The sequence below is a fragment of the Haliotis asinina genome, chromosome 8 (assembly GCF_037392515.1).
Source record: "Haliotis asinina isolate JCU_RB_2024 chromosome 8, JCU_Hal_asi_v2, whole genome shotgun sequence".
Lineage (NCBI taxonomy): Eukaryota > Metazoa > Mollusca > Gastropoda > Lepetellida > Haliotidae > Haliotis > Haliotis asinina.
Genome location: NC_090287.1, coordinates 13,868,685 through 14,012,863, shown reverse-complemented (window position 1 = coordinate 14,012,863; position 144,179 = coordinate 13,868,685). Strand labels below are relative to the sequence as shown.

At 39.4% G+C, this 144,179-nt stretch overlaps 4 protein-coding genes across 6 annotated transcripts in view; 1 reads left to right on the top strand and 3 right to left on the bottom strand.

Moving 5' to 3' along the window:
* Positions 1-8,045, bottom strand: part of LOC137294914 (beclin 1-associated autophagy-related key regulator-like) — a 16,655-nt gene extending 8,610 nt beyond the window's left edge. Inside the window, exons 1-2 of the mRNA XM_067826086.1 lie at positions 7,822-8,045; positions 7,676-7,738 (exon numbers count right to left, since the gene is read on the bottom strand). Of these exons, the coding sequence (XP_067682187.1) occupies positions 7,676-7,738; positions 7,822-8,015 (257 nt within the window). The 5' untranslated portion in view covers positions 8,016-8,045. The remainder of the gene's footprint in view (positions 1-7,675; positions 7,739-7,821) is intronic.
* Positions 8,046-17,589: 9,544 nt separating this feature from the next.
* On the bottom strand, positions 17,590-40,450 carry LOC137294968 (uncharacterized). 2 transcript variants are annotated; one of them, XM_067826200.1, is made up of 7 exons: positions 40,342-40,450; positions 34,012-34,395; positions 23,220-23,364; positions 22,074-22,180; positions 21,308-21,449; positions 19,364-21,111; positions 17,590-18,986 (listed from the first exon to the last, which is right to left on the bottom strand). In XM_067826200.1, exons 2-7 carry the CDS (start codon positions 34,354-34,356, stop codon positions 18,924-18,926), a joined length of 2,550 nt encoding a protein of 849 aa, XP_067682301.1. In that variant the 5' UTR covers positions 34,357-34,395; positions 40,342-40,450; the 3' UTR covers positions 17,590-18,923. The 2 variants fall into 2 exon arrangements, with proteins under 2 accessions (XP_067682301.1, XP_067682302.1); XM_067826201.1 differs by having other exon boundaries at positions 17,590-18,960.
* An 18,864-nt stretch (positions 40,451-59,314) lies between these two features.
* LOC137293988 (cell death regulator Aven-like) lies at positions 59,315-71,776 on the top strand. Of its 2 annotated transcripts, XM_067824895.1 has the most exons (7): positions 59,333-59,600; positions 60,589-60,745; positions 61,684-61,853; positions 69,695-70,091; positions 70,253-70,312; positions 70,827-70,907; positions 71,149-71,776. In XM_067824895.1, exons 1-7 carry the CDS (start codon positions 59,358-59,360, stop codon positions 71,202-71,204), a joined length of 1,164 nt encoding a protein of 387 aa, XP_067680996.1. In that variant the 5' UTR covers positions 59,333-59,357; the 3' UTR covers positions 71,205-71,776. The 2 variants fall into 2 exon arrangements, with proteins under 2 accessions (XP_067680997.1, XP_067680996.1); XM_067824896.1 differs by lacking the exon at positions 70,253-70,312 and having other exon boundaries at positions 59,315-59,600.
* A 4,314-nt stretch (positions 71,777-76,090) lies between these two features.
* Positions 76,091-114,041, bottom strand: LOC137294987 (fibropellin-1-like). The gene is made up of 19 exons (XM_067826224.1): positions 113,985-114,041; positions 112,262-112,475; positions 95,480-95,553; positions 88,468-88,650; positions 87,389-87,527; positions 86,714-86,833; positions 86,199-86,315; positions 85,604-85,714; positions 84,700-84,918; positions 82,359-83,229; positions 81,505-81,941; positions 80,941-81,057; positions 80,317-80,433; positions 80,154-80,197; positions 79,546-79,714; positions 78,414-78,548; positions 77,468-77,578; positions 77,108-77,242; positions 76,091-76,350 (listed from the first exon to the last, which is right to left on the bottom strand). The coding sequence occupies exons 1-19, from the start codon at positions 114,039-114,041 to the stop codon at positions 76,091-76,093; spliced, it is 3,630 nt and encodes a 1,209-aa protein (XP_067682325.1).
* Positions 114,042-144,179: the final 30,138 nt, after the last annotated feature.

The window sequence follows — 144,179 nt, the reverse complement described above, 5'->3', positions numbered from 1 at the left end:
AGTGTCATTTGTAGACATTTATCATGTTATGTATGATGCATTATTACAGTGACAGGTAGAAGTTCTGTCAGGTTAACTGCATATGCTTGAGCAATTTTACACAATAAAACTGGCATTAATACGCTACTGAGTGCTAGACGTATTGGTTTTCACTCACTGGTTGTCCATAAATGCTTATCAAACAGTTCCGACAGACATCAACCTTGTGTTATGACTCTTTGTATGTGGCATTGTGTGATATAGCTAAAAATGACATGCAAAATATTTAGCTGTAAGGTGAAAATGTCCAGTCACAACAGTGATAAGGATGATGTTGAACATACTGTTTCCATTTGCTGACTGAGAACTGTACCTAAACTAATATTAGTCTGAAGTTTACAAGGTTAGAATGTTTATGCATCAAACACAGTACTCAGTGACAATTCTGGAAACTATAAACACATGTTTATCACTTTCATTAATAGCATAAACATTACAAGAGGCCAGACCAATTTTATTTCTTGTTTGACTTTTACTTATTTCTGTCCCCAGAAAACCTACAGGCAGGACAGAAAAAAAAAATTAAAACAAAATCACAAATTAAAGTAATATTCCTTCCAAATACTCAAAGCTTTGGCAATTTATGAAGTGTGTGTGGGACAAAAGACAATCTAAAGAAAACATTTTCATAAACTTCCTGTAAGTATACATTTTTCTCCAATAAAAACATGAAGATTTTATTTTCTGGGCAGGGAAAACTATATTTTTTTTTCATATTCTAGAAAATACTACAGGCGCATCCCTTTAACAAGAAATATAATTGGTCTAGCCTAAAGCTGTTATATCATTGCACAATCTCTAGGTGAAATCCCACCTTTGTTTGAAATAAAAATAAAAATGCCCGAAGACCCAGCACTGACTGTTATTGTAACCAGTCGGCTGTTTAAAATATTTGCAGGCCCTTGTGGCCTTCAGTAAACTGTCATTTTTTTCATTTTTTAACCACAGTCTTTCCCATATTTTTCAATAAGTTCATTAAGCATCCTTGATTTATCATGCTATGATAAATTCTAACTGTTCAATTTCCTGGTAATTTAGTGCCCTGCACAGAGGAATGGCAACACCAGTCCTGACTACAATATACTTTTCCCTCTGCGCCATAGTCTTTGCTAACTGATTTTGTACAATGTGAAACTGTGCACGGTGTAGAGTTTTTTGTTGTTGCTGATTTGACGTTAAAAATTTCATTCAGGGCCTGTTAACGCCTGCAGACGGCTGTAGGCCCTGTTGGCCAGCTAGCAAATTAAAGCTATGATTACACAATGCCACTTAGAAAGTGGTCAAATGCAACATATATCATATTTGGGATTTCACTTTCTTAGTACAGTACAGATTCCAGTACTTCGGCTGACTTTGTGTGCTGGCGATTAGGTGCCTGACTCTGAGGGTCCGGGTTTGAATCCTGGATGGGACACAACCCTCCAAAAAGTACTAGAATTTCTACTTTACTAACAAAGTGAAATCCCAAATACATATGTGGCAAATCTAAGTATTGCAAACACTGGACATGACATGACACCTCCCTTGAATGTCCTGACAATGCACTGTATGACACAATGAATGACATTTTTATGATTCTAGGTTACAGATCCCTTCATGTCAAAATGCTGACCACATAAATACAAAACTCTTTGAATGACATTTAGCAGTGATGCACACAAAGGGGGACTCTCTGGCTGAGTTAATCTTCAATTATTGCCACATATTTTACACCACTTGAGAAAGAATACTCATAGTCATATTTACTCTTTTGCTTCTTCAAAGGAGATTTCAATGCATCCAATCTCATTCCACAATGATTTTCAACAGGTCACAACGTAGTACTAACTCCCAATAACAAACAATGTTAGGCAATGTTCTTCTGGAGGTAACTTCTTGGGTACATTTATGCTGATAAAGTGATAAAAAGTATCCACTTTATAGAACCACAAAACTTGTGCGCTTTATAAAACTTGTAATAGTATGATTGCCATAAACAGCAACTTTGCTTGTCACAAGAGGCAACCAATGTGATTGTTTGGTCAGACTCGCTGACACATGTCATCGGTTTCCAACTGTGCAGATTGATGCTCAAGATGTTGATCAAAGGGTTGTCTGGCCCAGACTTGATTATTTACAGACTGCCACCATATAGCTGAAATATAGCTGAGCATGACGTAAAACTCAGCACACTCACCGTAAAACATGTACATTTCAGTGAACTGCATGAACAAGACATTGTATATGAAATCATGCCATTTGCTTTGAATGTAAACAGTTTGTGAGATCTGCAGTGTGCAGTGTGTGAAACTAAAATATTTACAAGCGTTCTTAACCTAGATTGCTTATGCAACAAATTAAAAAATGTTTTTCCCCACTCAACTCGATTCCTCAAATTTTGGAAAGAAATTACTAATTCCATTCAGAATGACAACTAGTCTTAAGGACTAGTGAATGTCTACCAACAGATTAAGTACTTTACTTATTAGGATGTTTGAACCATAAATACCCGTGAAGATCCGGGGTGGAATGGGCTCATGCTGTTGATCACTGGATTGTCTGGTCCAGGTTTGATTATTTACAGACTGCTGCCATATAGCTGGAATACTGTTGATTGTGGCATAAAAATAAACTCATTCAATCACTTGAACCAAAAAAAAGAAAAAAGCTAAACCCTCATTCTGGATATACTTGACTTCATGGCAGGTGGCAATATCACCATCCTAAATGTTCAATAATACTAGTGTTTACTTGATAAACAGCAATCTGGACCATCATCACCATCAGAACAATGGCAGATATATACATGATCACCATGATAAGCATCTTGATTCTCTCAAGGGGTGATATGATAGCCTAGTGGTTAAACTTTCATTTGCCATGCCGAAGACCTAGATTCAATTTGCAACACATGCCTAATGTGCGAAGCCCACATCTGGTATCCCACACTGTGACAGTGTGCAAAATATTCCCAAGTCCCATGTTGGGATTCGAACCACGGACCATCTGATCTGAAGTTGGAGGCCTTGTCCACATGACCAAAGAGGTTTACCTAGTCAGCAAGTTGACACGTTAAGTATGTCATCTTGGGGATGACACCGCGCCCTGCTACAGTTGGAATATTGCTAAAAGCAGTGTTAAAACCCAACCCACGCACTCCTTGATTCTCTGGTGTATTTAGCAGCATTTTGTTATGAAAAAACTCTTGATCCATTGGCCACCATGGTTCTGTTTGGGAAGTGACAAAATTCTCTCACCACTACCTTTGCCCACCATATCTCTAACTTACAATCCTCTGAAATTCATGCAAAGTATGCTAGGGACAAGTACAATTACTTACTTAGATATTATAGACTAATAATGCTAATAGCATTTGAGTGCTGTATTCTCCAATATGGCTGCTCCAAAGCATAAACTGACTGTATGGCTAGTCATCATGGTCATAGCAATATCTTCGGGTCAAATGAAACTACATCATAACATTGGTCTTGGGTATTTATCACAGTTGAAATTATCACTGGTACGAAAATGGAGTTCCCAGCAAGATTTGTGTATATTCATGATCAAAACAAAATCCATATATGAATTTTCTTTAATAAGCAACTAATAAGTCCTGTGTTGGAAATTGGGTACACAAGGTACTTGGGTGCACAAGACTTCCTGTCACATTATAGGAGTACATGGAATCTTGAACTTCTAACGTGTCTAACATTATGATTATCAAGATTATGACAAGGTCAGCTGATATTTATGCTTATAAACACTGGAACTGACATGTCATTCAATTGCTAGGTGCATGCTTTCGAACATACATGTGTGAACAAGATCAATCTTCAATTCAGAGAATGCCATTTCACCAGGAGCAATTGTGAGCTAGACAGTCATGAGCTGTTATAAATCAGAAAGTATTTCCCTTCTGATTCATTTAACTTGAAAATAATCCTGGTCAAGGTACACAGTTGACATAGCTCAGTCATTTTACTGATGGGCGCCAAAGTGTGCAAGTTCACATTTGACAGAATCTAACAAAAAATGTTGCTTGTCATAGTAACATTTTAGCCATGGAAGAGAACAAATATTTTACCAACTTTTCATATGACAATGACTTATCTCATTTGCAAATATGAAATGGAAAATGTCTTTAGAACATTTCGTGTTCACAATAACGCCAGTAGATGGACAGATCTGAAACACTGACATGTAACCATATTTTATACAAACATGTAAACACAGATGTCATGACATACAAATATAGTTATGTTGGAGTCATACGGACAATATTCATCTTCCCACACCACAATTACTATCAGAAGTATTTTTCCAGGAGACTTTCAAGCCTGTTAACGCCTGCAGACGGCTGTAGGCCCTGTTGGCCAGCTAGCAAATTAAAGCTATGATTACACAATGCCACTTAGAAAGTGGTCAAATGCAACATATATCATATTTGGGATTTCACTTTCTTAGTACAGTACAGATTCCAGTACTTCGGCTGACTTTGTGTGCTGGCGATTAGGTGCCTGACTCTGAGGGTCCGGGTTTGAATCCTGGATGGGACACAACCCTCCAAAAAGTACTAGAATTTCTACTTTACTAACAAAGTGAAATCCCAAATACATATGTGGCAAATCTAAGTATTGCAAACACTGGACATGACATGACACCTCCCTTGAATGTCCTGACAATGCACTGTATGACACAATGAATGACATTTTTATGATTCTAGGTTACAGATCCCTTCATGTCAAAATGCTGACCACATAAATACAAAACTCTTTGAATGACATTTAGCAGTGATGCACACAAAGGGGGACTCTCTGGCTGAGTTAATCTTCAATTATTGCCACATATTTTACACCACTTGAGAAAGAATACTCATAGTCATATTTACTCTTTTGCTTCTTCAAAGGAGATTTCAATGCATCCAATCTCATTCCACAATGATTTTCAACAGGTCACAACGTAGTACTAACTCCCAATAACAAACAATGTTAGGCAATGTTCTTCTGGAGGTAACTTCTTGGGTACATTTATGCTGATAAAGTGATAAAAAGTATCCACTTTATAGAACCACAAAACTTGTGCGCTTTATAAAACTTGTAATAGTATGATTGCCATAAACAGCAACTTTGCTTGTCACAAGAGGCAACCAATGTGATTGTTTGGTCAGACTCGCTGACACATGTCATCGGTTTCCAACTGTGCAGATTGATGCTCAAGATGTTGATCAAAGGGTTGTCTGGCCCAGACTTGATTATTTACAGACTGCCACCATATAGCTGAAATATAGCTGAGCATGACGTAAAACTCAGCACACTCACCGTAAAACATGTACATTTCAGTGAACTGCATGAACAAGACATTGTATATGAAATCATGCCATTTGCTTTGAATGTAAACAGTTTGTGAGATCTGCAGTGTGCAGTGTGTGAAACTAAAATATTTACAAGCGTTCTTAACCTAGATTGCTTATGCAACAAATTAAAAAATGTTTTTCCCCACTCAACTCGATTCCTCAAATTTTGGAAAGAAATTACTAATTCCATTCAGAATGACAACTAGTCTTAAGGACTAGTGAATGTCTACCAACAGATTAAGTACTTTACTTATTAGGATGTTTGAACCATAAATACCCGTGAAGATCCGGGGTGGAATGGGCTCATGCTGTTGATCACTGGATTGTCTGGTCCAGGTTTGATTATTTACAGACTGCTGCCATATAGCTGGAATACTGTTGATTGTGGCATAAAAATAAACTCATTCAATCACTTGAACCAAAAAAAAGAAAAAAGCTAAACCCTCATTCTGGATATACTTGACTTCATGGCAGGTGGCAATATCACCATCCTAAATGTTCAATAATACTAGTGTTTACTTGATAAACAGCAATCTGGACCATCATCACCATCAGAACAATGGCAGATATATACATGATCACCATGATAAGCATCTTGATTCTCTCAAGGGGTGATATGATAGCCTAGTGGTTAAACTTTCATTTGCCATGCCGAAGACCTAGATTCAATTTGCAACACATGCCTAATGTGCGAAGCCCACATCTGGTATCCCACACTGTGACAGTGTGCAAAATATTCCCAAGTCCCATGTTGGGATTCGAACCACGGACCATCTGATCTGAAGTTGGAGGCCTTGTCCACATGACCAAAGAGGTTTACCTAGTCAGCAAGTTGACACGTTAAGTATGTCATCTTGGGGATGACACCGCGCCCTGCTACAGTTGGAATATTGCTAAAAGCAGTGTTAAAACCCAACCCACGCACTCCTTGATTCTCTGGTGTATTTAGCAGCATTTTGTTATGAAAAAACTCTTGATCCATTGGCCACCATGGTTCTGTTTGGGAAGTGACAAAATTCTCTCACCACTACCTTTGCCCACCATATCTCTAACTTACAATCCTCTGAAATTCATGCAAAGTATGCTAGGGACAAGTACAATTACTTACTTAGATATTATAGACTAATAATGCTAATAGCATTTGAGTGCTGTATTCTCCAATATGGCTGCTCCAAAGCATAAACTGACTGTATGGCTAGTCATCATGGTCATAGCAATATCTTCGGGTCAAATGAAACTACATCATAACATTGGTCTTGGGTATTTATCACAGTTGAAATTATCACTGGTACGAAAATGGAGTTCCCAGCAAGATTTGTGTATATTCATGATCAAAACAAAATCCATATATGAATTTTCTTTAATAAGCAACTAATAAGTCCTGTGTTGGAAATTGGGTACACAAGGTACTTGGGTGCACAAGACTTCCTGTCACATTATAGGAGTACATGGAATCTTGAACTTCTAACGTGTCTAACATTATGATTATCAAGATTATGACAAGGTCAGCTGATATTTATGCTTATAAACACTGGAACTGACATGTCATTCAATTGCTAGGTGCATGCTTTCGAACATACATGTGTGAACAAGATCAATCTTCAATTCAGAGAATGCCATTTCACCAGGAGCAATTGTGAGCTAGACAGTCATGAGCTGTTATAAATCAGAAAGTATTTCCCTTCTGATTCATTTAACTTGAAAATAATCCTGGTCAAGGTACACAGTTGACATAGCTCAGTCATTTTACTGATGGGCGCCAAAGTGTGCAAGTTCACATTTGACAGAATCTAACAAAAAATGTTGCTTGTCATAGTAACATTTTAGCCATGGAAGAGAACAAATATTTTACCAACTTTTCATATGACAATGACTTATCTCATTTGCAAATATGAAATGGAAAATGTCTTTAGAACATTTCGTGTTCACAATAACGCCAGTAGATGGACAGATCTGAAACACTGACATGTAACCATATTTTATACAAACATGTAAACACAGATGTCATGACATACAAATATAGTTATGTTGGAGTCATACGGACAATATTCATCTTCCCACACCACAATTACTATCAGAAGTATTTTTCCAGGAGACTTTCAAGCTTGGATCATAGAAATTGTATTGGTCATTTGTACCTATGAGATCTGGCCTTTTTTACGAGATAAAAAGCACACCGCTATATCCGTATGTTGATCTTGGAAGAAGTGTTTCATCATGTTCATTTGTGAAGATAAAAATAGCCATGACACAACTGTGGTTAATAGTTCAAGTTTCTTTACTGAGATATACAAAACTGCCTACCTTTCTTGAAGTTCGCTGCATTCCTTCTTCTTAATCTTCCACTTATCTTGTCTTGCATGGAAACTGTAAATTAGAACCAAGTGTAAACAAACATAAGAGGGAACAAAGGCATCTGACATACCAAAACAAACCCAAGCCAGCGTTACCTCTCATGCAAATTCGACGATGAATGCACGAAACTGCCTTTGTTGACGCAACCTGAGCAGTAAAATGGTCTCCTGGATGTTGTGCAGAGTGGACAGCGTTCAACAGCAACGGTCAGACTGTCAGAACTTTCAAAAGATGTTGGTAACAAGAAATCTACAGGAGCTAGACTGCTTTCGCAACTGGAGGCAGCCATGACATTACGTCATGTGGGTTTGTTTACCACACGGAATTGTGGGATAGCCACCTATAAACAAAGAGTTACTTCCCTTCGATTAGGCGCGCTCCATAAATGATGTGTTTTTGCATAATATATGTGTATACATTAATGAACTGGGTTAAGCATAGGAATAGATAGCTCATATAACATAAAAGTTCATTTTAAATATAACCCATCTAACGTTGAACATATGTCCTTTAGCACATTCCGCTAAACCGTTTCGACTTTTCTTTCCCTCTCTCTACTTAACAGTTTTAGCAAATACCATAAACTATCTATATTTGTTTTGGAAAAGATGATCATATAAATATTTACCCCCCCACCCCCACCCCACCCCCAACCGAGCATCTTTAAATGCTGACGAACAAAACACTTTATAGAGGATACAAATAAACTTTGAGCTACATATCATCAGGTTCTATGGGTTTTTTTTTTGTTTTGTTTTACTCCTGGACAGTATACATTTGCCGGTTGATTTTGTCACTTTTTTCACATGACCAGTAAGGAAAAATAAATAAATAAATAAATAAATAAATAAATAAATAAATAAATAAATAAATGAATGAATGAATGAATGAATGAATGAATGAATGAATGAATAAACACACACATATATGCATGCACATGCATATAGTATATTGTGTAACATTACCAAAGGTTTTCATGAGAAGCTTGTTTCCTATAAAATTTAGCATACGTGGATTTATTAACGTGTCAGGTAGTCACTTTGGAAATGTTTTGTGTTTGGTAAGTAATTTTGCATTTTGCATCCGTAGATGTGAAATTTGGCCAGCAAGAGGTTTATTAAAAAAATACCATCAAATTTTAAGCATAGCCAAAAAGGATTAAATGTAAAGAAAGATTTTTCTTGTCAACATGTAGAAACCTGGATTCAAGCCATTGTGAAATGTTTTTTCTAATATGCTGTACTTACCCTGCAGTGCCTAAACACATGTTGGATAGATTCTGGTTCACCCTTCCAGAAAGTACATACACAGTTATCAACATAATGCATTTGGTGTACGAAAGTATTGACATGAATAAATAGTGTTAATGTGTATATTCGTGTTCTTTGTTATTTTCAAGTCGGGAATTTTGTTTAATGCGTCAGTGTTTGAGGTATTTGCTAACTGCACACATACTGCCATAAAAATCCAGGAAATCAATTAGAAAGTATTTGTTACGGAATTGTTGCAATGTCATAACATTGTCCCCACTATTGATCAGGCAATGGATAATACATATATTATTAACATAGACGTTTTGGCTATAGAAGGATTTGCCATTTATAAACTATATTGTATATGTATTGCAGGGTTTCTCTTAGGAACGTGTCATAGTTATTTGGTTTAATCTTGTAGCTGTTCTTGGAAAAGGCAACAAAACAGTCTTTCCAGAAGAGGTTTTGTGTCGTTCCAGCATGTTAGAGGGGAAAATAACTTCCACGAAGGAGGAGTATGTCAGAAAAGTCAGGATTCACATAAAAGTTTTCTATTTCTTTTCAAAGTCAACATTTGGTAGTTTCTTCATCCAGATAAGCAGTATAAGCAAATATATCTATCATACCGAGTCCCCCTTGGGATGTAGGTTTACTGTTCTCTTTATTTTGTCTGGTTTGTTATTCCATAAAAACCTTAAAAGAATATTGTTTATCTTTCAGAGGAATTTTTCAGGTAGATTTGTGAGTGTAAAAGGAAGTTGAATTTTCAATTGCGAACTGATTTGATTACTGCAATTCTGCCTAATTGCGTTATTTTTCTTTTCATCCATCTTTTAATAGTTCGTTCGATTTCGAAGATTTTACTTTCAAAAATCAGTTTGATCATTCTATTACAATTAGATGAAAATATTATGGCTAGAATTTTAAGGCTGTCAGGGTTCCATTCAAAGTTTAGTTTGGTCTAGGTTACGAGGGCTTTTTATAACCTACCCAGACAACTTGTGACGGAAAATTATTCGTAATCTAGAATGATTTACAAACTTCAAGTGTCAATGATAGCCTCGAAAGATCTATTAGAACCATCCAAAAGAAGTTCTTTACCGTCTGCGTTTTGTGCGATTAAATAATCCCTATCGTCAATGGCCTTGAATACGTTTATTTGTCACAAAAATTAGAGCAGGAGCACGCAGGAGGAAAAATATATGGGGATAATGGACCCCCCTGCCAACAACCACGACCGACATGTATCCAAGGTGACATATTTCAATTTATGATTATGATTAGGATTGTTCTAATTACATGCAAATTCAGCTTAGGGAACTCCTTGCGGGAATCGACTCAAATGTCCATCCCACAAAAGTACTAAGGCTCCCAAAGGACAAATACAACACTTTATATATACACAGTAAGATAACGATCTAGGTCTACAAATAGGAACTTTACATACATGCAGCTACTTAAGGAGAACACAACCCACCATGTTTATGAGGTACTAGAAGGTTAAACATGTCACTGGCATCTCATCCTACGTAAGAATTCCTATCGGGTACCCATTCCCTGTTTGAACAGACGCACATTTACTGCCAAGTCACCAAGGAGGCATGTAGGTACGTAGGACCGAAGCTCTTAAATATTTCGAGTAACCAATCCAGCAACCCTCCGACAGCAACGCTATTTAGATTTGTCACACGTGCGCCGTAAACGGTCACACATGGTAATGCATTTGTATGAGTCATGCATAAATTATGAACAGTAGTTACACAACGACGTTTCTGTATTAGTTTTAAAAAAGCATATCGCTCACGTGCTCACTGATCCTTTTCATGTAATCTAAATAATAGATCTGGGTCGCATGGCATTAGATATTTGCGATAACGTCGATTTGAGAAGGACAAAAATCATTGCGAGATTATGATCCCCACCCACGATCATGTAACCTTGGCCCCGGCGTAAGAATGACATGAGAGGAAATCTTAAAGTGAAAACTGCTAAAACTGCCTGTTGGAACGAAGAATTGTTACAGTCATCATATGGAAACCTCGAGTTCGATTCCTCTTACGTGTAAAGCCCATTAAAGCGAAATACGGCGTTTAACAGTATTCATTCTCACGTCAGTTCAGCGGAAACTGTTTTAGAATAGATGCACAAGTACATTTTCCTCTAGGGCATTGTTCTACACTTGATCGATGATCACGTGAAAGTGAATCATTAATTTAAGCTTATGTAAGCAGTTATAAAAAAAATAATACTTGAGGGATTATGGGCGAGGCCTGGCAACGTCCGTGATGATGATGATGATTTCATGATGATGATGATGATGATGATGATTAAGTAGTACATTGTTAACTACCTTACAGTAGAGACCTAAACATCACATCGTCTCTTTCGCGACATTTAATTTTAACGGCTGTAAAGATCTCCATAAGATGACTGATACAGTTTGAAGAAAATATGACTAAGTGCATTTCTTCTGAGATATTGTAAGTCGTATTCGACCATCCCGATGCATTATTTAAAGGCGGTTATGATCAACGATCAGGAACCTAGTCACCCATCCGGTACATGGGACGTGCTCTTAACTGGGGGTGGACCCGCGAAGCTCCGGGTTAGACCTGATCTTCAGTAAGTTGACAGTAACCCATGCTTGTCGTAAGAGACGACTAATGGGATCGGGTGGTCAGACTCGGCCGCTTGGTTGACATGTCACTGTATCCTAATTGCGTCGATCGATGTTCATGCTGTCCATCACTGGATTGTCTGGTCCAGACTCGACTATTATTATGTTCTAATTCGTAAACTCAACCGAACATAAACATTTACAAATGAACACAGAACTCTGTATTTGGGTACGTTCACGTCGCCAGACGGGGCTGCAAATTTATTCATGTACATTGAATACGAAGTTGCCAAGAGCGTCACGCCCAAACACTATCTTCACGGCTCTTCAGTGCTATACTATCGGACGTCCTGATCTGCCAGTCTGCTCCTGTAGAGATTCTCGATCTGAATTACCGGAAACCTGAAAAAAACTTAGAAAACTATTTTAATACATTGCAACATATCTGACATTCATACACTACTATACTGTTGTACACTGTCCCTCGCAAATCACTTGACCGATTTTGGTCAAGTGAAACTTAAATTACTGAACAGCGAAATTAATCAGGCGGAGGCTGGGTCACTGGACCATCTGTGAACTGGGTCACTGGACCATCTGTGAACTGGGTCACTGGACCTATGAGTTGTCACTGGACTATTCATGTGTTTAGTCAAAGAACCAGTCTCAAAATCAAGGTGCACAAACAACTGAAGTTGATTTGAGAGGGACAGTGTACAACAGTATAGTAGTGTATGAATGTCAGATATAACTTTCAGATTCCCAAGCTTTGGGACACATCGAGTCTTGCTAATAAGCTGTCTATCACATAAGAGTCTTTCGCTGTCTCCGACTGCCACCGACCTGCGTTTAAATAGCCTGTCAGGCACTCCAGCATTGGCCTCCTCAGTCGCCCCTCCCGACCTGAGGCTATGCACCCCAAAATCTTGTATCCTAAGACCAACCGTCTCTAACATACTCAGAATAATTTCCCGCACGCGTGTATAAGGCTGGCTTGCTACCTCTTAACTTATAGGTGTTTGACTTTCTACAGTAATTCACAGATTTAAGGATGTATTCATCACAGTAAGTTTTAATGGCTTGTTCTAGGTATGACATCATCATACCAACTGGGCACAATTCTGATTGAGTCGCGGCAATCACCAAATGATGGCCATCTCGATATTTTGGTTAAAGATAACCATGTGACCTTCCCGGAAGCTGATGTCAGAATATCTTAAATTAGCTGCTTCCGAAAACCTTAGGAAGCCTGCAACAGAAACTATACAGAATGTTAAATTTCTCAGATTATACAAGGTGTCAACAGGAAACTTATCTAACTTTTGTAAAATATCTGCTGTAATAGGCTCTTTTCGCCTAATTTGTACACCGAGAGTTCTCCGTGAAGATTCAAGCACAGACTTGACAAAATGTGATTGACATGGGTTTGGTAGGCCTGCCAAATTATGTGCCCAGCCTATCGCATAAACAGACTGCTGAATAGATGCAGGATTCTTTCCACTCTGCTTCAGGGATAATGAGTACAATGCTATATGAAATTCAGAGGCCGGTATACAACTGATACTGAACTGATTACACCAAGCCTCAAACTTCAAAAATCTACTTTCATACTGTTTCACAGTAGTTTTAGCTCTGGACGCCAACACATAATCTGGTAATTGTTCCGCTAAACTGATCAAAGTTGGATGTTTCAGCCCGTCCTCCTTCCAAACACCGATTGAAAAGACATCTGAAAGAAATCAGAAAAATCTAATAGCTAAAGCTGATCCCGAGAAATTTTTATCAAATATAGTTTTTGCTGCACCTTTGGCAAAAACGATTCTTCCTTTGATTTCCCAGACACCTGAAATACCTGATTTGCTCTTACCGTCCCGGTTGAAGAATCTCGGCCAAAATATAGCAGACTTCCACAACGGTACCACAATAGTAGCTCTGTAACCATTATGCAAAACAAAATCAATTGTTTTACATATTAGACTGAAAGGGGGCACAACCCAGTTATTGTCACGTGACCAATCTTGAGTAAAACAATCCACCGCCTCTGTCCCTGGAACCATGAACCTAGAATTGAGCCGTTCCAATTTCTTGTTCTTATGGTCAGCAAACCTGTCTATAGTAAACGGACCCCAAAGTTCATTTATCTCGGCAAACACTTGATCTACTGCTGTACAATCGTCCTGACCCCCTGCCCTGCTCAAACTTTCCGCCATCGTATTGTTCTCCCTGGGAATCCGCTGAAAGTCAACTTTAATATTGTTTCTTCTAGTGAACATGAAGATGCTAACTGCCAACTTTTGTAATTCTAATACTGTACTACCGTGCTGAGCCACTTGACAGGCAGCTTGATTATCTGAAAAGAGCCTGACTGACTTTCCTTTTATTGTATTAACAAAACTATACAGAGCCAGCCAACTCTATAGCCCTCAGTTCCCGCCAAGTCGAACTCTTTTGAAATTCATCCTCGTTCCATGCTATATAGAACTTTTCGTCTGAGTGTGGGATAAAAGCTCCACACCCGAATGCGTTCGCATCCCCAAAAATAGACAAACTCGGCGAATGAGATATTTCAAAGAATTTCACATTAAGTGAATGACATTGCAGATTTTTCCAAAATATCAATTCCGACACACACCCTTCCGCCGGTCTAGAGTAATACCTGTCCCATGACCTACATTCTGCAATCTGTTTGTACAAATGTCGAGTCATAATCCTGCAAACATTTCCAAAAAATGAAAGTCAAGGAAAGTATTTTACCCGTGATCTTGGCCAACAATCTTGCTGTAAAAGTAGGAAACCTTTGTAAACACTGTTCAATTTTACGTGCAATATTATCTATTTTTCTTTGGGGAACCGAAGCAATGCCCTCTTCAGTATTCCAATTAAAACCAAGTCAATCCAAGTTTTGTGCAGCCATACTGACTTTTCAACATTACACAGAAAAGCCGCCTTTGTCAAAGTATCATTCACAAAGTCGGAATCTTTTTGACAAAAGGAAAGACTCTGACTAAACCCGAAACCATCATCCAGATAAACCACAATACTGACCCCATTGCTTCTCCAACATTTGACCAAGGGTTTGAGAACTTTTGTGAAAATATACAGAGCCGACGTCTGAAACTGAGAACGGAAAATACCTCTATTTTCTAGATTCACTGATAAATTCTCTCTTAAGTGTAGAGAGTTTAGCGTCTAAATAGTCCCGGAACAGCTGAAATGACTGAAATCCGTCACATTTTGATTGTTCAGAACGTTTCGGAGAAGCAGATTCTTGAACACCATCATCCGAAAAGTGCTCCATGTTGTAGTGTGCAGCCGAGACGCGCAACAGCAGTCCTGCCCCGTCAGTCGTGAATCTCAAGTGCCCGATTCACCAGCGTACACTTTCTCTTATGTCAGCGATATATTTACTTTGTTGTATGCTCGTGAGAGACTCTATCATATCAGTATGGACTGACCTTTAATCTATTCACAGCAGGTGCCGATAAAGACTGGGAGAGACGTCACGAACACAGGCACAGACGACTTGAGACTGATTCACACTAGAAGTGTTCAAGTAGGTCGACACTGCCCATTTGTCACACATCTAGGCTTTTATATGGGAATTCCGGCCAATGTTTACAGAAAACTGGCACTAACTTGTCATACATTCTTTTCGCTGTGTGTGTGCAGGGTTGCTTAATTGCGTGCGTTGCGCTTAAATTCACCTTGAACAGTAATGCAGCACTGTCGGAGGAAATCGCAACTTGGAGATATTCACAACGAAACCAGGAATACAGTGGGGCTCTCCACTCACTTTCTCTACCACGTCCTGCTTATTTCGTACCAAAATGTCATATTTGTGTGGTTGAGCGCACGAAACGCGGCAAGTTTTTTGTCATATTTTAGAAGCGTTTGAAAAATTATTTGTCGAAATGTCATCCGGAAACAATGCAAAGCAAAATGCATATGTAGGTAAGCGGAAAACCATGTGGTATTGTTCACTGGTCAGGAGATAAACAGTTAAAAAAGACGTAAACGCTCAGTGCTTCGTAGAAAACCATGGAGCATGACTTTTCAGTGCGTCTCGTTCAGGTGGCGCTGCTCGTCGGCGACGCACGTGCTCTCGTCCTTTTGATTGGCTTTGTGTGTTTCAATGCCACTCAAATGCTCATTTTGAGCATAAACACTGACGAAGGATGTCTGATAAGATATTGCTGAGAACTGTCTGGACTATCAGTAATCTACTCAGATGGACAGATTCTTTCATGACTAACAGACCTCAGTATATTATTGTTATGGAATCAGTTCCTATAGGTTACCAACCTGTCCACTGGGGCTCCACAAGGAAGTGTTTTGTCACCGATGTTGTTCATCATTTATACCAACAATTGTGTCTGTAAAGCACTGAAATGTTTCATTATCAAATCTGCCGATGACGCAGCAATTGTTTGACTTCTAAAATCTGCTGACCTTAATTACAAAAACACAGTCTTGAATTTTATAATTAATTACTGTAAAGATAACTTTCTGGTTTTAAATACCCCAAGCAACATCCCCAAACCCCACCGCTGTCCCCAAAACACACTCCGTTTTGTAAAGAAACACTCGTCCCCTCCCACGTGTATCATTAGAACACATGTATAGGCTCGGTAAAAATGAGCGTTCATTTCAAAAGTTTTCATCTGAAAGCTAGCACTTGTTTTGTCCTAGAACCTTCAAGTTCACATGTTTGTTGTTTAATGCCACACTCGGCAATATTTTGGCTGTACAATGGGGCGGTGGGGTAGCCCAGTGGTTAAAGCGTTCGCTTGTCACGCCGAAGACCCGGGTTCGATTCCCCACACAGGTACAATGTGTGAGGCCCATTTTCTGGTGTACCCTTGCCGTGATATCGCTGGAATATTGCTAAAGGCGGCGTAAAACCAAACTCACTCACTCACTGTACACGTCATGGGCTTACGTATCGGTTCATCTTTGGTATCCTTGCAGTTATAATGCAGTACTGACTCCTCATGACCCCGCGCAGTGCATGAGGTCTCCAGTTATTACATATCCCTCTCCTGTGTAAAATCCGACACCACAAGTTTCAGTTACTTCAGTTTGGCTAAGGAAATGACGATAAGCTTTATTGCTAAGAAATTTAATCAATATTGCACACGTGGCTGGTATAATCAAGGTCCTATATTTCGTTGTTGCTCTGTGTTGATTATTTTTTCCCTTTCATATCTAACATCAGTGATATTTGGACAGATAAGGTCATAATGATATCGCAAATGATATATGTAACTCTACATTCTATACCTAGTGGTGACCTCAACACGATCTTCGTGTGTCACTCATGCGTCACTTATGCTTGTAGCCATCACATTCCTCCGACGCTATTCTATCCGTCATCCTTCTAACACGAGTGTTTGGATTGTTTTGTTTACAACAGTATTACTGTTATGTCAAGCTTAACTAAAGGGAAGAACGGCTAAAGGGAAGAACGTGGTTCAGCTGCATTGGTTTGTGATTCCAGCGAATACGGATTGATAGATTATTAAAGGAAAATAGCCAAAGGATGGAGGTCATTGAGCTTCACCGGTTTGTCGAAAGCAGCAACTGTGGAATGACAGTTTACTCAAAGAAGAAAACGCAAAGGATGGCAGTAGTTCGGCGTTACCACTAATGTGAAACCAGTGAATACAGATTGTCGGCTTAACCAAGGAAAAAAAAAACAAAAGAAGGAGGTCATTGAGCTGGACTAGTGTGATAAAACCAGCAATTACGGATTGACAGTTTACCTTAAGAAGAAAACCCCTAGGAATTGCGATAGTTGAGTTTTACTGCTAAGGTGAAACCAGCAATTATTGATTGTGGCCAAGGTATTCTAATGGCTAACTTAGAACAACCAGCGGGTCAATCTCAAATGGACTCAATGATAAAGAACGTTGCCCATCAAAGTGTACGGTAATATGCAATAATATGTAACAAGTGTTTTGCTGTGAATTCAATAAAAGACACAATAGCACGTGTACCATCAGTCATTTAATTCACTTTAAAAAAAAACCAAAATCCAAAAAACAATAACTCAACTAACATGATCCATGAGCCAGTTGAAATAGATATAATATACAAGAAGTGCTATTATAAAAATATATAGATTCAAATTTCGATACCCATTGCAATAACCACTAAAAACAATCTATCGAGTGCATCACGAATTGCTATAAGGCAGATGTTAGCGACGAGGCGCAAACAGTCTTTATCACAACTCATTAAATCACTGTTGAACAAGTTTGTAAAACTTGATGTCACATGTCATGTTCAGCTTATAGAAACGTCCGAGTGAAAGAAATCGGCAGCCGAGACAAAGTAGTTACTTTTACAGGGTTGGTGACTAGCACCCGTTTGCTTTCAACCAGTATGGCACAACGTTTAAAACAGTACATAAAGAATATCATACACCAGAGCAATTAGTTGTCCCACAGGATGTACTTATAAATTTGCTTAGAGGCAGTAACCATTTCAGGTTATCCTTTTTTATTCCGATGCATTATGAAGTAAAGGGAAATTGCGTGATGAAAATAATTACGCTTTCAGTATCGTTCTTAGATGATATTTTTGTTTCCATTCGTAGAAAAATCGTTTGTGATTTGTTTAGTAAATCACACATATTTGAACAGTCACTTTGGATGATCAGAAGCTGAGTTTATGTGAGTTTATCAGAAACTGCTGTTGTGGATAATCATTTCGGATGATGATGACCTAAATGCGCACGTAAACGTCCAGGACGACGAGGAACAGGCCTTGTGGATAATCATATCAGATGATGATGACCTAAAGGCGCACGTAAACGTCCAGGACGACGAGGAACAGGCCTTGTGGATAATCATATCAGATGTTAGGGGCGAAAGCGTGAGCTGTTGTCCAGGGTATATGATACTGTCCTTTTGGACACTCGCTGCTTATGGACAGCACTTTCCCATGTTAGGAAATGAAAAGCATCCCTTCGGATGGTAAGCACTATAGTTGTGGTCTGTCACTTTGGAAAGTAAACTGAACAAGCGATCACTTCGGAACTTTCCAGCAGTCAGGAGTTGAACTTATGGGCCCTCGCTTGGTCCGACATTAATGTTGAAACTCAGGCAAACTGCATCAGGTGCTGAAAAGGACGCAATTTAAATTCTGTTTCAAGTCACGGCGTCCTGAGTCATCGATTGACTACATGTTCCGAGGTTTCCATCGGCAACCCCCATCTGGATTACATCCTTCCTTTGTCTGATGTAAGCACAGAACATTCGGTCGTCCGGCATGTTTGCTGGCTGTCACTAATCACTGGGTAAGAAACTGATCTAAACAAGGACGTTCAGAACATCCGGTCGTCCGGCATGTTTGCTGGCTGTCTGGAATCACCAAGTAAGAAACTGATCTAAACAAGAACGTTACAAAAATTAGAAAGCGGAGAAGCATATTTAAAAATATTACGCTTTAGTGAGGTCATTACTAATGTTTATATCCCTCATAAGATAATGCCGCAACTAGTAATGAAGATGTACTTCCCTTCTTTTCGAGATTTCTTGTAACATTCGAGTTTTTGTTAAAAACGACTCAATCCCTTGCTTAGAAAAAGAACCTGATTTCTGAGATTGATATTGTCAGTGTATGTGTAATCGTTAATACTCTGTTTTATGTGAATTCTGAATCCTAATCGGGTGTCTCCAAAGAGGGTCTTAAAGTTGCCCCATCAACAATTTGAATGTCGATGTGGACTCTAAAAACCTACAGGAAACTCCCGTTAGGTCATACCTCTGATGACGAACGCATCTGGTCTGTGACTTTCATGTCATTATTGATGTAGTTCAAATAGGAATCTAGCAGGTTTTGCATTATCTTTTGTTGGACATCAGTTATGGCTGCTGGGTCCATGAATTCGGGGATTTGCTTCCAATATTTCATTAAGAGATAAGGTGAGATAGAATCAAACGCCTGTGTGTTCCATACGCCTGCCATAGAAGATGATATGGCGGACTTAAATTTGTCTTTGGGAATATTTCCAGGCTGTTGTGCCGGGCTTTGACATAAACATAGTCCTCTGACTTGAATACATTTACAACTAGATTCAACATCTGACTCCGAATCGGAATCCGTTGACATACTACAGCTTTTAGCCCTCCTTGACCACTCCGATATCGTCTTATTGTCATATGCTCTGTCATAAAGAACCTCAAACGCTTTGCTAATTTCCGAGAAGGACTGGTTCTCCTCGTGTTGTTCATAAACATCCCGAGTATTTACAGTGTTTGGCAGGTAGGCAGAAGTTATGTCGCCTTTCACAGGAACCTTTCTACTATTTGAGGCACCACTGTCTTTGGATATCCCTTTATTACTAGTTTTGTGTTTGCAGCTGCAGTCTTGTCCACAAAAAGAAAGTGCGCAAGTGCTTGAGGGAGGTTGTTGGGACCTTGGAATGGAATGGACGTTTGCTGAATTAGCCACTGCTGCACTACCTACGGAATAGTCGATTGATGGAGGTTGAACCACAGAGCAAGGTCCTCCTGTACTGTGGGACGAAGAATATTTTCTTATCTCTTGACCACAAGACGATTTCATTGGGGATGTCAAGGTGCTATCATTACACTCAAAAGTCTGTTCAAAAACATGCTGATTCCCCGTGGAATTATACTGTTTCCCTTGCTGCCAAGATGACGGAGAATTACTAGTGGTCTTACGAAACTTCTCAAACAAGGCATTTGTAATGCTTCCACTATACATATCCTCGTTGTGACCAACTTCTGATTTTCGTCGTTTACCCCCGGTATCGTCCATGCTGCTGCTGCTGCTGCTTTTGCGACGAAGGCTGATTGGGGTGGGTGGCTTCTCAAAGTCTTCCAAAAGTTTTAACATTGAATCGATTTCATCACTGGACATGGAGTAAAGTGCTGACGAGTCTGTCGCCGGAGCTTCATAACTAGTAGAAGTTATCAATGGACTGTCCTGACGGGGACCTTCAGACTCTGCTGGGAAAACGGATGCTTCTTCCAATTTGAAGTCACCCCGTGTGCTGTCCGGCTCTGTTTGGAACGGATTTTTAAAATCTTCTTCTTCATCTTCATATGTAGTGTATTCAGATGTACTTGTAATAGTGGAAGGTGTTTGCGGTGGAATGTAGAGGGAACTTAAGGATCTAAGCGACAACTTGTCTCTTGGTAAGCTTGTGATCATTTGTTGCAGTGTGTATTTGGACCAAGGTGTTCTCAAGACATTAGAACCATTCACCCCTGTTGAAGTGGGTTTCGGACGGGAAACTGGTTCATCAACAGCGGAATCTTCCTTCGTGGGCAGAGTGTAGTCGGGAGGCGATGCTGAAGCAGGAGGATTTGGTTGGACCTTTATCTCCAGCATCTCAATCTCGTCACTAGAAGCGCTTTCATTTGAGTGTAAGTATAGAATCCCATCAGTTTCGTCTGTACTTGTTGGGTAACCACTAGGAGGACTTTTTTCTCCTACTCTGCAGCAGTCAAGGTCCTTCTTCTTAGGTCTACCCATCTTAATAGCTGTAATACAAATGAAAGGAATTATAAATTAAGGTTTAAAATAGTACGCTCAATATTGACGATTTGTGACATAACGGGCAGTTTATCTCTGACGTGACTGATGACGATTGTAAAATGTCGCACGACCATTGAGTCGAGCCCGAAGATGTGTTTAGTTATATCAAGGCCGATCCACCAGGAAGGTAATTCTGCTTACCGTCACGTGACATTCCAACACTGAGGCACTTCCGGTACCGGCATGACCTGCACGTGTTTCGGCTACGAGGATTAATGACACATGAGTTGTCACCCTTGCATTGATAGGTTCTATTCTCCACAAGACCGCGCCGAAAGAATTTCTGAAACAGTACGTCGTATCAGATCTATGTTGGTTTCATGGATCAAGTTCATTTTATATACCAGCACAGCCAAACCATACCCCCAAGTGCACTAACATGATGCACTAACAAGTTAATCAACATTAATCACGGAGCCAGTAGTTCACGGAGTTCAGGCAGTAGGAATTAATGGCATAAACTGACACCAACCATGTTTCTATGGTAACGATATTGATGCAAAACGTCAACTGCACACAGTACATAGCTATTTCATAGCTATTTACATGACAGAAAAGGAATGGACACAAGCAAATAATGGTGCAGTCTCCACATCCCTTCGTGTAGTTGTTCGGCTTACCAGTGGCGTGCTGGCATTCAAATACGGACATTTTCATCAGAGTTCGGGCACCTTGTCCACCTGACCAAAGAGATTCGTTGACAAGGTGAGGATGTCGGATGCCACCAATGGAATTAAATCACGATCAAGCCCTTTATGTGTTTTGGTCAAAGACATACACGACGACATGAATATGTTTTTCATTAAACTTATACATATCAAGAAGTGCTTGCCCCAAAACTAAATATTAAAGTGTTTCAGTGTAACCAAGTACTTACACTTTCAGAAAATGTGTTATAAATTTATACCTTGCAGCCCTCGCATGTGTACACTCCAAAGTGTATACCATTGGCCAGATCTCCACACACCAGACACAAGTACTGACCCTCTTCAGGTTCGATTCTCTCCGGTTTTTCTGGGAAGGCAAAATCAATATAAGGTTCCATTTGTACGCTTACGTTCGATACCCCCTTCATAGAAGCGATCTCAGACTTAAGACAGTCGTAATTCTTATACTACATCATAGACTCTCGGTCGTTGTAATGCTGAAATGACTTTGAGGATTGGAGTGAGTGAGTTATGTTTTACGCCGTACTCAGCAATATTCCAGCTACATGGCGGCGGTCTGTAAATAATCGAGTCTGGACAGACAGCAGACAATCCAGTGACCAACAACATGAGCATCGATCTGCGCAATTGGGAACCGATGACATGTGTCAACCAAGTCAGCGAGTCTGACCACCCGATCCCGTTAGTCGCCTCTTACGACAAGCATAGTCGCCTTTCATGGCAAGCATGGGTTGCCTTTTCTACCCCGGGACCTTCACGGGTCTTTGAGAAATGGAGTCATAGGATAGGCGTATGATATTTAATTCAAGAATATACTGACGATGCATGTGTTGTGTTGTGTTGTGAAGACCCAATTTTCCGTTGATTGATTGATTGATCAGAGAAAATTGCACACCTGTACTGTAAAGGGAATTAATATAGGCCCATAACAAGTTCGCGCTTGCACTTTAAACTTCATTATAGGAAAGACGACTGTCAGGTGGAAATATGTCTAAATATGTTTAAGAATATCATCTCCAGCATTTGATGTTAACTGGCAATATTTTGTGTTTTGCGTTTTGTTTTGGTGACCTGTAACTATAAAAAATGATCAGATATTCTAGAGATCGTTAACGTTACACACCCAATGGATGTCATGTACTCTGTGAGAGTCAGAACATAAACCAGTGGGTTGTCTGGTGCAGAATCTATTACAGTCGTCAATTTATGCGACTGGTGTAGAATACAGAAAATGCATTAGCTTTTTAATATGCAAAATTCTGACGAAGCAATTTTGAAGTGAATGTTATATTATTATCACAGGTCACCATCGGTATTTCGCTCGAAACTGAACAGATTGTAATTCTGGGATTACAGAGTTAAGTATGACATGTAAGTTATCTAACCTCTTCTTGTCATTCCAGCATGTAGACACTTTTGGTATCGACAGGACTGACATCGAATCCGTGCTTGTTTCGTGACGTCACAGTTGCCATGACATTTAATAGAAAAAACTGGTTCTCCCTCTTTTGTACAGCGTATGTAAAAGCTCTGTGCACAGAAGAAAAAAATAACAGACCTACATTATGAGGTAGGGTATTACATGTAATCGATATTGTAGACATGATGGTCAAAACCGGAATATTTTATCTTCATATTTTATCCCAATTATCAAAATAGCATAAATTATTATAGCTGGTTGTTGCAAAGCAGTTTGGATATACTTTCCGGTCGACATAGCAACACAGTGTTCTATTTCAAGGTCGATTTACATACATATTCATGAGTAATTGACGGTTAATAATGAGTCTCCCAGCATGGAGCACTACAGATGGTTATGTGCTTACGTAGACGAGGGTATTGATAATACTGAAAATACTCAACGCGATCAAGCTAATAGAATCCTTGACCCGTAAATGGTGTTTGTGTTCGATATTATTGATAAATGTGTGTCGAAACAAGACTGACAAATAGAGCAATACCGTTTAAAATGTCGTTCACAAATGTCATAAGAATGGGGTTGTCTGGTACAAATTAATCAGATTTTACTAGTAGTTAATACTGGCGAGGTTTCAATCCATGAGTTGTCTTTTCTTCCATAAATCAAGTGACCATTTTGTAACGGAAATATATAAGAAGAGGGAAATAACGGACCTGGCTGCGATCGGGCCATGAGCTCAGTAGGCTCCCTTGCACAATAAAGGGTGTGTGAAAGTTTAACCCTATGTTCTATGTGCCAGAAAGATGTTTCGGGCAATTTTCCCATACTTCTGTCAATAAAACATCTCTGTCAACCTGACAATGCATTCTACTTTAATATGCTAACATTTCTGTCAACCTGCTAATGGATTCTTCTGTGATCTACCAACATTTCTCTTAACTTGCTAATGGATTCTTCTGTGCTCTGTTAACATTTCTATCAACATGGCAGTTAATTCTACTTTGATCTCCCAACACTTTTGCCAGAGCTATACATGAGCCAAATTACTTAAGTCTTTTTACTTTTTCTTACTTTCAAAGGAAGTTGAGTTTTCACTGACCACAAAAACGCCGAATATCCAAAATATTATGTACCAATTCTAGCACTAATAGATATAAATGAAAAAATATATAGGTAAGACAGAAAAGGGACCCAGAAACAGCCACCTGATCATGCCCTTCCAATAGTTTGAATACAAAATACATCAGTTACTGTGGGCTGTATGCATACTTTATATTCTTTTCCTGTATGTTTATATCAGTATGTGTGACCTTTCAACTATACTCCCGTTCTATTTTGTGACACACATGCATAATTCATCACACACAGTGGGGACCAGGACAGCGAGCACGTCTGTCACATAAGGAACGGATGATATATAGATAATACTTCAAAACTATTGAAAAATATTCCACACCTTTTAAGTTGTCGTAAAGATCACAGTATTCATGAAATGTAAATGTATGGACCACTAAATATTAGTGATAACACCAGGTGGTCGCAAAAAGTGTAAGGCATGCCATACTGCCTTCACCTTCGTCTAGGGACGGTGGAGTCGCCTAGTTGTTAAAGCGTTCACTCGTCTTGCCAACAAAGCGGGTTCGATTCCCAAAGTGTGAAGTCCACTCCGAGATGCTGCTGGAATATTGCTTAATAGCTGCGTAAGATCATACTTACTCTCATCACTCATCACTCGTGATGAATATCAAGTTCATGTCAATACGTATTCACGTTGACTTGATAATTTAACACTTCATGAAATCAGGTAAAGTCAACCATTTAAGATTTACATAAATATTGGTGTTTTGTGCTGAAGAGAACATAGCCAGATTATCAGTTAACCGAACAAGGTGTGATAGTTTTGTAAATGTTAGTAAATATTTTCCATAGTAGCATCTATTTAATGTAAACCAAAATTGATTTGGTATATATAAATTTTGGAACATATGCCATTTTTTCACACGATGTCCTATGATATAGAGTGAAGGAAAAATTTGCAAACGTCCTTGACATTGTACCCAGACGTAAGTTGACACAGCGAGGCATAACAGAAATATTTATCAAAGCAGGGTTAAACTTCACTCACTCACTTATGTACTCAAGTACACACACACTCACGCACTCATTGTAGGCGTTCAATGAACCTTTTGAAATGAGTCTGATACTCTTCTTACTATTAAGCTGCTAAACGGAACATTCTCCCTTAGCATGCTGCAGTGAAAATAAACTGAACAGCTAAAGAAACGCAAGTTTCGAGAAAATGAAATCTAATAAAAGTAAGCATTCATGTTTATGTCTTCTATCTAAAAACCAAGAGTGGCATTTCTTTTGCTGTTCAGTAGAAGTGTATTAACCTTGCACTACAGATAAAGTATGTTTGTAACGTTAGGTTTATAAAGTGCAATTAATCGGTGTATTTGAGCCAAGGTTGCATTGATTGAAATCAGCCCTGAAAATGTATGAAAAAGAAAACACGCAATGATCGACCTGAGGAACTGAGTCCCAGGATAGATCAGCGACTACCCTTGTCTACATATCAGGTCAGTACAAACATCGATGGTTTCTAGGTACGTACATAAATCCCAACGAAGTAAACATCAGAGCTTTCTGGATACAGATCGATATGTGCGGCTCAATAAGCGCATACGTTACAACACTTTGGATTTCTGGTGATGTGATATGGTGGAATATTCCTCCATAAGATCTGAGACGACTGTAATGTTTCATTTTTGCTGTGTCAGCACTGTGACGAATGAATTTATAATTCTGTCAGCATTGTCATATGCGAATGTATAGTTCTGTCAGCATTGCCAGATGTGAATGTATAGTTCTGTCAGCATTGCCAGATGTGAATGTATAGTTCTGTCAGCATTTTCAGATGTGAATGAACAGTGTCAGCCCTGTCACAGGTGTATGTATAGTTGTGTCGGCCTTTGTCATAGGTGAATGTATGGTTCTAACATTCCTGTCACAGGTGAATGCATAGTTGCATCATTTTTGTAACAGGTGAATGTATAGTTCTGTCGGCCCTTTTAGATGCAAGTGAATGTATAGTTGTGCCATTCCTGTTACGGATGAATGCATAGTTGTGTCGTCCCTATCACAGGTGAAAGTACAGTTGGGTCATTCCTGTTATCGGTGAATGTATAGTTGTGTCATTCCTGTCACAGGTGAATGTATAGTTGTGTCATTCTTCTTACAGATGAATGAATAGTTGCGTCAGCCCTGTTACAGGTTAAATATAGTTGTGTCGTCCCTGTCACAGGTGAATGTATAGTTCTGTCATCCCTGCCATTGGTGAATGTATAGTTGTGTCACCCCTGTCACAGACGAAAGTATAGTTGTGTCAGCCCTGTCACAGGTCAATGTATAGTTTTGTCATCCCTATCACAGGAGAATGTATAGTTGTGCCATTCCTGTCACAGGTGAATGTATAGTTGTTTTATTCCTGTTGCAGGTGAATGTATAGATGTTTCATTCCTGTCACAGGTGAAAGTATAGTTCTGTCATCCCTGTCACAGGTGAATGTATAGTTTTGTGAGCCCTTGTCGTGGGTCAATAAATAGTAACATTATTTTGATACCTCTGACTGTTTCATTAAATTACGATAGATTTCTCTTTGAAATGTGCTTTCGCACAGGCCGAGACAAAACGGACTAAATATTAACTCATGACATTTAGTGACCACAGTTTTTTTCTCTTTTTTTTTGTTCCCTTGTTGCAGGGGACCAGCCAGGAAAACAACAAGAACAGTGCATAGTGGGATGCTGCGAACCAGGACCTACCACAGTCTTCGGACAAACACTACGGACCATGGAGGCGGCCCTGAACATGATAGGCAGAGGCAGTTGAAAGGTCAATTATTATGTCCGAGATCCGGACCAATGTGTACACAAACACTTTTAATCTAATCGAAACTGATACCCCGTGTACCGAATGCCTGAAACATTAGCTACTCGTGACCAGTATCATCAGTGTGTAAAACAGGTGTCCTCTAACTACGTCAGCGGTTGATAAAACGTCTCTCTATTTCATATAGTAGGCACTACGCTGAAATGTAAGGAACAAGGGCCGTAATTCTGTACAGAATTGAGTTGGGTCACCCGATTCCGAGCTCAGTCTGGATCATAACCAGTAGAATTGTAAATATGAGTCATGTGATGTGCAGCTATTTCTCGTCAAGCAGAAGGTTTGATTACCTAGATGGGTACAACCCGCGAAGCCAGTTTCTAAAGCCCTACAGAATTTGAATTGATAAGATTGTGATTTCCTGAAGATGCGATGCAACAAATGACGACAACCGAGCGTTGCGACCTAAGGTACAAGTACAAACAAAACACTGAGGGCAGGTGGATGAAAACCTCATTACATTACCAAATGCTGATAACCCTGTCACTGTGACCTAACTGCAGTCGCTCTTGGTTAAATGGTTTGTTGTTGTGCAATACCTAATGCTCACTCTATCATTGAGGTTACTCATTTCTGGGTCACCACCGACACTTGGCTCAGAGTTCGTAATATATAATACCTCCCCATACATAGAGCTTGCAGCACAAACGCTGCAAGACTGCCATTAAATGTCCAACATAAACTCCAGAATCCATCGAGTGAGTTGTTTTACGCTGCACTCAGCATTATTTCAGTTATATGGCAACAGTCTGTAAATAATCGTGTCTGACCCAGACTATCCAGTGATCAACAGCATAAGCATCGGTCTACGAAACTGGGACACGATGACGTGTTAACACAGTCAGCAAGCCGACCAGCCAGCGTGGGTTACTGAGGACCAAATCTAACCGTGCCTTCACAGGTTAGATGCCACAGGTGTAAAAGACAAGATGCTGGACTGTAATTTACATGGATGTCCTCAAGTCGTTAGGAGGGAGTGAGTTAGTTGAGTTTTACGCCCTTCCAGCAATATTCCATCAACATCAGGGGATCCCAAAAATGGGCCTCACAAATTTTACCTATGTGGGAATCGAATCCGGGTCTTCGGCGTGACTAGCGAATATTTTAACTACTAGGCTACCTCATTGACCTGTCTGGTCGTTAGGAAAGGCATCAAACAAACAACGCTGTCTTTCCCAGGCAAGGACTCACATTATATTTGTTACATATACTCTGCCAAAATAGAAACGCTAAAGTAGAAGTTCTGCTTATATTCATACAAAATGAATACCAAATAGCAATTTCGTTTGAATGTATCGGGGGTGACTTGTGCAGATGGATTAAAGTACGGCCAAAACACACCGAGAAAGTGAGAGAAACACAACCACGTGGGAAGGTGCCGGCAAAACTCACCAACATGGAATGAACATGCAACATGAATCGTTGGGGCAGGAAAACATTTTCATTTGTCTGTCGTCAAACTTGTGCAGGACGTGGAAACATGCTGCGACTGAGAGAACCCCCCAACCGTAGCCTGCCTTTTCCATGTCTCGCCAAGCACGATTGCAAGACTGTGGAACCGTTCTCAGACGCAGGGGTCAACACGTCACCTACCTGGATCCGGTAGAACTCGGTTGCTGCGCGGGACAGATATTTACGAATTCAGACGACCAGCTCGAGGCATCATTCCGACTGATCAGCATCGTCAGATGCGACGTCAGTGACGTCAAGGACATAGCGTAAGACCATATCAGTGATTGGCGAACAGATCTGATATACATCCAGAACGAATTAACGGCACCTCATCACACAGATGAAATTCTCTGTACATCATGCATCTAACAAACGCCATTTGTAACACTTACGGATGGCTCTTTAACAACACCTGCGATTACATCAGCAACTGTCACAGAACCACAAACACTTGGCACAATGCACAACAGGAAGAGTGGGTGAACATTCCCCAGGCCAATTTGACTGGTTTCATGGGACGATGATGCTCGGCAGTTCTGGACTCACAAGAGGCCTTTACAAGTTACAGTGAGAACAAATGCCTTTCACCTTGACAATGGATTGTTTCACGTGTACCACTGCCATAGACAGTGACTTGAGCCCAATCGGAGGAATTTATTATGGTCTGTTGATCATTTATCTAATACCTTAAGTTTAAACCCATTTCTGAAAAAAAAAAATTCTGAATAGAGCGAATCATACGTACGTTAATGTTATGTAATATAAACACACGTCAGGCCTTTATGAGAGAAATAATATTTGCTTTTTCTGACATAAATTGCTTTTTAGAAAACTTTTTTAAAGCACTTACTTACTTGAAAGCAATGGAAATAGTGCCGTAACTGTGGCATGGGCTAACAGAAATCGTGTTTTTATGCCAGGCTAAAGCTTGCGAAGCCAATTTCTAGTGTCCTTTCAGTGAATCAAGTGATATGAAGCAGAAATCGCTCACACACACACACATGCACATACACACGCATGCATGGAGAGAAGGGGTGGCAATTTCCTGAGAGAGAGAGAGAGAGAGAGAGAGAGAGAGAGAGAGAGAGAGAGAGATTGCGCAATAATAAATCTTGCACTGAGCAATGGCCATATATCACTCTTGTCAATCCAGACGCGTCTTCTCATCGCCGCATGTCACGCCCACAGAGTCTAATGGCTATATATGGATGATTTCATTAGCATATCACTGTTGTGGCCCCTATAATTAGCATGCTGCTCATCCTACCACGGTTGTCAATAGCAATTGGTATCAGCACACGGGATGACCTACTTTTCTCGTATAAATTGACTCCGTTCTTTTGACTGGAATGTCTGCCGATCAATGTGAAGGACATTCGAGAACCGGTTTAGTTGAAACTGGTTCGTCTTCGTTCAGTCGGTGCAGACGAGACCGCAACCAACCAGTCCAATTAATGCAGACTTACCTAGCACATCTAGCACAATATATAGAAAGTAAATATCCTAAGATTTTCACTATAGAAAGTATTGTTTCAAACAACGCCATATAGTTGGTCTCTGTAAGTCGTACTGAGAGGGGTCATGTAAAATAGCACGGGCCTGTGTGATATCTTTCAATTCCCCAAAATACTTGTAACATGTTTTATGACCTCTCTCCATACAAACGCATAGTCTCTAAATGATATTATTTTTTTTCTAAATTGTATGAAAGAACTGTCATGTTCTTATGCCATGGTGATCCCAACACACTGCCTAGTACCAGGGGTAAATTTAGGCAAGGCCATCTTTCCCAGGGTTAGTAGACGTTTTATGACTCCCCTTTCTCTATAAATAAATAAACTCTCACTCATTTCGGTTCATCATCACTTAAAATGAAATGAGATAAGTAACTTATGTTACGAACGTGTTAAGGAAGCGATGTCGATATCAAAGACTGTGTAAACACTTTTTAGATCAACCATTCTATATTTTGCACTGCAGTGTTCTGTGATTAAAGCACGTTAATGAACTGTATGCTATCATTAATAATTTAGATCTAAATGTCGTACCAGAACACATTCAATGTTACCGCATCATACAATCCGTTTTCAAAATGTTCAGTTGTATGTTTGCATATAAAAATAAAATGTGGCGCAAAACAACTGTGCAAAAAATATATCATGTTTGACTGAACCTGCTTTTCTATGTTCCATACAACATGGCCCCAGGATTACCGTAGCTGATCATTGAGAAATAACAAGAAAAAAACACTATTGTTCGTGGCCACTTAGCCATGCAATCAACCAATAGGTCAAGTGAATATTAAATTAGAATCAGTTTTAGTGCACTTCAGTGGAATGCGTGATGGGTTAATGCAAGGATATATATGGCATTATCCATTGCTCAAAAACTATGAGTTTTGGTTTTCCTCAACTCAGCACAGCTGTTCCTAAGTACGGCAAATAGTATTATCATATTCCATTTTAAAGAAATCAGCTTCATGATAAAAATTATTACATTTAGACAGACCTGCTAATTGAAAACCATAGTTTTGGTTGTCAATAGAAAAGAATCCATTTGCCTGACAATTTACATACATAACCTGATAAACCATGTACATACACACACATCAGATAGAATATCTTGATCTGACTTGTACATACATACTCATGGAAACGGACAAGGGAGCACCTTAAAGTACAAGTGATCCTCTATTGTTTTTCAGGTTTCTACAAAAGCTTTGTACTGCACTGTCGGTGAAAATCTGAAACAAAGGAACGCCTGTGCATTCAGGTGTTCCTGTATTCATTTCGATGAGCTTGTTATTCTCTGTTCACACTCCTAATGATAAAGACCAAAGAAATACAAAATCTGACCATGAAGGATATACATGTGATACAAACCCTCTTCATATTAGAAGCCTAATCAACGAGGAAAACATGTGAGTTTCTTCTTTGTATTCAGTAGATATTGCCATTTCTGTATCTTGACAAATCCCAGCTAACATCAGAGTCCAATGTGTGATCCAGATGGTAATATACTTAAGCGTGTATTTATCACTACCATAAAATACAGATGTGACATCAAGTGCAAAATGTACAAACATCAATGTAGCTGATACTATAAACTCAACATTCAGGGGGACCGGAAATAAAAGTATATCTTTCGAAGAAGTATACGGTCGAAATGGAACTTGCCTCCATGTTACACATAAGTAGATTTTATGATAGTCCGAAAGACCACCCGATAACTGCAAACAATATGGTGCAACTGCACCGACTGCAGCACTGTGGCCAAAAATGCCCCCTCCTCCTCACTTGTCGGTTCAACAGTTTGGTGAAGTTAGTGATACGTCCCTGGGTCAACATTACCACTGGAAGATAGAGAACATTTCTGTTCTCCCTGTGAATACGATTCTGATCAATGTGAGGATGTCTGAAAAAATTGCTTATCTCATCCATGGGTTTAAGTGTTGGGTTCATGGGAACATATTTCGGTCGAGCAGATTCGTTTACCTGTCTTAACAACTTCCTCGCTATTTTGAAAGAATGAGTGAGTTAGTTTAGTTTTACGCCGCTTTTTAGAAATATTCCAGTAATATCATGGCGGTGGACACCAGAAAATGTACCCATGTGGGGAATCGAACCCGGGTCTTCGGCGTGACGAGCGAACGCTTTAACCGTTAGGCTACCCTACCACCCCTATTTTGAAAGACATATTACATCGCATAACCAGCGTGACACCAGCTCAAAAGATGAACAATTACCTACGCGCCTGTGTTGGCTATATTATATTTTCCTATGACAAGAGGATATTGCTATGCATTAATTACATGTATTGTGATTGGGTTTCAACGTTGTGAAAGCGGATCTGGATGTGACAGGTTATGATGTGTCTTTGAAATGACATACAGTTGCAAAAAGATCCATACTGCAATGACACATTCTTAGAAGTGCTGCACATGCATAACGTGGAACTTCAGCTTGAAGATAGGACACCTCACAATCTTCGTGTGAACGGTATATAACCGTAGGGACATTTTGTATATGCGATTCGTGAATCTTGATTTTCAATACGGATGAGAACTCTGTTAATGAAGTTTCACTTTAAACCAAGCTCGATGGATTAGGATTTTACAGTGTTAGTTCAGCTGATCACAATATGAAGGATTTGTTTTTCTATAGATATCTAAGTTTGCAACAGGTGCTTATATGTACATTTACCTAAATATGCATTCATACATACATAACACCTAAATTGTATATATGTATGTATGTATGTAAGTATGTATGTATGTATGCATGTATGTATGTATGTATGTGTGTGTGTGTGTGTGTGTGTGTGTGTGTGTGTGTGTGTGTGTGTGTACGTCCGTATGTATGTATGTATGTATGGAAACAGGCATGCATGCATCAATGTATGAGTGTATGTATGTATATACGGGTGTGTTTCTGCGTTGTGCATGCGTGTGTTGGTGGTTGTGTGACTGTGTGGTTGTGTGTGGGTGTGCTGTTTTAATTATAATTCAGCTGTCATCTGTCATGTCCAGCAGAAGGGGAAACCGGAATCTTCAGCTGGTAAGGGAGACTGGATGACTTGACAGATATATATTTGTGTCAGCTTTTTAACCAGCCATATGTCATCTCATTGATTTTTGTCAGTATATCTGTTTCGATCAAACTGACACGTGAATGCTTGTGCATTAACTGTTACACACGATGTAAATACACAGTATATATCTGAAGAGATTCCCGACTTAAATGCCAGCGTTGTTGTTGCATAGCAAGTGTGTCCGGTGTTTAAAAAACACCCAGCTATAGCGTCAGTGATGCTCTGTACTTAACTTTGAACTTATGAACTTAAGTTTGACACACCTAAGACCAGTTTGTATATCTAGTTCGATAGCCCATCTATGATTGGCTTTTCAATTTGTGCTCCCTCAACGCCATCGACTGGTGTGTCAGCTTGTAACTCAATCAGATAGTTCGATTGTCGCCTGTTTTGATAAAAACACGTATTCAATTACTGGATTCAAACAGGTAACCCACAGGTGACGAAAATGATTGGGTACGACCACTACTATTTATTCTACTACTATAGCACTGCAGCGGCTGCTACTGTTGTCAATTCTAGTATTAATACTGTACTGATAATTATAACGATACACATACCATTATAAGCACTAGTAGTAGCACAACAAGCAGTAGTAACAGTGGTAGCTGCTGTTTGAACTTCAACTACAGGGTAGGTCAGGAGACACCTTCCGGAGACGTATATCAGACAGCCGTTATTGTCGTCGCGATAAGCTGATTTATTGGACACTGCGACGTAAAACAACATCCTCTCACACATTTACAGACAGCAAAACATTAACCTACCTTGCATGGTAAACAGACAGTGGCACCAAAGTATTGTCCGCTGGCGTTATCGGCGCACACAACACATTTCAGCGACGTTTTCAACGTCACACCCATCTTCTCCCCTCTGCAGTCGCCGTTCCTACACCTATCGTGAGAAGGACCGTATGCTTCACCACTATCGTCTCGAGGATTTACTACATCTACCTCGATACTTTCAAGACTACCCGAATCAAGTGAATCTGTGTATGACCCCTCTTCTCTGCATCCTGAATACGGAGTATATAGCGGGGTCAAGGGAGTCTGTTCTCCGTTTGGGGACTTCGATTGTCTCTGGGCACGTGCTCGTCCTCGTTTAGACGCCATGTCTACTTGCACGCATACGAGTATCTCACGTCGACCAGTCTAAAAAATATGAAAGATTATAAATGTCTTAATCTTTCGTCACGTGTGTGTCTAACGGAAACAGTTGATTAAAAAGCTTGAACGGTGGAATGGATGTTTAATATATTACATTAATTATGTTTTTCTGTTAATATAGTGTGGAGATCGAAAAGGACGACCAACAGAGTCAAGTAACCAGGGTTAGTGACGTGGTTGATGGAATTGCGTGGTCAGAATGAACATTTTACAAGCTAAACAAGACGAATCTTATGGATATTAACGTCTCTATTTGGTTACCATGACGTTTCGGGGCTGGGTCTTCAAGTGGCTATGAAGATTATCACAATATCCACCTGAAGAATGAACACGAACCAGCCAAAAAGCTTCGAAGCAAACAAGAAAACAAGAAAGAATTTCATTTTACAAACTGTAGTAATGTAACAAGAATGTGACGGAGTGTGACGCTAACAACAAAGAAGAGGTAGTAACACTTAGTAGAATTATACATCGTATGAAGAACACATGGAATCTTTATGGGCGGCAATAGATTTACTGCTTGTGACAAGGCTACTGCTTTCCCGTCGTCACCTGACGACAGAGCGAGCTCTGAAACACCGTGTCATGTCCGACAGATGGGAACGCCCCACTGTTCAGCTGCTTAGAGAGAACAATTGATAGACAGAAATGGTATTGTCATGTTTTGAACATATGTCATCTCATTGATTAAAGCGTTTTTTTCAAGATACGTCACCATATTGATTAAACCGACGTTTTCACTTTATCTGTATTGATCAGACTGAACTGGAGCTAAATAAGTATTCATGACTTAGCTAGTTAAACACAAGCTCACTACACGATAGCAGAAACACGACATATTTGAGAAATAATCCCCGAAGTAAATAACCCCGGTGTTACCAGCGTGTAAGTGTCTGGTGCTAACACAGCGGGTTTTAGTCTCAGTTCGGCATTCAATGGACTTTGACGTTTGTCCCAAATATGGCACTCCTAAAAGTCGGTTTGTGAATCCAGAACGGTACGCCATGTATAACAGTCTCATTTGCATAATCTCATATGCAGATTTTATGGTGGAAATAGAATGTTATCCAAGCTGCCGCAACATGAATGAGAAAATCCAGACGCGGAAGTGTAAAAAAACAAAGTTTAGGATCATTATATAAATCGGAGTTCTTCTATCATTCATCATGTATATTCCTCATTCAAATTGTTCTTAGAAAAATGTAGAAATACAGTCATTTCCCAACAACAAATGGAACTACTCGACAGCGATGTGATGAACAACGAGGATGTCATGTTCAGTTTTGCCCTTCAATTCCTTTGCTAGTAAACTAATCACCCTTAATAACTCGCTATTGATATAAACATGCTAGACAATATGCGTCGTTGAAAATGTATAACACTGTGTACACCTATCAAAGTTAATAACATGAAAAATGTTATTCTTTAAGGAATTGTATTAATGAAGGCAAAAACAAATCAAATACAGACAGACAGTCAGACAGATAGACATAGAGTGCACAGTGTGGTACGACGTTGTACAGATGTCTAGGTCACAAACAATAACTGTTTTGTATGACTGACAAACTTATTTGATCTATGGCTCGTAGCACAGGCAAAATTATTCAGACAAGCAGCAGGAGCCAACAAAAAACAAAACAATTTTACCAGTATCTGTAGTGTTACTAATGTGGGATTCGAACCTATGATTAGCGGATCCTGATCCACATCAACGACATAACTCGCCACATTAAGATGTAAATTGTTAATGGGTGTTTACGGATTTATTGATGTTCCCATAGCACGCGTATTAACTGGTTGCACGTAAACTCAGTGTTATAATTTTACACATGTGCTATTGTCCTCAGGGTCGCTTATACAAATGCACATTCTGTCTGCCCGTCTGTATACTATGAAATAATTTCGATAGGCTAATATGCTTGTAACAAGTATATTCTCATTATAAAGCGTTCCCCTTTCATTTCCCTTTATGGTGACATGAAATGGGGAGGCCATCATCATTTCTTTTACCTTCACTTTTGTACTAATGGACAACAATCCTGGAGGGTTGCGTTTCTAAACCGTGCCACAAATCTCGAAGTTTAAATCCAGTGTTTCCATGTTTGCCAGAACAAAACTGTACTCGTGACAATACGATCCGAGATTTCCGGGTTTCTGTATTTATTGCGGATTGTATCAGTAACAGGTGCTATTGGTCAGGCAGGATACGCACACCCTTTTCATAAACATATGGTGGACGCCACGTAGGCGGAGGAGGTTAGACGGCTGACTTTGTCGAATCCCACATGTTACTCAGCCCAGGAAAGCACTAGAATCTGTATTTCCATCAGAAAGTGTAATCCTTAATACAACATATTAGTATTATGCACTGAGAGTGAAACATGTATATTTGGATATCTGTATGTACATATTTTACCAGTCTACATATGCCTACACCTGTGTTTCTCTGTAACATTAATACCCGCTGACATGCCGTGAATTCTACACATGTGTACTCATACTAAGTATATATGCGTATGTTCATATTTTACCCTTAGACATGCCTTCCAGTCTGCACATGCTTGCACAAATATCTGTAATTTCATGTTTCATCTTTAGTCATGTGTTATAAGTTTACATATGCATACCCAAATATATGTATGTTTATATTTTACCCTTTATCATGCCTAACAGTCAACACATGTATACCTAAAAGGTCTGTATGTTTATATTTTCTCCTTAATCATGTCTACCAGTCTATGCAAGTATAAACATATCTCCATATGAGCATTAATGCCTACGGGCATGCTTACTATTCTATACAAACAAAGGCAAACATCTGTATGTACACGCATCCCATGAATCACATCCATCGGTAGATACATGTATACACATATCTGTGCCTACATTCTTACTCCGAGACTCCGAGACTCAGGCCTAACAGTCCACCATGCAACTATAAAATTTATGAACAACAATATCCCTTATCATTTTTGTCAGTTTATTCAAGAATATTCACAAAAACAACTAGAACAACAAGAACAACAACAAAGAAACCAAAAGCAAAACAAAAACAAAGCAAAACAACAACAAAAAAAACAAAAACAAAACAAAAAAACAAACAAAACAAACAAACAAAAAACAAACAAGAAGTATAAATGCACTTCGCCTCGAAAGAGTGTAACTAGCTTCCTCTCATAACCAGTGATATGAATTATCATTGTTCTTTATACGGGTGTGTAATGGTTTGTCAGCATTAGAAATGTTTTAAACTTTTTCTTAGTAAACATAGCTGGTCGAAACCAGGATATATCTATGCAGTTCCCACGTCCAGGTACATGTGGAAATATTTTGTATTAGCCTTATACAGGTAATACTATTCTGTCAACAATCCTTTGAGTCCTTTGTATGAGATCGTAAAGGTGTGACAGTGATGGTATAAGGTGATGAATTGTACAGCTGTGTTACTTCATAAGACAGTGTTCAAGGCACTTTTCTGGATAGATAAATAGAATAATTGTGTCGTAGCGTTGCGACATTTCCGAGTTTTTCTACTAAATACAACCGCATGAACTTTGTATGGATTAGATAGCTTATATAAAATGAAACTCACCATTCATGCAAATCGATCTTTGTTAATCAACAGTGGAAAGGACATATTTATCACAGATATGACACACTCCAGCTGTGATTCAGATATAGATTAGATGTCATATTCTAAGTACCATTACACTTTCCTGTTTTGCGGTGTCATATGCGCAGATTGTTTATTATCACTAAAGTTAATACACCTACACCACACTCCGTTCCTAACACAGCTTTAATATTTAACTATGTACAGAACATGGAAACGGGTCTTCTTTTTGGTGATATCGATGTATTGCAAATTATAATGAACCCATGATGGACCACTTTACTTTGTAAAACAGTGTAAAACACTAAATGTCCATTAGTACATTGCGCTATTACAGATGCATGCATTGAGACTGAACAGGCACTTCTCAACTCGTCTTTAACTTGTCATGAACGTAACATTCAGAGACCCCCGTGTGTTGTAACAAGACATTTGTGATGTACACATACCGATACTGATTGATTTCCAATTATCTGTAAATGTAAAGGACCAGATCTTTTATATAATGAGTGTTATATATTACGAACAGATGTTTTATATTATGAGGTGTTTTATATGATGGGTTTATATTATGAGTTAATTCACATATATGCTTCGAAGATAAGGACATTTCCGTCGTGACCATGACTATAAACCTCACGTACATAAACTGTAGATGAAGTGCAACAAAACACTTCCCAGAAGAAATATGTGCAGTTGACTTTGTGATGGAACATTGTCCCTGCCTTATTAAAATAGAAACGCGCAAATGAAATTAATTTAAAAGAGCGGCTATTTGAAATGTGTGTATGAACCTCTTCAACGTTTGTTTGGACAAACATTAAAATATAAATAACATGTACTGAAAAGCATTTTTCCCCAGGGGAAGACATTCGATTTCTATCCAGAAAGCTAAGTTACTCCCAGGGAAGACGATGTCTACCTTTCACCTGCAAACCAGTGTATTATGCATGTGAGTGGGTGGGTGAGTGAGTGAGTGGGTGAGTGGGTGAAGAAGTGAGTGGCCCATTCATATTATCGAATTGGACCATTTGGGATGACGGGAGAACTCGGTAGGTACTGGTGTACTCAACCACACAGAGTTTCTACATACATCATTGACACAAGTGGCCAAGCAAAGTATCGTCAATGACAATCGAATATTACCTTCCACAAATTTATTTAATATGTCAACAGAACATCCAAGGTCATTTCATATCGTTTTCACAAATGGTAGGAGCAGATAATTCATAATCCTATATCATGTGAACTGACGGTTCGTTCGTTTGTTTGCTTAAAAAAGATTGGATTGTCAAATTCTAATTACCCACTTACGCAATATGACATATACATCAACATTTAGTATGATGAACAATTAGGATTTCAAATACGTCTTGGATAACATAAACCCAACACAGACACACACACAAACACAGACACACACACAAACACAGACACACACACAAACACAGACACACACACAATATACACAGTGCTGGATTTCACTGCATTGCGTTTACATGTCTGGGCATAATTTCCCTATTGTAAGTATACATTTGCTCGGCTTTAATTTAGCAATTTCTTATAAATGTAATGTTTGTTATCAGGTATATGATGTCTTGTCGCATATACCCTCTTTGACACTGCATGGATTTTCAGCAATAACTTAGAGAAAACAATCACGAGACTAAACCTTATGTTTATGACCTTGACAGTAAAGTGAAAACAGTTACCAGAAAATACGTTATGATTCGTGCATTTCTCAAAGGTTTAAAGAGTGTCATAAAGTGAATTGCTGTGAAATACAAGTCCCTGTTTGAAGTTAAACTCATGTTATCCTTTACGCTGTATAGTTGATATGTATAAAAACAAAAATTATGTCACCAATACTCCTGATGATAATAAATAAATAAATAAATAAATAAATAAATAAATAAATAAATAAATAAATACACAAAAATGTCTCATTTACACTTGAGCCATATACCATTAGCATAAAAAGATTAAAACTAATGAAGGAATGAAAATGTTTCACAAAACTATAAGAATATTGACACTGATTTGGTATTAATAAGCTTAAATGTATTGGTAATGGTGACGAAGGTCTGAGGAATAAACGACAATGAGTCCTGCAATTTAAAACTGTGGCTGGATATATATTTCTCTGTCACGAAGTTCTGTGCTCTGTAATATATATGTTAAGGGACATATATCACAGCCATATCTGATTCGCTTGGTGACATTGTCTCATATCTATTTTAAACATACACCGCGGAAATACACATCAATATGTGCCTAAATGCTATTATAAGTATTACTACATAGACAACAGGTCTTACCTTCCACCTGACATGACTAGCTCTCAGGTGTGTTCGATGGCAAGTGCGAACAGCATAACCTGAGCTACAGTGTGTCAGTTAGCCCTTATCATATTGTCGTCACATCTGTGTCATGTAAAGACCTTGACCTTTGGACTCATTTGCCTCGAATCGAGGGCATGTCAGACACGCCCCCTGCCGGCACACACCTCTTGCGAGCACCGGTTGTCTTTGGTGCTGTACATCGACCGGTCTGAACGCAATATTCGACGGATCGATTAATTTCGATCACTGTATAATCACTAAAATAGACGATACGGTAAATTCCCACTGACTTTCGCCGAATGTCAGTGTTAACATTCGGGGTTGTGTCTGTGGCGGGGAGGGCATTATGTGTGTGTGTGTTTGTGTGTGTGTGTGTGTGTGTGTTTGTGTGTGTGTGTGTGTGTGTGTGTGTGTGTGTGTGTGTGTGTGTGTGTGTGTGTGTGTGTGCGTGCGTGCATGTGTCTGGGGGAAGGGGGCGGGGCGGGGTGCAGGTAGTGTGTGGACAACAAACTTATTTCGTAACATCAGTCTTACAGATAGTGTTCCCCCTAGGCACATTTAGGAGGGCGCAGCGCCCTGCCCTTTGATTTTTGCGCCCTGCCCTTTTTATTTTGCGCCCTGCCCTTTTCGCCTCAATCGCAGTCGTTTGCTACGACGCGTGTGTATTTTCCGGATTTTACCAAGGACGGAGTTCTCTCCCTTTCTTGAGGAGTCGCGATATTGTTTTTATAATGAATAAGAAATTTACATATAAACCATGGCAAAGTCAAAGGAGTTTAATTCGCCTTATGAATCACAATGCCTACCAAGGAAAGAATCAAGAGGAAAAGAGAAGAAGCGGTGAAGGCTGAAGCAAGGAAGTGTCGCCGACTGTTAGATTTCTTCGCTCTCCGAACCGGTATGTGCCTCTAAGTTCGTAATTTTTAAGCTGTTGATTTCCGATTCTTTTTCACATGCCTTTCATATAATACCTTTATTTGCTACAGACAATAATCTGTGGATTACACGGAATGTATTTTTGTGCGTTTAGGGACAGATATTCATACGACTGTGCCGTTTAGTTAAAATCTGTAACTCGAAAATGTCCGCCATTTTTAAACCCATCGGCAATTTGAAACTGAACTTGTTTTATTTCGTCATTTGTCCTGGTAAATGAAATAGTTGAAACAGCTTACACACTGTTAAACCAGTTCTTTTAGTTTTGTGTTTAGTAGCGATTTCATTAAGAAGTATGTCTTGAAGGAATAAATATTTTTCGATTTCAAACATGATAGTTTAACTTTGTATACTATTTTTCAGGCCAGAATTAGACGAGTCAGAGGTAGTTTCCTATGTCAACTCAAGGACACAGGAGTCAGAGGTAGTTATTCAAACAAAGAAGAAAGATGGTGGTCACAAAAGTGCATTTGACACAAATAGGCAGCAAAATCGGCCCTGGCTGAGGTACTCAGAAGATGACAAAATGAAGGGAAAGATGTTTTGTTCATTATGCTCCAAGTGGAATACCAAGGGCAGAAATGGATCTCAGGTTTGGACAGAGGTAACAATGGATGCGAGACTGTCCGACTTGATAAGGTTTTCCTCCATGAGAATTCTCAAATGCATCGAGATGCTGTCCTTATGGAAAAGGATGACAAAGTGTCCATTGAAAACATTTTCTCAAGATACACAGAAAAAGGAAAGTTCCGCACTGGAAGATGCACAGAAAGTACTGTTGTTTGTGTGGTTTGTGAAATTGTGAACAAATGTGGTAACAGATTAATGTCTTGAAATGCTTTTTTTCAAATTCTAATCTTAAAGTACAAACTGAGGAGAGTAAAAACGAACTTTAGAATTCAACTTTATACACATTTTGTTATTTTTTCCAACATGCCCTTTTATGTTATGAAGTGCCCTTTTCCATTAATTTACCCTGCCCTTTTTGAACCCTAGGGGGAACACTGACAGAGTATACATGCATACATGATGGTAATCTCATGTAAACTTCAGCATGAACACAGACCAGTGACTGCTCTGACACATTTATATGTGCGATATGTGTATAAACTCACTGTACGCGTCCCGGACTGTATATAGACGAAATGAACAACACAGCGCAATAGTGCTTGCCTTTGAATACTAATATGATCGCGGCTGAGTTACATGAATTAGTGTGTGGCTGCATAAACTGATGTTAGGTTCATGATTATTGACCCAAACCACAGCAAAACATGAATACATGAATAATGTGTTTGTGCCGACTACAGCTGGTTTGTCCTGCTTTCGTCGTTTACCCGAGCGCCTGGCAATATTTCAGCGCTGTCGAAGTGTACATGTGCAAGTGTGCGTGCATCCGTGCTTCCGTACATATATTGAGGGAAATAAGATAAGGGAACGCCAAAGCTTGCATGTGATCTCTTATTTTATCCGTCAGTTCATGTATGTATTTGTGTCTGCGGGGTCTGTAACCCTCGTCTTTCATACACTCTGTACATATTAACCGACGATAATGTGAAACCCCTTTATTAATTTGTTTAGTTTAAATATCATTTCCGCCATTACCCGAAAGGTCCCCAGACCACCGACCACCCTTATAACCGGGAGACGGCATACCCGAGCAGATAATTCTCCCTCAAGTTTATGAGTACCTCTCCAAGAGGGTGGGTCGTGTGTGGCTTGATGAACAGGACTAAATGGGTGTTTCCACTAAGGATTTGGATTGAATATCATAGTAACTAAGTTTAGTTTTACGCCGCAGTCAGCAGTATTCTTGCTATATGCCGGCAGTCTTTAAATTGTAGTCTGGACCAGACAATCCAGTGATCAACAGCACGAGCATCTACCTACACAACTGGGGTGCGATGCCAGAAAGCCTGACCACCCGATCCCGTTGGTTACCCCTTACGACAAGCATGGGTTACTGAAAATCAATTCTAACCCGGATCTTCAAGGGCCCTGAATACCATATCACTTCAAGATGATAACCGTTATTTATGATATTAGTCTATGTTATTCAAAAGAATTGAATAATTAAAATACATAATTAAATAAGTGAAAAGAAAATGCAAAACACATTTACAGATTTACACATGGTTTGATGGATTTAAGCTCTTTAACGACGGCAGAACTGATAACCGAGTGTGGGTCTATTTACAACACGTCAATAGTTAGTGTTGGAGTTTTAGTGTTCTCTGTTGTATGGTTCGGAAGGAGTTGAGAAAGATATGATATTGCTTCATTCACTGAGGGTCTAATGCAGGGACGTGGACACACTCTGGTTGGATACGAACAGTAGGAGAGAATGTCAATACAGAGACCATTATAAGTATATGTCCCTATATTCCAAACCCTTTTGTCCCGGATTCACTCTGCTCGTTAAGGTTACATATTGAATATAATCAGTTTTACAGACACTGAAACAGTAAAATGTACAGAACCACTCAAAAGAGATTTAGTGGAGACAACAATCATTTAGATACATACAACTTATGCGAACATTATTAAGCATAAGTATCCTTTCTGTTAAAGACTAAAAAGTAGACTTTGGCTAGAACCCGACGAAGACTAGGATTGTTAACTAATATGAACCATGATTTGTTGATATCATGTTTATCGAAAACTCTGGACATATATCAACACATCATTTAAAAGTAACGCCCTAATGTCGTCATATAATACACAGGAAAGAACAAATGTAGTTTACATTCAGTATCATTTAGACATTTTAAACATTTCCTATTTTATTAAAACAATATTTTCATAGCGACCAGTTTCAATTCTTAAACTGTACTACATTTTGCTGGTGTAGATGATAAATACAGCACAGAGGATGCTTATCATATTGGCAGTGTCAAGTACAATCATACAAAGCGAATTGACGCTAAAGTGTTATACAAAGGTTCAAACAGACGCACAATAGTTTTTATGTTACCGTTATGTAAAATATTTTAATTCCATTCATTAATTCGCTTTAACAAGTTTCCGTGTCACCACTCCCAGGAGGGAGACAACAGGAGAAAATATTACCCGAAGCAATGGTAAACGTCAAACTCTTCGCCGAGAAGCTGCAGCGCTAACAAGAGTATGAAGTCATAATAAGAACGCATGCAGTGCCCGGGGTTAGTTTTAGTCGCTTTGAGTTCAGTGTTGTATTTAAACTATTTTGTTCATTGAATCTTTTGCATATACAATTTAAACATAATTTACAATTCCTGTTACAGTTTTAAGTTTGAAAGAATATGTTCCACTGACTTTGAAAATCCAGTCGAGTGGCAGACGCCATTTTGTTAAATCGTTACAAGCCATATACTCTGTAGCGATCTTCGAAATAAAATAAAATGAGGTTTTGTGAATTTAACATGGCGGTAATACAAATATGCCGTTTGCCTCTCCCACGGGTAATATTCCTCGCCTACCGGCTCGGAAGCATACAACTTATGAAGTTACATTCTGTTTCAAGCTGTCAACTTAATGGTTTGCAGTCCTCGGTTGGTCCTTCGGGATATCAAGGAATCTACGTACCTATGTTCAATAGGGAGAAAAGTCCACACTTCCGGCAGTTCGTGAAGGGTTGTTTACACACCTTGTCCAGTTTGTCTTGTCTACACCTACACAAACCAACTTTGATTTCCGAAAACAATTCTCATATGTGTTGCTACTTTCACAATATTTAATTCGGCCCAAACTGAATTGTTCAAAATCGTCGTAGTGTTTTGTGGGCGTTACTTCTTGCAGTTCTATGTTCAGCATTAAGTGAAGTTGTTGTTATCCATGTTAAGTTGTAATTCTTGTCTCATACAGGATGATGAATAACAACATTATTTTAAAAATAATAATCAACTGCCACTCAAGCTTACGTACTTAGTGTTTAATAGACGTTCACAAACATTACTCAGACAATTGTCTATTAATTAGTCATTTCGTATTCATTTCTTTTTAGTGACACTCTCAGTTTTTACCCTGTTACTTGTTTGACTCATATAAAGGAATCCACGGGTGAATTCCAGAGGAAAATGATCAGATTTCAGACGATCGCCAATATTCAGCATGTTAATGTAATCGAGAAACGCCAGCACCTTGTTTTTCACAATAGGTAACTTTCCCCGGTGTATCCCCGTACACTCTCCCATTGACAATGAACAGTTGAAATGCATGCTGCATCTCTGACAACAGCTGACCACATTTCTTAATAATACTGTCATGAGATTTCCGGTCTCAAACTGGCATGTTTTCATCTTCCGGAAATGTACAGATATTTTGAACAACGTCGCTTTGTCAGTCGGCTAGAGGATTGCAGGGGTATCTGTCAAACCCGGCAGCTGTCCAGTCCGGCAAGGTGTCAGCGCCAGCATAAAATCTCAGTCCCGTCTGAGGCTTGAACGTCTATCACCAGCTCTCCAATCCGGCACGTTGTCTAAACTGCATTATTTCTTCAGTCCAGATGAGTGCCGGTTTAGACAGCTTTCACTGTATTTAGTTCACCTCTCCGAGCACTCATATCTTCGCAAACCACAATTATATATACTTCGGTTGACACTGTAATAAAACCTCTTCAAGATAACCAATACCACACCTTGAGCTCACATGGTTACACTACGGCCAGCTGGTGGTATGTATGTGCATAAAAAGTCAACAGTTTTGTCTGATTTAATAAACCCTTGAAATGTTCAACTACACGGGGTTATCAACAGCTGGTTAAATTAACTTACGAACATTACCCACGAATTGATCGAAACGCTCATACACCACCTGTGGACTCAGATACGGTTATTTATCTTTAGATGGTTGGTTTTGAAGCATTTATGACGTGTTGAGAGTGAGTCCCACATTGCACTGGGGCAATCGAGATACCTCATAACAGGACCCAGCATCCGATGCACCAAATTATGTAGACATCCTCTACATTGCCTCTCTGCGGCACAAGGTTTAATTTTACATAGTGTTCGAATAAGTCACTGGCCTGCTAGCCCATGGCTAATAGAAATCCAGTCGGGCCTGTCACTCGCGCGACTGGCCAGCAATTTATGGAAAGTGTTTCGCACACTGATCTTCCAGTCTGATGCAATGCAAAATCGTTAGCATACAACGGTTTCATGCACCCAGAGCTGGTCGAATATTAAACCTGTCATACACGCTAACTAGAACTACAGATTGTGCAGTTTCCTGATTGCAACGTACCCCGAGGCTGTGACGCTGGAAATACAGTGGATTGATGCTGCGAAAATGACGCGATTTACAAATCCATCATTACTGACACACTTTTAGAAAAATATATTCCTAAAGGCGATATGCACGTCAAAGGATATGAAGTACTCTATGTCTAGACTCTATGTTTGATCATCCGTGAAGATCCGGGTTAGAACTGATCTTCAGTACTCCATGTTTGTCTTAGAAGGCGACTAACGGGATCGGGTGGTCAGACTCGGTGACCTGGTGGACACATGCCGAATCCCAGTCGGGTAGATCGATGCTCATGCTGTTAATCACTGGACTGTCTGGCCCAGATTCGTTTATTTTACTAAAAGAGGCCATATCACTGGAATATTTCTGAATGCAGCGTAAAACTAACCTCACTTACTCACTATTAACTCACATAACATTGTAGCTTTCAAAGCTTAGAATTCCCATCAATAGGTTATGTTCCGACAGATATCGCCACTGATACGTGGAAATGTTGAGTAGTCCAGTATAAACAGTGTTTGATCGCTACGTCTTAGTTTGATTCTATTGGGATATAAAGTCTGGAGCCATGTCATGATATTACTGGCTAAAAGCTACTAATAACTAACTCGCTGACTCATGAGATAAATTATCTTTCGGGAACAACAAAGAGTTCGAATTTAGTTTGACAAGACCGGACCTAGCGTTCGACACACACTTGATTCGACACATCCCACTTATAACTGTGTCACGTGTATAAATGAATAAAGAAATACCTTCAATTAATAACATAGCTCACTGGTATGTCAAGACGTGTCCACTTCGCGAACACCTGGTGTCATCACTGATTCTCATGTATGGTCACCGCTAGTTTGCATGTTGCACCTAACGTCATTTGGCGAATGACGTTGGAGTTATAACGTTAGAAAAGGCGGTTGAGTATACGTACCCCAGTGGTTCAAGTGTTCCCGATTCTCCACATGGGTAAAATGTGTGAGGCCCATTCGTGGTGTGCCCCGTCATGATCTAGTAGGAATATTGCTGTCACACCATACACTCACTCACTCACTCACTCACTCACTCACTCACTCACTCACTCAAACGTTTTACGTTTGCTCTTTTCGCTCGAGATGCCTTCATTAGTTCGTACAGATTTTCAAGACCTTGACCTGCTCACTGCCACTGTACTGATATTCCGAGATGTTCTGAATTTAACAAATACTGTTCAATCTGTACACCCCGTTATTCGTATACGATATGTAACTGATATACTGGTGTCTTTCCGATTGAGTTACTGTGGTATGATTGTTCCCCTGAAAATTATACCGTAAACGTCAAGGAGAGCAATTCGGGATGTCACATGGCGACACAGACACGCATTTCACCTCTTTACACATACGTTTATACAGCTATTTTAAACGCAGTGTATACAACAGAAACTGGATGTGTCACGTAATGGCACGTTCTACAAGCCATGTCAACGATTATGTATGGATCTGTTCAGTTTTCAAAAGATTATACTGTTTCTGGGGACCCAACTCATGTATATTTCTTATCTCAGACCTTAGCGTACAACAGGTATATGCGCCATACATATTCAACAGGATGAAAACTCTGAAAATCAACTTTATACATCTGATAGAACTCTGCCTGTAGTTACCATTCGCTGTCCCTTGATATATGTTAATTATATGGTAATTGCTTATGTATGTGAAATGAATAGACTGGTTTTTAACCTCTCCCTCATTCTACCTGGCTGCGCTGTAAGCCTTTAACCAAAATACATGTATTTGAAACCATTTAATATAATTTAAATACATCAAAACGGAATTTATCACCGAAATCAAACCATAATGATTTAATGCTAGACATGTTAAATTAGTTTTTTTTAAAATAAGCATGAGTTTTTTTAAACCCTGTGTCAGCGGGGTAAATAATTATGAAGAAAAACTAAGATAATTTCTTTTTCATTTTCGTCACTCTACTACGATGTGCAAAAACACAGATAAATGCGATTAACCCCATTACACACTCAGAAGAAAAATCTAAAACTGCACAATTCAGATTTTGTCATGTGCAGGTGTTTATGAATCACTATTAGTTTGATACAGGTGTTTGCGAAAAAGTGAGCGTATTCTGCGCTCTAGTGGCACATGTCATAAACATTATGCAAAGATTCGTCAATATTTCGTCTAAAATGATTCGGTTGTTCATTCGGGAACGTATGGTACAAGTCAAACAAAAACATCATTTTTTTGTCGCAGATGCGTCAAATTGAAAAAAATCAAATCTTCAACATGTCTGCCATGGAATCTTTTGGCAAATGCTTCACTGAGGTCCTGATAGCTGTCACCTTGATCGAACAGCTCCTGAGTAAGAGTGGTATGGCGGCATTTGCAATCTTGGTAAAAAGAGCATTGGAACATGAGAATGTAAACTTCAAAGGCTTGAACTGATGGAATACTGGTCGACATGAACGGAAAATGAAATCATCTCTTTTGTTATTTTTGAGATTCGTTTCTCTGTCTATCTCTTTATGTACAGATTTAAATGCGAAACAAATTTGATCAAACCTGACGTTAATGTTACCAGTTTGGCAATCAATATCATGTCAAAAAACAAATTAACATTGACATTGTAAACAGAGTCTTAAAACTATGTTTGAATGCACCTACGGCGTATTTCAACTGTTTATTCGCCTTCTCAACGTCATCATACGAGGTGACTTTTATTACTTTTATATATGGTATATTGTATATCGGGCACTGGGGTAGCATAGTGGTTCATTCGTTCGCACGTCACGCCGAAGATCCGGGCACGATTAAACACATGGGTACAATATGTGAAACCTGTTTCTGGTGTCCCCCCGCCGTGATATTGCAGGAATATTGCTAAAGGCGGCGCAAAACCATACTCACACACTCACTCAGTCACTCACTCACTCACTCACTTGTATATATCTCATGTAATGTCTTTATGTGCATTTTACAGCTATGAGCATCATTTAAAGAACTGTCATCTGCGTGTAGAAAAAACATTTAGCTTGAATATGAGAATGTCATCGTCAAAAATAGGAATCAGCGACTGTATTTGGTAGGAAGACACGCAACTATGAAATCTGTATGTGCGTACTATGAAACAAACGGGGTACATTTACAGAGCACAACGAACATATGGCCAAAGTGAAAAAGCCATGACATAAGCAAATTTGAAAATGAAAAAAATAACAACTTAGGAACAGTGTGCAAAGGAAACAAAACATTAAATCATGAAATGTGAATCGAACATGTTTTATAAATCAAAAGTGGAAAAACATGTAAAACAAGTTATTTCAAGCAGAGTTTTGTTGTATTTTTCGTGGTGAAAGCGGGATCTAACGTTGTCATGCCGATGAAGAGAACACCACGTGGCAGCCATTGGTGATAGGAAGGTTCATTGGACGAAGAATGCCATCCTGGAACGCTGAGGTGTCAAATTTCGGTAAACGGAGATCAGTGATGCCGACGATGTGAATGTAACATGTCGCCGTTCTTTCTCCCCGTTTTGGCAGCAGAACAGGCTTCCATCAGTGATGACGACCCCCTGCCGGTCACGTCGCTGACAACGACGCAGACTCCAGACCTCTTTAGCCCTGACAACTCTGTCGCATTGTCAGTAAGTGTCCTCTATGACGCATGCAAGTCTTGGAGGTCTGAAACACCTGGCCAGTCTGTCGACTAACCACAGGGGACAATTCAGTCTCTGCTGTCGACGTCACTTCCAGGAGTCGATTCCACAAATGCATACTACAGTGATTAGTGATAAAGCAAAAGCCTTACAACTGCCGCAATATAGCTCAGCTAAAAGGAAACGGAAAAAAGAACTAATGATTGGCACCAGCGTGAACATTCACTACGATTGAGACAAAGGTTTTACATTGATGTGCCAGTGTCGTATATAGCGCCAGTAAATGTGATGTCGAGATGTGCAGGCATTCGTGTATGCTTCTGGTTGGTTCGTAAGTTCGCGCACCTATGTGACACCTATGTGACACCTTGTCTAGTATATATGCATGTGTTCAGGATGTCTGCAACAGTATAGACAGGTATGAGTGAGTGAATTTAGTTCTACGTCGCTATTAGTAATATTCCAGCAATATCACCGCGAGGGACACCAGAAATGTGCTTCACACACCATACAGAGGCAGGGTGTTTGGCGTGACTAGCGAGCGCTTTAACCACGAATCTATCCCACTGCCCCTAGATACACAATTAAGACGTTATACAAGCTGCATGGCACTAGGCACCAGTTTTACACTAAGGATTAAATGCACAATGTCACTGTATTGCCTCCAAGGCCGTTTACATACCGGATGTAACCTCAGCTTTTTTCATTTACAAGAGGTGGCCTTTGAAGTATACATGTCACTTTCAAATAAACATTATTCTCTCTTTAAACTGTTCTTGCTCATATCACAAAGCGCAGTGATAATTTGCTTTGACAATTGATGGAAATGTGAATAGGAGTACCCTTAAGGCCATTATGTTTAACATTTGCCATGAATGAAGATATATCACGACTACGTATTCAGAAGGAAATATGTTTTGCAAGGGATATGAACGAATGTGACCCTATTACACAACGCCCTTTTAACGACAAACTTTTCTATAATTGCATGTTAATGAGAAACATCCAATCAATTATCTGATCACGCAGACAGTAAACGAATAACCTCACTCAGGTTTTCTTAAGAACATAAGCAAAACAAACACAGAAAGAAACAAAAACAACTAGGATGACCATCATCAGCATAGTGTTGATGATTTATTCGGTTGAATCTTGAACAATTGAGTATACTGAATAGCAAAAGAAATGCAACTCTGGCTTTTTGTCAAGACATAACCATGAACGCTTACGTTTATAAGATTTCATTTTTGCGAAGCTTGCGTTTCTTTTGCTGTTCAGTACACATTACGACGTCACATTGAACAATTTATCTATTATATAATCGATAACGTGATGTAGGAGAAACCCTGAACATGGGTGTGGAGGTGGCAGATCTCTACAAGCATAATCAGAGCGAATCAGGTTTGAACCACGACCGCAGGTTTCATCCCGAGAGTACACACTATAATGTTTAGGTTACTACCATATCAAAGTTATAAATTTATACCTGTGACCAAAAGTAAGCCCTTTTAAATTGAAAACGAGCCCCAGCTAGATGGATGATTCCTTGATGGTAATCTATAGCCTGGCTTTATTCAGGGTTTTTGCAGCGCTCAGGGGAAGATAAGGGCTCAAGGGAAATCTATATTGTTCATGGACAGGCAAGTCTGGAACATTCAAAGTATATCTGAGTCGATTACGTTACCTTGTATCCTGTCCCCATGAATCTTAAAACAAAGCCAACATATTCACATTTGTAAAATATGGTATATCTTAAATTGAATAAACCATATATCAACATGGATGAAGTGAATATCGACTATCTGCTATTGTGACAGCAATGTTATGTACAGATATGCGTGATTAAAAGGATGTAAATTACTAGTTACTTACGTATGTATGTTCAATCCACTACAAAAAGATTAATTATCTATATGTCTGTCATATCAACAATGGTCTTTGTGAATGTTGTCTAACAAAACTTACAAACATACACACATACCTATATTGCCGTGTCGCAAAAGAAAACGTGATACTTTAATTTTAATCATTTTTTTTAAAATTATTTCAACAATATCACGGGGAAGGAGCGCCAGAAATAGTTTCACATGTTATACCTGTGTGTGGAATCGAACCCGGGTCTTCAGCGTGACGAGCGAACGCTATAACCACATGGCTATCTCTTGGGAATTCGAACTCAGACTCTGAGTGTTAGACACTTAATCGCCATCAAACATCACCATCATTCCTGTTAAGTCATAAAGTCATATGCATTTGCGTTTCATGATGAACTCTTGTTCGACTGATATTTGACACAGGACCTTTTACTAGAACTACACATCTCATCTCAGCTTCAACATATGGCGACAATGCGTATATAAATCCCCATGAAGATAAAGTACACAACTGATGCGCATGTTTTCATTCTGTTATCACTGCAGGGGGATCAGATATTTTCAATGACACAACTTTCACCTGTTACCTTATCAGTTTCATGTATTTCCAAATGAATTCTTATTATTATTTAACTGACAGCTAAAAAGAAACTTTATCATGAAAACGCGGAATTGCAAAAATATTAATTTTATTTTGAATTAAATCGATTTACAAAAAAGCCTTCATTTGGCCATCACTTCATGTAGTATGTCATCAGAGAAATGTTAGACCAATATGTCTAAAAAAATGATAATTTGATTATCGTGTTTTCGATATTTTGGCTCCGAATCATAAGAGTTAACAGAATGCGACATGGCAAACAACATTGTTCCAGACGAAATGTTAAAACATCAATAGTGAGGAAAGAGTTGATTCTTGAATAAAGTGTGTTGTCAGGTTTATGCGGAGCCAAGGTCAGTATATGGAATACACGACAAAAGGAAGGCTGATTGACTGTTGTTTTACATTTTATTACCAGCAAGGCAGTAATGAATGTCATTTCAGTAGCATGCTAGACTTCCTGGTTTAACCACATTTTAACTAATTTGCTGACTGGCTTGTGGTTGGATACGGTGCTGGTGTCGGTGTCGGTGTCGGTGTCGGTGTCGGTGTCGGTGTCGGTGTTGGTGTTTGTGTTGATGCTGGTGTCGGTGACAGTGTCAGTGTCACTGTGTTGGTGTCGATGTTGGTGTTGGTGATGGTGATGGTGATGGGCAAGCAGTATTTCCTGTTGGAAGACCAGTTCTGCGCCATGACGTTAAGGCTACAGAAGAAATTATCACTTGTGTGAGAATCTGATCTCTGTTGCCCACACCTGACAAACTGCTTTCAAGAACGACTATGGGGGTTCTCTGACGATCCATCCCAAACTCATCTCTGAACTACCCTAATAGTGACATCGCTCATGGCACGTGTTTCAACAAGATTCTCCAAAAGACGTCTGTAGAAACGTCCGTTACTACGAGAAACGTCAAATTAGTGCCTGAGCATGTACTAGTTGCCTGGATATGTGCACGTTATAAACATCCTATAATAATAAACAGCTATATAAAAATCTGAAACTTATGAATCCCAGTTTGACGGACAAGCATTCGACATCATTTTTGACGATTTTCACACTGCGTCTGGGGAGGTCGCACGGCGTACGGCGTGATCGCACCCTTATGACATAAACGATGGTGGGGTGGATGTGTCGAAGTCCTGGTATGGTCTAAGAAGAGGTCACTGTTGTGACGCATGGACGTTCTGCGACCGGCTTGTTCAGAATTGTCCTGATAACAACCAAATCTGTCTGGAACCTAACACTGAGACATTCTCCCACGGACCATCCCACTAGCCTTATGACGTCATGTAGCCTAAGTCGTGACAGATTTGCGTCAATGGTTACGCTGTTTTCAACGATCACTCTTTAGGCTGTAAAGTTCCCAAACTGATAGCAGTTTATCGAGACGTACAAATGTGTTACACTAATCCATACTATCACTACTGACGTCTCAACTGTACTAGGAGTGGAACTTAGATAGATAATTAGCGTGAAGATTAATTGCAACTTCATGCAATTGAAAATGAATAGATTTAATTTACAATCTGTTCTGAGATTTGAAAACATGATCGGGCCCTTGAGAGACGTTGACTGTATATCTGACAGACACTAGCGGTGTGTGTGTTAGTGTCTATTGGATGAGGGTTCTGTGAGTGGGGAGTGTGTCTCTGTGTGGTGAAAATGTAAGGCATCGGGTAGTGTTAATATCGTTTAATTAACATTTAAAGGGAGGCAGCCTTGGCCAGAGTCAGCGCAGAGACTAGAGACCAAGTGATCCGATGCGTTAGGTCTGATCTGGAAACCTCAGATTATCTACCGGAAGAAGAAACTTAGAAGCTGGTATAAGAACTATGGGAAGTAATAGCGACGATAGAAGCATAAGAACCTGGGTGTTGCAGAGGAGAACGTCAAGTCAGGAGTCTGGAGCACGCCGCTCTCGTCCTTCTGTCACTGATTTGGTACTAAGAAACAAGCTCAAGGCACAGACTGGACTAACGGAAAGTAAAAGTGAATAACAGTTGTTAAAACCCCCATCCTTTTGTGATTTCTCGGGTAATTGTGATGAAAAATCCATGAGCCCTAGGGTACTGACACAGTGATACAGCAGCTCATGCATGTTCCAAATCTTCAAGACCCAAGTATGAGGGTATACCATAGTCCTGGTGAAGGAAGACACGCCAATCCAGGAAGCCAAAACCCAAACCACGCTACAATCTTACAGTTGATTAAGAATATTTTAACAGGGGCGGATACAGCTATTTGAGAAAGGAGGGGTGCGCACAATTGATGAAACGCAGAGGTGTACACTTCATTTTCTCACGTTTCAATTGTCATATAACACAATTTCAGGACAAAATGGACAATCGTCCCTCTGGATCCGATTGTGTTTAACTTTGGGCATGTGGTGGAGATGCGGCACGTGATTTGTTCTGTAAGGTACATTTCACGGACGTGTTTTTTGCATTGATAATATGTTGGGACAGTTGGTTGTCAGTGCAGCTGCATAACTGATTGCACTGAGGATAGCATCGAATGACTGTATAGCGATTGGTACGTTGGTGTTGGACACGAATAAGTGGAACACAAACTCTGCTTGTTTTTACCATTTGTAGACGTTTTGTACATTTCTATCCCATGATAAAAAAACACCAAACAAAAAAAAATAGTCGTTTCTTCAGTTATGCACTTTGTCGGATTTAATAGTGAATTGATGATCGTACTATCATCACTGAATAACTGCAAAAATAATTTCACCCTCCTTATTTCCATTTTGATTTACTCCTTTACTCTGCCAATCAGAATAATATATTCTGCTCTGCACACTTCGAGGGTACGCAAGTGGCCAATTCGTTCAAGGTACCTCACAGTAGATCAGCACCATGACTGACTGGCATCAACCGATATAACTAGTACTTGTCTACAGATTTTCTGTTTGCAAAATAATGTGTATACTCTTCTGTTAACAGCATACAAATTATTTAGCAAATAGAAAAAATCTGTAGACTAGTGCTAAATTTAGTAATATCAGTAACTTCCGTGTACTACTGAAATACATTTGTCTGCTTTTTTTGTTTCATGAAACTCGCACATTCAGTTGTGTCCACACTTCACTTCATTCCTGGGTATACGCCCGTGTCTGGGACCTAATTTGCTTTCGCCTTTTCCCTCTCATTCATCTGACAAGCTATAACTGAACTTGTGTTAAATGAGGCATTGAACACAATTCACTCACTCTAACAATCCGAACAGCTCTCTCATTTGTACCGAACTCAGAAGAAAGCAACACCAATTGGTCTGTCAGAAAGCTCAAGTGGGACAGGCGATGACTTGTGAGACAGATCTTGTTCGACACAAACTAGCTAATTAATTAGCTTTCAGTGTAAGATATTAGTGAAAATTCATACAAAGAGAGGAAAATACACACAGAGAAAAATGCATTGAAAATAATATTGTGCAGCGGTGTTTGTCGTCAAATGCGATTCATACTAAGAGAGGAAAATACACACAGAGAAAAATGCATTGAAAATAATATTGTGCAGCGGTGTTTGTCGTCAAATCACCCAACAGAATGTTGATGTGGATAGCCTGCATATAACGGGCATGGGTATGTTATTACATAAATATTTTTGTTTCAAATTAACCAGCAAAGAAACCTATATGAACTAGTCGCACCTGGCCGGATTCCAAATGTTCCTTATCAGAGGTATGCCATTCACATTAAAGGTTCAGTAACAATGTAAAGTAGAACATGTTGAGGTCAGTGCTCGTCCAATAGCGTATTCTGTTGAAGACTCGCTTGAGGTTAGTCTATGAATGAGTCAGATTTCAGGTCAGCAAACGGACACACGCGTTCCTTCCCATGCGGCTTTATGTACGTCAATCTACGTTTCTTGTCATTATCAGTGGTTCATTCATCCAAATGTTTCTGAAAGGTCAGAGGACTTTAGATAAAACACTACCATCAGTTCACCTTGGTTTGTGTTTCAAGACAAATTAACGGCACCGCTTAAAGTGCTGGAGGACAATGTGTGTCGTCGGTGTGGATGTTTCGGTGATGTAGAAGAGTTCATTGTGAAATAGATGGACAGGCAGACGGATAGACAGGCAGACAGATAGAGACAGATAGCCAGACAGACAGACAGACAGACAGACAGACAGACAGACAGATAGATAGATAGATAGATAGATAGATAGATAGATAGATAGATAGATAGATAGAAAGATAGGTACGTAGACAGACAGACAGACAGACAGACGGACGGGCGGACGGACAGATAGATAGATCGATCGATCGATAGATAGATAGATAAATAGATAGATAGACAGATAGACAGATACGTTGGTCTTAGTAAAATGAAAACGTATCTATGAATTTCAAATTAACAAACTAACAAAATAAACTCGAATAAAGTGAAAATAAGATTGCGAATCCTCATAATTTTATCTTGACAACTGAAGAATTATATCAATCTGTGAATTTTATTCAACGTCCAGAGCGCACGTGCATTTGTTTCACTGTTCCAGTTACTGCACTTACCCCCTTGCCTTTACGCTTGGATACATAGAGGATACTAAACGACCTTCCGTGTAATACCATTTTTATTAAACGAGTTAATGATTTGGTATCAGACGAGCGAAAGCTTTACTAAATCTTTAAGCGAGTTTAGTTTAGTGTTCTGTTTATTACTTGCCAACATAAATTTACAGAAACTGCCTACAGTGTGAGGACTCTCAGCTTTCAAGTCAAGCAAGGTCTAGTAAAACGCGACATCAACATTTGCATTGTGACGTCACAACTTTGAACCATTTTGACGTCATACGTCAAGCGGTATTACACTAGTGTAATATTGAAGTGAAAATATTACACTGCAGTATCTTCAACGGGCGAGTAATAATCATTGTAAACCAAAAGTTACTGACGCCGACGCCGTCGGTTCCAAATGCATTCCCATGCTTCAAATACTCAATAACACCCGGAAAATGGCCAACACATGATGTTTATCTCCTAATTGAATATCGCATCGAGACTGAACACTTTAACATGATTAAACCAACACCTTTCCCCGCACTTTCAAATATATCAATAAATTAAACATGGTATATGGTACATTACCTAAAGCCAATGTGAAAAAATGGCGTCTGACCGGCGGCGAGCTGCTAGCTAGTTACATAGCGGGCTTACAACTTAATTTTATAGCCGGCCCTGTCCGCCAATACGTTTGCCAAGGATATATATTTGACTATGCCATTGACTAAGGGAAATATTTCGAAAATAATATACAGTTGTGGTTACTAGATAATGTCTGTACAGTTGTTGATCAATCAAACTGTAACTTCCGCAGATCAACCTACCCATTTATCCTAAACTAAATGCGATGGGTCTAGAGAATGCTTTCAGCCTATGAATAATGTCGTTGTTTTCTGATGGCAGTGAAACTAAATCAATTAACAGTGACCACCAAGTCATGGATTTATCAAATTTGCTTTTGCACACGTTTAAGTTCACCTCACTACAATTGATTCATTGATTACTTTCTTTCAACACCATGTCTCAATTTCCTATTTTTAATACAGGGCTGGTTACATGTTAACAGGGCCGGCATAATTTTTTAGTTATCAGCCCTGTGAGTTTTCTGCCTTTTTGTAAGAGTTTCATACACTGCTAAAGCTTAGTTTAAATACTAGTAGTCATTGTAAAGTTCTAAATAAGGTCATGACAATATTATCTTTTTCCCTATTTCACCTTTTATTTCAGCAGTTTGGCGACACGACAGTCGTCGCCACATAAAACAGCGACATGTACGTTAATGTTTCGTATTAGCTCCCGTTTGACAGGAAATCGTTTGCGTAATACTTGCAACTGTATTGAATGACTACCATGAAATGTATCATTGGCAAAATAATGTCGTCATGTAGGGAAAATCAAATGTAAGTTTCGACAAACGTTAAAGACAAATTACAATCGTAATAATCATCAGTAACTGGTTTTGATATTTCACTTCTGGATCATTTTTAGACATACAACAATTTGGTTTCGTTTTATTTTAGGAAAACATAACTGATGAATTCAAATAAATAAATAAATATATATATGTATGTATGTATGTATGTATGTATGCATGCATGTATGTATGTATGTATGTATGTATGTATGTATGTATGTATGTATATGTATATGTGTGTACACACACACACACACACACACACACACACACACACACACACACACACATATATATATATATATATATATATATATATATATATATATATATATATATATACGTTTTTAATGTCGCTAGATGCTAAAAGCAAAATGATAAAGAAGAATGCATTCGCAGTTTAATTAATTTTAGCCAGTGCCTTATCACATTCATGGCCATTTTTTCACACAGTTTGCCGAAAACTGGTGTCGCGCACAGGGACCCAGAAACGGAGAATCGTCACACACACACGCGCACACGCACACGCACACGCACACGCACACGCACACGCACACATACACACACATACACACACAAAATCCAAATCTTCAAAACCTTTAAATAGTCCCATACTTGAAGGAAATGTAGCAGTAACATAAATTCACGTCAGAAAATTTACGATTAGAGGTACAGCACTACAGCACTGGTAATTACCCGAGCACTGTCAATGAATTAAAACTGTCCGGATTTTCTCATAATGTAAAGGGAGATAACTCTAAATTACTTTACTTTCTGTTCTTGCCACGATGAGGCCTGATGAACACAAGAAGAAAAAGAACACCCAGTATAAAAAGAAACATGGAATTAAAACAGGAAAAAATGACGGAGGAGACACTCAGTCAGATGACAAGAAAGGAAATGCCAATAGTCGAAGGGGTGGCAAGACTGCAGACGGAAGAACACATCAAATAGCCACACCGTCCGGATTTCGATCAGGACAAAGTTTGGCTCAAGCATCAGGGAACAAATCCGATTCCTCTCATTCTGACGTAAGATTTCGTCCTATAAATTGCGTTTGAAATCTTTGTGTAAAATATCTGATATTTGCTAGACCTGATTGCTGCTTGTGTCAAAGTTTGACTTGACGATTCGCCGATATTGTTAATAGCAGTGTCTTCGATGAGGGATTCTTTAACAGTTGTAGATGCACGTTCTATGAAACAAACTGACCAGAGGTCAACAGGTCATAACTGCCCATGTGAATGGTGAAATCAGGTTAATCTACTGTGCGAGACCTTTCAAAATAATACATATTAAGTCGCTGTTATTTTGGTTTTTTTTAATTCTTGGTTTCGGCCTGAATCTTATCAAAGTACAAAACACATTCCTCAAAACGCATGGGCTTTCAGACGATTTTGACCCTCCGTTGCTTTCTCCCAATCATATCCTCAGCTGTAAGACATGCCCATAGCGTAAAGAAAATAAATTTATCTTAAAAGCAACTGATCATGATGACGTTCAAACTGGTCGAAAGGACAGAAAAGTGCGAAGTGAAAAGGACCGTAACAAGAAGTCAAAAGGGCCTTATTCCTAGTCACATGGGCCAAACAGGAAAAAATGTTTAGAATGGTTTATATGACACTGAAACATAATATCATCATTACATTAATAAAATGGTAATTGCATGGTAATAGCCAAGAATGTAGCAAAGTTTTCATACAATGGCAATACATATAATTCATAAAAAATTTTCGGCCCTTTTTACTACAACCCTTGAAAACATATTTTTCATAATCATTCAATTGATATGTGACACTGTATTGTGACATCCTCCCAGTAATAAATGACTAGTCCCTACATAGTACTCAAGTTTGTAATTTAGCATTTGAGAAAAAGTGGAGCTTGATCTCACTGATGCTCTCACTCATAAAGTGAGCAGTTTCTAAAAAAACATAAACAATTTTAGTCTGTCTTCCTGGGACTGAACACAGGCATGTATCAGAGTTTTGTCAGAGTCTTTGTCATTTGTTCCTGTAGACTGATTCAAGTGATCCAAGAGCTCCAGTGTTTGAGCAGCGTAAATTCAGCAGACGACAGATCATTAGTAACTGGGACAAGTATGATCTGCCAGATCTTGGAGAGGAGACTGCATCGTCTCGGGGGGAGGACTTTACCAAGCTGTTGTCTTCAGCTGGTCAGTATACATGATATGCATGATGAATGAAACATTGTCAATAACAAGGCCAACTATAAAGTATGGCACAGGGCAGAAAATGCTTGATTTTGCTCATGAAAGATAAATAATAATAAAAGGTCACATATGAATAGCCAAACTCTTACACAACTCCATTGAAATTACCTGATTGAAAGTCCAGTATGCTTATGTCATACTTTTTGTGACCGTGATTTCTTTATTGTATTCATTTCATCATCACATGACTGTAATACACACTAAAATGTAAGGTAATGTGGAATAATCTATTTATATGATAATAATGTTCTGTCTGTCATAAGCTAAACCCCATATATGGTTGTAGTCCACCCAGTGGAATGAAGGACTGTGGCAGAGAAAAGATGGAGATTCTGTTAACACAGTGTTGCTATGATGAACTACTGATTACATCTCCAGAATTAAATAAGTTTTAAAATCAGTGTTTCATTTATCAAACATTTATTCAGTAAATTCTAGGTATATAAGTGGGTCGTATTTGTAAATTGTTTTTTTTCTCATTCATCAGCTATGTATCACACTCACTGGCAAACAAGGATAAGTTGGACCAGCACAGAGAATGTGTTTTGCGAGAAGAAAGAGGTGCACAGTAATGAGCAGAGCTATTTCTGTAGTGATATTAGAGCAAATGTAGCCTAGTGTATGATGATGAAATTGATTCCATGTGGCTGCACATGCCTTGCTCATATGACTCTTATGTGGTTGGTGTAGCAAGTCTGTACATCCTAGGACCCCTTTGCTCACAATAGCAAGTGCCAATGGGCGGTACTCATACATGCCAATACAGGTCAATTGCCCACTCCTTGCTCAACTTATCCTTGTTTGCCAGTAGTTATCTCACAAGCTGAAGAGAAGCTGAACATGTTGAATGCATTATCTTGAGCTGTTCCTTACATTGTCAGGTGATGCTTTTGCCCAGTTTCGTTTAAAAGATGAAAGGGATTGGGAAGATGGACCCTCCCCTGCTGTTGATAACAGTCAGATTGTCTCCCTTGATTGTCCAAGTTTAGCCACTGCTATTGACTGTATACCACTATACAAGAGACTCGGATTAGATAAGCAATCTTTTACAGTAAGTATTATGTAAAGTGACGGTGTCAGCCTGTACATACACTGTTGGTTTCTTTTGGGAATTGGTTGAATCAGTTCAGGTTGTCTTTGCAGATAAGTATGAAGAAAAAACTGTCATCTGCATCCAGTGTAAAAGGATGCAACATTCTACTCTGAAGTGATGACTATTATATCATGCAATTCAGAAAATATAGTTCCAAGTGTCTTCAAGAAATATTCTGTCATGACTTTTCAGTTAGTGAAGTGAATTTTCCAAGAATTAAACATGTTTTCAGGCCATGACAACATTGAAGATATCTTGTTTCTCAAGTGCTTTGAACATTAAAACTGTAGTTCCAGAATCGTTTGTGCTTGATTATCAGAAAATGTGATCAATCACTTGGTCATTTGGTCACTGCAATCAATCATCAATTATTTCAATTGATAAAAAAAGTAAATGCCGAGCTACAGAACATCGTTAATAATCTGACAGTGAAGCTGGATACCCTGGGAAATGTTTCGCGCCAGAACAATCTCCTTTTCTTCAACACTGATGAATCTCCAGGAAAATCTTACAATGACATTGTATCATAGATAACAACCCATGAAGGTCCAGGGATAGAAAACTCCTTCAGCAACCTGTGCTTGCCATAAAAGGCTGCTATGCTTGCTGTAAGAAGCGACTAACGAGATTGGGTGGTTAGGCTTGCTGACTTGGTTGACACATGTCATCGGCTCCCAATTGCGCAGATTGATGCTCATGTTGTTGATCACTTGACTGTCTGGTCCAGACTCGATTATTTACAGGCCGTCATATAGCTGGAATATTGCTGAGTACGGCATAAAACTAAACTCACTCACTCACTTTCAAAGGTAACTGATGTCTGCTGGCATGTGAAAATGACATTTTCACCATTCCTAACTTTGCTTAATTTAACCAGGTGAGAATAAAATCTCCTGGTGCCTTTCGGAACTCTGGAAGTATTATACTGTAATTTATAGTTTTTGTTAAGAACAATATTTTACACTCAGTGACATTAATGGAAAGTTATTGCAGGGACATTATGTAGTTAAATATTCAAATTCCTGATTTATTGCTAGTGCATTTTTTTGGCATCGTGTACTATTCACCTGTAGGTTTGAGTAAACGTACTGATGAACAGATATTTGTCATTTTGGAAGTTAATTTTTACATTTTTTATCGATAGATCCAAACTGTCATGTAATCATACCAGGACTGGCAATGAAATTTAGTCTGTTGTTATAGACAATGATGATTTGATTCCAATTGATGATGAGCTAGATTATTTAAGGGATGAATATGTTGAACTACGAATGTCTCAAGACTATGTTACAAACAAAAGAGGATATGCACTATTGTTATTTTGTAAAAACGTGTCTTAGGATTTGTAATGGTCACCTGTTTGATGGCAAGGGTATCGGTAAAATAACATGTATAGTGAACCACAGACAATGTCATTGATTATGTTTTATGTACAGAGAAAACATTTGAATTCTTCACATGCTTTGAAGTTAGTAACCAGGTGGACTCTTCGCATTTACTCATTGTTTATTCACTTTCATTTTATCAAGACAAGAAGGTGAAGAGTGAATCACCTCAGAACTATAATCTTACACCCTAAAACAAAATGTGAATGGAAAATTATGACGGAAGAGATGTATATGTCTCTAACTGGAATAATTTTTCTCTGGAAACTATTGAAGAGTTTTTTCTTTGTAAACAATGGAGACTTGTATCCATGGAGGCATGGTCGTATTAAAAACCGCTTTTTTCATCTAAAACTTTGAGTGAATTCCAAAGCTATGTGGATAGACTTCATAATGCTTTAGATGAAAAAACAAAAAGTTATTTTGGAGAACCTTAAATCAAAGTACATACGTGGGGTTTAGTCACATTAAGCCTTCAAATGGATTGATTATTTTGAAAACTTATCGAAAGGGGTTCATACTTCACATGTTGAGAGTGAGTTTTATGATGTTGTAAGGACTTACGTTGATTCCATTGGTAAAGACCTTGTTTTATCGACTGTTGATGAGGATTTCCTAGACAGGGAAACATCCCTTGAGGAGGTTACCGATGATGTATCAGGAATGTAATCTGGCAAGGCCCTGGCTTTCAGCTGTATTAGTACTGAAATTTTAAAGAATGCTCCAGAATATTGTATCCATATGCTACGTTTTTTGTTTAATGCAGTTTTACTTTTGGACCTGTATCTGTCTTACTGGAATGGTGTGTTATTGCATAAGAAAGACAGTACTAGTTTACCATCTAACTATCGACCTAGTACATTGTTTGAAGTCTCAGGGTAGATTTTTGCTGAAGTTATCAGTAATAGGTTGTTGGTTTGGGCGGAACGGGAACTGTTCTTTGCCCCCTGAACAAGCAGGTTTCAGGCATGGTTTTCAAACAATTGACAACAAGTTTATTCTTCATGCAGTTATCAACAAATACCTGTCGTTGTATAAGGGTCGACTCAATTGTGCCTTCATAGACCTAAAAGCAGCTTTTGATTCTGTGGACCAAACAAGCCTGTTACATAAACTTTGGTTTGGCAGCATTAAAGGAAGAATGCATCATTTACTGAAAAATATGTATGCAATTGTGAAATCCTGCTTTGCATTTGAAGAGGGCTATACTAGTTTCTTCCATTGTGGTTTCGGCATGTGTTAGAGTTGTCAGTTATCTCCCTTCTTGTTTTCATTCCTTCTTAATGATTTGGTAGATTTGTGTGTGTGTGTGTGTGTGTGTGTGTGTGTGTGTGTGTGTGTGTGTGTGTGTGTGTGTGTGTGTGTGTGTGTGTGTGTGTGTGTGTGTGTGTGTGTGTGTGTGTGTGTGTGTGTGTGTGTGTGTGTGTGTGTGTGTGTGTGTGTGTGAGAGAGAGAGAGAGAGAGAGAGAGAGAGAGTGAGTGAGAACAAATGTATTTCATATTTCCAAAAGTGGACGTTGAAAATTAATATTGATAACAGTCAAATTATTCTGTTTAGGAAAGCTTGCAGATTAAGGAAATATGACAAATTCTTTTTAGATGGAGACAACGTAGATATTGTTTCATTTTATAAATATTTGGGCATTCACTTTACGAGTTCAGGTAGATGGTACATCACTCAGAAAATACTTTCAGAACAGGCATGGAAGGTTGTGCCACTGACTAGTTCATTGATTAATAATTTCTATAGTTTACCATTAACGGTTTTGTTGAATATCTTTGATGCTAAAATTCTACCTGTTTTGCTGTATGGAACAGAAGTTTGGGGCTTCCATCCCTCACCAAATACTCTTCATTTGCGTGATCAATTTTGTAAGCAAATACATGTACTTATGTCTCTGTTACTACACCAAACATAGTAGCTTCATTGCGAACTTGGTGGATATTCTTTGAATGTCAACAAGTACATTATGATATTTAAATATTTGATTAGATGTACGAGTCAACAGGATAATGTAATTCTGTATAATGTATATAAATACCAGTTTGGTTTAGCTGAAAAAACCTTGACTGCTTGGCACTGAAAGTTACAACTTTATTGTTCACTTATGGTTTGGACAGATGTGGTTTGACCAGCATGTTTTCAATGTGCAGAAGTTTCTAATTGAATTTAAACAGATGTTTTGACACTAATGTACAAAACTGAATTTCTGACCTTTGTAAATATTCCAAACTTGAGATGTGCAGACAAATCAAAGTACATTTTTCTGAAGAATATATTTTTAGTGTTGTCAAAGTAAAGACTTACTGCATTGCATAGTGCAAGTTCCGTTACTCCAACTGTGACCTAATAATTGAGTATGGAAGACATTTCAAACTTGACAGGAAAGATTGTCTTTGCCCATTCTGTGTTTGTGTGGGACCCCACTATTGAATCTAAAGTACACTTTTTTCTTGAATGTCCATTTTATCACGATCTGCATTCAGATCTCTTGCAAGAATTTTATTATGTCTTTCCATCTTGCATCAAACTTATTTCATTACTTACATCAAGAAACAATGCTACCATAAATAGTCTTGCTAAATGTATTTTTTTAGCCTAGAGGAAATGAAATACTGATGTAACAGGTCAAACTTTCACCCTGGTCAAACCTTCCCTGAGGAAACTCTGGCCAAGGTCAAACTTTACCCCTTAGATTTAATCTTTCCCGAGGCAAGTTTGTCTGAGGCCTAACTGTCCACACCCTTGAGTCAACTCTTAGGGCTTCTTCTTTCCCCTCCTTGTTCTTATGTTAAAAGGGGAAGATTCTAGCTTAGCTTGGTTACTTCTTTGCCCCTCCTTGCTCTTATTTCAAAAGGGGAAGATGATGGCTTAGCTTGGCTACTCTTTCCCCTCCTTGCTCTTATTTCAAAAGGGGAAGATTCTGGCCTAGTTTGGCTACTTCTTTCCCCTCCTTGCTCTTATTTCAAAAGGGGAAGATTCTGGTATAGCTTGGCTACTTGGGAGGGGAACTTTGGCCATCGTGTATTATCAAAATTTATCTTATACCTAGAAATAATATGGACCTTTTTGCAAATGCAATACCGGAAATTGCAGTATGTCAGTATTGAGCATCTGAGGCGAAAATGCACATCAGCCATATCAACTCTAGGGTAAGAAGTTCATAACGGCCACATTGCCAGAAATGATCACATGATCCCTGCCACATGATCAGATACATAACAAGCCAATTGTTTTCTGGTAACACCACATGGCTGCAAAGCTCTATATTTAAATAGTATTGAGAGTTTACCCAACTTTCATGGTGATCTTTAGCAAAAGTCATGTGTAAGTCCAGGCTTTCTTTTTTATAATGGTAGCTACAACCCCATGCTTCGCTGTCTCAGTAAACATGCTCAGTATCGTACATATATGTGAAAGTCAAGGTCAAATGGAGAACAAGGATGTTAATATCTGGATCACCTCTTCTTTAACATGTTTCAACATTCTTTAACATTCAGAGTTGTGGAAACTTTGAGAACTTCTTTGCAGCTGTGGAAAATTTGACAGCATTTGACAGATGCTGTGTTCATCATCTCACATTGTTAGCATATCAAATGACGTTGACGGTTGGCAATAAAAGACTAATTTTTATGACAAGATTGAGTCCATGCATCATCTGTCAGAAGTGAACCATGTTTTTGTTGCCTGACATTGTTGCTGGATCATGAAGTAGTTGTGAAACTGGGTCAAGTGAGCTAATGTCATAGTTTGCTTCATTGTTTCTTGAAGAGTAGAAGTGGAAGGTTTATGTATGGCTGTACCATATGTGGCTGTATATAGGCTGAATTTTGGGGACAAAAGTGACTCGGCTAATCTACAGATTACACTTTCATCAAAATTTTTTTTCTGGTGATCTGTTCAGTGACTCTTGCTTAACAACCGTATAGGAATATATAATGAAACATCATATCAGGATATCATGAAGAAGTTATTATCCGTAAAACGATCATGCATTTCTTTTTTCTCCTGTTGTCAAGAAAACAAGATTATGTCTAGTTATGTGAAAAAATCAGAAAAGATTGCTTACCTTTTCAGTTTATGCTTGGCTTTGTATTATATGCAGAAACTAAGATGACTACGAGGGTTGGCTGAGTTCTAAGCCTCACTGTGAAAAACAGTTACAAAGTCCACGTTTGTAATTTATTTTTCTACATAGTCCCCTTCCAAGTTCACACACTTTTGCCAGCAATGCTGCAAGGCCCGAATCCCGGTCCGGTTTCTTGCAGAAACTTTAGTCATTCCTAATTCGTTGGTGATAATATGCTCAACCCTCTCATGAGAGATGCCCACTACACTAGCAATATGTCGAGTAGTCAATCGTCGATCATCCATCAACATATCGAGCACTCGCGTGATGTTTTCTGGAGTGGTTGCTGTTGAAGGCCTTCCTGAGCGTGGGTCATCATCAAGGCTTTGTCTGCCACGCTTAAATTCTGCAGCCCACTTCTTTACTGTGGAAAATGAAGGAGCATCATCCCCTAGAGTGGAGACCATGTCAGCATGTATCTGTGTTGGGGACATCCCTTTCTTTTGCAAGTACTTGATGACTGCCCTGTATTCAGTTTTGTCCATTTCTGATGATTTCAGAGGGTAGGTTTACCAAAAGAGCTGTAGTTGGGATAAAACTATTAGTACGTTTGTAGTTCTTGTGTCTATGATTCACTAAATGATTGTCCTCATTGGTGGCAAACACCTGTCTCTACCTGGTGGGGAAAAACCACTCAGGCTGAAAACTTTTCAGCCAACCCTTGTATGTGTATTTCTCTCGTACACGTAGTCAGTTTCATTTTTATAGAAACTTAAGTTAGAGTTTTTACTCAAATTTGAAAAAAATATATGTCCCAGAATGACCTGAAATCAATATTACACTCAAACAAAGTAGACAGTTTCAGTTTGGTGAATAAAATACTTGCAGCTGAGTTAAAAATTCAGCTTTTTCAAATTGTCAAACTTAGTTTGAAAATTGAGTAAAACTTAAATTTGTTTTGAGAAATAGGGGCCAGTATTTTTATTTGTGAGGCTCCAGAAATATGATCTATTTTCAAAAACAATATATAGTTTGATTTTGATTTCAACTTTGCGCTATGACTTTGCAAATTGTATCTGCTTGCATAGTCATCTTCACAGAAACTTTTGTTCCAATGATGCTGATGCTTCCAATAAATTTTAGATACTCTTGGCAACAATACTCTTCAGAGTTACAGAGTGGCAAACTGAAACCTGTGAATGTGGTGTGGGAGATATGTTTATGTTCATTATGTCTTATTTTGTGGCCTTCTTAAGCATCCAACACCACACCATCAAACACTAAGTTGGGAAACTGTGATATAAGTGAAATACTGTTAAGAGCAGGGTAAGTGAACTTAATCATTCACGCATGTTCTCTTACAAATCTCCACACATGTCATTAGTGATTGCAGGGCTGGAAATACACATTAACGATTGCCCAATCCAGTGTTTTTTTCTTTCGGACAAGCAAATTTGTATGTAACTCTGTACCAGTGTCCATTTGACCTTCCAATGTCAATTAAGATGCTTATTTGAAAAAACAGCAGTAAAATCGACTGGGAGAATTATCAAGGCAAGTGATTTTACGTGTGCCAGTGTACCTGAGTTCACTAGCAATAAAGTTATTTCCACCCCAGGAGTGAGTGAGTTGTTTCTTACACTGCTTTTACATAACACATTGAGTATCACAGCTGGGGATACCATGAACTGGCTTCACACATTGTACCCAAGGGGTCCTCCACAAAACACTTTAATCACATGGCTAACCCTTGGCCCCTGTATGTCTCATGAAACTCTCACATACACTCAAGTTAAACAGCCTGTACGTGTTACCTTATCTGTTTTCAGTGACCCTCCACATATCCCTAAACCTTTCCTTAGCTGTCCCTGTGATATTTTTATTAACTTCTGCAACCATTTTCGCGAGAACTATTAAAATGGACTCCATCTGTGCATCAGTGTGTCCTTGCACATTTTGTCTTTTCCGCAGCCGAACTCGAAAATCATTCACTGTTTCTTCACCAAAATTGGCACATAGATAGGTCTGTTGGTATACTGGTGTGTTTATGTAGTTGTGGAATTCTGAATGAAATATTTTCGACATTTCCACCGCAACAAGTTTAACTTTGACTGAAACTGGAGGTTGTGTTCTTTTCCGGAGCAGAACTTTTAAACCGTTCTCTGCTTCTTCATCAAACCTAGTGGTTATAACCAGTAGTTATTGATATTGATGACTTTGTCTTCTTGTTACCCTTTCTTGGGGAACGGTATGTTTTTTGTTGACTGTGCCTTGGTTCCCTTTGTATAGAATTTTGCCATTTTGTTATATCCTACCTTCATTATACTGTATGTATATTTTCCAGGAAAATCAGATAATTCTTCAGGATCTGCAAGCAAAGAAAAACCTTGATTTGTACAACTGCTCACCTGGGCTACCATTATCACGTGATGCAGAAAACTCTAACTGTTCATCAATGTCAACAACAGTGCAAGATACAGCTACTTCTGACCAGAAGCAGAAACCTAAAAGGGGGATAACTCTTACAGGCTTAGTGAAACCAACGAACTCAGTGCTGGACTTTCGGAAACCAACTACAACTTTGTGTAAGGAAGAGGCTCAAAGAACTGTGGGTGGAGAAACTGTGAAAGTGGAAACTGAAGATAAATCTAACCTGGATGATGATTTAGACTTCCTGTTGTCCCTGGATACCCCTAGCAACAAAATAAAGACTGCAGTCCCATCCCAGAAAGATAAGACTGGTAGGAAATGATGTTTGATTGTGTTTTTATACAGAATGGAAAACGTTGTTGAAAGATGACTCTTTTAGAAGGCATTGTCTGTTTAACTTTTCTTATAGATTGCCTAGAATCCACATTTACTGTTACCATGGTTACTCTGAAGTTTTGACTATGTCCTTCAGCAAATACAGTGGAAGCTGTCAAAACCGGCACCTGTCCAATCTGGCAAGTTGTCAACACCGGTATGAAATCTGTCTACTGTACTTCGAACGTCACAGGCATGAATCAGTTATAGTGTGAATGTTTTGTTTTTCCATCAAGAGTCCACACTAACCTGGAATATTGGATAGCCTCAGGGTTAAAGTGTTCACTTGCCACATCAAACACTTGGGTTTGTCTCCCTACATGCATACGGGTACAGTGTGTGAAGCCCAATTCTTGTACCCCAGCCTTCATACATTAACTCAATTCACACTGACTAGTGACAAAGTTTGATTTGGTGAATGAAACCGCTCAAAAGTTCAGGTGAACACTTTCACTTAAAGGTTATCTCACTGACACTGTGATAAATACCTGTTCTTGCCAAACATAACATCTGTGGTCTGGTGACTTTGAGTTTTATAAGACTTAATATGTTTCCCGAAATATTAGTTTGGTAGGTGATAATGATTTGCAACTTCCAGATTGAAATAAGAGAAACAAACAAGTTTTAAATTTGCTAGATACAAAATGAATGTAATTTCAATGTAATTTCAGGTACAGTTAATCCTGTGACAACAGTGGTGCCAACCAAACCCATCTCAAGTACCAAAATAATTCCTCCAACTGCTAAGTCAGGTTTGTTGCTATTTATTTTATTTATTTTCTTATAACATGATTTGATATTGATAAATGGTAATCAAGTCTTAGAATTATTGCCAGTTATATTTGAAACAAATTCAAAATATGGAAAAAGCCTTATCATGATTCATGCATAACAGTGACGTGTATAGATTAAGTATATTCAGTGTTTTGTTGAACTTGAATGGTTATCATTCTAACAAATTAATCATGTCACTCTTGTATTTTGTTTTGCCAGATGGTGTCAAGGAGGAAGAGCTAGAAGATTGGTTGGAGAGTGTTCTTGGTGACTGACCAAGATGACCGACCAAGATGACCAGGAATCTCAACAATATTAGTCAGAAGCAAATGGGAGAGAGGCTTGTGTGACCCAGCTATTTAAGGGTCCTTTCTGCAGAACTTCATTCTTGGTTTGTGCCAGTACCCATTGGTGATACAAGGTTACACTGGGCTTCAGAAACAGGGATATGAGTTGACCTCATAGATGGGGTAGTGAGAGTAGTGAACTGTTTGGCATTGTTATAATCACTGGATTGTCTGGGCTGTTCTCTAGCTGCTTTACAGAATCCAGTTCTGAAGAATCCAAGATTCTTCCTGGTCATGACTTTTCTTCAGTTAAATTTGGGTTTCTCTCAGAGGCCAATGGCTTACTGCTTGATTGCTGCAATTTCAAATTACTGCCAATTCTGTGATGTATTTGAAATACTGCTGATTGTGCAAGTGAATCTGAAGTACCAGTTGCAATGTTCATGACATTAATTCTGTTGTGCTGATCTTGCTGAATATTTGACAAAGGTGTTCAGCTGTTGTGCTATATGTAAATAAATACAAATGTGAATGCTTTGTATTAAAGAAAATGAAGCTTTTTTTTGTTTACTTGTAAGCATAGCAGACTTAGGATCCGGGTTAGAATTTGTCTTAAATCACACATGCTTGCTGAATTAACGAGATCGGGTGGTCAGACTCGCTGACTTGGTAGACACACCTATCAGAATTGGGTAGATTGAAGCTCATGCTGTTGATTGCTTGATTGTCTGGTCCAGACTCGATTATTTATGGACCGCTACCATGTAGTTCAAATACTGTCGAGGTCAACCCTAGACAATAAACCAACCAATATCTTTGTAGCCTTGGGGTTGTCTTGTGCAGCCTAACCCAGTTGGTAAGATTCCCTGATGTCATGTCTTTGTTCTCTGATGCTGATACCAAAGGTCTTTCACGGGATTGTCTAGCCATTGAAAATATACCTAGAATTTTACATTATGTGACGCATTAAAGGGAACAAGAAAACAATAGACAATGGCACAGAAATCTAATATGCCTTGCGTTTCACTACAGTCTGAGTGAGGTTACTTACAACCAGATTAAGGATAAAAATATTAAATTTTTGTCACGGGAAAACGAGAACGCATCCTATTTTAACGCAAGTAAATGAGAAATGCTAATCATATTTTCCCCACACATGGGTTTCTTCCGTGATCGTCCTATGTTTGATGTTTTATGGCTTTTTCAAGAATAGCCAAAGAAACAAACTTAGCAATAGAAGTCATTCCTTGCATCTTGAAGTGATTCACAGAAATGGGAAATTTATGGATGTCAACTTCTGCATGTATTACTATCTCGTTCTTGACGTGAATGAACATAGTGAAGGAGACAGCTGGATTTACATTTGAATGACCATGTTCTCCCCAGTTTCATTGACTTGAAGATGGGAGTAACCCTACACCCAGAAACACCAGGTTCCTTATATTAAGCTGACACCTACGAATCATATTATTAAGGTATTGATACCGCTCCAACGTTGATGCAGAAAAGAGAAAAAACAACCTTGTTGCATGTTTAGAAATTAGATAATGTTTGATCAAATGCACTGTATAAACATGTATACCTTTATCAACAAAACAGACCAATCTGAACCGCTTCCTGGGCCCCGTTCCTAGAGGCGATCTTAACGATAAGACGAGTCTTTACTTTAACTATAAAACATCAGTGCAAAAGAATACCCAGTTTTGAATATCCTTAGAAACAGATTCCACCTGGTGTTGAGGACTAGATAGATGTTAAAATCGTATAGATGAACGTACAACTGAAAATCAGTGAAGACACCAGGTGTTTGCGAAAAGGGCCAGCGTGTCCTGTCCTACTTATAGCAACCGTCATTCAACGAAATGTATGCAACACCAGACTTTGAACAAACTCGACGATCACAAGATTGATGAACCAGAAAATCAAGTTCTTGACTATGAATTACGGGTAATGTGTAGAAATTTGATTTCAGCTGCTCACAAGTAAAGAAACGTGCTTTGGAAACTGATTTCTTTTACAACAAAGGTTTATCGCTTAACGGGGCCCTGCCAAGTAAAGTGAACACAATTCCTACATGTTGACAATACAAACTTGCTGCTTAGTACACATTTGTAAAAAATGTAGACCTTTTTTTTCTGTTCTGTTTTGACACACGTTTTTGATTCCTCAAAGTAGATTTTACGGTATATCAGGACACCTTGCCCCATACCTGTAGGAGTTGATTAAGCGAGTGTGGTAGAAGTAATAAACTGCGTTAAGATCTGAAGCCTCTACACTGAGTTCAAATGATATGGCGGTTTAAGGGTTCCACTCACATAGCTATTTGTTCCTGTCTGGTACCCATTCATTGCTAGCCAAGGCAAATTTCAAACATCACATATATTTAATGGCCACTGTTTGTTTTATAACCTTTGTTTCCGATGTTTATTCAATTTGGGACATAACACTATTTCAGCTGTGTTAGGGTAAATATTGGAATCTACACCAGACAATCGAGTGATTTACAACATTACAATTACACCTCGAGAGTGAGTAAGCATGTCTCCAAATAATGCATTTCAACACACGTATTCTTCATGAATCTCCACGGTGTTCTGATGTGTCAATTTGACTTCCAAGATGTAATACTGTTTGATAAAGAAAGACCAAAAAAGGGTCATTTTGATACATTTATTACAAAAATGAAATACAAATGGTAGAAAAGCACAGGCATTCCTTTACAGAGTTACAACTGGTTGACAAAAGGACAAATTTGCAAATCTGCATATCTGCACTATTGTAATATCAAAAGCATCGAAAGGAACACAAAGCAAAGCTTCATAGCGTCAAACATCCTGAAAAAATAATACACTTGAACTTATTCCCAGTTTACAAAACGGCACTCCCTGCTTTATGTGCGAATGTTTTATGCCGACATGTACAGCGTGGGAAACATGCTGTACGAATGTAATTTGATGAGATTCCAAATTCATACATGTCTTAGACCATTTTATCATTTGGGCGAAATCTACAAGAACCTTTATGGCGCTGCCAGTCCAAGAAACATAGATCAGCTCCAGATTCGAATCCAAGATCATATTTATGGCATGTCTCTAGTTCATTTTGTAGAATTTCTATCGTGTACCGTTATGAACGAATTACCTCACTTGATGTTTGCCTAACCTCTTACACATGGAAACCACGATCCTGTATCAACATGTACAATACTATTTACATTTAATGGAATGTACAAACAGAGGGTGAAGTTGAAAGCAAGTGTATAAAACAGTACAAAGTGCTAAAATGCATTATGCTTAAAGTATTTCTACCACATTGTCACTAAATCGACTGACAAAATCTTCGCTGCGCGCATGGAAATGTCACTGTTTATCAAAGAACAAATTTTGAGTTAAACTCGTTGTGAGATAGTATCACTAGCTTATGCATAATGAAAATATGAAACTCAAACAAACTTGTTTATCCCATATATTTAAACTGAATGGAAGAATTTAGAAAGAACGAAGTATTTTACATTATTTCATTCAAACTGGAAATAATGTCTAAGTGAATGTGTAGGTTCATGAAAGCTGGACACCAGTTTCGTCTAAGGTACTTGTCAAGTTACATGTATTACGATACATCATTAATGGTAAGGCTTATAGTATACATATAAATCCGGTGTCAACATTTGGCGTTACCGCAATGAATAAAATGTAAAACATTCGAGCAGAGAGGATGCTAAAACGAAATACACAGTAATAAATGAGGCAAGAATCTATTGAAATGGAGACGGATATCTGACTGGAAATGACTGAGACGATGTGTTGAAATAGGACTCATATTAAGACTGCATTAAGGCTATCTTCTTGATAAATACAGAAAAAAATATTTACATGCTGATGTATTTACAGAGACAAAAATGTTAAATATTGACATGACGCAGACCCAGTCACTGGCGAAATGTAAAAAAAAAATAAATATACATTTGATATCTACAATATATGTTGTATGTACATCGATATACGTCACTGCACTGATAAGCTAAGCCACAAAATAACATGGATATTGTAACTGCACTTGGTGAAAAGTTCATTTTCTTTAACATAAATCAAGGTGAAAGATGCCGATCTAAAAGTCATCTACTGAAGATGTTGGTATACCCTTTGACGGAGCAACCGTTATGGTAACATTAGAGTCTAACTGTAACATTCTTTATTTATTCCTATTCTTTCTTATTTATTCCTATTCATTCCTCTCCAAGTCAGGTTCTGACAAAACCTCCAGAGGTCACATCTGTTGAACACAAACAGCCAATGCGTTTTGGGGTTTTTCATTTATCGGTAGGAGCGACCGATGCACTCAACAATCTAGGGAGATTGCATCCTGGTTTGAGGAACTGGATTGGTGTAACAGGTTCAGTACAAATTCAAGGAAAGGAGACCGCGAAGGTATTGTAGATGACTATACTGGTATTCGAATTCTGAACAATACTATTCAGCTAACTACGTAGAAGAACGGGGAATGTAGAAGACCGGAACACTGGATGAACTGATGATGCTTCCCGCGAAACACGATCGAAATACGCTACTCTTATGAAAAACCACTGGAAAATTGTCAAGAACAATACGCGAGTACAGTGTCCAGATCTGGTTGATATTTAGAATTCATCTGTCTCTTAATCTCCGGATATGATATTTCAAATATTCCTTCGTATGATGATAGTTTCAATTACTACAACGATAAATTTGAAATCTTATAATGTTGTCTGCAGGAGTGCAAATGCATCTTTCATTGGGCAGAACATTGATTCCAGGAGTATTCTGGAACCCTTTGGTAGATGAGTTCCATCACTGGAACCTTTGGACGATTCCAGATGTACAGTGAGATATCCATAGTTAATAGCGCTCTGAACTGAAGGTACTCTCGTGCCAATTGTCAAACAGCTGCCTGTACATGGACGAAGGCAAAGCGAAACAGAAGTCCCTGGGTCCTTTCCTTTGACTCACACAGAGCCAGATAAGGCCGATGATGACGACGATGAAGGCGATGAGGAAGATGATGCCGAGGAGTATGGCTAGGGTGATGGGGTTGATGCCGTATCGACCTCTTTTGACTCCAACAGGCGTCACTGGCTCCACGTATGATGTGATGTTATCTGTGGAGGAGGGGTGTTGTGTCAGGTTAACGGCGCTTCGCAGACATACAGTAAATCACGTTTTGGTCATTTGATGTCGTTATAACCGAACTTTATTGCACACATAAGTGACAACTATATGTCTTTGTTTGATTAAAATTCGACAATGTCTATGGACCCGTGAAGATCCTGGATGGCATTGCCCCCCAGTAACCCATGCCATTCATAAGAGGCGACTAACGGGATCGGGTGGTCAGGTTCGCAGACGTGGCTGACACACATCATTTATGCTCATGATGGTGAGCACAGGATTCTTTAGAGACCGTGCAATATACCTGTAATATTGCTGGATGCGGCGTAAAACTGCATTAACTCACTTGATCACTATGGTGTCTATGTCGCATACCATACATAGGTTCTATATCAGCATTTGAATGTGTTAAAAAAACAATATTCTATAGAAGTAGTCAGCAATGTTCCACCTGTGCCGCGGTGGCCTGTAAGCAGTCAGATTTGGGACAACCAAACCAAAGGTCAGCAAAGATGACAGAAATCTCAACAAGCACCATTGCTTCATGATGGACCAATAAAAGAAGCTGGAAAGAGATGCATGTGTTTGATTGCTAGGAGGTATTGTAGTAGTCTGATGGGGTTGACCAATGACCTGTGATGGCGATCACTTGTCTTACTCTGAGAAATTGGATTGGGGAGACAATCCCAGGATATTCGGATTCATACCCAACTAAGAAATGGTAATCGTATATGAAATACTACCCACCACAAACTTTCCCATAGGTCCACGTGGGACAGTGGCAGTAGAAGTCATCTATCCAGTCAGTGCACATGGCCCCAGACAGACATGGCGACGGGATGCAGTTCTCTAAGTTGGTTTCACATTTCGTGCCCGTGAAACCTGCAGTAAACAAAAAGATTACATGGAGTTGTTATTTTGAGTGGATGAATATTAATCCAATCTCATGGTATGTAGGGGCGGTGGGGTAGCCCAATTGTTAAAGCGTTCACTGGTCACATGCTTAGCGTGTACAGAAAGGGAAAATCATTTAGTTTGTCCACTCCACTGATGAAGATTTGGTAGTATATATCTGGATTGTTACGATGGATAGTTACGTGTTCTTACCTTTGGGACATTCACACCTGAAAGTATTGTCAGCGTTTAGCCAACAGACACCCTCATTCAGACACTGGTTTGTCTGGCATGGCCGATAGACAGTCCCAGGGGAGGACTCATCTGAAATACATTGACTTCTTGCTCAGCCCTTTTATAGTACACAAGTTAGCAAATGTATGATTGCTTTTGTTCCTGAATTCATATAACGCGTGACAAAACGTAACTGGAATAGAGGGTGGAGAGGATCGTACAATGTTCACTGGAAAATCTAGTATATTCTGAATTACTTGTTTGTAGATGTGTCTTTAAGATTCTCTCCTGCACCGGAATCCTTCATATGTTTCTGTTTATTAAGCACCGCACTCAGTAATTTTCCAACTGTATATGAAAGCGATCTGTAAATAACTGAGTCTGTAACAAAACATTGATTGACATCATGAGCATCGATTGTCCCGCAACTGGGACAAGTTAACAAGTATCAAGAGGGTTGGAGTCGCTGTCCACCCTCGTATCATGCAACAATCAGTAGTTGCTGAAGTCCTGTTTCAACCCCGGATTGTCAAGAGTGCGCGAATTAGTTTACAAATGTTGCTAGAATTTCGGGCTAGCTGTGCCTGGAAGTTACTTGCCCACAAAATAGTTCACTAGCCTGAAATGTGAATGCAGAAACTAAGCTAAAGATTACAAAAGTAGATGAGAACAAGTTAATGGTTTCATCATTAAGCATCTAATATGGTGAATACGTTCATCAGTCCATGATCTAAAAGTCCATTATAACTTAACAAGTCTGAGTGAGTGATATATTTACAAAGTGACCCCATGAAAATTCACTGGCCAGTTGTGACAGTGATTATGAAAATTAACAAGCCCGACTGAACTGTTACTGGCCACGGGCTAGCGGACCTGTGGTTATTTCGTACACTGCATTAGTAGCAATAACGTAGGAGTGACGTACTGCATATCTTGCCGGCGATTCCATCAGGACACATACAGTAGAAGTCATCTATCCAGTCCACACAACCCGCACCCCGGAGACATGGGTTGGGCTCGCAGTCGTTGATGTCCACCTCGCACAGGGCTCCGGTTGTGCCTGTTACAGAACATTTACTGATATCCATTAAAATATCCTTTTTATTTAAATGTTTACTCTACTCTGTTTTTGGAAAGGTGTTTTTGCCCATCGTTTTTAGGATATAAGATAGTAATTCTGTCTTGTATAAAACCTTTCACATCTGACAGTGTCATCTAACCGTTGACATCTATTGGCTGACAGTGTCACCTTACGCTTCACAGCAAGATTGGTTGACAGTGTCACCTTACGCTTCACAGCAGTATTGGTTGACAGTATCACCTTACATTTCAGAGCAATATTGGTTGACAATGTTACATTACCTTGCATATTCACAACAATAGGAGTTTGTCCTTACCTTTCATGCATTCACAGCAGTACTGGTTGACAGTTATGCCTTACCTTTCATGCATTCACAGCAGTACTGGTTGACAGTTATGCCTTACCTTTCATGCATTCACAGCGGTGCTGGTTGACAGTTATGCCTTACCTTTCATGCATTCACAGCGGTGCTGGTTGACAGTTATGCCTTAACTTTCATGCATTCCCAGCAGTACTGGTTGACAGTTATGCCTTACCTTTCATGCATTCACAGCGGTGCTGGTTGACAGTTATGCCTTACCTTTCATGCATTCACAGCGGTGCTGGTTGACAGTTATGCCTTAACTTTCATGCATTCACAGCGGTACTGGTTGACAGTTATGCCTTACCTTTCATGCATTCCCAGCGGTACTGGTTGACATTCCTAGTGGTACTGACTGACAGTTATGTCTTACCTATCATGTATTCCCAGAGCTACTGGTTGACAATTCTGCCTTACCTTTCATGCATTCACAGCGGTGCTGGTTGACAGTTATGCCTTAACTTTCATGCATTCACAGCGGTACTGGTTGACAGTTATGCCTTACCTTTCATGCATTCCCAGCGGTACTGGTTGACATTCCTAGTGGTACTGACTGACAGTTATGTCTTACCTATCATGTATTCCCAGAGCTACTGGTTGACAATTCTGCCTTACCTTTCATGCATTCACAGCGGTACTGGTTGACCATGTCCACACACACACCCATTTGTCTGCACGGGTTACTGTTGCACTCGTCGATGTTTATCTCACACATCCGGCCCGTAAATCCCGTTATACACTCACACACATAGTCGTTTGCAATGACGGTGCCGTTGAATAGTTCCTGAAATTGTATTCATGCAGTAACATCCGATTTGTGTACATAGTCGTTGCTTTGTTAGGGTTACAAACCTTTGTTTGCATTTTGTTAAGAGGGGCGGTGGGGTATCCACATGGGTACAATGGTGCCTCCCGTCGTTATATTGATAAAAACAGCATAAACATGAACTAAACACTAAAGATACTATGCATTAATAATTTGTTGCAGTTCCGAAATGCCTGTGGGCCCTCGTTGGCAGTATTACAGCTATATCGCTATGTCTGGATCATTCAATATGATCAAGGTAAACCTGTGGTTAACACAGCATGAACATCGATCAGCAAACAAGGCACAGTAACAGGTTCTAATTCTGATTATTTTCCATCCATGGCAAGACTGAGGAACAGGGGACATTTAGAATTATAACTGTTGTTAACGATTGGCTTGAAACATGTATACTCACCTGACAACTGCCGCCGTTTTGACACCTGTTGTGACATATCTCCTCTGAAAACAAAAAGAAATGATTTCTGTATGTAGTTATCAGTGTTATATATATTTACTGATGCAACAGTTGCTTAAATCCACTGTATATTCCCATATTTCAGAATACAGGTATACTGTACCTTGTTCACAGAACAGACCAAAGTAACCGGTTGCGCATGTGCAGTTGTATGTTCCTGGTGGCCCTTGAACACATGTAGCGCCATTCTGACAGTTGTCAGTCAGACACTCGTTCACATCTGAAGCAAGCAGCAGGCCATTACACAGACTTATCATCCGAAAACCATTCGACAATGCCATCAAACTAGCAGACGAACAACTAAATTTAAGGCTGTTATCTCGACATCTTGCATACAATACTACCTACCAAAACCAAAGTCTTTCGTGGTTTGATAAACTGAAAATACTTACAAATTTAGTTATTGTCGTGTTTATTAACTTACATAATTTACAACCCAGCTGAAAATATATACTTGCTACCAGAACTGACACCAAAAGCGATCTGAACGGGACAAAGAAGCCCTGTCGAATGAATCATTGTACAGAGAGATAGTCCTTTGAACATGCCTGAAACCTTAGACCATGAGTTCTATACCCGTAATCACCGTAAACCTCAAATGCCTGCTCCACCCCAGGCGTAACCTGCTTCATTTTAGGCGTTCCTCTTACATTCTATTTGCCACGTCTTATATTACTGAAATACTTCTTAAAACGATCTTCAATCAAACACAGTTGACCTTCCATACCTTCAGTGCAGTTGGCGCCAGTGTACCCCACATCGCATGCGCAGTTGTAGGTTCCGGGATCGCCCTGGCTGCAGGTACCGTTGTTCTGACAGGGGTTGTTCTCACACTCGTCGATATCTGCAACCAGAAGGACATGGCGTTGACATTACAGATGTGTACACAAAATCATCCGTATGTTTCAACTAAAATGTCTGTTCGGTAATTATTTTCATGCATTAATTAACATGGCAAATGAGGTCATTAATATACTGACTGGGCATAAAATCTCTGTGTACTGGATATATTTAAGCATCAGTTATGCCATGGAGATGAACACATGATCTACAAATGATGAAGTGGTAAAGGCGAGAGAGAAATCAGTTAGAATATAGGAACTGGAAAAGAAACAATTAAAGGACAAAATTAGGACACAGTGAAAGAAACAACGTTTTAGGGTAAACATACACGAATAAGTGATAAAATTCATTCGAAATATTGAACACATAATTATCATATGTATGTAACATTTTGGGTCTACACATATACACTCAATGCGGCCATTTTATAATCAGAAAAATACTTTACCAATTTCACAACGATCTCCCTTGTATCCGATTGTGCATGCGCACTGAAAACTGCCAATGATTGGCTGGGAACAAGTGCCGCCATTTGTACAAGGCGAACTATTGCACTCGTTCAAATCCTCTTCACAGTTGAGACCGGAAGTCCCCGCCGGGCAGGAGCAGCTGTAGCTGCCTCTACCCAGTGAGTTGCAAGTGCCCGTATTACGACAAGGGCTGGAGTCACATGGGTTGACCTCGATGTCACAGCGGAGGCCTCGGAAGCCGGGAGGGCACTGACACGAGTAGGATCCAATGTTCGGCTGTATACACGTGCCTCCGTTGGAACATGGGTTTGAGCTGCACTCGTCAATGTCGCGCTCACATGTTGAACCAGTCCAGCCTGGTTGACATCGACATTCAAATGTTCCGGCGGTGCCTTGGAAACAAAGTCCGCCATTTCTGAAAGGAAGAAATTTGTTTGTTTTAGTGATCATTCTGAAAATGTTCTTGGCCACATAAAATGATATAAAAGGGCCAGGGAGTGGTCTGGTCGTCTAAAAAAGCCGTTATTCGGTTGTTATCAGTTAAATAAGACATAAGTTTCCTGACTTAGCTGGGTTAGAACACTTGTCCACTACTTGAATTCGCTGTACCTTCACCTGTGATCATGATTCCATATCCAGGAGTGGCCGTGATTATGTTTCTAGGTTTATCAAGCCCTTTCCCTCGGCATCTTCTCTGATTTTTCTTTCATGTCAAGCTAACACGGTGTACGATATGAAACATATAAATTACTCTTAAATTGCTTCACTCACCTACTTCTGACTTACTGTAACAGATCTAGATTTGTCACTATTTCAGATCAACATATCATACCTGCATGGCCTAGTCCTACACTCGTCAATGTCAATCTGACAGACATCTCCCTCAAATCCCGTTCTGCAGACACACAAAAACATTCCGAAATCAGGTTCGCTGCAAGTTCCGCCATTCTGACAAGGCCTGGAGGCACATTCCTGAATATCAACCTCACAATCCCGACCTCGGAACCCACGGGGACAGGTACAAAAATATTGACCCAAACCTTGGCGGCACTCTCCATTGTTCTGACACGGCCTCGAGGCACAGTAGTCGATCTGACCCTCACACGTTGATCCGTTGAAGTTTGTTGGGCATGCGCACACCCACGTGCCGGGAATTCGTCCTTCTGTGCATGTGCCGCCATTTTTGCACGGTTGGTCATCACATTCATTAATGTCTGTCTCACACGTGGTACCCGTGAAACCTAAAGGACAAGTACACGTGTACTCTCCAGCGGCCCCTTGTGCGCATGTTCCGCCATTTAAACAAGGTCCGCTGTCACATTCGTTGATGTTCGTCTGACAACGGTCGCCTTCAAACCCACGAGAGCAGTCACATATGAACTCCCCTGGTTCGCCTTCTTTACAGTCGCCATTGTTGAGACAGGGGCTTGACGCGCACTGGATGATCCGATTCTCACACCTTTCTCCCTCCCAACCTCTTGGACACTGGCACAGCCACTGGCCGAATACTGGGCTGTTGATACAAGTACCTCTGCTGCAGGGGTTGATGAGACCGCACTCGTCGATGTCGTCTTGGCAGTTGTCGCCAACCAGACCAAGCGGACACTCACACTCGTAGGTTCCAGCAGTGCCTTGTCGACATGTCCCACCGTTTAAACATGGAGCTGAGGCACACTCATCAATGTCATCTTTACAGTCAACACCTTGAAAAGAAACAATAGCCATGAACTCAATTCAAATACAGTTGGGTGTTTAACGCCACACTCGTTGGTTGGTTTATGGTTTAATACCAATATTCCAGCGATATGTCGGCGGTCTGTAAATAATCGAATCTGGACCAGACAATCCAGTATGAACACCGATTTACACAATAGAGACACGATAACAATTCTAAATCAAGTCAACGAACCTCAGCACCCGTTGCTGTTATTGGCCTCTGACCACATGCAATGACTGGAGCATAACAGCGTAAGGTATCGATTTACACCTTACGTTGTTATGCTACCTTCAAGCTCCTAAATATCATTATCTAGCCTCATGTAAGAATGTCGAGTTTTGATTGGTCTGCGTGAGTCTGATAAAATACCATGTACATCCATCACGATCCACCAGCGGGAGTATAAAAGTCGTATACTCCCGCTGCGAAAGTCATATCACCCCGCTACGCCTCGGTGACGACACGAAGTGAGAAAAGCGTGCATCGACAAGCCTTTAGTAACGTGCGCTGCATTGAGGTCAAACGATCAGCCGGTGTCAACATGGCAGCAAGTCGATTCGATGCGTGTTGTTTTGATTTAGTGAAAACATTCAGCTAGATAAATGCGTTATCACATTGTGTCTCGGGAAATACAGGGTTTTATCAGTCCCTCGTAAGGTTGTATTCCCGTTGTATTCTTACTCGCGACTGATAAAACCCCGTATTTCCCTCGACACGATGTGATAACTTATATTGAATCATCCAGTGCTGTTGTGGGCGAATCCGTAGAATTTTGGTAGATTTTTGTTTACGTTTCTTTGATATCTGAGGCGGCACTCAGCAATATTCCAGCAGCGGTCTATCGAGTGGGGACCATCTAGTCTCAGTTCATGTCATCTCGAGCATCGATGTATGCATTAGGGATACCATATAAACAATCTGATCACCCGATGCCGTTAGCATCCTCTGACATTTGGATGTTCTAATTAGAATGAATTTACCGTCTACATTCTGAGCTGCGTACGTATTATTATGACCTCTGAGAGCATCAAAACCAATATATGTGAACAAGACCTCCTCCAGAGAAGTTAAACTCTTGGACAAAGACAGCACATGCTTGGGCTTGACCAAATTATCAAAGATGTTATCAAAACACTACTTGGTTAAAAACAGTCCCCGAATGCCAAATTGACGTCCGAAACACATCTAACTGCTTTATATAGACCACCAAATAAATATAATTTAGGTTGTTTCATTGTCTTGTTTATACCTTTCATTTGCAGTTTATTTCAATGACTTGAAAATGAACTTTTGACCACAGACTGTATTTTAGTACTATAAAATAAGTTGATCGTTGAATAATTCCAGATGGCATGTGTGGACTGCCACCCTCGCCTTTTCTTCTTGAACCGAAAGGAGAGTTACATACGAAAGACACATCTGCGACAGTCAGGTATTTCTGGAGAACGCCGCGTACCTGTGAATCCCACAGGGCAGTCACATATGTATGTTCCAGGAGGACCCTGTCTGCAAGTGCCCTCATTCCAGCACGGACTGAGCACGGCGCATTCGTTGATGTCCACCTCGCATCTGCGTCCAGTGAAACCGCTTGGACATATACACTGGTACTTCCCCGGCCTGTCTTGTCTGCAGGTGGCTCCGTTCTCGCAGGGGAAGGTTGCACACTCGTCGATATCTGAAGTTGGTAAACGTTTGACAAGTTACAGTAAAATTGCCTTATTAACTCGTTATGTGACGAGTTGGTTAGTTGGTCTTTTAACGTCACACTCAGCAAAATATTCCGACTATATGGTGGCGGTCTGTAAATAATCGTTTGGACCAGACAATCCACTGATCAACATCATGAACATCGATCTACGCAATTGAGGTACCATGACATTTGTCAACAAAGTCATCGATCCTGATCACCCGTTTCCGTTAGTCGCCCCTTCCGATAAACATGGGCTGCTAAAGATCAATTCTGACCCTGATCGTCACTGTTGTGATATTTGACAAGTATATTTCATGGTGCTCCTTAAAGCTTGACCTCGAGTCATGGATTCAAACCCACTATTACCGGATCCCGCGGACGTGTTTGTGCATTGCTAATTTCGTGCCTCGTCTAGGCCACTTGCGACTCTTCAGTTCGGTTCTACTGGTGTGGTAACAAATTGGCATCAGCTCACCAAAATTGTACTTTGTGGTAACTAGCTACATAGTTATAGCTCTGGCCGATGTATTAAGACAATAGTTTTCATTAGACACACCGTTGTTACTCGCGTATGCAGCTACACTGTCGCCGGAATATTGCCAAAACCCGATTCACAGAATAATTTAGGTTTTGCAATAAACGGATACTTGTATATAACACTATTAAACACCTTCTTCGCAGAATCGTCCTCTGAACCCGATATTGCAGGAACACCTGAAGAAGTTGATCTCGTCGATGCAGAAGCCATTCAGACAAGGATCGCTGGCACATTCATCTATACCTGAAATGTGGAAAAACAACGATGTAGATACAGCTCAGTTGTCCAACCAATATTGGTTAATGCATCACTTTGGGGGATTCTGATGCCTGGTGATTATAAACATCATTTTTGTGTACGGGAAAGTTGCAAACCTGTCATCGCTTGGCCAAAAACGAAATATAATCCCCCTCTTTTTAAAAGGTCACACAACCTGTTTTGTTTATATGTTGTTTATATATAACGTCACTGAATGCTTTTCGTAAACTGGAACGTAAATGATGTCCCCGTTATCACAATGTATGTAAATTCAGCTTTAAGTCATTGTTTGTGTGGATTCTCTTGCGTTTGATATCCAATGTGTTAAGAGAAAAGTCTACATGAGACGCTGAGATTCATACAGACCATTTGGCTAGCAAAGAGGTAATAACTTATCGACTGCACAAATAAAAAACTGTAATGTGATAGATCAGTTAATGATTTTCCAGAATGAGGCTTTGACCCTGACCTCGTTCACACAGATCACCAGTGTAACCAGGGTTACAGATGCAGGTAAAGTTGCCCAGCTCTGCACGGAGCTGTTGGCAGGTTGCTCCATTCTTACACGGCGCTTGTCGACAGGGATCTATAAGGAGTTCACAGTCAATCATTTACTGAGGCATGATCAAACTTTGATCAAGATTTGCGCGTGTACGAATAACAGTTACAGTATTTACAGGCGTGTCAACCAAGGATATTCATAGTTAAAGATCGGTTAAAGAGGATTTCTCAAGCTCAGCTGTTCAATTAGCAGTTAAAGTTTCACGAAACTGTATGACAAGGAGATCCAACATCCTGCGTCCATTTATTACTCCAGAGGCTATAACTCGTTTTGTTGTAGACTATTTATTCCCTACAGGCCAGGATATGATGCATAGGAAAATGGCAATTGTTTCTTAAAATGGAGCAGATGATAACGGTTTTCCACAACGCATTTCAACGTTTGGTGTCCTGCCACTGACCGTGGCAGTGTGTAGTACTCACTTGAATCCACAATCTGCCGCTTCCGTCTGGAGAGACCCACTACGTCATTGGTGACATGGCTCTGGTCAGAATATAAATACGGCGTCTTCTCCACGGTGCCTGTTTCGTGCATTGGCATGGCTGAAAACATGTTTTACTTGTAAGTTACTGTTTTAAACGGAGATTGTGCTTTAAAACGCTAGTCAAAATGTCTAGGACTATAGAAAACCTGGTGAAATGACATTTCTAGGAATGAATTACACTCGAATGTGATGGCAACACATTCTATGTATTTCTACAAATACAGTTTTCAGCAAGTCAATGGCAATCTTAGAAAAGTCATGCAATCAATAAGAAGTGCTGTCCGATATAACGCTGAAACGATATGTCATATACTTTTGTTCATTTGTTATTAACTAGGTAGTGGGCAACATTCTAAATATATTTCAATAACGATGACGGTATTGGATATTAATTTCAAAACCAGATCACCCGAGTCTTCCAACTTCTGGAGAAATAATATTATCCCAACGGGAAATCCACGAAATATTCGACATGTTTCTTTTTCATTTTGACAAAACATTCCGGTGCTCATAGTTTTCACGAAATGGACAAATCACGAAGAGAGGACATCATTGGGGACTAATAGTTCTTTCAAAGGGCATGAAATCAATGTAACTACACAAGAAAATGTACCTGTATCACAAAGCACGCCTGTCCAACCATCTCTACACTTCCTACTGCCATCCTCTAGGCACGTAAAGCGATCTTGACCTGCTTCTTCGTCACAAAAAACGTCACATACGGGTCCATAGAAGGTGTCTGCACACTGGATCTGACATATATCATGTGGTCATTGTATTGTATTGTATGTTCCAAGTACAATGTAGGTGTCATCATCATGCAAGCTATAGTTTTTGGGCTGTATGTATTTCTCGGCTGTAGTCTTGGGACAAGTTTGTGAAAGGATGCAGGCGGGACCAATCACACAACAGTTACTTCAACTTAAGAAATAGCAACATTTAGTTTGTAGTTCATATTTCTGGATATGATTTAAGATTAATCTTTAATTTGATACACATGCTTATTATGAATACAGTTCACTCAACACCCTGTGCATCCAAACACCAGACTAGGCACATGTTCCTGTGTTTGATGATAACCACAACTGGCAACCGCAATTATGTTCTTTCGAATGTTTCGGCAAGTCAGCGACCTGGGACTTCCTTGCTATTGAGACATTTACTTTGTGTCAAGCAGTCGTTTGAGAACTTACTCCTAATGTCTCGTTTCCTTCCAATTCAGGGAAGGTGCCACACGGTTTCACAATGGCTGTTCGTGCTATACACCATGGGTGTGTGTTCTCTACATTTGCCTCACCATGAACAAATTAGGTTACAAGCAAACATCAACACGTTTTGCAAAAAAACATTGTTTCCCAGAGAGTGACAATGGGCCGTATGTAACCATATGTACCAAATACCCCTGACTTCCCTCAGACAAATATCAGAGTCTAATCATATGTCTTAGTCTATTCAAATGCATCATTGCTTATGGTCAATGAGATTAAAAGATACCCGAAACCAATTTTTTGGAGAGGGGAGGAGTAACTGATATTTTGTTACATACGGTTATTTGGGGATAACCAAGCAATTTCTAGACAATACATTTAGTACTCCAGCATGATCGATGAACAAATTATTTCGGACCAGCCAAAATCACTAAGTATGGATGCTTAATTTTCCATTGGAGCTAGTTCCGTCTGACTGACTTACCACGACTCGTACGAAGGCATCGTTAACGAAGTCTATCTTTCCCCCTTTCTCCATCCACGTTGTCTGCGGTCGGTAGGATGTCCAGTCTGCTCTTTGACCGGGGAGACTGACAGTGTGTTGCGCCACTGGCCATGGAATGTCGGTGCCGGTCTTGTACTCTAATCTCAGTATCAATTCCACGGGCTGAACGGAATATATACATGATAGTCATCATTATGTAACACGGGGAAATGTGAATATGTTGTGATGATGATGAACATGTAGGCGAGTGGAGTAAGTGTGTGTGTGTGTGTGTGTGTGTGTGTGTGTGTGTGTGTGTGTGTGTGTGTGTGTGTGTGTGTGTGTGTGTGTGTGTGTGTGTGTGTGAATCACGTGCTTCGATTTCTATTGGTCAATATACATTTTCCATATCATCTTCCCGAGTTTGATTTTATCAAACTGCCTGTTCCAGTTCGTGGTTGGGGTGACCCATGAAGATCTGGGGTAGAATTCAGCAACCAATGCTTGCCACAAAAGGCGACTATGCATGTCGTAAGAGGCGACTAACGGGATCGGGTGGTCGGACTTTGCGACACGTCATCTGCTCCGAAGTGCGCAGATCGATGCTCATACTGTTGATCACTGGATTTTCTGGTCCAGTCTTGAATATTTACAGACATCCGACATATAGCTGGAATATTTCTGAATACTCCGGCTTAAAACTAAACTCACTCACTCACTCGTGGTTAGACTAATCTGCCTCCAAACAGAACGCATATACGTGAACAGTGTATTTGAAAACATCACAACGATAACAGGTTGAAGATAGTTGCCGAGAAAGATCAATTGTAATGTCCAAACCGTAAAGTATGAACCCGTGTCAATTACTCTTGAAATACCAGTCCTTGTTTATTAAAATTTCAGCCATATTAAAGCACGGCTAAACACTTTTCTTTTCCCTTATTTCATTTCTTTTCTTACACTTTAAATAAAAATGTCAGTGATCACTTGAGACACGAAAAACGACGGCTAGTTGGCTGGGCCATGCGTTAGATCACACGGAATTACCATGTGACCTCCATATCAGTATTTTAACGTGGGGATATGGATCTATATCCTGTCTCTGATTCCTGCTTGTGGTCGCTATAAGTCCGTTATGACCCATATTGCTTATTACTACCTTCGCCTGACAGAATGCCAGTCCCTTGTTGTGACTTTGTACATCTAAATATCCAATACCACATCCATCGTCTAGTCAATCAACGATAACAATACTGAACACCCTCTACAACTGCTACATATATCACGCAGATAATTTCTCCGCTCCAAATACATCATGATCAAAACTCATCCTATCATTCAATCAACAAGTCCTGGTTATAGTGGCGGCTGAGAACTACAATGTGTTCTCTTCACATTCATGTATACAGTATTGGTCTGAGGTATATTTCATTTGAATCCTTTCAACCCCTTTGATAAAAGGAACTCCTTGGTTCACGGGTTTCTACACTGTATGCCATAGCGTGTCGGAAACGAAGAAGATTGGAAGTGGAATAGGATGTTTTTAGCTGCTGACCACTTAGTGAGTGAGTGCGTGAGTTACGATTTAACGTCACATCGGCACTATTTCAGCCATATCGTGACGAGAACATTCAACAATGAAAAAGACCATATGTACATTATAAAACCTGTCCATAAAGGACAGTAAAACAACTAGAATATCACAATTATCATTAACACTTGCGTCGAAAGTTAAAATTAATATCACTATCTGGACAAAACAGGCTATAGATCTCCAACAACCGAAGGTAGATCACCATACTAGCTACCATGGGGACTTACAGTACCTTTGCTACCTGCATGGCCCCTCGTTGGATTTACACAATCCCTTCGGCCGCTGGAGAGTGTATGAAATGCTAGCCACAGTTAAAATACACTGGCCCAAAAAAGAAACGCATAGGTGAAAATCCAATGTTATGAGAGATGATTTATTAACTTAAATTGCACAAAAAGTAATGGAACTTGAGCAATGATAATTCACACGGGTATTAACAAATGTGTGTCAAGACATACACAATCATTCACAGTGGTATTAAGCGTCTCTATTTTCCATGGCATAGTGAGAAAGTCAGTATCTGGTGTGACCACCACGGGCATCAATCACTGCTCTGCATCGCCTGGGCATTGACTGTATAAGACGTCGTATCCGCCTTTGTGGGATTCTTCTCCACTCATCTCGCAACGCATTCACCAACTGTAGACGTGTCTGTGGCTGCGGCTGTCGACGTCGTAACCGTTTACCCAATTGGTCCCATAAATGTTCAATTGGGTTCAAATCCGGCGATTTTGAGGGCCATGGAAGAACTGTAATGTTGTTGTTGGCAAGGAAATCCGTGGTAATGCGTGCTGTGTGCGGTCTTGCATTGTCGTGCTGGAAAATTTCCCTTCTAGCGTCAATTGTAGGAACAACATGACGGTTCAGAATTTCATCCCGGTAGCGTACAGCATTGAGATTCCCTGGCACATGCACCAACTGTGTCCTGCCGTTCATAGATATGCCTCCCCACATCATTACATCTCCACCACCGTGTCTGTTGACCTCACGAACGCACTGTCGAGCATATCTCTCATTTCGACGTCTGTAAACACGCATCCTTCCATCATGTCTGTACAGCAGAAAACATGACTCATCGCTGAACCAGATCCTCCTCCAATTCAAGAGGTTCCATGCCCGAACGTTCCTGCACCACTGAAGACGTGCACGACGGTGATGGGGATGCAGAACAGGTCCTGCATGAGGTCGCATAGGTCGAATTCCATGCTCTCTTAGGCGATTCCTGATGGTTTGTGGAGAGACTCTACGCAGCCCAGGAACGTGATCAGCGGTATACGTAGCAGTGACGCCCCGATTACGCAGATGAAGCACCCGGATGTAGCGGTCTTGTGCTGGAGTTGTCACCCTTGGTCTCCCACTCCTTGGACGGTCTCTGGTCGAGTTGTGTTGCGTGTATCGTTGCCAGAGACGGGAAATCGTGCTCTGCCTCACATTCAGACGTCTGGCAACTGATGACTGACTTTCCCCAGCTTCCAGACGTCCAATGGCTCTATTTCTGTTTTCTTCATTTAACCTTGGCATTTTTCGCGTCGCATAGAAAGAAATTCGAAGAATGAATCGCAACAGGACCTGTCCCCTTTTATAGCCATCATAATCAAGATTGAGATCCTGCATTTGCACGTGCATAATGCTTTCAGATTTTCCCACGTGCAGATTATACAAAGCGTTTTCAAGGTGCTGTGGTGTGGCGAATAATCACCAGAGGTTGTGTTTGTTTGTCTGTTTTGGTTGTATTGACTATAAAAACACTTAATATTTACATTAATTGTCATTCCATTCCATATTTTCCGAAAAAATCTACTTTAAAAATGAGATTTCAGCTATGCGTTTCTTTTTTGGGTCAGTGTAACATAAATACTACGATTAAACACCTGGTAGACTTAAATTTACATCAAATGTTTTGGGACTCTCAGGAGGACAATAATTTTACAATACTTCAACCCCCTTTGAGGGTACAGCCACTAACTATTCTAGTTACTAATCTAAACTACCAATCATTAAAACAGATCTATCTACAGAAACATATTTCTCAATATTCAACAATGAAATCAATTTCTTTGGAACCAATGATTAAATGAGAACTAATGCTGTTAAAAAGATCTTTGATAGTTGTGACATTGAAACTGGCCTCTTATTGATCCCTACTTGTAAAGTGCAGAGGATCATACTAAAGGAACATCTTGGATTCCGTCCGGCACAAAGAGTTCAAGGGACACAACTCTTCACCGACAATCATGGCGCTCACTCGTCATACGCTACAGTTTGTCACCGTCCCTAATTGAGTTGTGAAAAGTAAGTCATGAGCGCCAACACACGTCAGCACGACAGCGTCTTAATTGCAACCCTATAACGACTGAAAGTGGGAGTTGACAATCCGTGCTTTCAACTATCATTCCAATGTCGACACAGCAGTGGCTCCAAACAATTGTCTCGTGCATTTGTTTGAACGTCACAAACGCATGGCCGATATGCTGACCAATGGCTGGCTGAATGAATCTCTCCACTTCTCACGGAACGACGAAATCTGACCACCACTGTACAAAAATGTGTGGGTGTACAGAATCAAGGAAATGGAGCCGTACATTGTGGCGTTGTATTTCAAGTATAGAAACGAGTGTTTGGTTACACATTCCCAGGCAAGAATCATAATGAGAATATGGAAGAGGTTGTGGTATGATGATTCTGTGGTGTTATTAAGGGAGATTTTTCATCATTGATGTACGCCCTCTAGGAACAGGAAAACCCTTAAGTCAACCGGTTCACGCGTGATAACTTGTGTTCACAACTTTCCTGTCCCGACGTTTACCCATGTGATGCTGTTCACTATTTTACCACTTGTGACCGTTTAAAGACGCTTTCCTCAAATAATCCCCATATATCAGAAGAGTGTTCCCATACAAGCCACTGACCCTCTTAAACCCTGAAAAACTGCAGGTCCTAAACACCCAGAACCACTCAAGGTTGTGTGTCCTGAACATATTTGTAGGCCCTATATAGTACCTACTATATACGTAATTCTCAGAAACCAAAAACGTGACAACTACCAAACTGAGATTAATGCTGAAATGTAAACTAGAGAGTACTGAATTCTGTCTTCTGAAAAACAATACATCAGTTACTTGGGGTGAAAAAGCAGAAAGCAAGAGCTGTGGGTCCGAGAGGGTTTCAGACGGGCGACGGTAGTTTCTAAAGCTGTTCTGTAATGCACTCTTGAAACACTCGACTACTTCACTGACTATTGTTCATCAGTTTAGGGATAGTAAGAAGTTCTGAAGCAAAGCTGGAGTGTGATCGTTAGATCTTGAGTTAGTTCATTAAATTTCTCAACACCTTTGATCAATCTGTCCACAGTATCAAGGTTAGTAACACCAGAAAACGGGCACTACACGTTGTGCTGACGATGGGTATCACGCGCCTTCGGCGTGAGGAGCGAGCTCTCTAACCAATAGGCTACCCTAATGCCCCAAATAACGTTGAAAAATACAGTGACAAGCATGTATGTATGACTCGACACGCGACGAACCCAGTGTACATGAAGTCACAGAAAGAGCTCTCGGCATGTCGCCTATCGAGGCAGGCGTTCCGACCCGTGGTTGGTTCGTGTTTGTTCTACCTGTCCCGTCAAGGTGTGGAGGTTGGTAGTCGGGGGTCGCGAGGACTCAAGCCTGCGTCTCCGTGACGGGGACAGGGGTTGGGGGATCGTCAGCTGCGTCCACTGACCTTAAGAATAACCGGAGCTGGTTTTAGAGATAATGAGGGTATTACACAAGGCTTTCTGTAGGATGAACTGTATTTACAAGGCTTCAGCACCTCGGAAATGTAATTTGTTGATCATTTTGTAAATGACGCTGGAAAAGATGCTTTGTAAATTATCTTTAGCAATTTTTTTTAATGTGACTATATAAATATACTATGGATCTTTTACAAATTAATGATGATTATTTGCAAATGTATGATGGATAATGGTTGGATATGTATTAACATACTTTACCTTTTTCTGTAAATGTATGCTGTGGAATTGTATCAGGAAGAAAAATGTGTTTCTGGTCTTACATTTGATTGTTATTGAAATCTATATTTAACCTTATAGTAATACAAAGGTATGTTGATAGAGATTTTGTTTCTGTTTAATTTATCTCTGAATTGTCATAATAAATACATACGTTAATAAAGAAAACGGGCAAGTTAAGGAACATGAATGACAAATTTTAAGACGTTTACGTTCCTACACATTTCAGGTTGTCAATTTCAAACACAGTGTTTCCCTTCCTCGTGTTTTAGAGACAAATTTCATGAGACAATTATATAATATAACAAACCTTTCCTGTGATATATCCAAGCACATACGTTAACAAACACGCGGAAGAATTTATCGGAACCGTTTTGGAAAGCTAATATTTGGTTTATGATGGGTTCTGGATTCTGCGACTGAAACACCTCAAACTGTATCCCAAGCTCTTGAAATAATTCTGGCTGGGACTAATTGAAAAATAGATTAGCGTGAAAGGTCAAGTTCCGTCTTTCTGCTCCGTAAAACCAAGAATAAACGTTGTGTTTGGGGGTTGTCTTAACAGTATGCACACTGGCAGCCCTCGGCGGGGTTATGCGTAGGTGAGTGGTTCGGCTGATGAGGCAATTCCCATTGACGAACGTGTTAGGCAAGACGGGTGGCTCACTTGTGTTCGTTCACAAATATGAAAAGTTTGTTCAAGTCCGGTGCAAATGGTTTTCCAGGTTCTGTTTACTTAATTTATGCTCATTATGCTAATAGTGGGATCAGGTCGAATAACGGTCACAATTAGTCTTACTTGCCCAAATCGTGTGATTGTTGATTCTTATCACATATTCGGTTTGATGTTATGTCTGCCAACTACAAACTCGTCTTTTCAAATCTGATCAACGTTTTGCATTTTGTGATCGAGTAATCATAGACAAATGTTTTGTGTTGAGTTAAGTCTCTTAGACATGTCAGGATCCACATAGCAGAGGTCGAATTAAGATGAAAACGTGATTATGAACCCATTCTCATGAATTTAATGACATCGTTTACTCAAACGTGATACCTAATGATCAGATGATCTTTGCAGGAGTTCACGACAAGTATATTTTATGCATGTGATCCCGTATTTCGAAACTGAGTGAAAGACATTTCTGATTATTAAAAACAAAAAATGATAATAGTTCCGTCTGATCACTGACTTGTTATCATTAGTATAGGAGCAGTTGAGTAGTCGAGTGGTTAAAAAGTTCGCTAGTCAGGCCAAATACCTATTTTGGATTCCTCGTATGAGTTCAATGTAGAACGTCATTTTTCGTGTCCCCGCCGTGGTTTCAAAGGGATATTGCTACTAGCGGAATAAAACCACATTCACTCACTTCCACAAAAGATAATATATTATTTATTATACGGTTACATACCCTCAGTGGTCCCTTGATGTTATATTCCCTGTTTGCGACTTTATTCTGTGAATGTGACAGAAAATCCTCCTCCCCTGAAATACATAAATAACACATGTCAACAATAGGATTAGGATTATGGCTTTCTCTTCGTTTGCATGCTCGGTGATCAAACACAATAATGACACAGCAATTTACAAAATAGTGATGTGGGGTGTTATAATTTCTGTATGCTGCCATGTTCTTGTCTGGACCAGACAAACCAGTGACTGATATTTTAAACCCGAACCCCACGAAACCATGCCTGACCACCCGATTCGTTAATTCACCTCAAACGTTAAGAATGGATTCTTTGGGACCTTCCGTAAGTCGAAAAATACATGTTTTGATGCCGTGAAGATATAAAACACAAAAGTGCAGCTAGCTTCCTGAAAGAAACCATCAGAATCATTGCGTAGATGATGATAAGATAACGCAGTCCTCAGAAATCTATATCATGATTAATTGTTATTGGGATATTTAATTTGTCAACAACGCAAACGTGATCGTGGATTTCGTCAAAATAAATACGTTACTGGTGGCCTGAACAGTGAGGAAAACTTGACAAGATGTCAAACAATTGATGTTAAATGCCAAACATATGACAGCTTGATCAAACATTAAAGTTAAACATTAAACAACAATCAGCACGAACTACGCGGAAATATTACATGACTTTACAAACTGTGTTTCTTTTTTAAAACACATCCCGGCTTTACCACTTCCTCGCTCTACCCTCTAGCCCGACTCCTCCCCTCCCCATAAAACATCAAGCCATCGGTCCCTGAGCAACCTTGAAGGACGCATAATGCGCTGAATTGGTTTAACACCAATACGTATTTCCGTTATTCCATGGCCTGTCAGCTGGGGTGGGATGCTTACCCGAATCAAGTAACCCAGGAGTATATTTTTACCCGTTTGATGAAAATGCGCGAACACAGGTACGGTGTTTACTTGATAAGAATTATTAAAACCATTAATGACATTTTTTAACCCGAGTATGAAATTCGCAGTTTTCATGCAATGATTTAAAGCACGATAAACAGGTGAAAGACACGTAACCAGCCACGTTAACAAACCAGACATTCATATTTACCCTCGATGTTTTTAGCATATTATTATTTGCTTACACTCGCGTGAATAAATTATGCTGCATGAGTACTGTCATTAAGTCACATGTCAACACTGCATGGGCTTTGAATTGCAATTGTAATTTCATTGTAACTTCAAAGAATCTGTCGTGTCCATTTTTAGAACGCAAACAGCCCAAAATATCAAAATATCAATGATCCGACTAGACAGTTTGAAGCATACAGATTCACACAGATCCTTCGTGTGTGTTTTTACAAGACGAAAATGGAAGTGCCGCATTTTTTTAAACTGTGGCATTTTGTCTGTGTGTAATTAACTGAAAATTGATTTTACATTGTTAAGCTAGCAGTCAGTGCAGGGACTTGATTCATATTTCAATACCGCTTGTTTCTGCCTTCAATTTGGACAAGTGATAGATTTAGATAGATACATAATGAAGAAAATAACAAATTAGAAAGCATAGGGAACCATTACAATGTAAAATTAAACGGTTTTTAGAGTAACGATTACAAATTTTGTAAATTTGTACCATGTTACATTTACTTTAACATGAAGTCACACCAAAACCTCGTGATCACACTGAAGTGTTACAGGTGTTAAAAAAGACGTTTACAACTAAGTGTCAAGTCAGTCACAGCTTCAAGGCGTCTGCTGTGTGTTTTTGTACAGAGATTTGTTAAGGGACTTGCCGAGGGCTCTCCGCCTGCACGGAAACACAAACTCGGGCCAAGCCCACAAGCACATTGAGTGGGATTGGTTAGAAGGCTGGGTGTATACAGAAACGGACAAAGTAAATTAACTCCGGTGCTTTAGTTGTTTGGTGGTAAACCTGTCACAATCGCGACACCGAAGTGATACCCCTTGAAGTAAAGGGAATACGAGCACCAACAAGCCAAGCTCTTAGTTATAGTTTAGCTTCGAGGACTGCTTTAACAATCCGTAACATCTAAATGCAAGTTTGAATCACCACAACCAGTGAGTGACAGGATGGGTAGCTATCCCGCCGTTTGCAACATAATCGCATCGCAGCCACCCGATTCACTTTATGGTATTGAAGTAAGTCTAGTGTGCTTTAGAAACCCTTTCCCCGGATACGATATTTGAACGTGACCATAACGTTTTGTAATATGGGCTACGACAAATAATCCTATACATTTGACATCAGCATTTCTCCAAAACATTACAATGTCATCAACACATTACTGAGCTGAAATTAGTGGCCGAAAATTAAGACCCAAACAATCACTGTGGTAGACCTACTTCACTATCGAATGCCGATGCCTGCCGATGAGCGAAGAACCGGCTTAGACTTATCTTCAGCAACCCATGAAGAGGTCACTAACGGGATCGAGTGGACTGGCTAGATGACTTGGCTGGCCAGCATGTCATGTTCCAGTTGCGTACATCGGTGCTCATGCTGTTGATACCTGGATTGTCTGTTTCTTACTCGATTATTTACAGACCGCCGCAATATAGCTGAAATTCTGTTAAGTGCGGCGTTAAAAACAAACCAAATAACCATTTCATTGTGTTTCTATTTATTGTCTTTTTTCACCTTTTAACAATGGTGTATACCTGCAGTTAAAAGTTTCAGCTAAACATAGCCCTCGAATTACAAATATGAGACATTTTAATCATGACAAATTGATGGCAACTTATCATACATGTATAGATAGACAGTAAAAGAAAGATCAGGCTGTTTTTTGTGGTTTTTCTTTGTTTGATAAATAATTCAACACAGGACATGATCCACACTGCTTTAATATTTTTTTCATGCCGGGGAAATGTTTGTGATTAGGAAAGGTGTTCCTTGTGCTGTTTATCCGGCGTGCAGACCTTCAGAAAAATCCTGGGCAAATAGTATGTGTGGCACCAGGCAGTGTTCACAGGAGCGCCTTGTCGAGCAATAAAAACATGCACACGCATTTACACAAGGGGGATAAAGTTAAGATTAACCAGCGCCCGTGGGAGCTTGTGGGATGCTACAGAGGAACATCATGGCAGATTCAGGAGAGACAACGTATCAATCGTTATTTACTATCACACATAGCATTCAATAGTCTGTCTCACAGTTCATGAAACCCATGATTATCCCTACTGACTCATGAAGCAAGTCGAGAGTTCCTTGTGTCCTGAATATAAGTTCCCATTATATATATTGGATTTATATATATATTTTCCAAAAGAAGTAGAGAACACGCTTCTTTCATATACCTGGCTCTGGAGTTTATCCGTCATACCTTGACTGATAAATTAAGATACCGTGTATTGAAGTGTATTGGCGCCTTAATACTAGCATACATTTTTAAAATCTATTTTCGAAGATGGTACATACGTCTGCGTAGAACATACTTGAGGAAGTAGGACATGCTTTCTTGTAAATGATACGTTTGTCGACATAAACGACAATAACACAATGTATACGTGTATATACTATATCCCGCGTTTGTATGATCTTAAATTCAAGAAGTGACGTGTTGAATTACCAGTGTCGTTACCAGAGTTACGACACGCATGATCGTAATACTATATCTAGTATGATCTAGGTGGATGATACCTAAATATATCACTCAAGACCTAAAACATCAAATACAACAGTGAGTGAATGAGTGAGTGAGTTTTGTTTTACGCCTCTTTTAGCAATGTTCCAGCAATATTACAGCAAGGGACATCAGAAATGGTCTTCACACATTGTACCCATGTGAGGAATCGAACCCGGGTCTTCGGCGTGACGAGTGAACGTTTTACCACCTGGCTACCCCATGGCCACAGATACAAGGAGCATATGTGAGCAGGAGTTTTGGGTGAAGATATCTTTCAGCTACATACGGAAAAATATATTATTATATCAGCAAATGAAGTCTGTCTCTGTTTCTCAGAAAGAACCTCACAATGTTTATTTTAATGTTAATTTTTATGACAATCTGAAGCATAAATACTTTTTTTCTGAATGTCTTTTCTCAGGGGAGCATTATGAAAGTATTATGAAAATTATTATTCCTTTCCCAAATGTTGTGTATTGAACAGTTTTCTATCAATTAAATGGATAACGTATCCTGTGTCGTTTTGAGGTGCAGTATTGACGAGTTGTGTTTACGAACAGTCATTCTATGTTTACGGAACAAGGGATATCTCAACATGCCGATCAATGTGAGAACTCAGCAAATCAATAATAAACCGTGCATTATCTATAAGCTAACAACGTTCCTCAATGGAACTCACTGAATGGGGGAACTGATTTTGCTGTGGGAGTCTTCTGATAGCGTTTATATAGGAAATGTGTGGCTGAATGGTGTGCCTAATCCTTGGATTATCTAACAAAGAGAAAGGAGCTCAGGGATTTAGATTAAACGTCACACAAAGCATGTCCCCTGGAGACTGTAGTACGTGAGTGAGGTCAGCAAGGAACGTTCAGGTCAGAGGTCAATGGTAGTTACGCATAAATGAAGTTGAGTGTCTGGACTTCATTTCCAGTATTGTGAAATTTGACCGTAAGCTTTTGGCCTTTTAAGGTGCAAGTTCTTTTGTAAAGAAAAAATCGACAACCAAACGGACATAAACAAAATAAACATAACAACAAAGAACTTTAATGGCATAGTATTGAGAGAACCTTCCTCATAAGTTAAACGCAAGGTTCTTCATCCCAAAGAAATTACGATCTGTACTCCCGAACTTTCGGTGATATATATGTTAGTAGTACCTTGTGTAGCATGTATATACTTGTTTATAGAAACACATAACTCCATTTTCACACGGAATGCTATGGGTAGAATGTAGAAGATAGCAGAACAGTGTTTGACAAACCGAACCATTTACGTGACATTAACAGAAACACATTAACCTTATTCCCCGAATTCCGTGTTTGTACGGGTCGGAGTGCCAAGTGTGAAGTTTCGTGCACTCAACAAAATCTAAAGACCAGGCGAGAGTCGGCTTGAAAATGTAGCATCTGCTTCCTATATGATGCAGGGAAATTACGAAACCTGTCTGAAATGTGTTGTCTCATCGGTGTGACTTCTCAAACCAACAAACAAGGCTCTAAGGCATGGCCCGAAGCAGACCTGGTACGTCATAGGACCATTCTGACCTGGAGGTGACCGCGCTTTAACAGAGTATTGGGATCAGGCAAGGGTGTGCGCTTGGACCCGGCGTTTTACATGTTGATGAGTATCACCGACAAAGATACGTCGTGGAGATTAACTTGAAGCAGTCTATTGGGAATAAAGCTATGACGATTGTAGCATACCCATTTGGCAAGCACTCACATATGTCCATAGGACGTATAATGCTTCATAGAAAACTGTGAAAAACTAACAAACAAGTGCTCTTGAGTTTTGAAATACAGTTTCGATATTGTTTGCTCTTTCTGACTAATAGCTAAACCGACCCTGTCTCAATAACTGGTGATAGAAAGTGTCTATGATCTAATGCTCCTATAAAACATCTGATTCCCACCAATCCAGTTGTGACTAACCAAGTAGCGACACACAATACATCGGAAACCACCTGCAACACGGCACACCTTGTACACCTGTGTGTCAGGTGGTGACAGCCACCTACATGACACTGCATGGTCAATGCGAAAATGCTAATGGGAACATGGCAAGGTTAACTTCAGTGTGTAGGAAGAGAGGCATATTGACTTTAATGTCCTGTTTCTATGAGATTCTGTCGGATAATACTGATGCTATGTCATTAGATAGAAGGATATGACCATTGATATAGTCCATTTCCTTCTGTCATCGACTAAAACGTCACGTATTATGTCCAACCCTGGTCTAGGCTTTGTTCCTAGACTATAGTTAACGGTGACTATATAGAGAGATACTTATGCTCCCTTTGAGTAGACACATACCAGGGCGAACAATGTACGTGTGAGTGTCTTGTGTAACGAAAACCCATGATAGAGTCTGTCTGAAATTCTGCAACTCTATGACATTTCGAAACACTATATCCACTTACTAGTCTGGCTTTGTAAAGATAGAACCACAAGGGCACGTGTCGTTTAGGCGGAACAAAGAAGGATTTGGAATGTACATTCCGAATTCGTCATCGAAGTTTACTATGCATATATTCGGCTTAGTGCAGATCCGTAGTATATATTCTGTTCAGTGAAGATTCGAAAAATTTTCGATTAAGAGAAGATCCGAAGTGACAGATTTTTTGAGTGAATAATTATGAATATGTGATAGTGGATGGTTCTCGATGCAAGGAGGACGGGTGGGTATGTGAGGGCTGAGATGGGTAGATGCGTAGAGATGGTTGGTGGAAATAGAACATTGAGGCGGAGGGTTGGAGATGCAAGGAAGGATGTGGACTTATGGATATATGCAGGCAGAGATGAGTTGCTGGATGGATGCAGGCGGATGGAGCTTAAGGGTAGATGTTGAGTGTTGGCGATGCAAGGAGGATGAAGGACTTAAGGAAATGGGTTGAGGTTGAGGGTTGCAGATGCAAAGTAGGAGTGAGACGAAAGGGTGTGTGGAAGCTGAGATGAGTTAATGGATGGAGATTGAGGGCTGAGGCAGACGGTTGAATATGCCAGGAAGGAGTTGGAAGAATGGACATGTGCAGGATGAGATGAGTTGATGGATGGAGACTGCGGGTTGAGGTAGACGGTTGGAGATGCAAGGAAGGATTTGGAAGGATGGACATGTGCAGTCTGAGTAGAGTTGATGGAATTCAGATTGGGTTTTGCGGCAGACGGTTGGAAATGCAAGGAAGCAGTTGGAAGGATGGACATGTGCAGGCTGAGATGAGTTGATGAATGGAGATTGGGTTTTTGCGGAGATACAAGGAAGAAGTTGGAAGGATAGACATATGCAGGATGAGATGAGTTGATGGATGGAGATTGGGTTTTGCGGAAGACGGTTGGAGATGCAAGGAGGAAGTTGGAAGGATGGACATGTGCACCCTGAGGTGAGTTGATGGATGGAGATTGGGTTTTGTGGTAGACGGTTGGAGATGCAAGAAGAAGTTGGAAGGATGGACACGTGCATGATGAGATGAGCTGATGGATGGAGATTGGGGGTTGAGGTAGACGGTTGGAGATGCAAGGAAGGATTTGGAAGGATGGACATATGCAGGATGAGATGAGTTGATGGATGGAGATTGGGTTTTGCGGAAGACGGTTGGAGATGCAAGGAGGAAGTTGGAAGGATGGACATGTGCACCCTGAGGTGAGTTGATGGATGGAGATTGGGTTTTGCGGTAGACGGTTGGAGATGCAAGAAGAAGTTGGAAGGATGGACACGTGCATGATGAGATGAGCTGATGGATGGAGACTGGGGGTTGAGGTAGACGGTTGGAGATGCGAGAAGGGAGGATGACTTATGGATACGTGCGGGCAGAGAGAAGTGGTTGGAGGTTGAGGCTAGCGGTGGAGGGTTGGTGATCAGAGAATAGAAATGGCTAGACGGATGAATATGTTGGATGATGGTTCGAGACGGGGATAGGTGAATGTTGCATTTACTGTCGGCATTTGTTGATATATTTAAATGCCATTCACATGCATGTGCTGACATGTACATTTGTTTTAAGCTCAGTGCTATCGGCTTAACGGTAGAGGGCGACCTTGATCTTATAGCATAATGTAATTAAAGAGACTAAGGCCTTCGTATATTGGGATTATGGGATAGAAAATATATGCAGATTGAGAGACACTGGGCAACGACGTTTTTCGTGTTATGTAACAAGTAAAGTACAGGTGTTCCACAGTAAAATACAATCTGACATGGCTGTATTTATTGAGCCATTACCTAGTCCCATCCTCATACAGCAAAAAGAATGTAGATTATATCCGAGGACAAAGAGGTTCGTCAGTATGGTACTGTTCCAAACATATCATTACCATGAGAGTAAATATGGCAACTCCATGCACATGGTTGGGTCTACCTGGACACCAGGGCTATAGGGGTCACACCACAACGCAAGTGCACATGACTCACTTGCAAAACACTGTTATTGTACGTGTTATACTTCAATGGAAAGTGGATGGGTGAGGGAGAGGTACTGTGAAAACAGTACGGCTGGTTTGTGGAGCTTTATCTTATCACCAGAATTAAATTAAAGCAACAAGAAACCTTCCCCCTATTCACGAGCTCCAACATATTTATAAATCACTATCAACTGGTGATTCCAGTTCGGTAGCCATCACAAACACACACAACAGGCAGGGCAACTGTTCATCTGAATGGAGACGTGGACAGAAAGGGATATGTGGCACAATTCAATTCCCATTGCTGCTGTTGGAATGTTTCAAGTAATCCAAGACTGTCATATATTCTAGTGGAAAATGTATTTGTCTGTCTTAATGCCCTCTAACTGAAGTGTCACTGGTTTCTTAAGTGTCTAGGTAAAAAAAGGTCAAATCAGCGAAAGGGAATATGATACAAAACGGTTACTGAACCATATCAGATCTTCGATATACCCGAAATTTACCTAAGATTCCTACCATATTCATTTGTTTTGTTTTTTCCAGTTTCTTCTGAAACCCATATTCATACACCATAGAGTCACGGGTCATCAACGGTACCTAGGCGACATTCACATTCTAGCTTTAATGTTTAAAATATTAATACGTAGGTGGTATATATGTGAAAGTTCAACTTTTCACTTATTGTTTTCTCATATCTACCAAATTCCCTTACTTCTGATGAAATATATCTTACTACATCTATGGTCATAGTGTTCATAGTGTTCTAATGGGATTTTCTACGATTGCAAACATTGAAACAGAACACCGTACTTTATATGAACAGCCTCTTCTTAGCTGCCCTGAGTATAGAGGTTAATCGGTGAGACGAGGATACATCTACTTGGCCAAACAATTTCATTCAGCTTTGGAATCCAGCGCAAAAGACTTGTGCTTCTAGTTTCAGTGTTACATGTGCCCAAGCCAGGTGATTGTCCCGTTGCCTGGTTTGGGCACATGTCTTCTTGTGTTAACATACTAAAATATACGTGGTATTTCATACGTTATGTTTCATCAGGTTTTGTTATCAAATAATGAATATAGTAATGTTTACATATAAACTGAATTACTGTATTATTTCTTCTGTGTGGAATATCTATGTGAGCAACCATACTTTGGATGACAGCTGCTGGCAGGACAGAATGGTATATATTATTTTTACTGGTTTACCAAGAGCGCAATATCATATATACAAAAGTGTGGTACATACAGATGATGTACAGGTATATGTCAGTATCATGTCAGAAACATATATGCCAATACAAGATAAATATGTTATCCGATAAATATGAATACATTGTAAATTCATCAAAGTACTGGAATGAGTTATTCCACTTCTGTTTCCTCTTGCAGTGACCACTGACTATAAATAACCTCTTTGAAGTATATTCAACAGGTTCTCATTCTTCAAAAATGGCAAAATAACTAATCAGTATACTTGTATTTGTTTTGGATCCAACATGTAAGTGTAACTTTCCACATTTCATATAGCGACTAAAGCATTGTAACAGTTTAGCAACTAAAGAAATGGTATGCCAAGGAGTAAAAGGCTAAACGCAGAGCTTTGCATCTGATACAATTAGAAAAACACAATTTTACATTATGTTAACTCGACAAGCCTAATACAGTGCGTGTGGAAATGTTTATTCCATTGTGGATATGATTCGCGAAAGAGATGTTCGGAGTGTTTCTCAGCTAAATTAATGTTCCGTTATGACATTCTTCATGAGTCTACCCATGGTTATGTCACAATCGTGACACAAATATTCGTGGTAGCATTCTACGATACCATTTCTATATCTGATCGGATGAGTCTTGTATGGGCTGACGTTGTTAAGGAGGATTCATCTAAATGCGCCAGTATATTCATTTTAAAAGAACAAGACAAGAAATCACTTAAGAAAGTGAGAAGCCAGTCTTCAGAAGAATAAACCATTACAGATTAAGCCAGAGACAATGCATGGTCCTCATAACATTTGGAAAACAAATAGGTATGTAGACATCAATTTTAATATAATTTTATGTTTGGTACAAGGCGTGTTGTGCCAGAAATATATACAAAGCCTTCTTGTCAGCCTTATGTCTATTTGTAGGAGTACAGTGTGCATATATCGCAACGACCCGCCTTTCACCAACAGTGTAATGACTAACCAGCAACAAGAAGCACGTCATCAAATGTCATTCACAGCCGCTGTTGTGAAGTTGCTATTCATTCCAGGACAATTTAATTATATGGGCATCATGTCATGTCTATATTTATAATCCCGTGTTCTCAGTAATTAAGCTTATATGTTACAGTAGTTTCATGATCACTCTCAAGCTTAAATTGTGAAACCCAAAGAAACAGGGATGTAAGCATGAAAGGTAAAACGGATGGCAATGACTGGAACACGTACAGATTACGCACTTGGCGGCAGGCGAGACTATTCACACCTTTCTGGTCACGAAATTGACGCTAGCTAATGCATTTTAATCTGTTGCTGGCTGTCAAAGTTTCATGAAAAGAATAAGGACCACAGTCAAAGTTTTTATTTCGACTCGGATTTTAACACGGTAAACACAAAAAACGTTTTAAGCAGTTAAAAGAACGACATTATTTATAGTTTTAGACTCGTTGGATGAATATTTACAGTTCCAAATATCACGTAATTTCCACACTTGTAGAAGTCAATACCAAGGCCTTCTGATACAGGAGCTTTTGATTTCTTTGTACATAATTTTTAAAAACAATGAAAGATATCCTTGCACGTTGCATTTTTATCAGAGCCAGTCATAGGCCCATGGAGCCATACTGAATGCCTGAGGTATAATGCCCAAATGCTAATGCAAGACACTGTGGCGGTATTTGTCTAGTGGTGACAGTAACGGCAGTTATCTATAGTCAGAAACACTACTAGACACCAACTTCACTGCCCATGAAGTTAGTCAACAGATGACGTGTGTATTCAACAGCTGGCAAAGACAAGACCATTGACAATTTGCTTCAAACGATTTGACTGAACATTTCTTTAGCATAACATTTGATTTCGCGATTACATAGTTACTGGATTATAATTTTGTTAATAGAATCTTTAAACTGAATCTCGTAGTTCCATGGTGCCATTATTTCCATATAGAGACATGTAACGTTAGAAACATACAGCTAAGTGCTGTATTCGTTATTTTGAGGAGTTCAGATTCGTCCAATGTATAGAAATTCATCTATGAATATTGTATGTTGCACAATATTATGAATACCACGAACAGATGTGCTATAAAATCCAATATTAGACACGCTACATACGGAAATAGCTTCTTTCATTCAACGTCAATATTATGCACGCATGACACGTGTGAGAACGCACACTTTGTCGATCCCCACACACTTAGCAAAAACAAAAGAGAAGCGCTGTCTGAATTCATACTAGTAACAAAATCCACGACCACCCCAAACCTTAGGATGACGTTTAGAAGAAATACACATAAAGAAGCAAATATGAAGGTCCTCTTCTTTGTTATGAACAACAAAAGCTGTCAATGCATTTTTCAAGGTAAACGCTTCCTAACCATATATACCGACACTTTCTGTTCCCTTATAATAATGACATCAACTGATGAAGGACTAATAATGTACACCGAGCCGTTGTGTTAATTATGAGAGAGACTCTGATATCAACTGATGAAGGGCTAATAATGTACACCGAGCCGTTGTGTTAATTATGAAAGAGACTCTGATATCAACTGATGAAGGACTAATAATGTACACCGAGCCGTTGTGTTAATTATGAAAGAGACTCTGATATCAACTGATGAAGAGCTAACAATATACAACTAAACATTGTAGTCCTTATAAAAGAGAAGTTGACTCGAGGAAGGACTTGCCACATACAGTTAAACGTTAACGTTGTGCTGCGTATACCAGAAAAGTTGACATCAACTGATGAAGTACTAACGATGTACAGCTCATCATTGTGTTCCTTACAATCGAGACGTTGACATCTCATGGAAAACTGCTAACCATAAACATCGTGTTGAATTCCTTTTGAGAGATAATTTGACATCGAAACGTTGTGGTCCTTGCCTAAAGGAAGCTGACATTCATAGTTCTCTATTCGAACCTCTTCCTTTTGATAGCTGTTGTTCAATAGCTGTATTGCTTTCCGTATGTATCATGCATCAAACGGATGTGTTTGTATTAACGTTTCATTGTGTGGATAATTACAAACTATTCAGCAGCTGAAGATGAATTGCACATCTTCACTGGATGAATGTTTCTGAACTGGGGAACTGATCCATCCTGCATATCTTACAGTTGATCACTAATTTCTACCATGTAGAGTAAAAACACTGACACAATCCGGAATATAAACAAGCAAAGAAACACATAATGATTGGCCCCTTATTGAAAGAACCCCACATACATGAAGCTCGAGTATGCATTTTTATTCCGAAACCGTTTACCTATCTGTGTGTCGTACTGTTGGATCAAGTACTATGTCCGGCAAATGAAGTACATCCTCTAAATGTCTTCACACAAAAGCGGGAAACCCTTTCCACATTCATGAGAAACCTCTGATTGTACAACACATGCGGTCGCGTCAGAATATCTGCGCTTCTTCAAGTACCTTTTTTCACACGATACAAAAACATCATGTGTTATTTTCTGCTGGGATTCAAATGACGTGTCTGCGAATGATGTTTTTGCTTTAAAGTCAATGACAACGTGACATTTAAATCCTTAACTCGTGTGTAAATTGCAATGTTTTCTGAGGAAATTGTCTGTGTTCATTACAGCATTGACATTCAGCACCTAGGACGGTTTTGTCGCCCAAAATTGACCATTGCTTAAGGAGTGACCTACATTTGACCTTCGAAAGGTGTGGAAAATCAGTATCTGCAGCCTGTTTGCAAACAAACTTCTTTGTCGATTCGAGACTCTACATCCAACAGGGCAACCACCGAAATCAATTTAAGATGTGTGCATCAAACATTTAAATAGTTAGGGGGATTTCATCTGTGTACTTAGTAAAATAATTGTTTTTGCATTTAATAGATTTTTTGTGTCTTAAATGTGTAAAATTCCCCATTACTGAAGTTCTTTTCACGTTTAGAGGACTTTGAACGTTGAAATGCTTTCTGCTATTATTCAAGGTATTCGGGGGACGTTTTCAGGATTTGCATTCATTTACATTGGTTTGTTTTGTTTTCTGGAATCAACAAATGCAGGAAAGAATCAGTTTGAAAGATCACTTTTGTCTATATTACAGGTTGGGACCTAATTCATGTGAAAGGTTTACCTGAGGACAAGGTGATGTTAAGCAGTGGCTATTTCGCTGTGCAGTATTCTGTCTCTCATATGTTGGTTTAATTTGTTTGCTTTATGTAATTGTTGAATTTTATTTGTTTTATGTAATAGGTGAAGGTAATGAATGCAATTATCTAAAAATGAATAATTCCATCAGGTTGCTATCTTCATTTCTTGCAATAGCAAAAAATCATTAGCATTTGATATTAATTGAGAGGTCTAAGTAAATTGACTGCAATGAAAAGTCAAGATGAAGGCATTATTTCATAGGTATGAAATACGCATACCCATTTGGATAAATTCGAAGACTCTGAATCTGACCAACTACAACGACCTTAACCTACAGTTGAATTCGAGATTCAGCACATAATACATACACTCATACATGTGTTTCCTGTTCATTATTTGCAAACCTCTGACAGAACCAACACTATGTGAGCTGATTGTATTATACGTTTAACATTGGACATAATGTGAATGTTTGACTATATTCATAATGAAATGACAAACTTCATTTGTTATTCGAATACCCACATTATCACTTTTCAATGTCTAAATGTTCCGTACCTTCCAAAATGGAAGGATAAATCTCACAATCGCTTTTCAATGTCTAAATGTTTCGTACCTTCCTAAATGGAAAGATGATATGTGACTGCGAGGGCTGAGGTATTGTTTGCTCTACATCCTCATTACCAACAAACCACGTCATGTTTGCCACTCCAACAACAAACTCTGTTTCTAATGATATACAATTGTAAAATGAACCATGTGTTTCTTTATGACACTAGGATGAATTACATCGTTCAATTCAAATTTACACAGGCAAATGTGTGATGATTAGAAGTCATAAAACGTATGTGCACCGTCATGTCAAGGCGGTTACACACCAAACATGTTGTTATCGAACAGCAATACAAAGTCTCTAGTGTTGTAGCTTTATCAAAAAACACACCAATACATTGACTTAAAAATCATTATTAAACAAAACGTAAACCAATTCCAAATACATTTTGGCTTAATGAACACGATCACACTCGCTGTTTTCGCGTTACGCCCGACAAAGTCAGCTATTTACGGTGATAAGATATTGTTAACAAATATTTAACCCCATCATGCTATGCCCATCATCCCACAGACATGATTGCCGTCGTAGTGCCTCCCATAAAAAACAAACAAAAGAGGACAATTTCAAATTCCAAACATTGGCCGGGCTAAGCAAAAGGCACACGACATTGTTTAAGCTTTGCAAGGAGAAGACTGAACATGTCTCTATATGCTTAGGACGGACGTATTGATGTGACAGTCTTGTCCAGTATTGTCCGAAAGCGGGTTGGGCAGGCAGAGTTGAGGCGTACTAGCGGTCAAAAATAGCATGTGGTGACTGTTTAGCGTCTATGTTGATCTACACGGACAGTTTCGTTTGCATGACGTAACGGTATTTCCTTCAGGAAACGTTCATGCTTATCTGATATTGTTTGATGTAGGTGTATATGAAAAATATATGAGCACCTTGTCCCCTAATTACTGTTGTTATTTGACGCCATTTTTCTTGAAATTACCCCCAGTTAAAATTAAACAGTTGATAATTAGAAACAGTGAGGGGGCGTTAGTATTACGCAGCTGTTAGCAATATTCTAGCAACATCACGGCCAGGTCACCAGAAATGGTCCTGACACATTGTACCCGTGTAAGGAATTGAACCCGCGTTGTTGGCATTACGAGCGAATGCTTTAACAACGAGGCTAGCCCATCGCTTCAGTAATTAGGAAGAGATGACATAAGACATTATGATATTTTGGAAGCAAAGAACGAAAAACCACGAAATTCACTGAGAATTAAAACCTCTATCTTTCAGTAATGTATGGCATATATTTAGTGTGTAGGTAACATGCTCACTACATTCAGCCTTTATCAGGAAAGTCAACACACAACAGGACAAGGCGCATTGATACCTTTACATTTGTAACACTGTGAAACTTTGTAAATTCGATAGGCTGCACGAGAAATATACCAGCAGACCCAGACTTTGTTCTGTTCATGTTAGGGACAATTTTGTAAGCTCTTTCTCGAAAGATTCCCCAGTAAAGCTTAGAGAAGCTGTTATTGTAGACTTTGGCAGCGACAGGATACTGTCAGTGGCAAACAGTAGAAATGACATTCTGCTACTGGGCAAACTGGAGTCAAGTAGTTGATATATTACTTAATCCATCTGTTAAGTCAGATATATGTCAATATAGCAGTTGATAAACGTGAGCGAAGCTCACTGAACGGAGCTCCATTCTAACCAAGACTCATTCATGCTTTTACCTGTGTCACAATGGCGTTCATTATTGTCTGATAGACACAAGATACAAGACACAAGATACAACCAGTGTATAAGCGGTTAACGAAGACGCTTTAAGACTTAAGAGACAACAAACAGCCAACTGCAATCTCCGTGGCTGGATGAGCACTGGGATGAGTGATGGTTTTTTGCACACATGCACAGCTGTATGTGCATGCGTTGAGCTGTTTACGTATTTGTTTGCATAACTCTGACATGGAACAAACACTGGATTGTTTATGCATATGGTGATGTTAACATGGCACAGGGACATGTATTGCGTCTTGCATTGTTTACTTGTCATGGACCCATGCCATGACAAACTGTGCTTTGTGAACACAGGAATCCTCATTATGCAAGCATGCACACATTTGAACATTTAATGAAAGGGTGTGAGTAAACTAGTAATATGTTATCGTCTTGTGACATCTCCTGTAAGGAAGTGAGGTACTATCAGGTACCTTATCTCTTGCCACAAACGCGAATCTACGCCGTCTGCGTCAAAATATTACTACTGCTACTCTTACTATCAATACTACTACCACTACTATTAATACAACATAATAACGCTCAAGATATGTCCCTTGAGTGAGTGAGTTTAGTTTTGCGCCGTACTCAGCAACATTCCAGCTATGTGGCAGCGGTCTGTAAATAATCACGTCTGGACCAGACAATCCAGAGATCAACACTATGATCATCGATCTGCGGAATTCGGAAACGATCACACGTGTCAACCAATTCAGTGAGCCTGACCCCCGATCGCGTTAGTCGCCTTTAAGGACAAGCATGGGTTACTGAAGGCCAACCAGGGCGTTCACGGGCGAATTTTTCTTGAATGTAAAAATCAGTTCTGGAAACTGAGCAGCATCATATTGTAGATTTTTTTTACATTTGGAGAGTGACAGAGAGACAGACAGATTGGTAGGTAGGTAGGTAGGGAGAGAGAGATAGAGAGAGAGAGAGAGAGATTGACGGGCGGAAGGATACATGGTAGATGCACTAGTTGATGGTTAGGAGGATGGTTAGGTGGATGGTAAGGTGGATGGAAGTTCAGGTACTCACTTCTTTTATCTGCAAAAAAAACGATCTCACCTGTAAAGGTAAGGGTATCAGATGCTAGGGAACAGAACTGTTCACTCAGGTCCATATTATGCTGGGTATACTCTTCTATACACAGAAACAACAAGCCCACACATGGTCTGCCGTGTCCGCCAGAACACTGGGATTTGTAGAGATCCGTTGACTGGTGATGCGCATACTTGGACAAATCAACTCCCAGAATAAAGTCGGAGTGTACCACACTCAGCTGTGATAAGAAACAGACTCAGTTAAACATACGGAAAATTCACGAAAACACACCAGGGATAACTAATATAGAAAATAACTTATCCATAAAAAGATTTAGGGGATTCGTTTTCCTTGTCCATCTTTATAAGAAGCTGTGAACAGGGAGGACGACAGGGAAATAGCAAGTTATTTTACCCGAAACCCAATGCGTGGCACTGCTGTTGTAGAAGGCAGAAGCCACGTCAGTTTAGGTATTAAAGTTCCAAAATGGGAACAAGGCAAAAGAATGGCCGCCTATAATGGTACGCGGATTAGATAAAAGACGATGTTTACATAAACATTTTTGCCTTCCAGTTATACATAAACTGCCGGACAAAAGTATGTACACACCCACAATAGATGCTGGTTAAAATGGCAGAAACAGGAAACGGTAATTCGCTGATGGTTTATGTCATAAGGATGTCATCAGTCGATGACGTTTTCACCTTTATGTTTGTGATGTTTTGATTTAGTTTTATTCATTTTCAAAATGTATCTTTTAAAAAGTTGTGTGCGCTGTAGTATATATTGCACATATGTGCAAGTACGTTACATTCCATGGTACACTGACATGTACATAACAAAACTCATATACGTATTATGATGTATATTTCGTTTGCACATTTCTTGATAAAACGTGCAACTGCAAAGTTGTCAATACACGTTTACATCTTAATATATTTCTAGCGTATTCTGTCGTTGGATTCTATTCAGATAGGCATTGTACTAAAGCTGCACACACAGTATTACGCAAATGTATTCATAAATTTTTAAAATAATGAAAATTAGACAGACTTGAGTTTTGGATAAATAAATAATAGAAAAAAACCCGAGATGAATTGCTGCTTTTCCATGCATGAAGTCATGTAGTAAAGTAACTCTTTATCTCTGAAATCAAGGAATTATTCACATAATCCAAGTATAAAAGTTACATGTGTTTACATGATATATTACAGTATATGTGCAGTTATACAGAGTGAAGCAATGCTTTACAGTAAGGTCATTTGTTCAAGGAAACGTTTAAAATAGTTTGAGGTGACTCGCGCATACCTCCTTTAATAGAGTACATAATCCGAGAAGGTTATACTGGTATGTGTTTCTTATATATCATTTGAAATAAACAGTGAAAAAACAAAATTAATGACGAATGCTACCGGCTATATATCGTTGCTTCGATAATGTGCAATTATTCTACTGCAAGATGTAACCGATGCCTTCATGTTCCTACTGTTACTTACATGGTATTAAGTGTAATAATATATAAGAATAGGTTTGTCACTTTATTAAGGAGTAAAGAGGAGGGGTTTCAGTGAACCGGCACAATGTACTGTTATTTTGGAATGTGGAGTTATAAGTTTCGTCAGCGTTATTGTAAAAATGAATCGGATTCCAGTACTTATATTTTCAGATTAAAATATATTCATGTCAGAATAAATACCCAAAAAAAAAATATTAAAAAATCATTAAATTAGTAAACCGAAACACTTACCTTCAATATGCTGATCATAACTAATATGACAGTTACATTCCTCCACGCTCGTTTCATTTTGAGTTTTTTAACCGCACTGTAAATTCCAATAAATGTCCAAAATTATTTTCACAAGCTGACCCGTCTTCTCATAATGTCTATCCCACCATTAGAGAACTTGGTTTCACAAAGTCTGTCAAACGACTGTGTAATTTCTGCTGGTATTTGGCAGCTGCTTACTTAGGGATTGCTCCCAAACCAAGCCTCCCTCAATGCAAACAGAATCAAAATTAACAGCACCAGGCCCGCAGTAGTGACCTGTATGCGTCAGCTTCGACTTCTTTGTAGACAATAGTTAGCGTTAGGGATGCGACGCTTTCAGAGGAGACGGACGAGGACTGCGTAGGAATACTTAACAAAATTCGTGACCTTCCGCGACTGCCAGTAGTTCCTACGACGTAAACACATAGCGATGTGAAAACTCTCGCGGACTGTGGCGAGTAAATAACACACTCACGAATTCATTTCAAAGACCTTTAAGGAAAGCTAATGAAGTCGGTAGGTAAGACTACGTGCGACATTTCAACCGCCAGACACCAGGTGACGTTACCTAAACGACGAAAGAACCATCGTAAAATGTGTGTCCAATACTGCAAAGTAGGTGTTGTGAGGGTGTTGAATTTGAAGTAACTGAAAGTTTTCGACTTTCTTGTCCAAGCAGGATTTTGAATTTGGGAGGTACATGTGTTTTTTTAAACCTGTGGCATCATTGCAGTGTAGGGGAACTGCTTCAAGGATTTTGGCTTTTTATGTTTTAATGGACAGGTTTTTGTAGCCACAACGTTGAGGTTTTGACTGTGGGTTATATATTCATATTTCTATGTAGTTTTATATATGAATATAACATCAACTTTTAAGAAAACGTATGTATGAATAGTTCTGGTGTCCATCTGCACCAGTACTAGAAAATCTTTAGGAAAACTTTAAGATGCAAATTTGTATCAGGAATGTCATTCAGTATCATCATCACCGACATAAATGTTACAAGGATGTTTGTTAAACGACTGTATTATGAACTTGTCTTAGACTGGTACTTTAGTATACAGACTTGGTCACAACGTTATTTTGTAGTCATGTTCCTATAGGAATTAGCAACTACTTCCACTTCGAATGCCTACAGGTTTACCTACTTTTGTTTACGAACAACCAGCTTAATAATTAAATCAATTGTTTGACTTAACGAACAAGATTGGATTCTCTTTGTGTTTTATGCACATGTAACTTCATGTCACCAATAACTGTTGCTGTGTGGAACTGTAAAACCAGATATGTTCGACTTTGGTTTTTGTACATGTTGATGTACAGTCAAACCTCGAGTTCACGGACACTTGTACATAATGGACATAACAAAGTGTGTAACATGTCATTTCAACTTGTCGCTGCTATGAACTAGTATTCAACGGTTTGCAAAATTGTTGTGCACGCAGTGTACATAAACAAATTTCTGTTGAACCTCGTTTGTTTTTTTTGGCCCATTTGACCAACTCATATTGAGCTAGAAAACGTAAACTTCTGAGTTAAAGGCATGGCTTGCATCTGCCCCCTGGCATTCGGTATTCCAGGAGCCTTTCGACGGCTTCCGCTGGTTTCCCTGCTCCTATGATATGCTCAAGTCTGCTGGGTGATTAACGTCATGCGTTTGTTGGTTGCGGCGAACAATCGGCTGGTGACAGAACTATACAACGTTTTGGCAACAATAGTGCGAAGTGTGTCCAAGGTAAACACGTGCATGGCATGTAAATGGTTCAGCGCTAGTTGCAAATGTCGCAGGATCAATACTGATACCTAATGAATAAATGTGTTAAATATAGTGACTTTGGACATTTGGTAACAAGTTCACAATATACGTCTATCTGTATGACTATGTAAATCTTGCATGCTGTCCGGGGTTGGGTGCTTCGCTTTCATTGACACTATGTATTTTCCTGTAAGTTCATCTAAACACGAAAGATACCCTGCTGCTTAGGTAAATTGACAGTTACTACCAGTGTATGAAATAAGCCAAAACCCAAGTCAGGCATCAGGGTGGGTAACTTCATAATGTTGTCAGCCCAAAGTGGATTTATCCAGACAAGACAATCCAAAGAAACTGACTCAGTTTTTCGTTACAATTGATAATTTTAAGGATCTGAGACGACGGTCAGATATATGGAACATGTGACCTAAAACCTTTATCAGACCATCGGGCTGGTTAGCTGTAAATTTAGACCTTCTGTTCGTTGGGCGTTCGGATATTTCATGCACAGTTATAATAATGTGTTAGAACCAGTGTTCTTTAGTTTCTTGAACTAAAATATGCGTTGGCTACAAGTGGTGTACTTTCAAAATACAACAAAATATTCATAGATTCCGACTTTATGGAGGTCTAACCGTTCAGATATAAATATCCAAGTCTAATCTGATATCCATTCATCCACTAATCTCTCGACCTCGAAATATATTACAATAGATATATGTGTATAAATATTTATAGATTGAAATAAACGCAGAGACTGGGACTTTTTCCAGCAAGAACTGCCTAGTCGTCAAACACACTAAAAGAAAATGCGTTGACCCCAACACTGCGGCCTTCTGCATTACTCCAGAAAATTAGGAGGGATCTATTTCTGGCAGCGAACCCGGTACTCTCCCAAAGGTATCCAACACATATGGCAGAAACCAAAGCTAAGGCACAAGTCACATAGCAACTTGGTGCTGTGATCACATCTTCATATGGCATAATTTCATAATAACATGCGGTATATTTTGTTCCATCCTACTTGCGCACAAAGTACCAGCGATGTCAGTGCTTCAAATGATTTCACTGGAATTATTGGAATGGGGCAAGGGCAAGTTTGTTAGCCATGATGTTTTTAAGATTGGAAACGGGGCTGTTCCCAAGAATTTATAATTATCTCAAGACTCCCTCTACATCTTCTGGGTCGTAGAATGGATGAACTTCTAAGTCAAAACACAAGAATGGACTCGGTAATATAGAAAATACTAGAGGAGCGCCCAGCCAAACGCACTGAGTGAGTTTAGCTTTACGCCGCACTCAGCAATATTCCAGATATATGGCGGTGGTCTTTAAATAATCGAGTCTGTACCAGATAATCCAGTGATCAACAGTATGAGCATCGATCCCCGCAATTGGGAACCGTTGACATGTGTCAACCAAGTCAGCGAGCCTGACCTACGGATCCCGTTAGTCGCCTCTTACGAAACGACATTTCAGTGTGAGATATGACAAACCGCTATATCTCAGATATGTATATATCATGTTAAATGATTAGAATGTTCCGTATCTTTACATCGTTTTATATCATTTCAACATTTCAAGACTAGACACACTGCATAGTCAACGTATTAAGTGAGGATATGACAATGCCGACATATCTAACCTGACATTTTCACAAGTAACATAAAAGTATGGTCATTCATACCTTATATATTCCTTAGACATCACTGTTAACACTGTGCTGGCATCAGTCATCCGCTTGATTCGAACTCCGTTTGTCTCGAAGTACATCCCGCACATATGTGACAAAATGCCTTTATTTAATCGTAAGCAATGTTAGACAACCGCCCAGGTAACACTTTCCCATTGTCTTCAAACACCTAGTCACAGCCAAATCAGCTGTTCGAAAAACATCGGCAAATAATTCGTAACCTTGATCATTATCTGAAACTAACACTCCTAAGCAGGAATATGAATTCTTCAAACACAACGAAGAATTTAATCCCTCTTGAACTATATTGGCGCTGTCGTGTTCAAAATGCGCCTCTGTGTGATGAGCACCGAGATTATCACTCGTGTGGCAAAGTGACAAAACAAAGGCTTTGTGCTTATACAAAGATGGGGTGGCCAAACGGTTTTTTTCTCTATTTGTAAAATGTTACTTGAGATGTATCAAGCTAGAAACCGTGTTCTTCAATGGTTTTATTGGACGGGGAACCTTTTTACATTGTGTATAACCACCTGTTTGTAATGAAAAAGGTATCATCTAATAATGAGTCTGAAATTGCTGTTAATCCTCCCTGTCCCTTCTCTCATCACACGTATATACCATGACAATTATAAGACTCTTATGGTTTTCCACCGTTTTAGCGCTATATCAGTAATATCACGACTGTGGATACCTTAAAGAAGCTTTACAGATCGTATCGGGGAATCGAACTTGGGTCTTCGGTGTGACAGCTGAACTGTTTATCCAGACGGTTGCTCCAGCGTCCTGTTCCCAAAGGGCAAAAACAATTTGGAGGTGTTGTGTTCAAATACAGTATTACGTGTAAACTGCAGCTGTAACTCGTTTTGAGAAGCTGTTTGATGAAACCAACGATTCTGGGGACTGGAGATTCATGATTAATCTAGGATTAATGGTTAATCTTATGTGTGTCGCAGCATGCGAGTTAATGGATCCAGTGGTTAGATCAGTGGTGAAGATCGAATTTACTGGCATAAAAACAAAAAAACTGAACGGCTTCACACGTTGTTATCATGTGGTAACACTTTGGCTACCTTAACACCCTCCCCCCGCCTCCCCCCAATGATACCAACTAATAATGTTGATTAACTTCGGAGATATCGTGTAGCTCGATGTGAAGTTACGTAGCAGTTGCAGTCATGTGGAAATATCTTTTTAGTTTTTAACATTCCTGTCTGTGACTGTTACAGGATGAACAAATTTATGGATGATTCAGGCGAGCCGACGTTTCCCTACAGATATTCTGGATAAAGAAATTGTTCATCCATAGAGATTGCCCTTATCTGACTCTCCAACTCAAAGACGGTATCTGTAATGATGGTGATACCTATGTACTCACACGTGCAAGCACGTCACCATGGGAAGTGCAATGATCCTGAACGAGATGTGAAATCTCAGTTGAATATGCCTGACGATATTTCTTTTTGTATTGTCAATGGAATCAGTTTCATCCATAGTCACTTTATCCAAGTAGGGAGTCCAGAGAAATGGTTACACGTTTGATGTCTGGGCGAGAGATGTGAGTCGAGTTTGCCCTTGTCTATAAGTCAAACATCCAAACCGGCCCGTGGTATAACAGGCATGAAGATCAGAATTTGGTATTTGTAGTCAGTCTGAAGCCAGACCCAGGCCTCAAATAGAAGTCAAAGTCAGACGGTAATGTTGAGATTCGAAGCTGGTAATCAACTTCGACCGCAGATGTCGCGAGTCGGGGTCCTAACTTCAGTACGAAACAAACGGGAGCAGCATTCAGCAAGACACGCTTGCAACAGATAAACGTTACATGACCCGAGGCTTTGAGCAGATTTTACGAGCGGATGTTGCTGCTGTTTCTTACGTTAAAATGAAATGCGTAAAGAAAGCTATGTTTTTAACGAACTCGCTTTTTACGAACTGACAGGTATAGGAACTATTTTGTAGTCCGGGTACTTCTGTATACCTTTCTTAAAAATGCGTCTAACCAGCTATGTTTATAACGAATTGACATACGATATTACCTACTTTAAAAATGCATACACAGTATAGATAAATTACCGGTTGCAATATTCAATCCTATTCAACATTGAAGCGTCTCTTATTCCTTTCGGCTGTTCATGTTAAAAAGAAGAACGCATTGCCTTCAGTAGAAAAGCCAGTCCGTATTCTTGGATGCTACAATGTTCTACATGAATAATAAGCTGCAACCATTTAAATGTTTGGATTGCCATTTACAAATGCTTGAAATGTGTGTAAAATCCTTTGAAAGATCGAGTTGATTTGTATCTTGGAGGATTGTTGTCTGATACGCTCTCAGCAATATTCCAACCACATGATTCGATTGCATCTTGCGAACAGCGATTAGTTTACGAAGCAACACTAAAATCAAACAAGGTAATACAAAGAGCAATCCGCCATTTACTTGGCACGGGGCACAATAAATGAGCTTCCTTTCCTGAGCGGAAAACAAAACCCGAGTCCCCGACGTGACAATCAAACCCTGTTACTCTACTCTAGGTTAATACAGCGAGTTATATGGTTAAGTGTTACGCTAAAGGCTCATGTGTGATGTTATATTCGTGTTACTCATTTCGGTACAACAGAGGGTTACCTCCCTTACATCACTCTTCGAAATCGCTTTCATTTGCACAGTTCAACTCTTTTACCATGCTGTGATTGTACCTTATTGTGGTCATGTATTTCATCACAATGGTGAAAGTTTATGTCTTAAAAGCTGAATTGTCACGAGTTTACGGAAATACTATTGATAACATAATAAACACAACTCACTCACTCACTCACTCACTCACTCACTCATACGCTCTAAACTGAAGACGTTTCACACCTCAAAGACAGCGAGAAAAACCTAAAAGTGAGTGAGTTTGGTTTTACGCCGCTTTTAGCAATATTCCAGCGATATCACACCAGAAAATGGGCCTCACACATTGTACCCATGTGGGGAATCGAACCTGGCTCTTCGGCGTGACGAACGAACGCTTTAACCACTAGGCTACCCCACCGTCCGAAAAATCTAAAAGATTCAATAAGCACAACAACATGTCGCTAAAAGTAGAGGCAAGTGTATAATTCTGACAATATCAAAAGCATGCTTTCATCACAAACATATGCAAAGTTGAGTCAGTGAGAAACAAGACAGGATCAAATGGAGCAAGGGCAAAATAGGAAAATGAATCTGGTGTTCCGTGGTTTACCACAGTTTAACGGCTTCTCTGAGTTATGCTGTGGCCCTGCTCCTGTATATATACAGTATATATGAATCTTCAGATCTTCGCAGGCAGAGCATGCTAGGTTGTAGTTCAACAGCTATAAAATAAATTCAACAATGAGATGCCATAAAAGGAATTTTGACCACTTAAATCTCATCCTTTTTTGCCACGCAGTCTTGCTGGTATTGTCTTGTCACTGTAACTTTATGCATGCATCTACAAATGACACATGTGAGTCTGTTTCATTACTGTCTTTTACTTCAGGGGTAAATCAATAAAAGGGGTTAGTCCATCAGTAGATCAATGATATACCTAATATAGCTGGCTTTCTGACTTGCCTAAATAGACACATATAAGAAACAAGGGAGAACACAACATATGTAACTTGTATTATACATGTATATACTATTTTCCTTCATAGATACGTTACCAACGAGGAATCATTTTGTCCGTAACGTTGGTTACAGACATTTCGACTAAATTACACACGATGCGTTTGGGACGTACCGTCAGTCATCCAAGAGCGTCCTGTATGTAATCGCTTTAACTTCTCACTAAATGTCCTCTAAAGGGAACGGTTGTCATGTCTATGTTCACGACGCATAATAAGAAATACCCCGTGGACAAAACGACTGACAAACTATAAGTTTACTTTTTGGAGTAATGGTGGACTCTGCTCAAAACATCAAATATCATTCATAACAGATTACGTTCTTTTCAGAGGTTGCTGTTAAGGAAAACCTAAGAAAGAGCTCAAAAGGTATCAGTTTTATTTACCTGAACTATTCATGAATTTAATTCCGTCTTGTTTGGTTTCATATTTGCTGGACATTGCAATATATCTCTCCGTGTACAGATCTTCAGGGATCTTTGAAATCCAGTAGAAAAATGAGTGGATGTAGGTCCGGGTTTCAGTGTCATTTGACATTCCTGGTGATTCGGCAGATTTCTTCCCCTGTTTACATACTGACCTTTGTCCGTTGAAAAATCTGTATAAGCATTTTTACCGTTCCTTATTGGTGTCCTCTCCATTCTTCAAAGGGCTGTGGAAAAATCTTTCAAATCATGTTTGTGTTCTGGTATTGTTTGATTGTTTTAAGGTATATCATATTAAACTCTGAAATTCTGAAATTTAAGTTAATTATGAAACTGAAGTTAATTAGAAACGGAAGTTAAACTTGAAAAAAGTGATTTACTACTTGTGGACATTCCAAATCATAAGTATGTATGTATGTATGTATGTATGTATGTATGTATGTATGTATGTATGTATGTATGTATGTATGTATGTATGTATGTATACTGAGTCAAAAAGAAACTTAAAATGAAAAATAATGAATAATTTTTCCCTGATGATACATCTATGTATCCGAAATGGGATCCCTATATTTCGACTCTAGAAAAAACGTTAGCAAAATCCACTTAAACCCATCCATTCGTTGTGCAAATGACGTTAGTACCAAATCAGGTTTTGCACATGCAGTCGATCACGTGATCTTCTCATCGAAGTTTTCTTCATTTGCACGTGTTTGCATTGGCCTCAAGAATTGAAAAAAAACCCAACTTTTAAACCACAGTTCCAAGGGTGCTTTTGATGCCACTATTGCCAAATGTGCAATGTGAATGTGCCGTTGGCATGGTGCAAGCGGGAAGATCAGTTATTGACGTCGCAAGAGCAAGGGGATGTAGCCGTCGTACTGTGTATGACTTGCGAGGTCGTCTACTGGCACTACTTCTGATCGCTCAAGGTCGGGTCGTCCACGTGTGACGTCACGAGTAGAAGACCGTCAAATCGTCCTAAGTGACCTACGTGACAGATTTCTGCCGGCTACACGAACCAGGGCTGAGATGTTTAGAGATCGACTGTCATCACAGACCATTCGAAATCGGTTGCGGGCTGCCAATCTCCATTCGAATTTTTATTCTTGTGACTTGACATTCTGTGTACCCATGTTTTGGAATGGCGGTGTAGGCTAATGGAAATGATTGCGGCACTGTCAGTGTATGGAGTACATCACAGATCTCAGCAATGCAATAATAATAATTTAACCATCTTACCATCTCTTGTTCTTTTATATTGCCCTGTACATGTAGAAAGAATGCTAAGTTTCATTTTTGACTCCCCCCCCCTCTCTCTCTCTCTCTCTCTCTCTCTCTCTCTCTCTCTCTATATATATATATATATATATATATTGCAAGTCCTAGGGCTTTGAGTCATAAACGGTTTTAGATTATGGTTTTTTTTATGGATAGAAAAATCAATTCTCTATCGCAATGGATGCGACATTCCGGTTTAAATGCTAACATCGTTATGAAACATTCATTCTATTCAGACCAGCTTTTAAATGCCACTCAAAACCTTTGAACGGAAATATTATCAAGGCATTAATGAACTTGTGAAATAGATGTAGGTGCCGGTGTGACTGACTGCAGTTATCACCGCAATTGTATACTTGTCTGACGCTTCATGTTTGCTAAACCGACTCAATTTGGCGATACTGGTTACTGTCACCGCGAGGAGACAGGTTTCTAATTTCACACATAACGCTACAGTACACCCATTACATACACAGTCAGCACCTAGACGGGATCCACATCGACCCCCTGTCATCGATCTGTCCTGTTCTCTGGAAGGTCGATCAACACGCTGAGGACAAAATCTCGGCGAAGTAAATGGTTGGTAGTTAGTAATTGGTAATTATAGGTTAATGTTTATCATAGGAAAGCAAACAAATCAAGATTCCATAATGTGTACTATATGGCCATGTTACGTACATGGTGTATCTTACATGAGTGAATGCATTTAGTTTAAAGCCGCATTGAACATTATTCCAACTACATCACATTACGTCAGCTTCATGTACTGAGAAAGCCCCAAGTGATGCAGGTCTCTTGAAGAACTTGGGTCCGAAATGTATTGGGCGGCAAGGCACGCAACTCTGCTAAAAAATTGCAGTGTCTCACAACGTCCTCCTTGTATCACATGAATACAATGTTGGACGATTATTACTTATTATTATTATATCGAAAAGCAACTTTTCAAGATTAAAACATATGCGCGCTATTATGTGAACTACGTGGTTGAAAGCAGATATTGTTAAACTGTGTTGTCAATGAACAGGTGCACTGACGAAAGTTTGATGCAGTGTTACGAGTCAGCAAACACACTCAACAACTTGTGCTGTGGTAGGACAGATTTGCATATGTGACAGTATCGATGGCCTGGTTGGATCACGTCACCGCTCATTGAGAGATAAAACAAGTACATAGGAATGATCACATGCTCAAACGTTATAAGATACCATCAATTCTTGAGTGGCTTGACTTACTGATATTTACTGACGTTTTCGTCGGTAAGTGAACGCTAACCAAATAGTTAGGACTTCTGTAACACTTTCAAAAATTCCATCAGCAGTCTTCTTCTATGGGAGCGTATTAGTGCCACTGTGTGCGAAGGGTACCTTCGTTTTCGTAGAAGATACTTTCATCGACGTAGATAACAGTTTATGTCAACGTGGACGACCCTTCTCATCTACGTTCATGATACTTTAGTTTACGTTGATGTTCATAATAAAACAGTACACTTCAAAGTTGATGACAATTTACTTCTACCTAGATAATACTCGGCTGATAATACTTTACCATTACGTAGCTGACACTTTACCACTACACAGATGACACTTTGCCACTATGTAGCAGACACTTTACCTCTAGGTTGATGATGCTTTACCACTACGTTGATGATACTTTACCGCTACTTTGATAATACTTTACCTCTATGTAGATAATACTTTTACCACTACGTTGATGATGCTTTACCACGACTTAGATGACACTTTACCTCTATATAGATGATGCTTTACCTCGACTTAGATGACACTTTACCTCTATATAGATGATGCTTTACCACGACTTAGATGACACTTTACCTCTATATAGATGATGCTTTACCACGACTTAGATGACACTTTACCTCTATATAGATGATGCTTTACCACTACGTTGATAATAATTTACCGCTTCGTGGATAATACTTTACCACTACGTAGATGCTACTTCACCACTACGCAGAGGACGCTTTACCTCTACGTTGATAATACTTTACCATTTTGTTCATAATACTTCACGACTACGTTGATGATACTTTACCTAAATGTAGATGGTGCTTTATCGCTACGCTGATGATAGTTTGCAACTACGTTGATAATACGTTACCTCTACGTAGATGATACTTTACCTAAATGTAGATGGTGCTTTATCGCTACGCTGATGATAGTTTGCAACTACGTTGATAATACGTTACCTCTACGTAGATGATACTTTACCTAAATGTAGATGGTGCTTTATCGCTACGCTGATGATAGTTTGCAACTACGTTGATAATACGTTACCTCTACGTAGATGATACTTAAATGTGCGAATATGTATCCTTCCCATTGAAGTATCGACTTTTTTAAACCTGTCAAAGTTTTGTTAAATGAGTCATACGTTACTTCAAGTTTATTTTCACCGTAACTTTGATAATTTGAAAACTTGAAATTAATTCTTTAGTTGTGTAAATAATGAAAGAAAGTATATCAACATGCACTAAACATTTAAGTACATCACACATATATGTTTGTGTAAGGAATATCCAACCAGGATCCCACTAAACAAGACAACACCATAGTAAACAAGTAAAAAACCATCTACGTAGACGTTAGTATCATCAACGTTTAAGTAAGTGTTACCTACGTTGATGATGGTTTGAAGTAAATTTTCCCTAAGCAGATGATGATTTTTTTCAGATTGTGGCAGTAATGAGCTTCCACATGCTTCAGTGCAGAGACAGAAACTGCTTCGTCTTGACGTGGCTGATACCCCATGGGTCAAATGCACTGACACACTGAACAAACCGTAAGCTCATTTCCTCAGAGGAGGAATCCATCTTTGACAGAAACTAATAGATGTGTCAATTTCAAAGATTCAGACCATCCGAAAACTGTACCAATATGCCAACGTGCTTCTTTCAATCACTCCAAATCTGCTACATAAACACACCAACAAAACCCAATTTTGTATATCGACTCGAGTAGAAGACCGCCTGTCTTCTTTGAGGCTGAATCTTTGGTTTGTAAATAAAAAAAGGTGATTAGTGAATGGACAGGTCATCTCGGTGCCGTCCCTTCCCAGACAAGCTATTTTCCACATGATGTCTCTTCATATAGCAGCTTCCGATTGACTAAAATTATCAGAGTCTTGGAGAGTTTGGGAAAACATGGCTGTTTGGATTATACTAGTACCATGGCTTACGGTGGTCGGATATTTGCCGAATCCGTTTGACGAAGCGAAAGTGTTGTTGATTTAAGGAAATAGCACAAGCGCCCTAGACGGGGAGTTTATTCCAGACTGATATAGAGAATTGCCGCCCCTGGTGATGCTTGCAACGTCAAATCACACGCTCAGTGACTCGCGCAGTCAATAACTGTTAATATGTTACTATTTGTGAACATATTTACGTAATCTGAAACAGTAAATTGTGATGAAACGAAAGGCAAAAGGAACATTTGATAAATCAATTAACCGTCTTGTGTAGCTAGTAAACACACACTTAATGACTTATGCAGAAACTAGTGGACTGATATACGATCTGAAATCTTGAAATGACAGGACTCGATGTCTCAATAACCACAAATTACATTTATGTCTACAGCTCCTTATCACGGTTACCCCGAAGTGAACATAACTTCGAGAACTAACTTCGTGTAGGCCTTCCATAACACTGAAACCGAAATACTAATCCAAGAGGCCTTATATAAAACGCCTAGAAACTGATATGATATATCTACTCCGTCACATTACCCGTGAAGAACTGATCATCTGAAACCCATACTTCAAGAGGCGACTAGGATCGGGTGGTCAGGCTCGCTGACTTGGTTGACTAATGTCATTATTTCTCAGATGCATAAATCGACCCTTATGGCTTTGATCACTGTATTGTATACGTAGGTCCAGGCCTGGTTATTCACAGACCGCCTCCAAATTTGTGGAATATTTCTGAGTGCCGCGTTATACAACAAAGAAACTACATAACATTTATCAAACAAGATTCTTGAGTGGCATTTACAAGTTGGCATTAATGACGATCAATTCACCGAAAGGGCAAGGAATAGCACAGAAATGTTGTGACACACAATAAAGATGTTGTCATCTATATTATGTGTCCTTTATTCATTACACAAGCTTATGTCATATGTCATTCACCCAGCATACCAACTTCCTGATATGCTAAACGTATAGATTTATTCTCACAGTCCGCCATTTTCGTAAAAGACGACTGACTTGCGTTTTCACTGATTTGAGCCGTATTTTAATTCCATAACTGGGTGTCAATACTGGGGGAGGACGTGACCCCGAATACGTACAACGAATATATATACATCGCTCAAACATAGACGTAGCGTGCAATTTGATTATATATTTGTAGTTTGGTAAACGGTGAGAGGTAAATTAACAATTCATCATGTCACATACGTTGGTACTCACATACAACACAAGGCATCTCACGGAAAGACAAAACTGTGTTATTTCACCTAACCCTACTGTCACACATAACGCCGCTCGTCTCCATGCGTCTCACTGAAGTGTTTAGTCTCAATTCTAAGGCGTCACTCAACCCCCAAACCAATCAACGTTTTTTTAGAGAACAAAACACCATCTTGCTTCGAAACAAGTGATGCAAGTACATACGCACAAGAACTCATCTGCAATACGTTTTTTTAACAGTTTCTTTGTCCTTCTACAAATATGGATTGCAAATATCTCTTTAATGACAGTTTCCTTGGAAACGGAGTTTATCCTGACACTAAGACATGCTTTATTTACTGGAAAATCTCATTTACTGCCATGTGCGAGCCAGGCGGGCTTTCCAAGAGGCTATTTGTAGATATAATCTCGACCAAGAACCGTGGGGATCCACTTTGGAATTACTTTTTCATTCATCTGACGGCCACAAAACAATGTGCATCCTCTTGGACAGAGTCATTTTTTAATGTAAAATACATCAGCTATTATTATGGACATTCTTTTTATTATACATTTTTATTATTCAGAACATTTTAAACAACTGAACATTTGTGTCGTGGTGCAGTGGTACACCGTGCTAGAGGATTCCCTGTGGATGAGACTGCTTTGTCCAGGAACCCGCATTTGTAATGCCAGTGAGTCAATGGTGCTTTCTTTATATACCCCAGTGGCAGTTTGATGAGAAGTGAACCTCTTTGTGTCGTTGTTGTGAAGAAAAGTATTGTCACATTGTTTGGTCTGGCTTGACGTAAGGAGTGACTACGTGGATCGGTTGGTCACAGTGTTTGACCAGAACTGACACAAGAAGATCGGAGTGGATCAAGTGTGGATCGATTGATTACAGTGTTTGACAATATGGATGATGTAGTCAGACTCGTTGACATGTCATTAGTAAAGACTGCGTTTAACTAGAATAAAATAATTAAAATCAGGGTCACCCAACGAATTTCACGACGGTACAATGTAATTGGAAAAGACAAGACAATATATGCCTGTATCGACAGTTCATTAACTGAAGTCTTTTTGTAGAGCAGAGTAAGCACTAAATGTCTCACAGACACGAGATTCCTTTTCTGGAAGAACTACGGTAAGCTGAATTCGAACATGGCATAGATAGACATCCACAAAATATCAAATATGACCCGAATTAGTGTCTCCGAGGCAAGAATGACAGAATGTCACCATTCAGAATACTCAAGTCTTCAGAAATACACCATAGAGGAATAGGGCGAGTCTTTGAGGTACCAAAAAGCAGCCTTACGAGGAAATATTATACATTTACATGTCTCCTAGATCTCCCTGTGTAGTATTTCCTTTTTTGAAAACGGACACTGTGACAATTTCCTTCTGATTCAAAGGCTGCTTTTAAGTCTTTTCTCATTGATCATGGAACTATTTATCCATGCACTCCGCGAGCATGTCCAGCGCGTTTCTCTCGTCCCTCGTTGACCATCGGGCGTCATCAATCCTTCCCTCTCAGCCGGCCCGGTCCATGCTGTTTATCCCCGCTGTTCAGGGTAATGGTAAGTCAATATTATACCAGCACACATAGAATCATCGGATAACTCTCGTCTTTTGATATACAGATGAGCATTAGTTCGGCTATTGTCAAGGGGGTTCTCGTCACATGTACAATTATATAGTCTTTGATCTTGGACCTGGCACGATGGGAGGTCATTCAATAAGCTAGGCAAAGACAATACTCTCTCTGGGCTGCGGAAGTCGTTTAACCTTTTAATTTGTGATTAGTCTTTGGGGAGACCTTTCTATTGGTATAAGCCCTTTCTTAAGCCAGGTTATCGACATAACACCAACAAATGCATAATAGGGTTTAGATTATGGGTCTGGCCTATCTATCTTAGCTGGTTAGTAGTAGCGGGTCTGTTGTTTCAGACTGTTCAAAGACATTCTGAGCAGTGATGTAGTTCTCAGACAGTTACACCTGACAGCCAAATGTTTTATTTTCTCTGAACAGATTCCTTACGAGAGGCATGATAAACACAGTATTTCCTTAATGTGGCTGGCATTTCGATTAGAGAGACGCGATTTAACGATTTGATAGGTATGTAGCCAAAAAGATTATTACCTGTCCCCACAGGCTCCTAAGTTCTCATTTCGAAGATGGCCAGATATAGAAATTATACCCTGATGGGAACGTTAATAGCAGATGATTAATGATATGGCTTTACTCTTATGACGACCCTGTGGTGATTGGCGTCTAAAGATCAGTAGAGGTTTCACGTTGAGTTCCAAAAGCCGTTCCATCAGAGAAGCTGTAGGTTGGCATGGGAGTGTTAATTTTCTGTAGGCATCTTTACGCGCTGGCTGTTGTTAGGTGAATTAGAGTTAAAAAAGAATATTTTGTTTTGTAGAAACTCAGAATATGAGCAATCAAAACTGGTAATTAAATGGGACATTGAGATATCAAATTCATTAATGTGTCTTCCTTTGTCTGTCCATGTTTCGTGACAGCTATCTGACATCCCAGTTTGAGCATCAAAGGATCTGACAGTTTCCACGATACATGTATACACTCTATACCTACTTCCACTGACACCAACAGCATTGACATTCTGTCTCTGTCCATTATCATTCCGTTATTCTGATCAGCACTCTACGTGTTTAATCGTCCACGTTACAGAAGTAAGATGTTTCCTTAACAGGTATGCTTTTGGTCAGTAGGAAAGTTTGAGGTTTGTTACTGTCATTCCTACGACTGCATCATTCTCAAGTAGAGAATGAGAATGACTGATTGATTGAATATGAGAATCCTGTAATTGCTATATATGATTCATTAGATAAAATCTGATACTAGGATTACTGGGGTTCAGAATATACATGTAGGTGTACAGCGGATCTTTGATAAAGTTCGAGGTGACTTCAAAACACAGTCACTTATCTAACCACGACTACGATTTCCGCAAACGTTTACATGCTTCTTCTGCCAACGTTATGAATATAAACACTCCGCAGCTGTTTTCGATGAACAGAACCTGCACAACCGTCTCTCCATCGGCGCATCAATGTACCACCTGTCTCATTATCAAATTTAAGCTTCGTCAGCCCAGCTACTGTTGGTCGGAATCTCTGAACCACCTGATGTCATAAGATACACATCTTGTTTACAGATTCCTACCGTGCTCCTCTGAGTATATACAGATACAGTCATGTGTAGTGCAGATCATATTCATCAATAGATACACGGAAACAACATTCCTGGAACATTCTGACACTCAATTTATCCACATCATGAAAAATATATGTTTATATTTATTTCATAGCGTACATGAATGACGCTATTTCAGAGCCAGCTACACAGGGTACAGCCACAAGGTACTGCCAACAACCTGGAGTCAGGACAACTGAGTAGAAATAAATAAAACTTGTGTACACACAACAGTCAGGCACGGAGTGTTAATCTTGGATGTAGATTACAGGTCGGATGTTGTTGACAAACAGTCGATAAGGCCGACCTCATGTGAAAACTCTGAGAGTAAGTCCGTGTGTGTCCCTCAACACAGCAATTAACCTGTATGTATACTGACACAGAGTCGGTAACATTTGAGCACATCGTGGCTATTTCGCCATTCACTTAGAACTTTCTCGAGCAGGAAGTGAACAATAGATTACCAAAGGCTATGTAACTGGAGTGCAATCAAAAAGGCCTGCCGCTAGAAATACTGTGGGCGCTAAAAATATATGATATGAAAAGTGACCCATAATTCACACACAAAACCCTGAACATTGTAACCCAGTGACAACTATCGCTTAATCAATGATAATACAAATTACAGAAAACACAATCACGTAACTGAATTAATAAATGTTGCTTTCGTTTCAAGGTAAACGTACAAAGTGACCGATGAATACGTTTCAGCATTCACATTTCTTCAACATTAGGAAGAGCTTGATCGATTGTGCGTTAAAACCGTGAGATGTGGGCATTTAGAACGGAGTCGCTCCAACACTACACAGCCAAAAAAAGGGAAACTGACTTGTCAGAAAAGAGTCTTATGGAGAGTGGTCTGTCAATCTGAACGGCGTTTTTGCAGATCTAAATATGACACTAGTGGGACAGTGTTCACTTTGGTCATATTGTATGATTATTCCCTTCCTTGCTGAAGCTCAATTTCGTATCAGCAAAGAGTAAAGAACAATATCAGCACCCACTGAATCAGTGACCAAGTGCTGTATTTAAACCATTGTTTCTCAGGAAACTTCCGATGACATTTGCTTTCATTCACGTTGTCCTCGACTTTAGAAGACTGAATTTCCGTTCATTAAAATCAGTGACACATGCGCCGAAAGTTAATTAGCTTTGTTGAGTTTGTCAAATACTTCAGATAGCATCGTACAATGCGTAATACTGATATCAAACATTTTATGTGATTATGACACTGGTATCTAAAATATACTCATGATCATACTCTTTGTCGTGCTAACAGCACTTGATTGGCAACGTGATAGTTTCTTGTTTATGTAGAAACTATTAGCTTTCAGATGTAGAAAAGTTCATCATAATAAATACAGAGAACACTACCACATTCGTCATCTGTAACCACTGAAAAAAACATTATCACAGAAAATTGTTCGATGATATACCTGTGATATCAACAATAGCTTCATGACGTCATTGTGTGATGCTCTGTTTGAATTGCATTCTCACATCGCAGTAGACAAAGGACGAAAATTGTAAGCATGATAAATAGAAAATAACGCCAAGCTAAACAGTACATAACTTCCTCTTATCTGCCTTTCCTCTTCCTCTGTCTGATGCTAGTTATCATGCCTTCATCTGCACTTCTTCTCGTGAAACATTGTCAAGGCTAGTTGTGATATTACTAAAAGAACATCCCTAAAAGATAGCTGATCTGTTTCATCTGACGCGTGTCGGTCCTGATGAATCTGAAATGCACCTTTCCCATGTCTAGACATGCCTGTTGATAACAGGGGTGTTCGCGAAAACTGATCTGTCAAACATTCTGTTTGTATGGAAATAGCGTTTCTGTGAAAAACTTCGCTTTGTTATCTTAAGAAACAGTCGTGGTAGTCGTTGTAGTAATTAAATTATGCGGATCTTTGCATGACAATGTTCCTTATCTTTGTCTACAGTGTAAACAATTGAGTTTAAAATGCGTGTGTTTATGGGCACTGGCTTTTGGAATGAGGGTGTTATTTTTGGAACTCTTCATAATATAGACAACATCCAATTGATTTCAATGGTTGGCATCCAGACCACCATGCTGTTTCTGGAATGTCGCTGAATGTGGTGCTATACAAGATTCACTATTTCACTTAGAAATACTACTGTTTTTATGAAGGTCAAACGTATCATTGTTTCATAAATGACACACGGGATATATACATGTATACATTCTTGAAATATTACTACAGTAACTGTTTCCGTGTAATGGATACAAGTGTTCTATTCCAAAGCGCCATTTATCAAATACATTTTGAAACTTTAATTATTATGGATATTTAAATATGCAAATAATATATGTGTATATGCTACACAAATCATTTAATGCCCAATACATGGTGAACGAATCCAGCACATTTTTTTGTGGAATGTCTTATTTTGGGGGCATTAAAGTGTAAACTGTCGTTAAATAAAATACATTTGTTAAAATACATTTGCTATTGTCTTGCTGTCCTTGAAGACATGTTCACAATACATTTGGACGTTTAAAACACATGCACAAATCTTGTAAACAGAGTTTGATCTTATAAACTCACTTCAGAGCTGACATTCACTTCTCTTGGCAAACTACGTTTGAAACCTCTTCGGCTGCAAGAAACGTGAAAATGTGATAAGGACGTAAACGTTGAGTTTACGATTGCATTAAAATACGAATTAAACTACCATATAGGAAATCGAGCCCGTTTCTTCCTTCGTTGAAACGGAATGGAATGTCTTAATGTCAAGGCTAAGCACCTGCACTCATGCAACGCACGTGATTGATGAGCTTCATATCTTAATTCCTTTTATCCGTTCTTTCTCCGTGCTTACTTGAGAATACTGACTAGGAAACATGTATTAACATTTAGTGAGCACAAAGTGCATGTACTGATAAGCTAAAGGCCAGTGTTTACAACGTTTTACGTTTTATCCATCAAATGTTTGTCTGAATATAAAACACAAAGCTATGACAGACGTAAACATCCCATTGAAAGCTTTATGGTACGCAGTGTCTAAGCCTCACGACCATACAGTAAGCGTATACAATGTCACTATTATGTAATTGGAGGTGACATGATCTTGTCAAACAATGATAACCCTTTTGGGTGATGTTTATGGAAAATTCGAAGCTATTCCATTATCTCAACCTTTTTATCAACGTTTTATTATGCACGTGTGAGGGGTTAATTGTACTTCGTTTCAGCATCACGATGCAACGGGTTCGAAACGCCGATTTGATGGTCTACGAGTTGTCGTTCTATACACATGGTGGTCTTAATCAAACTTGTCTTTGATTTGTTTTTACTTTTTCCCTGCTCGAAACTTACTCGTAATGATCCACGAAGACATTGCACCAACTCACCAACTCACTCTGTGGTCTGTACTTGAGATCCATTGTCAGATCCTGTGTAATATATTCCTATCACGCCATTATACCAGCTATCCATCAAATATATTACAAAAGGTATTCACAAAAAGGTTGTGAGTGACGATAAAGTGTATGTACTGGGTAAGTCGACCCCTACTGTGCATGAACACATGGAAAGCATGCGTCATGTGAAATAGCTAGAATAAGGTGGCAAAGTTATCAAAGAACGGACAATTATATCCAGAAAATGCACTGGTCATGGTATGCTCTTTATGACATGTTATACCATAGGCTTCAGTTTACGATACAATTAACCTTTACCTTTATGGAATTTGCAATGTAATGCTGTTGCTATACAATGTACGCATTATGGATTAGTTCTTCGCATATATACCCGTCTGTTTCGATTTACTGTGCCATATCAATTCTGTCAAATATACTGATAAAAAAGCAAATAAGGATAATCATTTAAATCACAGAGGACGGAAGCTGAGTAACAAAGACCGTATCGGACAAACTCATGGTTGAGCGAAATTAAGCGTGATTAGCATCACACCACCTTGTGTTTCACGCAAAGTATATCAGCACATATAACAGGCATTTCATAGTATATCAGTACAAGCTTTTGACTGTGTATCAAAACATCATGGCGTCGGCTTGGGCTTGGACGAAAAGCAGGAAGACGGAGGTGGTAGACTTTTCCCATGAGTAAATGTTGCAGACAAAGCAAGGATTCGCATTCAGAGACAACCATACCTCAAGGTCCACGGCCACCACAAGACTGGGGTGAAACTGTGAACACCTATTTCAAAAGTGGACGCTGGAAGCGAGATGATGCACTAGTAAGATAAACACTTCGCCTAAATATCTGAGTGTGTGACCAACTTCGATATCACGGATATTTCAGAAACATGTTTTCAAATACTTCATATGGTGCAACCGCATATACTAATACTTTCACATTTCAACAATTCTATTTCGAAAGAGACAAATAAAGCTGTTACATGAGGTTCACAGTACATGTGTGAAACAATCGAAAGGCTCCTCTTAAACTAAACGCGTGAACCAGATGATACATTAACCACGAGTGTGTGAACTCTCTATCCCGCACGTATTTGTCCATCAATGAGTACATCATCATCCGTTCCTGAAATAGCCAACCTACATATATGTATGTCTGTGAGCTGACCTTATCTCCCAAACGAGACGACCTGTGGTCGTTACAGACCATTACCTAGTCTCATCTCACCCAAACTGTATTACTGAAGTGACACAGACTGTCTTATTAGATTCCTGCGTCTCTGATCACCTTCTGCCATACAGACAGCCCTTTGATAGTACATGAAAAATATGATTTGGACAATTTCAGCGTATGGTCTGGTATTTCCTCTTGACTTTTTTCAATCCCTGTTATTTGGGATTAGAAGTTTCGGAACTTCACCTTTGATGTATAAGCTCCCAGGACAACACAGGCAACAGTGTGGATCTTTCCGGTACCACAATGCGTCTGTATGTTACCTTTGAGTCCTTCCCAGACAGATCTACAGGTTTCCATTTAAATAGAGCTAAAAATGTTTTGCCGATGGCTCTGGAAATTGATCGAGTTATGAACGCTGCAGTCATCGTCCCAGCAGTAGGTTTTAATGTTTGAGCCAAACCATCCTAAGACTGAATACACTGGCAAAGATCTATGCAAGTTGAAAAAGATGACAAACTCAAAACGCCTGATCTCTCGATTCAACTTACGATTACCAGGGGGATAAACATTCATGAGTGTCCTCACGGTATATCAGCATCAAGGTACTTTTTGCAATCCATATATGTATGTGCATGGCACTTTTGTGGGTAACAGCTTTCATTCTTTGTCACCTTGTCAAAGACTTCCGCGTGGTATGTGTCTGTGTGGTCTGAGTAACACATGAGTACGTACAGTAGATTGGACTACAGGGACATGTTTCCAGTCAAATCTTAAAGGTTAAGGATTATGAATTTGTTGAAATAATTGAGTGAGTTTTCCACCGCACTCAGCAATGTTCCAGCTATGTGGCGAAGGTCAGTAAATAATCAAGTCTGGACCAGACAATCCAGTGATCAATGACAATCCAATGAGCATCGATCTACGCAAATGGGATACAATGGCGTGTGTCAACCAAGTGAGCAAGCCTGACCACCCGATCCTGTTTGTCGCTTCCTACGACAAGCATGGGTTATTGAAGATCAGTTTTAACCTGAATCTCCACGGGTCTGTTGAAATAAGGGCAAATCATCGAAAAGAAGAGATACTGAGGTGAGATAATGATTTTATTTAGGGCATTCGTCCAGTCAAATGGTAAACTGAGTAATAGCCACGACCAGTGTCAAATAAGAAGTAAACAATTTCATCAGAGGAATTTTCGTAACGGCAATAAAGAAAACTGAATATTGATAGGTTACACGTTCAGGGTGTGATAGTTTTACATATTGATATAAAACCTCAGCAATAACGGTTTGGAATGTTTGGATGGTAATCAATCCACATTCCATTTAAACTGATCGCCAGCAACATATGCTTGTAGTAAAAAGCGACTGATTGGAACGGGTGGCGTGTGGGAACTTTTCACCATGTCAATCTCTGGAACATGTGATAGGGGTTTTAAAATGCCTCCACAGATGTAGCACGTTACAGATGCTGTGTTAAACAACAAACACACTACGTCGATGTATGTCAGATATCAAGAAAACATCGCTGCGATCACATTGTTTATCTTTTGAAAATATTGAATAATAAAAATTGGTCATTTATTGCGTGTCATTTTTCTGCCACAAAACATCAGGACCACCCTCTCTTATGTAAAATCAATTCAGGAATAGATTCCATTGGACATATGAGACAAACTAACGATGAAATGTATACGTTTCGACAACTGGAAATTAGTCACCAGGTGCTGTGGCAGCTGGTAGACATATCCTTGCCTGCAAGAAGCTCCTGCCACCATGCACATACACTGCAAAAGGTATGACCATGAAGATCGCCGTTGTTTAGATCTCTCTTAAACATACTCAGTAGAGATATCGTTTCTATATCAACAGGCAATAGTCATCACCAGAATTTGTTTCATCTTCAGTCCGATCCAAACACAAGTGTAACACCACAGTACCATAAAGGCAGTGGTAGTAATTATGTATCAGCATAATAATTCCCTCACACTATCGTCATGCATTTCGATTAGGGTCAACAAGATTTGTTGATGTCTTTCTTCCGATCGACGGTTCATCCATACAGCTGACGTCGCAATGCAATAGCTGAGGTTATTGAACTGGGAGACGTGCAAGTGCTCACCATGTGACACAGGTATCACGTATCCAGGAGATGCTTGGAGACTGATCTCAATTTAATCCATTTTTAGTCTCACTGTTTCTTCCCAGACACTGTATAATTACATCGCTTGTTTTAGACATAAAGCAAACGTTTCCCACAAACAGATAGACTGGTTGCGTGACTGAGTGTGGCAAAACAGTTCATTTGCCTCAGGTGGGTTGGCAAGGATTATAGTTTCTAGACGTGGGAGTTTAAAAGTGAAAATGAATCAACAAGATAAACTGCAAAACCCCAAACAGGCTAAACGTCACGTGTGGCGTGGAGACAAAAATAATATATTGCTGAAATATACCATGAAGATGGATGTTGTTATATCTATCAACGTATATGTAGTAGGAGTCGACTTAATTGAGACTGGCTCAGTGACTTAAATGATTGGTCACCATACGTGGTTACACATTAAGAATTCTCTGTTGCAATAATCATGCTATATAACAAAATTAGTTAAAGGTCACATGCAACCAAAAAATCAAACATAATTAAAGCACATTTATCACTTATTCATGACATATAATATACATTTCTGCTTTTAGAAAAACAAATAAACAAAATTATAAGCGTACAATCGCGGTTCAAAAGTGCAATATTTTGTACTTGGGCTTACTTCCCCCGAAACGAAGCCATCGGGAGACCGAACCCAGTCATAGCGGGTGGCTATGCATTCAAGCGTAACGACGGCTTCCGATTGGCTGTTTCATTTGCTGATATGCTGAGGGTTCATTGTGTTTACAGAAAGATGATCTGTTTGATGGGCATTTTAGAAGTATAGCCAGTCACAAGAAAGTAAGATTCTTTATGGATAACAACTTCTTTTTGTGTACTTGATGCGTCGTTTCAGTATGGATTCATATACTGTTGTCAAACAAAATCATATACACGAAAAGAAGTCGTTATCCACGAAGAATGTATATAGAGATGTTGGGTTTGGAAAATACTTTTTCTCTGAATTTGCGCTCGATCCAATAAAAAACCATGTCAGTAGAGATGGTAAACAACTGCGTGGCTGGAATCTGTCATTCGTCCAAGTACAAAGCAGGACTTGAAACTGACAAGAGTTTGCACCAGTTTCCGTCAGATCCAGTCATCCGAAAAAAATGAATGTAGTTTGTTTGCAACCCACAGACATAAAAACATGTCATGTGTATCACACGTGCCTAATTACATAATATGGCAGACACGGGACACAGGTGCACGAGTCATGAATCAACTTATTTTCTTTATGTCGTATAGTTTGATAGGTGCTAAGTTTAAATTGCACGTGGTCAATGATTGAAGCTGTGTATTGCATGTTGTCTTTAGCAGACAGGCAGACAGACATACAGGTGTGAATAAATCAGACATTGAGCTTTCTCTGTGACAGAGACTACTTACCACAATCAACAAGTTTTTTTACGTAACGAGTACATTATTTACTTGTTTGTGTTTAGAACCAAGATTAGACTACTGCTCACGACCTCAGACGCTGAGCATGCATACTGTTTCAAGCTCCGCGAACCTATTCACTGCGCATGCGTTATGGACGCAGCGCAGCACAGCAGTTGAAACCAGTTTTCCCCCCAGCGCTGGGGGGAATTTAGTGAATCGTTTGAACTCCGATTTCGCGGGCTTTTTTTTCATTGCGTTTTTTTCAACTTTATAGGTTGAATTGGCATTTTTGATGATTTGTTTCGGTAAGTGCATACCGAAAGGTACCAGAATCTGCAAAGTTGTGTTTTACGTTGCATGTGACCTTTAAGCCAAGACATCATTGCATATGTTCGGGAGGCAATCGGGCATGAATACAGAGTATCACAATATTGATCAACCTGTGATGATATCCAAGGAAACAAAAACAATGAACAAAACAAACGGCCATTTTGTCCATCCCTGACACCACTAGCAATCTACTGTAATATGTCATTTGTCAATTTACTAAAATTTTTTAGAAGCATGATAATACAGACACTCATTCTTAACAAAGTATCAGGTTAAAGCACTCTCTGGGTAATGGATATACCCAACATACGTTTTGTAATCATGTCTTTTGATTCCATGTTCATTTAATTACACCATTAGAGGAGGTACAACGTGATTCAATCGTGGATGATTTGTCTTGGGGAGTATTAAGTTTAAGGATAACTGGACTTTAGTCATCTAGAGTCTGGAGATTTGCAAGAGGAAATCAAATCGCCAATCAGTAGTGTCATGCAATGAACATAACAAAACATGCCAGAACAGTTAAGATGGTTAAAACACTGACACTATTCATGATAAAATAATTGTTTGACACAGACAACTAGATGTGTTACAGAGATACCATACGAAATACATCATTTAGATAAGATTGTTTACCTAGGTGTCGTTTAACATCAAACGACAATATACACAATGAGCGTTTGTTTCTTCGTCAACCTCGGACCTTAAATAGGTTAGGATCTTGAAGACTCTCATTCTTAAGCTGCACATCTAATACTACAAATAATGGTTTGGTGTTTTCCTCAATGCGTGTTCGGACTAGAGACAAATGAATGTTTCCTGTACTGGCAATGTTCATGTGATGTGTTTCATGGCTTTAAGAAAAGCTCTAACATTGAAGTTTGGTATTGTAGCATTAAAATGTTCTCCAAAATGTCTCATAAACGGAATGTATGACACTGTAAATTGCCCATTTAGTGTTTTCAACGAATATGAACTGTTGGAAATTGAAAATAAATAATATTTTCATGTTAATTCTACAGCAGTTCGTGCGAAATATCGATCCCCTAACACTGGTACTTATAATAAATGTATATCTCCAAAGTATACATTGTCCGTTTTTTATAAGAATTCTGAGCATCAGATCAGGAAAGTTAAAAAAATAGTTCCGTTCTCTAGGGAAAAAAACCAGGCTCATAATTACAAACATCAAATGTTAGGCATTTCCATACCCTGAATGATTTTGTCTTTACTCCAGATTGGGACTTGCCTTCAGCGTCATCGATGAAAGGATTTGTTTACTTTTTTTAATGAGATTCTATATTCAACTAGACGTAAACGTCCATTACTTTCAATTGGAGCACGTTACATAATTACAAATAAAAAAATCTGAATCAATCATTGAATCAAGCTTTGTTAGTCATAAACTGACTATGACAAAGGTTTCAGTTCCCTGTCAATTTACTGTTCTGACTACCCACTAGGTAGTTTAAGATCGCTATTCCATACTATCAATTTGGAAGTGCATTCCAAGTACACGAATGTCAGTGACATCTGGTGAATGGAAGCAGTAGAGGCAAATCACATAATAAAACCTAAACGGAACTTCAGAATAATTTGGTTCCTTTTTAAACTAGTGGACATCTTTGCATTACAATGTTTATGCATGTTGATTCAGTGTCTTGTTGAATTCAGCTGCAATGGTTCTGAGAACTGTTTGTCATGGAAAAACACATACAGTACACAGCAATATTCTGATAATATACGACAAGCGCCAAAAGCATTCTTGCGGCACAAATCGAAAATCAATTTCCTTTATAGAAAACTACACGTTTAATGAAAGGTTTGACGGGTAGGCAAAGAATCTGATGGAAAATATATCATCGTTGTATTCACTGCTGTCTGAAAATGCTTACCTTGTACGTAATGAAATAGATTTATTCCTATTGTAAGGTCTTATGATAAGAGTACCAGGAACCAATGTATAACCAGGCAAATCTATCAAATTTCTTTCGATGGAAACATGAAGGAATGTTTACGTTTGTGCATAGTCCGAGTGGGAATATATTTCGTTTCCCATGACGAGCATATAATAGGTGGTCTGACTGGATCTACTTTTAAAATGAGTAGAACATATGTTAGAAACCACTGACGTCATCGCATATGTGAATGGAATAGACAAGAGGATTCAGGATATAGAAGGCTTGGCAAACTGTTACCTGCAATTCCCAGTCTCTTGTAATCAGCACGATCGGAACTATCTGAAAAACAGAACGTTTTGAAGAAACTCACATCTAACTTTGACACACACAGAGAAACATTTAATCTTCTTGTTCCAAGACCTGTTTCTGAAGTTACGTTTCAGTGACGAGCAAGTGCATCGCGAGACAGTGACGTGTTTGTCTGGATACCTTATGTATCATGAACCTCATGACAAGCTCTAAATTCCCCACGTTCAAATAAGTGCATCTCAGTAGCACATAGTCCCACCCTAAACATTATATAATTAAGGTGATTGTTATTGATCCACCCACAATGTCAGTTGCGTGAACCATAGATAGAACGTTTAGTGAACTTCGTTCAGATTATTCAGCTAAAAGTTCAAGAGTTGTCTTTTAGAGTATCAGACTGAAGGAAAAGATCGCATGCATCACACCGTTCCTGAAATGAATGATTAACACTTTATTTGTAAATACTTATTTACATTCGTTACCGTTGCTGTGTCTTACGGTTTATAACTAAACTAAACTCATGGGATGTGAACATTAAGTGTTCCTAAATAACAAATAAATATGGTTGAGATGACGAAGACTCGGTGTCTTATCGTTGAAATAGTTGGAACAACGTTGCATGTGACAAAGCCAGTGCATCATTGCATTGTCCCGAATATCATCGACCCCAAACCCCAAGTGAGCTTACATCTCCTGACCGAACAACATTATACTCACTGGTACCGTCTTCATATAAGAACTTCAGCAGACTTAAAATGCAGTTTTTTTGGTGAAAATACTGTGTCAAAGACGTTACAGTGCTGAACGTTTGTGTATGTCACTGATCACCCTTGAAACCTAGAAACTTCCAAATGTCTTTGTGCTAGGCATGGCAAGATTAGTCAGATTAGTCAGTTATACTAACGTCCTATTTTTTCAGGCTTTGGGAGGAAACTAAACTCGTTCAGTCTGGTGCAAACCTAATCGCACCCAAGTGCACTGACAATAAGGCAGAAGAAGAACGCTATTAGAAAACACAAACGGAGCAGTGCTGAGCGGGAGGTTGCTGTGTATGTTACATCATTCAAGGGAAGCAGATGCAAGCAAAGTCATTTTTCGCACTTCTATTTCATGTAAAATGTTCGCTTAAGATGTCGTGAAAAGTAATTTATAGCTCTCCGTCATGCCAGTTCTGTCCAGATTCTAATAATTTGGTAAATTTGAGTAAGGACATAAACAAAGATGCTATTCTTTAAAACAAATGTGAAGCCAGGCCTTTCGCACGACACGCATATGCTGTAAGAACTAGGCCTCCCAACCACCTCTAAAACGTAAAGTTTATCTGTTTGTACTTTATTCAAGTATACGTTTTAAAAATGAATTTACAGCATGTAGATGGAAGCGTATAATCCATGGTGTTTACATGCTGTCTGCATGGAATGTACCCCAATGGTTGTTATCCTCCAACTCATTTACATACAATTTCAATTCTGAAAGTGAACATCGATTGTCCTGCTGGGGACGATCTGACGACCGTTCTTGTATATTTCCGTTCTATGAAGAACAAAATCGATCGGTTTTGTGTGTCGACACGTAACTAGACGTTTCTAATGCGTTCGTCTGCTTTATGAGTTATATACATTGTACATCACCCTTACTTTCCTCATTCAGTTTGGACTTTGAATATGCAGCACAGCTTCGTTCAAACTGGACCGGGACCAGTCGTTGAATTAAGCAGTAATTTGATAAAAGCACCATGTAATTGTTTGAAATACATCGGCGAATAATTTTTCGACGAGAAGGCGCCAAGCCTATTTATTTCGTGTTGATATACTGTTTCTATTCCCAGAATATATCTAACTATCACAGATCGTCGTCTTAGTCTATTGCCCGCTTGAGCTGGGGTTAGTTCCCAGGATAGAGCGTTGTATGGTTCATGTTTTTAATACAACTGGGTGTTATTGGGTTTACAGCATACGAGAAACACAGTTAAAATATATTCAGGATCTAGTCCGAATTCTTGAAATTGTCTTGAAATTTATTCCTTCACCCCAAGAAATATTGAAGACCTCCTTATATAGTCATTCGAGGAAAATTTCTGCAAGAAACCACAAAAGCGCTAAGGACATAATACATCATTACTAACGATGTAGAGTCGTTTCCGTGCTGTGTACACGTACAGCCAATGCAGCAGCTGTCGTGTGATAGAGATGCCATGTATAGTTGTCCGAAAGGTAATCACAGGACATGACAACCACTACTGTCGGATTAGCAGCTGCTCGATAGAAGGTATCTCTCATCGTTGAACACATCTCGCCCAACGTGCAGACGCTATCTCTCACTGTCACTGTTAAACACATCTTTGTGACACCGTATTATCGAAAAGTCGCAGACTTAAATGGATATGTCGCCAATGATCGTGAAAGCAGACATACTTGTCTGAAAAAACATGGAAACCAACATTTGGTCAACGATGATGTTTCTGCTTGAAGTGCTTCCAAGAGAATAATTTGGATTATAAGCAGCCAGAGTTGACCTTTGATGTGCAGGTGTCTAAGAAGCAATGTGCAACCTGTTCCTGAGCATGTATTCTTGTGTATCCCAAAACGGATTACAGCGATCTTATATTTCTTTATTAAAGCTAGAGGTAGCAAAATACCCTGCTTTAAAATGTTACATCGCATGTCCTCACAAGACGCAATAGCGCCTGTATTGCTATGGTTAGATTACATGCCCGTCATCTAAATATGTCAATCGTTAGGACCTGTAGTTGTTTCACATCGAGACAATGGATTGCCATGGGACAGTATGAAACGGATACCTTAGAACGGTGCTGTCACATTGGCAAGATAAGTAATCTCATACTACTGTCATTTCTGCTGGTAAAGTTTCTTGTTTAGCGACGTTTTCTTCATATGGTGCCAAAATACCTCTCCCATGTAGTATGTCTGCTTGAGATTCCAGCATGATTCCGATTAGTTTTCAATCATCTATCTTTCTTTTGAAGTCAGTATATGTAGGTGCCGGTAGATGGTGACGATTGGGTATTCTTCTTCTACGACTTGACTGAAAGTCGCATCCTGTTTTCATTGCCAATGCCTGAATTCTAGATCGGTAAATGCAAATTTAGGA

Coding starts and splice junctions, on each gene's coding strand:
- LOC137294987 (XM_067826224.1), bottom strand. CDS start 114,041: ATGAAACGAGCGTGGAGGAATGTAACTGTCATATTAGTTATGATCAGC. Junction 81,942..82,358: donor TGTAGGACTAGGCCATGCAG/GTATGATATGTT, acceptor TCTTCCTTTCAG/AAATGGCGGACTTTGTTTCC. Junction 81,058..81,504: donor GGGAGATCGTTGTGAAATTG/GTAAAGTATTTT, acceptor TTCTGGTTGCAG/ATATCGACGAGTGTGAGAAC.
- LOC137293988 (XM_067824895.1), top strand. CDS start 59,358: ATGAGGCCTGATGAACACAAGAAGAAAAAGAACACCCAGTATAAAAAG. Junction 60,746..61,683: donor CAAGCTGTTGTCTTCAGCTG/GTCAGTATACAT, acceptor TTACATTGTCAG/GTGATGCTTTTGCCCAGTTT. Junction 61,854..69,694: donor TAGATAAGCAATCTTTTACA/GTAAGTATTATG, acceptor TATATTTTCCAG/GAAAATCAGATAATTCTTCA.
- LOC137294968 (XM_067826200.1), bottom strand. CDS start 34,356: ATGGCGTCTAAACGAGGACGAGCACGTGCCCAGAGACAATCGAAGTCC. Junction 21,450..22,073: donor ACACATGCGAGGGCTGCAAG/GTATAAATTTAT, acceptor GTACTGTTTCAG/AAATTCTTTCGGCGCGGTCT. Junction 18,987..19,363: donor AGATGCGTTCGTCATCAGAG/GTATGACCTAAC, acceptor GTTCTTGTTTAG/ATCAGTTTCTTACTTGGTGA.